The sequence below is a fragment of the Salvelinus alpinus genome, chromosome 26, assembly GCF_045679555.1.
Source record: "Salvelinus alpinus chromosome 26, SLU_Salpinus.1, whole genome shotgun sequence".
In the NCBI taxonomy this organism is placed as follows: domain Eukaryota; kingdom Metazoa; phylum Chordata; class Actinopteri; order Salmoniformes; family Salmonidae; genus Salvelinus; species Salvelinus alpinus.
In genome coordinates this window covers 32,464,437-32,608,615 of record NC_092111.1, presented here as the reverse complement: position 1 = coordinate 32,608,615, position 144,179 = coordinate 32,464,437, and the positions used below count along the sequence as shown (strand labels likewise).

Here is a 144,179-nt window from a genome sequence, read left to right as displayed (position 1 = left end):
AGGAGACTGCTAACCCATCACAGAGAGAGAGAGGAGACTGCTAACCCATCACAGAGAGAGAGAGGAACCTGCACTCTGCAGTCCTACACACACACACTCTCTCCCTCTCTTTCTCGTGTGTGTGTAGGACTGCATTTCTGTTGCCCCAGATGTTGTCTGAGTCCATACAATTGGGAGGGCAGAACGAACAGAGATTGATTCAGGCACACAGAGCTCCCCAGTGGCCTTGTGGGTACATCTATTTCTCTGTTCTCATCTGAACCAGAATGCACTGCTTTCACAGAACAGAACAGCCAGAAAAAATGTTGAAATTCATTGTTCTTTTACCGTTGAAAAATATATTTCTTTAACAAAAACGACTAGGCGATCTATCACGGGCAGCTCTTTGGCACGTGTGTGTAACCTATCCCGTGGGCCAAGAGTGCAGTTTCCTCTCCCTCTGCAACTTTGTGATGTGTCAGCAGTCTCCTCTCTTTCCCTCTCTGTGATGGGTTAGCAGTCTCCTCTCTCTCCCTCTCTGTGGTGGGTTAGCAGTCTCCTCTCTCTCTCTTTCTGTGATGGGTTAGCAGTCTCCTCTCTCTTTCTGTGATGGGTTAGCAGTCTCCTCTCTCTCCCTCTCTGTGGTGGGTTAGCAGTCTCCTCTCTCTCCCTCTCTGTGGTGGGTTAGCAGTCTCCTCTCCCTTTCTGTGATGGGTTAGCAGTCTCCTCTCCCTTTCTGTGATGGGTTAGCAGTCTCCTATCTCTCTCTTTCTGTGATGGGTTAGCAGTCTCCTCTCTCTCCCTCTCTGTGATGGGTTAGCAGTCTCCTCTCTCTCTCTTTCTGTGATGGGTTAGCAGTCTCCTCTCTCTCCCTCTCTGTGGTGGGTTAGCAGTCTCCTCTCCCTTTCTGTGATGGGTTAGCAGTCTCCTCTCCCTTTCTGTGATGGGTTAGCAGTCTCCTCTCTCTCTCTTTCTGTGATGGGTTAGCAGTCTCCTCTCTCTCCCTCTCTGTGATGGGTTAGCAGTCTCATCTCTCTCCCTCTCTGTGGTGGGTTAGCAGTCTCCTCTCCCTTTCTGTGATGGGTTAGCAGTCTCCTCTCCCTTTCTGTGATGGGTTAGCAGTCTCCTCTCTCTCCCTCTCTGTGATGGGTTAGCAGTCTCCTCTCTCTCCCTCTCTGTGATGGGTTAGCAGTCTCCTCTTTCTCCCTCTCTGTGATGGGTTAGCAGTCTCCTCTCTCTCTCTCTCTGTGGTGGGTTAGCAGTCTCCTCTCTCTCTCTTTCTGTGATGGGTTAGCAGTCTCCTCTCTCTTTCTGTGATGGGTATAGCAAACTCCTCTCTCTTTCTGTGGTGGGTTAGCAGTCTCCTCTCTCTCCCTCTCTGTGGTGTGTTAGCAGTCTCCTCTATCTCTATCTCTGTGGTGGGACAGCAGTCTCCTCTCTCTCTGTGATGGGTATAGCAAACTCCTCTCTCTTTCTGTGGTGGGTTAGCGTCTCTCTCTCTCTCTCTCTCTCTCTGTCTCTCTGTGGTGGGTTAGCAGTCTCCTCTCCCTTTCTGTGGTGGGTTAGCAGTCTACTCTCTGTCCCTCTCTGTGGTGGGTTAGCAGTCTCCTCTCTGTCCCTCTCTGTGGTGGGTTAGCAGTCTCCTCTCTGTCCCTCTCTGTGGTGGGTTAGCAGTCTCCTCTCTCTGTCTCTCTGTGGTGGGTTAGCAGTCTCTCTCTCTCTCTGTGGTGGGTTAGCAGTCTACTCTCTGTCCCTCTCTGTGGTGGGTTAGCAGTCTCATCTCTCTTTCTGTGGTGGGTTAGTGATCTCCTCTCTCTCTCTGTGGTGGGTTAGCAGGCTCCTCTCTCTGTGTGTGGTGGGTTAGCAGTCTCATCTCTCCCTCTGTGGTGGGACAGCAGTCGCCTCTCTCTCTCTATGTGATGGGTTAGCAGTCTCTTCTCTCTCTCTGTGTGGTGGGTTAGCAGTCTCCTCTCTCTCTCTGTGTGATGGGTTAGCAGTCTCCTCCCTCTCTGTGTGATGGGTTAGCAGTCTCCTCTCTCTCTCTGTGTGGTGGGTTAGCAGTCTCCTCTCTCTCTGTGTGATGGGTTAGCAGTCTCCTCTCTCTCTCTGTGTGGTGGGTTAGCAGTCTCCTCTCTCTCTCTGTGTGATGGGTTAGCAGTCTCCTCTCTCTCTCTGTGTGATGGGTTAGCAGTCTCCTCTCTGTCTCTGTGTGATGGGTTAGCAGTCTCCTCTCCCTCTCTGTGTGATGGGTTAGCAGTCTCCTCTCTCTCTCTGTGTGATGGGTTAGCAGTCTCCTCTCTCTCTCTGTGTGGTGGGTTAGCAGTCTCCTCTCTCTCTGTGTGATGGGTTAGCAGTCTCCTCTCTCTCTCTCTGTGGTGGGTTAGCAGTCTCCTCTCCCTCTCTGTGTGATGGGTTAGCAGTCTCCTCTCTCTCTCTGTGTGATGGGTTAGCAGTCTCCTCTCTCTCTCTGTGTGATGGGTTAGCAGTCTCCTCTCTCTCTCTGTGTGGTGGGTTAGCAGTCTCCTCTCCCTCTCTGTGTGATGGGTTAGCAGTCTCCTCTCTCTCTCTGTGTGATGGGTTAGCAGTCTCCTCTCTCTCTCTGTGTGGTGGGTTAGCAGTCTCCTCTCTCTCTCTGTGTGATGGGTTAGCAGTCTCCTCTCTCTCTGTGTGATGGGTTAGCAGTCTCCTCTCTCTCCCTCTCTGTGATGGGTTAGCAGTCTCCTCTCTCTCCCTCTCTGTGATGGGTTAGCAGTCTCCTCCCTCTCTGTGTGATGGGTTAGCAGTCTCCTCTCTCTCTCTGTGTGGTGGGTTAGCAGTCCCCTCTCTCTCTCTTTCTGTGATGGGTTAGCAGTCTCCTCTCTCTTTCTGTGATGGGTATAGCAAACTCCTCTCTCTTTCTGTGGTGGGTTAGCAGTCTCCTCTCTCTCCCTCTCTGTGGTGTGTTAGCAGTCTCCTCTATCTCTATCTCTGTGGTGGGACAGCAGTCTCCTCTCTCTCTGTGATGGGTATAGCAAACTCCTCTCTCTTTCTGTGGTGGGTTAGCGTCTCTCTCTCTCTCTCTCTCTCTCTGTCTCTCTGTGGTGGGTTAGCAGTCTCCTCTCCCTTTCTGTGGTGGGTTAGCAGTCTACTCTCTGTCCCTCTCTGTGGTGGGTTAGCAGTCTCCTCTCTGTCCCTCTCTGTGGTGGGTTAGCAGTCTCCTCTCTGTCCCTCTCTGTGGTGGGTTAGCAGTCTCCTCTCTCTGTCTCTCTGTGGTGGGTTAGCAGTCTCTCTCTCTCTCTGTGGTGGGTTAGCAGTCTACTCTCTGTCCCTCTCTGTGGTGGGTTAGCAGTCTCATCTCTCTTTCTGTGGTGGGTTAGTGATCTCCTCTCTCTCTCTGTGGTGGGTTAGCAGGCTCCTCTCTCTGTGTGTGGTGGGTTAGCAGTCTCATCTCTCCCTCTGTGGTGGGACAGCAGTCGCCTCTCTCTCTCTATGTGATGGGTTAGCAGTCTCCTCTCTCTCTCTGTGTGATGGGTTAGCAGTCTCCTCTCTCTCTCTGTGTGGTGGGTTAGCAGTCTCCTCTCTCTCTGTGTGATGGGTTAGCAGTCTCCTCTCTCTCTCTCTGTGGTGGGTTAGCAGTCTCCTCTCCCTCTCTGTGTGATGGGTTAGCAGTCTCCTCTCTCTCTCTGTGTGATGGGTTAGCAGTCTCCTCTCTCTCTCTGTGTGATGGGTTAGCAGTCTCCTCTCTCTCTCTGTGTGGTGGGTTAGCAGTCTCCTCTCCCTCTCTGTGTGATGGGTTAGCAGTCTCCTCTCTCTCTCTGTGTGATGGGTTAGCAGTCTCCTCTCTCTCTCTGTGTGGTGGGTTAGCAGTCTCCTCTCTCTCTCTGTGTGATGGGTTAGCAGTCTCCTCTCTCTCTGTGTGATGGGTTAGCAGTCTCCTCTCTCTCTCTGTGTGATGGGTTAGCAGTCTCCTCTCTCTCTCTGTGTGATGGGTTAGCAGTCTCCTCCCTCTCTGTGTGATGGGTTAGCAGTCTCCTCTCTCTCTCTGTGTGATGGGTTAGCAGTCTCCTCTCTCTCTCTGTGTGATGGGTTAGCAGTCTCCTCTCTCTCTCTCTGTGTGATGGGTTAGCAGTCTCCTCTCTCTCTCTGTGTGATGGGTTAGCAGTCTCCTCTCTCTCTCTGTGTGATGGGTTAGCAGTCTCCTCTCTCTCTCTGTGTGATGGGTTAGCAGTCTCCTCTCTCTCTCTCTGTGTGATGGGTTAGCAGTCTCCTCTCTCTCTCTGTGTGATGGGTTAGCAGTCTCCTCTCCCTCTCTGTGTGATGGGTTAGCAGTCTCCTCTCTCTCTCTGTGTGATGGGTTAGCAGTCTCCTCTCTCTCTCTGTGTGATGGGTTAGCAGTCTCCTCTCTCTCTCTGTGTGATGGGTTAGCAGTCTCCTCTCTCTCTCTGTGTGATGGGTTAGCAGTCTCCTCTCCCTCTCTGTGTGATGGGTTAGCAGTCTCCTCTCTCTCTCTGTGTGATGGGTTAGCAGTCTCCTCTCTCTCTCTGTGTGATGGGTTAGCAGTCTCCTCTCTCTCTCTGTGTGATGGGTTAGCAGTCTCCTCTCTCTCTCTGTGTGGTGGGTTAGCAGTCTCCTCTCTCTCTCTGTGTGATGGGTTAGCAGTCTCCTCTCTCTCTCTGTGTGATGGGTTAGCAGTCTCCTCTCTCTCTGTGTGATGGGTTAGCAGTCTCCTCTCTCTCTGTGTGATGGGTTAGCAGTCTCCTCTCTCTCTCTTTGTGATGGGTTAGCAGTCTCCTCTCTCTCTCTGTGTGATGGGTTAGCAGTCTCCTCTCTCTCTCTGTGTGATGGGTTAGCAGTCACCTCTCTGTGTGATGGGTTAGCAGTCTCCTCTCTCTCTCTGTGTGATGGGTTAGCAGTCTCCTCTCTCTCTCTGTGTGATGGGTTAGCAGTCTCCTCTCTCTCTCTCTGTGTGATGGGTTAGCAGTCTCCTCTCTCTCTCTGTGTGATGGGTTAGCAGTCTCCTCTCTCTCTGTGTGATGGGTTAGCAGTCTCCTCTCTCTCTCTGTGTGATGGGTTAGCAGTCTCCTCTCTCTCTGTGTGATGGGTTAGCAGTCTCCTCTCTCTCTGTGTGATGGGTTAGCAGTCTCCTCTCTCTCTGTGTGATGGGTTAGCAGTCTCCTCCCTCTCTGTGTGATGGGTTAGCAGTCTCCTCTCTCTCTCTGTGTGATGGGTTAGCAGTCTCCTCCCTCTCTGTGTGATGGGTTAGCAGTCTCCTCTCTCTCTCTGTGTGATGGGTTAGCAGTCTCCCCTCTCTCTCTGTGTGATGGGTTAGCAGTCTCCTCCCTCTCTGTGTGATGGGTTAGCAGTCTCCTCTCTCTCTGTGTGATGGGTTAGCAGTCTCCTCTCTCTCTGTGTGATGGGTTAGCAGTCTCCTCTCTCTCTCTGTGTGATGGGTTAGCAGTCTCCCTCTCTCTCTCTCTCTGTGTGATGGGTTAGCAGTCTCCTCTCTCTCTCTGTGTGATGGGTTAGCAGTCTCCTCTCTCTCTCTCTGTGGTGGGTTAGCAGTCTCCTCTCCCTCTCTGTGTGATGGGTTAGCAGTCTCCTCTCTCTCTCTGTGTGATGGGTTAGCAGTCTCCTCTCTCTCTCTGTGTGGTGGGTTAGCAGTCTCCTCTCTCTCTCTGTGTGATGGGTTAGCAGTCTCCTCTCTCTCTCTGTGTGATGGGTTAGCAGTCTCCTCTCTCTCTCTGTGTGATGGGTTAGCAGTCTCCTCTCTCTCTGTGTGATGGGTTAGCAGTCTCCTCTCTCTCTCTGTGTGATGGGTTAGCAGTCTCCTCTCCCTCTCTGTGTGATGGGTTAGCAGTCTCCTCTCCCTCTGTGTGATGGGTTAGCAGTCTCCTCTCTCTCTGTGTGATGGGTTAGCAGTCACCTCTCTCCCTGTGGTGGGTTAGCAGTCTCCTCTCTCTCTGTGTGTGGTGGGTTAGCAGTCTCTCTCTCTGTGTGATGGGTTAGCAGTCTCCTCTCTCTCTCTGTGTGATGGGTTAGCAGTCTCCTCTCTCTCTCTCTCTGTGTGATGGGTTAGCAGTCTCCTCTCTCTCTCTGTGTGATGGGTTAGCAGTCTCCTCTCTCTCTCTCTGTGGTGGGTTAGCAGTCTCCTCTCCCTCTCTGTGTGATGGGTTAGCAGTCTCCTCTCTCTCTCTGTGTGATGGGTTAGCAGTCTCCTCTCTCTCTCTGTGTGGTGGGTTAGCAGTCTCCTCTCTCTCTCTGTGTGATGGGTTAGCAGTCTCCTCTCTCTCTCTGTGTGATGGGTTAGCAGTCTCCTCTCTCTCTCTGTGTGATGGGTTAGCAGTCTCCTCTCTCTCTGTGTGATGGGTTAGCAGTCTCCTCTCTCTCTCTGTGTGATGGGTTAGCAGTCTCCTCTCCCTCTCTGTGTGATGGGTTAGCAGTCTCCTCTCCCTCTGTGTGATGGGTTAGCAGTCTCCTCTCTCTCTGTGTGATGGGTTAGCAGTCACCTCTCTCCCTGTGGTGGGTTAGCAGTCTCCTCTCTCTCTGTGTGTGGTGGGTTAGCAGTCTCTCTCTCCCTGTGGTGGGTTAGCAGGCTCCACTCTGTCTCTGCAGCTCTATGATGCGTTAGCAGCTCATCTCTCTCTCTCTGTGGTGGGTTAGCAGTCTACTCTCTGTCCCTCTCTGTGGTGGGTTAGCAGTCTCCTCTATCGCTCTTCGTAAGGGTTAGCTGTCTCCTCTCTCTTTCTGTGGTGGGTTAGCAGTCTCCTTTCTGTGGTGGGTTAGCAGTCTTTCTCTCTCTCTCTCTGTGGTGGAACATCAGTCTCCTCTCTCTCTCTTTCCCTCTCTCTTTCTCTGTGATGGGTTAGCAGACTCCTCTCTCTCTCTCTCTCTCTCTGGTGGGTTAGCAGTCTCTCTCCCTGTGGTGGGTTAGCAGTCTCCTCTCTCTCTCTCTCTGTGGTGGGTTAGCAGACTCCTCTCTCGCTCTGTGTGTAGGGTTAGCAGTCTCTCCGTCTCTCTCTCTGTGATGGGTTAGCAGACTCCTCTCTCTCTCTCTCTCTGGTGGGTTAGCAGTCTCTCTCTCTGTGGTGGGTTAGCAGTCTCCTCTCTCTCTCTCTCTGTGGGGGGTAGCAGTCTCTCTCTCTGTGGTGGGTTAGCAGTCTCCTCTCTCTCTCTCTGTGGTGGGTTAGCAGTCTCTCTCTCTGTGGTGGGTTAGCAGTCTCTCTCTCTCTTTGCAGAGCTGTGTGGTGGGTTAGCAGTCTCCTCTCTCTCTTTGCAGAGCTGTGTGGTGGGTTAGCAGTCTCCTCTCTCTCTTTGCAGAGCTGTGTGGTGGGTTAGCAGTCTCCTCTCTCTCTTTGCAGAGCTGTGTGGTGGGTTAGCAGTCTCCTCTCTCTCTTTGCAGAGCTGTGTGGTGGGTTAGCAGTCTCCTCTCTCTCTTTGCAGAGCTGTGTGGTGGGTTAGCAGTCTCCTCTCTCTCTTTGCAGAGCTGTGTGGTGGGTTAGCAGTCTCCTCTCTCTCTTTGCAGAGCTGTGTGGTGGGTTAGCAGTCTCCTCTCTCTCTTTGCAGAGCTGTGTGGTGGGTTAGCAGTCTCCTCTCTCTCTTTGCAGAGCTGTGTGGTGGGTTAGCCCACGTGTGGCTGGCACTGCTGAGCTGCAGTGACAACACTGGAAGCAAGGAGCTGCTCGTCTATATTTAACAGTCCAGTCAGAACATACTATGCCAATGTGTAGGAGGATGAGGAGAGATCTTCCAGCAGCAATACTGTACAGTCAGCTCATAGCTACATCTCAGAGAAAAGGCCAAAGTCTCTGGGAGAATCTCAATTGCATACTCCTCCCATCCGCTCTCCTCGCCTCCTTCTCAAAACCCATTGGATGAGAAAGCCAGAGGTCCCGGCCCTCTGACCTTCTCCTCCAATGCGTATTGAGAAGAAGGCGAGGAGAGAACATGAGGAAAGTGTAATTGAGATTCTCCCTCAGAGGAAAAGCTAAGCTAGAGAGCATAGAAAGTACTGGAACAGCTAATCAGAAGAGCTGAGAATGCTTCAGTCACGCAGCAGCAGCAACATTACCCTGAGACCACGTTGGCAGCAGTAACATTACCCTGAGACCATGTTGGCAGCAGTAACATAACCCTGAGACCATGTTGGCAGCAGCAACATAATCCTGAACCACGTTGGCAGCAGTAACATAACCCTGAGACCACGTTGGCAGCAGCAACATAACCCTGAGACCACGTTGGCAGCAGTAACATAACCCTGAGACCACGTTGGCAGCAGCAACATAACCCTGAGACCATGTTGGCAGCAGCAACATAACCCTGAGACCACGTTGGCAGCTGCAGCAACATAACCCTGAACCACGTTGGCAGCAGCAACATAACCCTGAACCACGTTGGCAGCAGCAACATAACCCTGAACCACGTTGGCAGCAGTAACATAACCCTGAGACCACGTTGGCAGCAGCAGCAACATAACCCTGAGACCATGTTGGCAGCAGCAGCAACATAACCCTGAGACCACGTTGGCAGCAGCAGCAACATAACCCTGTGACCACGTTGGCAGCTGCAGCAGCAACATAACCCTGTGACCACGTTGGCAGCTGCAGCAGCAACATAACCCTGTGACCACGTTGGCAGCAGCAGCAGCAACAACATAACCCTGTGACCACATTGGCAGCTGCAGCAGCAACATAACCCTGAGACCACGTTGGCAGCAGCAGCAACATAACCCTGAGACCACGTTGGCAGCAGCAGCAGCAACATAACCCTGTGACCACTTTGGCAGCTGCAGCAGCAACATAACCCTGAGACCACGTTGGCAGCAGCAGCAACATAACCCTGTGACCACGTTGGCAGCTGCAGCAACATAACCCTGAGACCACGTTGGCAGCAGCAGCAACATAACCCTGTGACCACGTTGGCAGCTGCAGCAGCAACATAACCCTGTGACCACGTTGGCAGCAGCAGCAGCAACAACATATCCCTGAGACCATGTTGGCAGCAACATAACCCTGAGACCACGTTGGCAGCAGCAGCAACATAACCCTGAGACCCATGACCCAGTGATGCAACCCGTCAGGATGCTCTCGATGGTGCAGCTGTAAAACATTTTGAGGATCTGAGGACCAATGCCAAATCTTTTCAGTCTCCTGAGGGAGAATAGGTTTTGTCGTGCCCGCTTCACGACAGACTTGGTGTGCTTGGACCATGTTAGTTTGTTGGTGATGTGGACACCAAGGAACTTGGAGCTCTCTACTTGCTCCACTACAGCCCCGTCGATGAGAATGGGGGCGTGCTCGGTCCTCCTTTTCCTGTAGTCCACAATCATCTCCTTTGTCTTGATCACGTTGAGGGAGAGCTTGTTGTCCTTGCACCACTGGGTCAGGTCTCTGACCTCCTCCCTATAGGCTGTCTCGTTGTTGTCGGTCATCAGGCCTACTGCTGTTGTCTTTAGCAAACTTAATGATAGTGTTGGAGTCGTGCCTGGCCATGCAGTCATGAGTGAACAGGGAGTACAGGAGGGGGCTGAGCACGCACCCCTGAGGAGCCCCCTCGTTGAGGACCAGCGTGGCAGATGTGTTGTTACCTACCCTTACCACCTGGGGGCGGCCCGTCAGGAAGTCCAGGATCCAGTTGCAGAGGGAGGTGTTTAGTCCCAGGGTCCTTAGCTTAGTGACGAGCTTTGAGGGCACTATGGTTTTGAACGCTGAGCTGTAGTCAATTAATAGCATTCTCACATAGGTGTTACTTTTGTCCAGGTGTAAAAGGGCAGTGTGGAGTGCAATAGAGATTGCATCGTTTCTGGATCTGTTGGTGTGGTATGCAAGTTGAGTGGGTCTTGGGTTTCTGGGATAGTGGTGTCGATGTGAGCCATGACCAGCCTTTCAAAGCATTTCATGGCTACAGACGTGAGTGCTATGGGTCGGTAGTCATTTAGGCAGGTTACCTTAGTGATCTTGGGCACAGGGACTATGGTGGTCTTCTTGAAACATGTTGGTATTACAGACTTAGACAGGGAGAGGTTGAAAATGTCAGTGAAGACACTTGCCAGTTGGTCAGCGCATGCTCAGAGTACACGTCATGGCAATCCGTCTGGCCCTGCGGCCTTGTGAATGTTGACCTGTTTGAAGGTCTTGCTCGCTGCAGAGAGCGTGATCACACAGTCATCCGGAACAGCTGATGCTCTCATGCATGTTTCAGTGTTACTTGCCTCGAAGCGAGCATAGAAGTTATTTAGCTCGTCTGGTAGCCTCGTGTCACTGGGCAGCTCTCGGCTGTGCTTCCCTTGTAGTCTGTAATAGTTTGCAAGCCCTCCCACATCCGACGAGCGTCTGAGCTGGTGTAGTACGATTTGATCTTAGTCTTGTATTGATGCTTTGCCTGTTTGATGGTTCGTCAGAGGGCATAGCGGGATTTCTTATAAGCTTCCGGGTTGGAGTCCTGCTCCTTGAAATTGGCAGCTCTACCCTTTAGCTCAGTGCGGATGTTGCCTGTAATCCATGGCTTCTGGTTGGGGTATGTACGTACGTACAGTCACTGTGGGGATGACATCCTCAATGCACTTATTGATTTAGCCATGTGTTGTACTCCTCATTGCCATCGGAATAATCCCAGAACATATTCCAGTCTGTGCTAGCAAAGCAGTCCTGTACTTTAGCATCTGCTTCATCTGACCACTTTTTTATAGACTTACACCGAACCCAAACCGGCTGCGCTCGTGCGCCATCGTGCATAAATTCATTTTGTCCCCCCACACCAAACACGATCACGACACGCAGGTTAAAATATCAAAACAAACTCTGAACCAATTACATTAATTTGGGGACAGGTTGAAAAGCATTAAACAGTTATGCCAATTTAGCTAATTTGTCCTATTTAGCTAGCTTGCTGTTGCTAGCTAATTTGTCCTGGGATATAAACATTGAGTTGTTATTTTATCTGAAATGCACAAGGTCCTCTACTCTGACAATTAATCCACACATAAAACGGTCAAACTAATCGTTTCTAGTCATCTCTCCTCCTTCTAGGCTTTTTCTTCTCTTCTTTATATTGCGATTGGCAACTTTCATATATTAGGTGCATTACCACCACTGACCTTGTTCTTCTTTCAGTCACCCACGTGGGTATAACCAATGAGGAGACGGCATGTGGGGATCTGCTTCTATAAACCAATGAGTAGATGGAAGAGGCAGAACTTGCAGCGCGATCTGAGTCACAAATAGAACTGACTTCTATTTTAGCCCTTGGCGCACGCCAATGAGTGTCTACTCATTGGCGTGCGCGAGCAGTGTGGGTGCAATAATTTAATAATATAGATTTCTAAATGTATTTTGGTATAGTCAGCCTGTGAGTCACTGGTCCTTCCTGCTTTAATTTTTGCTTGTAAGCAGGAATCAGGAGGATAGAATTATGGTCAGATTTGCCAAATGGAGGGCGAGGGGGAGCTTTGTACGCATCTTCGTGTGTGGAGTAAAGGTGGTCTAGAATTATTTTCACTCTGGTTGCACATTTATCATGCTGATAGAAATGAGGTAAAACTGATTTAAGTTTCCCTGCATTAAAGTCGCCACTAGGAGCGCGGCTTCTGGATGAGCGTTTTCCTGTTTGTTTATGGCCGTATACAGCTCATTGAGTGCGGTTTTAGTGCCAGCATCGGTCTGTGGTGGTATGTAGACAGCTATGAAAAATATAGATGAAAACTCTCTAGGTAGATAGTGTGGTCTACAGCTTATCATGACATACTCTACAATCAGGCGAGCAAAACCTTGAGACTTCCTTAGATTTCGTGCACCAGCTGTTGTTCATATATATGCATAGGCCCCGTCCCGTGTCTTACCAGAGGCTGCTGTTCTATCCTGCCAATGGAGTGTATAACCCGCCAGCTGTATGTTCTTAATGCCGTCATTCAGCCATGAATTGGTGAAACAAAAGATATTACAGTTTTTAATGTCCTGTTGGTAGGATATATGTGCTTTCAGCTCGTTCTATTTATTTCCCAGCGATTGAAGGTTAGCTAGCAGGACCCTGATCTTTTTTCCATTAAATCTCAGTTTCCTTCTCCAGCAAATCACTGGGATCTGGGCCTGGCCGGGTGTCTGTAGTAGTATATCCCTCCCATCCGACTCATTGAAGAAGAACTCTTTGTCCAGTTTGAAGTGAGCAATCGCAGTTCTGATGTCCAGAAGCTCTTTTCATTCATAAGAGACGGTAGCAGCAACATTATGTACAAAACAAGTTACGAACAACGCGAAAAAACAAACAAAATAGCATGGTTCGTTAAGAGCCGATTAGACGGCAGCGCTACCCTCCAGCGCCACGTTAGTTTCATCTAACCAATCATGTTCATTCTGCCCTGATTGGAAAAGGCTTAACAGGTGAAACCAATAAAAAGTACCCACTGACCTATCATTCAACCAATCACGTCATCCCCAACTACCTCTGGGGGTGGTCAGGGAGATCAGATCTTTTAATTGTCTATACAGGTCTAAAAAATGTGAGCACAATCAGAATGTAGTTGTAACAGAAAATAAACAGCTGATAAATGAAATGCAAAAAATAGGAAGTAATAGCATACAATGATATAATTAATTTGTTTAATTTAGTGTGATACATTGTACAGATAAGATTTACAGGATCAATTAGGGCTCTTTTCAATCTGGATCGCTGAAGTGTTACAGATTACACGATAGAAATGTAAAGGTAATTTCTGATTGAGACGACATATGCATCGTGTACCGTGAATGCAGCCTCCACTAACTTGGGAACATTGCCTTTAAATTGAAATCACACTGTAACGCTGAACTTCCGTAATATGGATTGAATGGAGCCCTTAGTCCGTAGGAAACATTATTACAATCATCTGACTGTACAAAAAGTGTACGTCAACTTGTACACATCATACAATAGTGTGCAATCTTATTTACATTTGAATTACAAATTGCATGAGATTCAGATTATATAGAAGATAAATTGCAAATAATTTAATCAATGATGGCTATATTACAGAGAATTAAACATTAAATGAACAGGTCAAATTTAACAGATGGAGACACGTGTCATTAAGTGAGGGTTACTCTTTGGCCGGGTTTGAACGTCACTGTGACCTGAGGCTTACCTTGTCCTGAAGCTCCAAAGAACTTATACCTGAAAATACAGAAAACAAAAATGTTGGAAAGAGAAATGCTTTGGAGGAACATAGTGGAAGAAAGTAAAACATTTGTCATAGATAAAAAAAAGTTAGAAATGTGTTGATGCTTTTTGTTATTCATCTTAGCTTTGTATTTTAATAGCTCTTTGTCAACAGCAAATGAAAAAGAATAATACAAAAAAACAGCAAAGTAAGAATTACAATTACAGAATAACGTAGCTAGCATGGTGTCAAAACTATCTTGAAAAGACAGTATTCAATAGCTGTCATATTCTTGCCGGTTTCACCTCTCGACATCAAAGTATCCATCAGGACAATGAGAGATGACAGAGACGATGACAGAGACACCCAGCAGATGAAGGATTCATCCTGTGAGAAAATGGAAGAAAATGTTCTTTGTGACATTTGTTTTTTCCAGAAATGGAGGAATAGGCCTGGTTGCCAGTTTCAATCCGTTTCTGTTTTAGCCAACTCCTCTGTCACTTGTTGTCATGCCAAATATGGAGTTGTCTGAGGCAATAATAACAGATCTGGCAACCAGGGTAAAGGATGAAGGATTTTGACATATATTTGGTGTTTGTTTGAATCTACTTTGATTCTTGAGGTATGATTGATCAAAATATATCACATCTACTACATTCTTATCAGAGCAAAGATGTACTGTAGTACTACTCACAGGTCTAAAGGAGGAATAATTTGAACATACATTTGAGGTTTATTTTCATCTACTTTGACTCATGAGAAATACATGAGTCATACATGCTGAGAAATATTGATATCTATTACATTTTTCTGGAGAGCAAATGTGTTTCCCAACTCCAGTCCTCGAGTACCACCAAAAGCACACATTTTTGTTGTAGCCCCAGACAAGCACACCTGATGAACCCATAAGAGTCTAAGCCCTCTCTAAGCTGGGGGAGGGGGTGGGGTTCTACTAAGCTATATGGAAATGTTTTAAGAAAGTCATACCAAGGATCATTTAGCTATTTGATTTTTAAGATCACTTGAAGTACCAATAAAAATATATATATATTTGAGGGAAAATTGTAATTGGCCTTAGCGCTTTGAGCCAATACAACCGCATTGAATAACAGATTCACTACATGGAACAACAGATAGTCCCCCCAAAAATATAAAATAAGTTTGTTCTGAAGTGTCTGTCCTACGTTCGGTGGGACGTCACTGGGGTCCAGCAGCACCATGGAGTGATTCAGCCTGCTCCCGCCCTCTCCCGCAGAGTCATCAGACCCACTGCTGTGGTTCAGGAAGCTCATGACGCTGTCCAAACCCGACCACAGGTTCTGGTGAAATAAAGAAAGGAGTTAATGTGCTTGCTGAAAGCCAGAACCAGAAATACTTCATTTTCTATAAGAAATTTTGTTTTCTAATTATTCCTACAGTTCTTTGCCCAGACAAGGGCCCATTCGAGACATGGGTGACATGGAGTGGATTAAATTGGCTAGACTCATCCAGTCCTACTACTACCTTGATAAAATTGAATGTACTGTATGTGTCATTTAGCATTTCATATTGGAAAACTGGGTTTGTGGGTCATCACATTGATGTGGGAAATGTCACACCTCCCCTGCCATTAGCCCCAGAGCACCCCCTGGCTGTAGGATGACACGTGCAGCAGGCTGAACACCAGGCTGCTGTGGATGGCCTCTAGCTGGGTGTTGTACAGCAAGGCTTTCAGGTCAGCTTCAGTGAAGGTGTCTGTGGCCCCTGCCGATGTGCCCTTGAGTAAGGCACTTATCTATAGCAACTTAGGGTTAAGAGCATCTGCTAAATGACAAAAAATGTTATGTCAACAACCCAGGCTGGGAGCAGCAGAGTGGATACAAATTATCACTAATTTTCATACAAAGACAAAATGCTTTCTTCCATTAAAATCCTTCAAAAGCCTACAGCTGCATGTTTCTGACATATCACACTTGTTTTGACAAGAGCCTTATTGGCCCTGGTCAGGAGGGGGACAGTAGAGACTATATAGGACTGAATGTGGTCCAGACCTGGTCAGGAGGGGGACAGTAGAGACTATATAGGACTGAATGTGGTCCAGACCTGGTCAGGAGGGGGACAGTAGAGACTATAGAGGACTGAATGTGGTCCAGACCTGGTCAGGAGGGGGACAGTAGAGACTATATAGGACTGAATGTGGTCCAGACCTGGTCAGGAGGGGGACAGTAGAGACTATATAGGACTGAATGTGGTCCAGACCTGGTCAGGAGGGGGACAGTAGAGACTATATAGGACTGAATGTGGTCCAGACCTGGTCAGGAGGGGACAGTAGAGACTATATAGGACTGAATGTGGTCCAGACTTGGTCAGGAGGGGGACAGTAGAGACTATAGAGGACTGAATGTGGTCCAGACCTGGTCAGGAGGGGGACAGTAGAGACTATATAGGACTGAATGTGGTCCAGACTTGGTCAGGAGGGGGACAGTAGAGACTATATAGGACTGAATGTGGTCCAGACCTGGTCAGGATGGGGACAGTAGAGACTATAGAGGACTGAATGTGGTCCAGACCTGGTCAGGAGGGGGACAGTAGAGACTATATAGGACTGAATGTGGTCCAGACCTGGTCAGGAGGGGGACAGTAGAGACTATATAGGACTGAATGTGGTCCAGACCTGGTCAGGAGGGGGACAGTAGAGACTATATAGGACTGAATGTGGTCCAGACCTGGTCAGGAGGGGGACAGTAGAGACTATATAGGACTGAATGTGGTCCAGACTTGGTCAGGAGGGGGACAGTAGAGACTATAGAGGACTGAATGTGGTCCAGACCTGGTCAGGAGGGGGACAGTAGAGACTATAGAGGACTGAATGTGGTCCAGACCTGGTCAGGAGGGGGACAGTAGAGACTATATAGGACTGAATGTGGTCCAGACCTGGTCAGGAGGGGGACAGTAGAGACTATAGAGGACTGAATGTGGTCCAGACCTGGTCAGGAGGGGGACAGTAGAGACTATATAGGACTGAATGTGGTCCAGACCTGGTCAGGAGGGGGACAGTAGAGACTATATAGGACTGAATGTGGTCCAGACCTGGTCAGGAGGGGGACAGTAGAGACTATATAGGACTGAATGTGGTCCAGACCTGGTCAGGAGGGGGACAGTAGAGACTATAGAGGACTGAATGTGGTCCAGACCTGGTCAGGAGGGGGACAGTAGAGACTATAGAGGACTGAATGTGGTCCAGACCTGGTCAGGAGGGGGACAGTAGAGACTATATAGGACTGAATGTGGTCCAGACCTGGTCAGCAGGGGGACAGTAGAGACTATATAGGACTGAATGTGGTCCAGACCTAGTCAGGAGGGGGACAGTAGAGACTATAGAGGACTGAATGTGGTCCAGACCTGGTCAGGAGGGGGACAGTAGAGGGCCATGTCCAGGCTGCCAGGCCTCAGCAGGGCTGGGTCTATCAGGTCTGGACCACTTCTGTCAGCCAGGACATACACACCTGGATACACACACACAAATGCAGAAAGAAAAGGAAACAAGCGAACTGCTAAGCAAAAGTTATCTTACTCACTAAATGATTGTGCTGGTAAACTGCTAAGCAAAATGAATCTTACTCACTAAATGATTGTGCTGGTAAACTGATAAGCAAAATGAATCTTACTCACTAAATTATTGTGCTGGTAAACTGCTAAGCAAAAGTTATCTTACTCACTAAATGATAGTGCTGGTAAAATAACTGTTGATCATTTGATTGAACATAAAAAAGCAGACTAAGCAAAGCCTAATGAAATGTATGTAAAACATATGACAGCAGTGTCCGCTCTAGGTGCCCCCTTCCTGTCTCCGTACCCTGTAGTCCCTCCACCCCGTCCAGCTGGGTGACCACCTGGTCAGTGACCCCTGTGTTGTCATGACCCCTCCTGGGGGTCAATGAGTCAAACTCATCAAAGAACAGGAAGCAGGGCTTAGCAGCCTGCGCTCTACAGTTGAACAGAAACACAGTGAGGCATGGGTTAACACAACACCACAGTTTAGTTACAGTGTAGTTTACAGTAGAGGGAAACGAACATAGGGAAGTATGGGTTAACACAACACCACAGTTTAGTTACAGTGTAGTTTACAGTAGAGGGAAACGAACATAGGGAAGTATGGGTTAACACAACACCACAGTTTAGTTACAGTGTAGTTTACAGTAGAGGGAAACGAACATAGGGAAGTATGGGTTAACACAACACCACAGTTTAGTTACAGTGTAGTTTACAGTAGAGGGAAACGAACATAGGGAAGTATGGGTTAACACAACACCACAGTTTAGTTACAGTGTAGTTTACAGTAGAGGGAAACGAACATAGGGAAGTATGGGTTAACACAACACCACAGTTTAGTTACAGTGTAGTTTACAGTAGAGGGAAACGAACATAGGGAAGTATGGGTTAACACAACACCACAGTTTAGTTACAGTGTAGTTTACAGTAGAGGGAAACGAACATAGGGAAGTATGGGTTAACACAACACCACAGTTTAGTTACAGTGTAGTTTACAGTAGAGGGAAACGAACATAGGGAGGCATGGGTTAACAACGCCACCACAGTTTAGTTACAGTGTAGTTTACAGTAGAGGGAAACGAACACAGGGAGGCATGGGTTAACAACGCCACCACAGTTTAGTTACAGTGTAGTTTACAGTAGAGGGAAACGAACATAGGGAGGCATGGGTTAACAACGCCACCACAGTTTAGTTACAGTGTAGTTTACAGTAGAGGGAAACGAACATAGGGAGGCATGGGTTAACAACGCCACCACAGTTTAGTTACAGTGTAGTTTACAGTAGAGGGAAACGAACACAGGGAGGCATGGGTTAACAACGCCACCACAGTTTAGTTACAGTGTAGTTTACAGTAGAGGGAAACGAACACAGGGAGGGATGGGTTAATAACACCACTACAGTTTGTAGCAATGGTGTGTTGTGTAGCAGAGTGCACGTACCTGTGGAAGACATCTCTGACTGACTGCTCACTGACTCCAATGTACCTGCTGAGGAGTTCAGGACCCTGCAAACAGTAAAACACATTCATACACTAAGACCATGCAACAATAGCAACGCATCAGTTTTAACAAACACTTCTTATACAGACACTTTTATAAAGCATTATAGTAAGTGATGCTGGGGCTGCCAACCCAAATGGCACCCTATTCCCTACATTGTACATTACTTTTGACCAGAGTAGAACACAATATAGGTAATAGGGTGCCATTTGGGACGGGCCCTGGTACCGTATGTTTTTTATCAGAAGTATATAGTTTGCTGTAAATATCATGAAAAGTTACATTTATATTTTTTGGGTCATATGTGACCTTGTCCTCTGCTGTTCGGATAGACATGATTGTACGCTCTGACTGCTCTTTTTTTAATTGGAATACGGTATCACCCAAAGACATCGTAAATCTTCCAGAGGCCCATCCTCAGCAGAACACACACAGATGAGCGTTCTAACAACCCCTTATTCTGTTGCATAAAACAACCGTTTGATGCAATAACAGCATTATAACATCATCTTGTAATTTCTCCACCATAAAACCCATTTTGAGAGTCCTCTCAATTTAAAAGAAAATTACAAGATTTAAGAACATTAACTCACATGTAGAAAATGCATAAAATCAATAACTCATTGCATGGGTTCCTCCCATCTCCCACTCATGTCGATTTTATGCACAGAAGACCCCTGTCCTGCTGCCTTCACTGGATGCTGAGAAGGCGTTTGACAGGATGGAGTGGAGCTTTCTGTTCTCAGTCTTAGAAAAGTTCAATATGGGCCCAAACTTTATTAAATGGATTAAGTCCCTATACTCTCATCCAAATGCCATGGTGACTGCGAACGGACTGAACTTTGACAGATTCCCTTTGGGATGGGGCACAAGACAAGGGTGCTCGCTGTCCCCCCTGCTCTACTTGTTGGGGGCGGAGCTTCTGGCAGAGTTGATAAGAGCAATACAAGTATTATGGGTGTTTCTGCAGGCGGCCTGCAGCAAAAGATTTCGCTTTACGAGGATGATGTCTTGCTCTACATATCCAACCCTGAGAAATCCCTCCCATTTTAGACACAATTGCTCAGTATGGCAAGTTTTCAGGATGTAAGATACATTTGAACAAATCCACTGTTTGCCCTCTCAATCTTACACTCACCAACTCTATGAAGACACTGTCCGTTCCAATGGAAGTCACAGGGGTTTCAATACCTTGGGATCTTCGTAACGCCAGATCTGAATTTCCTTTTCATGGAAAATTATCTCCCACTCCTTGATCGAATCAAGAATGATTTCCAAACCTGGATTTCCCTCCCAATTAGCTTAGTAGGAAGAATTAATGTCATCCGTATGAACATCCTCCCTAGACTGAACTATTATTTCAGATGCTCCCATGCTATCTCCCAGCTTCCTTTTTCAAAACAACTAACCAAAGCATCACCAAATTTATATGGGGCAATAAAAAACCTAGGATCAAATTCTCCACTCTATCGAAACCTGAATCTAAGGGTGGTCTTGCCCTTCCCTCCCTTCAATTGTACTACTGGTCTGCCCAAATCCTCAACATGCTAACATGGATCACAAACAGACAAGAGTCAACGTGGATTCAGATAGAAGCCCAATCCTGTGGTTCATTGCCCCTAAGCTCAATTATATTCATTATTAACTTTAGTGAAGTGGGCAACATAGCCAAAACCTTTGTGATTTACAGCACCCTACTAGCGTGGAGGGACTGTAAGAAATACCTGGGCATTTCCTCCCAAATATGTTCTCACTCGCCTATAGTATGCAACCCAGACATGCCAAAAGCCCTGAGTGATGCCAACTTTAATCTTTGGCATACTCTTGGAATCAGGACCTTTTCAGACCTATTTCATCAGAAAACCACTACACTGAAATCCTTTCAAGAGCTCTGCAGTGAATTCAATGAGCCAAGATCCATAAAAAAAAAAAAGAAATCTTCAAATTAGACATGTCGTTTCCTCATTTACTTCCAAGAGGAGGTTTAGAGCTCAGCTGAATGAAGTTGAAACCCTTCTTGCTACAGCACAATCCATTAAAGGCAAAATCTCCTATATCTATAGACTCCTTTCTGAGAAAGGGGGCTCCTCCTTTACTCCTTTGAAAATAATCTGGGAAAAGGACCTTGGTCTGACTATCAGTGATGAGTTATGGGCAGAGATTTGCGACAGGGTATACTGCTCCTCTGCTACCGTAAAAATGAAAGAATCTAATTACACATTTTTGTATAAATTTTATTACACCCCAATAAGACTCCATAGAATGAAAACAGACATTTCTCCTAACTGTAAAAGATGTACCTCTGAAAGTGGAACCTATATGCATGTATTTTGGAGCTGTAGAGAGATTGCCAGGTTTTGGCAATCTATACATACTGCTGCACAGAAAATACTAGATGTACAGTTTGATATGACCCCGTGTCTCTATCTTCTTAATGCCCAGAAGGACTTTGTTATTGATCCTGACAGAGAACATGTGTTTATGACCATCACATACTTTGCTAAGAAATGTATTCTTCTATTGTGGGCCTCTAGTACCTCTCCTACATTTAAAATGTGGATTGACCAGATTGTTGACTTTCTCCCTCTTGAAAAGCTCACTTATGACCTCCACAAGAGACAGCCCAAGTTTGATAGACTCTGGTCTCCACTACTCAACTATATTTCAAATTGGACAGAGTGAATGGGGTGATTAGGGAAAGGAGCAGATACATGTTGTGTAAGGAAACAAATTATTTGCTCGTCGTCTCAGCTAAGGCTGGAAATAGCTAACAAGAACCTTGATAGTGCTGCTGAAAGTTTATTTTTAATTTTACATTTAAAAAATATATACAGTGGGGAGAACAAGTATTTGATACACTGCCGATTTTGCAGGTTTTCCTACTTACAAAGCATGTAGAGGTCTGTAATTATTATCATAGGTACACTTCAACTATGAGAGACGGAATCTAAAACAAAAATCCAGAAAATCACATTGTATGATTTTTAAGTAATTAATTTGCATTTTATTGCATGACATAAGTATTTGATACATCAGAAAAGCAGAACTTAATATTTGGTACAGAAACCTTTGTTTGCAATTACAGAGATCATACGTTTCCTGTAGTTCTTGACTAGGTTTGCACACACTGCAGCAGGGATTTTGGCCCACTCCTCCTTACAGATCTTCTCCAGATCCTTCAGGTTTCGGGGCTGTCGCTGGGCAATACGGACTTTCAGCTCCCTCCAAAGATTTTCTATTGGGTTCAGGTCTGGAGACTGGCTAGGCCACTCCAGGACCTTGAGATGCTTCTTACGGAGCCACTCCTTAGTTGCCATGGCTGTGTGCTTCGTGTCGTTGTCATGCTGGAAGACCCAGCCACGACCCATCTTCAATGCTCTTACTGAGGGAAGGAGGTTGTTGGCCAAGATCTCGCGATACATGGCCCCATCCATCCTCCCCTCAATACGGTGCAGTCATCCTGTCCCCTTTGCAGAAAAGCATCCCCAAAGAATGATGTTTCCACCTCCATGCTTCACGGTTGGGATGGTGTTCTTGGGGTTGTACTCATACTTCTTCTTCCTCCAAACACGGCGAGTGGAGTTAGACCAAAAAGCTCTATTTTTGTCTCATCAGACCACATGACCTTCTCCCATTCCTCCTCTGGATCATCCAGATGGTCATTGGCAAACTTCAGACAGGCCTGGACATGCACTGGCTTAAGCAGGGGGACCTTGCGTGCGCTGCAGGATTTTAATCCATGACGGCGTAGTGTGTTACTAATGGTTTTCTTTGAGACTGTGGTCCCAGCTCTCTTCAGGTCATTGACCAGGTCCTGCCGTGTAGTTCTGGGCTGATCCCTCACCTTCCTCATGATCATTGATGCCCCACGAGGTGAAATCTTGCATGGAGCCCCAGACCGAGGGTGATTGACCGTCATCTTGAACTTCTTCCATTTTCTAATAATTGCGCCAACAGTTGTTTTCTTCTCACCAAGCTGCTTGCCTATTGTCCTGTAGCCCATCCCAGCCTTGTGCAGGTCTACAATTTTATCCCTGATGTCCTTACACAGCTCTCTGGTCTTGGCCATTGTGGAGAGGTTGGAATCTGTTTGATTGTGTGTGGACAGGTGTCTTTTATACAGGTAACGAGTTCAAACAGGTGCAGTTAATACAGGTAATGAGTGGAGAACAGGAGGGCTTCTTAAAGAAAAACTAACAGGTCTGTGAGAGCCGGAATTCTTACTGGTTGGTAGGTGATCAAATACTTATGTCATGCAATAAAATGCAAATTAATTATTTAAAAATCATACAATGTGATTTTCTGGATTTTTGTTTTAGATTCCGTCTCTCACAGTTGAAGTGTACCTATGATAAAAATTACAGACCTCTACATGCTTTGTAAGTAGGAAAACCTGCAAAATCGGCAGTGTATCAAATACTTGTTCTCCCCACTGTATATATTATTGTTAGTTATTTTTTTATTTTTTTTAAAGTCTGTCACATCTGTGAATGTGGAATGTGTTTTGTTGGTTGATTGAAAAATAAAACTTTAAATTGCAAAAAAAATAAAATAATAAACAATCACCAAACAATACTTGTTCCCCTCACAAGGGGTCAACTCAACGAAGTCCATCATTAAGTGCTCAAAAGGTCCTTCAGGCCTTGGATGGGACGCGGGGGATACTGAAATGCAGCGTCCAACATTATTAGTCATGCAAATCAAAAATTTCTTGCAGAAGTGTTCTGCAAACACAGTAGAACCTACTGTACACCAATATTTATTTACAAGATCCACTATCCCTCCTTTTGACACATGGTCTTGACCATGAGACAATTTGGCAAGGAAATGGAACGCACAACGGGGCATGGCTGGTCTGCTCATCTGTAAATAGCCCATCCAATCTACCTACCTCATCCCCATATTGTTTTTATTTACTTTTTTGCTCATTTGCACACCAGTATTTGTACTTGCACATTATCATCTGCACATCTATCACTCCAGTGTTAATTTGCTAAATTGTAATTACTTCGCTACTATGGCCTATTTATTGCCTTACCTCCTCACGCCATTTGCACACACTGTAAATAGACTTTTTCTATTGTGTTATTGACTGTACGTTTGTTTATTCTATGTGTAACTCTGTGTTGTTGTTTGTGTCACACTGCTTTGCTTTGCTTTATCTTGGCCAGGTCGCAGTTGTAAATGAGAACTTGTTCTCAACTGGCCTACCTGGTTAAATAAAGGTGAAATAAAACAATCTAATAAAATGGCTGGTCTGCTCCACTCATCCAGCCACACACTCAAAGTATCTTTACGACAGCACCCAGCCCACTTGTGTCTCTCTGACTCATCAACCGTTGCCTGCAAAGCAACGACGTCATCAACAGAGAAAGGCTTGGTGGGAGCTGGAACTGCTGCCATCTGTAGGATGGGGGAAACAGAACAGGAAGCAGCCAATTTAGCTACACGGTCAGCTTTAGCGTTCCCCAGAGAAATGTTGTCATCAGAGAAAGAATGTGTTTGACACTTGATTATAGAAACAGAGGAGGGCAGCTGGACCGCCTGTAAGAGAGACGAAGCAAGGTTACTGTGTGCAATCTGTTTTCCAGACTAGGTCAAAACGCTCTATTCTTCCACAATGTTCCAAAATCATGCACAACACTGAACGCATATCTGCTATCAGTGTAAATGTTAAGAGAGATGTCCTTTCACAAAATACAAGCTCTAGTCAGGCCAAAAAGTTCTGCCGCCTGGGCTGATAAGTGTGAATTGAGTCTAGCACTCTCCACAGTTTCCAAAACAGTCACAGCATAACCAACTCATTTATCCCCTTTTTCCATTTCTCTGGGCAGACCTATCTACAAAAAACTCAAAGTCTGGATTGTCTAACGGGGTGTCACTCAAGGGCTACAGTCAATTTCAATAGCTACGTCCCAGTCATCATCTTCACCGGCATTTGCTGTAGGGAGAAGAGTTGAGGGGTTAAGAATTGTACATTGTTTCGGAGTAACATGAGACATTGTCAACAGAATGTTCTGATAGTCTAGCAGTCTCGCATGTGTCTAATGAGTCGTTCTTGCCTGTGTAATAATTGTGTGCACAGCATGGGGCACATGGACGGTTAGGGGTTAAATAGCTACAACATCGGAACATGCCAAAACAGCCTCAGTATCAGCCCCTACTGATCTCAAACAGGAAACCATTCCCCTGATCGCACTATCCAATCGTTTAGAATAATAACAAACAGGTCTATATCCCACACCATGATACTGTGTCAAAACTGCTGACATAAACCCACTTGTCTCCTAAACAAAGAGATGGAAGGGCTTATTTTGGTCTGACGAACCCAAGCAAGGGGTAGACATTGTTTGTTTCAATTTTACCAATGCCATCTCAGCTTTATCAGTCCATACCACAACTTCACTCGCATCCATCTTTCTACCATGAATACAATCCTGCAGCGGTTGAACTCTCTCTGCATAGTCTTTCAACCACGGTCGACAGTAACCAGCCACACCCAACAAAGACATCATGTGCTGCTTGGTAACAGGTTTAGGCAAAGCTTTAATTGCCTCTACTTCTGAGGGTCACACCCTCCAAAGATAGAGTAATGTCATGACCTACAGTGGCAAGAAAATGTATGTGAACCCTTTGGAAATACCTGGATTTCTGCATAAATTGGTCATAAAATTGGATCTGATCTTCATCTAGGTCACAACAATGCACAAACACAGTCTGTTAAAACGAATAACATACAAACAAATATGTTTTCATGTCTTTATTGAACACACTGTGTAAACATTCACAGTGCAGGGTGGGGAAAGTAAGTGAACCCTTGGATTTGATAACTGGTTGAAGACAGCAATTACCACAACCAAACGTTTTCTGTAGTTGCGGATCAGACCTACACAACGGTCAGGAGGAATTTTGGACCATTTGTTACGTACGCCTCTTATAGAAGAGGGAACGCAACACCCTGCTACAACTCAACTCCCCGTGGAGTAAAAGAGGTATGGGATTGTAGGTGCGAGTAAGGATGACAAAAGGCAGAGAATTTACCGTTTACTGGGAATTTATTCATTCACACGGTAAATTTGGGGAAAAGTGGCTGAACGAAACCAAAGCAAAGAAAGTAAATGTCAAAGCCCGATCTCTTACCATACCTGCCTACCCACTACTTACCTAACCTTTAGCACCACCTGGTGCGCTAACCAAAATACAGGGGGTGGTCTGCCCAGGTCTTACCTAGTGTGCATAGACTGTAAATACTAGGGGTTATGTATGCCCGCATGATGTATTCAATATAGACAAGAAAAATACAATAATTTGTGTGTTATTAGTTTAAGCACACTATGTTTGTCTATTGTTGTGACTTAGATGAAGATCAGATCAAATTTGATGACCAATTTATGCATAAATCCAGGTAATTCCAAAGGGTTCACAAACTTTTTCTTGCCACTGTAAATATTTAACAGAGCTCCGGCATAACTGCATTTAACTGGGGGAAAATCAACAATGCTTGAGTGTCCTCGTGACATCTCTCCTCTATTTGTGAGCAAACCAACAAATCGTCAACATACTGAACAAAAGTACTCCCTCCTCCCGGAGCAACAAAACCCTCTAGGTTTCCCTTTTTTTACCCAAGAAACGAGAACCAGTACTGTGACTCTTCAGGCACAGGGGTGCTAAAGAAAGCATGAGACTAAATCATTCACTGAAAAACAACAACTACCTGGAGGCACCTGGGATAAAATGGTAACAGTGTTAGGCACCAGGGGTGCTCTAGCATTGTTTACTATTCTAAGGTCTTGTACAAACGATAATCACCAGATGGTTTCCTAACAGGTAAGATTGGTGTGTTACAAGGTAAATTCGGACAGTGCCTCTTTCAACTAATGCACTATTAATGGGAATAATATCCTTTTCAGCTTCTTTGCTAAGAGGGTACTGAGCTTTGTAAGATCTGTGGGGGCTGTTTGGAACGACCACAACTGCTGCTGCTCCTTTCATACGTCTAATGTCGGTCTCTGATTTAGCCCACAGTTGTTCAGGTATATCCTTTAGCCAATCAATGTGTGAGTTATCTTGTAATACCACAGGCGTGGTTTAAACAGGAATTGGTTATTTTCTTGTTGTTGTCATCACAGTAGCCCAGTATGGGGAATAGAAAGTTGCTGTTGAAGCTGAACACTTTCCTTCCCCTTCCCAGGCCACCCAATCAGTTGCTTCCATCACTTTCTTCATCCAAATACCCACATCTTTCCATTGTGTTCCAGGAGCTTTTGATAAGCTACAATGAGGAACAGAAGTAGGGACTTCATACAAACTCATCTTAGTATCCATCAACAACACTCCAGCTGCTACGAAGTCTTCTCCTCTGTATATCCCATTCATTATTCTCAACTTTCTCTTTTTGTTTTGACCATCTCTGTTGGTATTCAGGGTCCTCTTCACATGCGGGAACAGCAGCAGTACAGTGTACGTAATCAGACACTTCCCATTTACCATGCAATAGGGAAGAGAGGGATTGCTCTCTCAGCTGTCCCTCAACATGTTGATCATTCAGGTGCCAAGCATAGTAACAGTTCATAAGGCACGGGAAGATTACATTTTCTCTCGATCCCAATGACAATCCTTCTTCAATACAGACATACCCTCATTTTACACATCAAATCTCTTCCTAATAAATGTACTAAATGTACTGGGCAGGCGGAGGAGTACAGGAATCGGTGTCTCCATTTGCCCTCTCCCCACTCCATGTGCAGGTGAAAGGTCAAACATTCTTCAGAGGGAATTCCAGACGCTCCAACTTTGTGCATTGTTTTCTTTGAGAGGTAGGCAGACAGTGCAGACATTTTTAACACTGAGACTGCGGCCCCAGTGTCCACCAAAAATTGAATTTTATGTTTATTAACTAAAATATCAATAAGGTGGTCAATTTTAGCATTTGACAGGTTTCTGGTTCTTCATCATTGTTTTCTTCATTAGTTTCTTCTTTTTTCCGCCTCATCCTATGGTTGGTAGCCCCCATGGCCTCCTCCTCTCCAAATGGGTTGTTCACCTGCACACCCACAAGTTGGGACTGCCACTCTCCTTGGCCTTCTCCTGCTCCAGGACAGTGTATTGAAAGATGCCCTACCTTCCCACAGTTGTAGCAGCTCCAGTCTCACCCTCCGTAAGCTCCAGCAGGGGCCCCTCAGACTCTACCTCTGCCTCTTTGACTTCCACGGTTGCCACCATTTTCTCTGTCTTTTTCCTCCTCCAGAGTAATACATCAGCTGTGCCTTATTCAGTGTCTTTCCGTCCTTAGTTTATTTTTCTTCAACTGTCTTTCCGCATTGGTGATATATGGCTTTACGTCAGACAGTGGTTTTGTTTCCCATGAAATACAAGTTGTAGTTACAGCTGTCTTCAGATCTTGTCTCAGGCCTGTCACCACAGCATGGCACAATAAGCTGCTGTATGAGTCTTGGTCAGGCATCAGACCTGAGTGTGAGGAAGACTGTCTCCATTCTTTCCATGTAGTCATTGCATTTTTCATCCATTGCCTGTTTGGTGTAATGGATTTTCCGCCAGTCTGTGCGTTTGTGGAAAGCAGCCTTTATAGCTGTAAAATCTGCATCCAGCTGGTCACTACGATCAGCAACTGGTACATTGTAGTCCCACGTGTTTATAGTCCTTCCATTTACATTTCAAGCAGCGGCAGAGTATTTCTTCAATTTCTCTGGTGGTAGGGTTGTACATGGATATGATTGCTTTTACCTCTTCCTCAAACCTCACAGCATCCTTTGCTGGTTCAATGACATCGTCCACTATTGCTTTAATTTCGTCAACATCCCATGGTTTCTCCATTTCCAACATCCCGCCTCTATTGGGGTTGGGGTAGCGTATTATTGGAAACCTTCCCTCAAGCTTATTTTTGGGTGTTTTCTTTCTATCCTTCTGCTGGTCTTTTCTGCGTTGTCCTTCATTGCTGTCCTCGCTGCAGCTCCTTTTATCTTCATCTTGGCTACTTTCTTCATTCCTCCTGCTTGCAATCATTACTTTGCTTCTTGTTTCTCTACTTTCTTCTTTTCTCTTACGTTTCTCCAGTTCTTTTCTGAGCTCTTCTAGCTCCTCTTCTTCACTCTCCCTGTCCTCTGTCCCTCTCTGCTCGTTCGCTCTGGTCCTTGTTTTTGCTGGTAGCTTTCTGTCTTCAGCTCCAGCACCTTCTGCAGCTCCTCCAACAGCTCCTCCACCTGGCACAGGCCCAACCCCAACTGGGTTATGAGGGGACGGGAGGCCACCATCTCCGTCTGCTGGTGGAGGATTTGGCAGTGGCGGATACAAGGGGGGCCCCATGAAAGAGTTCCCCTCGGAGAAAGGCCAGCCAGGCTTCTTCTTTTTCTCTCTTCTTCCTCTTTATTCTCCGGTTCCACTTGCTTTACCATCAGTCCTCTTAAAACTTTATCCTTCGTTTTTTCTGCTTCGCTTTCCCACTTCCTGAAAATCGTCCCACTTCACTTTAACTTTATTTTGTTTTCTTTCAAGTTGGCCTCTCACAGACTCCAGTCTTTCTGTGCTCAGTTTCCCATCAACAGGGAAATGTCCATATGGTCCAGTCTTCTGTTTGGTTCAGTACCCACATACCATTTTTTTTGCCATTACGCTACACGGCCCTTTTGGTTCCCAGCACGGATCCTCCATCCTACTCTTACTATTCCCCTTTCCCATACTTAAACCCTTCGTTGAACTCTTTAGAAAAAACTTCCAGCTTAACACGTCATCCCACACTCACCGGGGCTAAAACCCTGTTCAGTTAATTAGTTAAGTACACAATACTCTCATCCACCTTCACTTAGTGCTATTCCCAAACACACTCAGTAATATCCCTTATTACTTTACTGCACTCCATACTCTTTAGGTGAGATTGAATGTCCTGCTGCCAACCGTCAGTGACTTCATGTGTGTGTCCCAAATGGCACTCTATTCTCTTTATAGTGCACTACTTTTGAATAGAACCCTATAGGACAATAAAGGGAACAGCGTGCCATTTGGGAAGCAGCCTATGTGTGCCTTCAATTGCAGGTACTGTAGGAGGATTGTGTTGGAGCGGCCCGTCAGACAGGCTAGTGGTTCGTGGCTCTGGGTGTGCAGCCTACCCAGTAAGGCAGTCTGAATCTCCACCTCACTCTCTGCTGCAGGCTAGGAGGACATCAGGGCAGGGGTCAAACAGCAACATGGCATTCAATACAACCAGCTGCCAAAAACCTATTAATTTACACCACGTGTCAAATTCATTCCACGGAGGGCCAAGTGTCTTCACTCCTCCCTTGTACTTGATTGATTAATTAAGGTCAATAATTAGTAAAGAACTCCCCTTACCTGGTTGTCTAGGTCTTAATTGAAAAGACAAACAAATAAACTGCAGACACTTGGCCCTCCATGGAGTTTGATACCCCTGATTTACACCATTCTATTTACCTCATGAAATGGAAAGTACAAGGTTAGGATGATCAGAACACTACATTCAATAGAATTACATATGATGTCAAATGTAAATGTTACTCACCAGTGGTTGTAAAGGCTGCAGGTAGATACTGGTGGCTACTTTAGGAGTTGATTTGATTGGCTTGATTCTCACTGATGAGTGCGGGTCGATATGGAGCCTAGTTCCCAGGGATTGTGGGATCTGAGACATACAATTATGCTTGAATACATATAGCTTCAATATGAATCAATTTACAATATGAATCAATTTACACAAACCTGTAAACAACTATGGGTAGTATGATTTTTCTCAATGTTCTGTGCTGCTACCATGTTGTGCTACTGCCATGCGTTGCTACCATGCTATGTTGTCATGCGTTGCTACCATGCTATGTTGTCATGTGTTGCTGCCATGCTATGTTGTTGTCTTAGGTCACTATTTATGTCGTGTTGTGGTGTCTCTCTTTTTGTGATGTGTGTTTTGTCCTATATTATAATTGTTTTAATCCCTGCCTTCATTGTAAATAAGAATTTGTTCTTAACTGACTTGCCTAGTTAAATAAAATAAAAACAAATACAAAATTGAGAATAGTTCATTTGATTAGGCCTACATTGTGCCCAACTTTTAGACCATTGCTAATGTACATGTAATCACCCAGACCCTTCCACTGTGGAGCTCTTCCTCTCTAGAAGATCCTTTCAGTTCCTCTGTACGGTGACACACCACCTTGACTACAGTCATGGCCAAAAGTTGAGAATGACACAAATATTAATTTTCACAAAGTCTGCTGCCTCAGTGTCTTTAGATATTTTTGCCAGATGTTACTATGGAATACTGAAGTATAATTACAAGCATTTCATAAGTGTCAAAGGCTTTCATTGACAATTACATGAAGTTGATGCAAAGAGTCAATATTTGCAGTTTTGACCCTTCTTTTTCAAGACCTCTGCAATCCGCCCTGGCATGCTGTCAATTAACTTCTGGGCCACATCATGACTGATGGCAGCACATTCTTGCATAATCAATGCTTGGAGTTTGTCATAATTTGTGGGGTTTTGTTTGTCCACCCTCCTCTTGAGGATTGACCACAAGTTCTCAATGGGATTAAGGTCTGGGGAGTTTCCTGGCCATGGACCCAAAATATCAATGTTTTGTTCCCTGAGCCACTTAGTTATCACTTTTGCTTTATGGCAAGGTGCTCCATCATGCTGGAAAGGGCATTTTTCATCACCAAACTGTTCCTGGATGGTTGGGAGAAGTTGCTCTCAGAGGATGTGTTGGTACCATTCTTTATTCATGGCTGTGTTCTTAGGCAAAATTGTGAGTTAGCCCACTCCCTTGGCTGAGAAGCAACTCCACACATGAATGTTCTCAGGATCCTTTACTGTTGGCATGACACAGGACTGATGGTAGCGCTCACCTTGTCTTCTCCGGACAAGTTTTTTTTCCGAATGCCCCAAACAATCGGAAAGGGGATTCAGAGAAAATTACTTTACCCCAGTCCTCAGCAGTCTAATCCCTGTACCTTTTGCAGAATATCAGTCTGTCCCTGATGTTTTTCCTGGAGAGAAGTGGCTTCTTTGCTGCTCTTCTTGACACCAGGCCATCCTCCAATCATACACACTAGAGGTCGACCGATTATGATTTTTCAATGCCGATACCGATACCAATTATTGGAGGACAAAAAAGACGATACCGATTAATCGGCCGATTAATTTTTTAAAAATACATATATATCATACACACACACACACATTTTTGTAATAATGACAATTGCAACAATACTGAATGAACAATGAACACTTTTATTTTAAATTAATATAATACATAAATACACACACAGCTCTGAAGTGACAATGATACTGAAGAGTCTGCTTAGGAGACAAATACTCTCAACTGTTTGAATAAAAATAGAGTTTAAGTTACCTGTGATGAATGTTGAAAACAAAAACTTTAATTTCTATATGCAGGAAATCCTATTTTAATAATGGGCATGGTAAGAATTGACAACCAAAGTGCGAGTCATAATTCCCATGACACCTAGCAAAATCTGAAAAGCGGTTCCTTCATTTATTCCATAGGATCTTTTTAGATTCACTTAAAATAAGGTCTGTGTTTCGTGTAGGCTTACATCACCGTGCTAATTTTATAACTGTGTAGATATCCATAGGACAAGGTAACTCTGATCAATATTGGCTAAATATAAGTGAAGATAAAAACATTTGTAGAGTGGATTTATGAAAATATGTTGACAAACGTTACCTTATCCTAGTGAGATTTACACGGGTATCAAAAAGTCGAGGCGGTTTAAGCCTGCACGAAACACAGACCTTATTTGAAGTAGATCAAGAAATTCTCTATGGAAGACATGAACGGTAAAATAACGAAGGAACCCCTTTCAAATCCAGCCGCAAGTTATTACAGGAATTATAACGCGTCGACTATTTCTCTCTAAACCATATACCTTTGACTAATCTGGAAACTATCACCTCGAAAACAAAACGTTTATTCCGTTACGTATTTTATCTAACGGGTGGCATCCATGAGTCTAAATATTCCTGTTACATTGCACAACCTTCAATGTTGTCATAATTACATAAGTTCTGGCAAATTAGTTCGCAAAGAGCCAGGCGCCCCAAACTGTTGCATATACCCTGACTCTGCGTGCAATGAACGCAAGAGAAATGACACAATTTCACCTGGTTAATATTGCCTGCTAACCTGGATTTCTTTTAGCTAAATATGCAGGTTTAAAAATATATACTTGTGTATTGATTTTAAGAAAGGCATTGATGTTTATGGTTAAGTACACATTGGAGCAATGACAGTCATTGATTGATTGTTTTTTATAAGATAAGTGTAATGCTAGCTAGCAATTTAGCTTACTGCATTCGCTAACAGGCAGGCTCCTCGTGGAGTGCAATGTAATCCATGCAAGATTGGATCCCCCGAGCTGACAAGGTTAAAAATCTGTCGTTCTGCCTAGGCCGTCATTGAAAATAAGAATGTGTTCTTAACTGACTTGCCTAGTTAAATAAAGATTAAATAAAGGTGTAAAAAAAAATAATATATATATATATATATATATAATAATAATAAGAAAAATTTAAAATTTAAAAATAGTAAGAAAAAGATCGGCCATTCCGATTAATCGGTCGACCTCTAGTGCAGATGCACTCACACCTGCCATTCCTGAGCAAGCTCTGTACTGGTGGTGCCCCGATCCCGCAGCTGAATCAACTTTAGGAGACGGTCCTGGCGCTTGCTGGACTTTCTTGGGCACCCTGATGCCTTCTTCACAACAAATAAACCACTCTCCTTGAAGTTCTTGATTATCTGATAAATTGTTAATTTAGGTGCAATCTTACTGGCAGCAATATCCTTGCCTGTGATGCACTTTTTGTGCAAAGCAATGATGACGGTACATGTTTCCTTGCAGGTAACCATGGTTTACAGAGGAAGAACAATGATTCCAAGCACCACCCTCCTTTTGAAGCTTCCAGTCTGTTATTCAAACTCAATCAGCATGACAGAGTGATCTCCAGCCTTGTCCTCGTCAACACTCACACCTCTGTTAACAAGAGAATCACTGACATGATGTTAGCTGGTCATTTTGTGGCAGGGCTGAAATGCAGTGGAAATGTTTTTGGGGGATTCAGTTCATTTGCATGGCAAAGAGGAACTTTGCAATTAATTGCAATTCATCTGATCACTCTTCATAACATTCTGGAGTATATGCCAATTGCCATCATACAAACTGAGTCAGCAAACTGTGAAAATTAATATTTGTGTCATTCTCAAAACTTTTGGCCACGACTGTACAGTGGCTTCCTCTTCCTCCTCCCTGTACCCTGCATCATCACCGGGCTGGGGAGCACCACCAGCACCTCCACTCTTCTTCTTCTTCTCCATGGCCAGCTTGGCCCTCTCTCTCACCCTCTTGGGAGAGAGCACCTTGGACAGTAGGCCATACGTCACAGCTGGCTGGCCACCATTGATATTACACTCCCATCTGCTGGCCCCAGGTCAGAATGATGTCAACCCCAAGGCTGGCACTCAGAGGGCCAGAAGACACGGGCGGTGCTCGACATACTCTGAAGACTGAGTCACTGAGGAGGGAAGAGATGTTGGAGATGGGGGGGGGAGACTCTCTCACTGGGTCATAGTTCCATGTTAGCATGTACCTGACCATGTTCTTTAGGATTGCTATCCCGCACCACTGCTGGGGGCACTGGAGGCCAGCAGCGTTGGGACATTGTTCTACAGGAAGTCCAGTCTCCTGAATGCTCTCCAGAGAGGACCTGGAGGAGGGTGAGAGGTCAAAGTTCAGCTGCCTGTGGATGGGCTGGTTCTGATTGAGTAAGGATGTTCCAAAAGGAGCGCCGAAGCGGTCCTTAGTTCCAGCACTGATTTTAGGAGAGACATGCAGCTCTGTAAACTGCTCTAATTGACCGTACGGTACAGTTGGGGAGAGTGAAGCTGCAGAAGAAGAAGAGTATGGAGGGTAGTATTACATCAACTCTTTCTTGCATGAGCTGTTGAGTTGATAGCTGGTAGATGTTGAACAAAATGACAAAGTGAAAATCAGTGCTGACCCGATTCGGATGTAGATGAGTGTTCTCTGGTCCACTCACACAGGAAACACTGCATCAGGAAACACCACTCTATTCTGCTCCAGGAGCTGCTGCTCCAGTGCTGCACTGTGGAGCTCCTGAGGACACGACAGGGTTGATTTAGTCTCCTTCAACAATGGATCAACAATGTCAATGACACAAAGACCACTCTAAACACAAGTACTAACCAGGATCTCCATGTCGTCAGAGGTGAGTGGGTCCACAAACACCTGCTGTACAGACAGGACCTGCTGGCATGGCCGCAAGAAGCCCTGAAACCATACAACACGAGTTAGTAAGCGGAAGAGGTTGTAAAGAAATGAGTTTGGGGAATGGGCAACAAGAGAATTAGTGAAGAGTGGGACATCATTACCTGCGCTCCATCTTTGAGTCCAATATTCTCTCCCAGTTGCCTGCTCAACTCTACTTTATGGTCCTCCTCGTTGGCAGGGCTTCTGCTTCTGGTCCAGCTGAGGAACACATGGGCATCATGACCCCAGGACAGCTCCAGAGCCAGGTTCTGTATAACACAGAAGATAATTACATGAACAAACATGGGAAACATGGAATTCCACAAAAAAACTATCAGACTAACTAGAAGACATGGCATGAAATGGTCACAAGTGCAAGTTAGCTACCGGTAGTTTGCTGATAGTTTGGCATAATTATAACTTGACACAACCAAAAAGGAAACAACACTAGCAGGCTTGTAGTTTACCTGATGAAGAGAGAGCTGTGTTACCAAGTTTGAAAGAGGTTGAAGAAAGCAGCTTTTCGTGTAGTTAAAAACAAATGTGACAGATTAGATACCATTATTTCCCAACATAACGAAATATGTTGGCAATATGATCGAAACGCAAATGAAGTAGCTAGCTCATTAGCTAGATTACTTGTACGTGATCTTGCGGGTCGCATTCGGTTATGCATTCTGTGCAGGCAAAAGTAGCTGATCCGATTTTTTTTCTCACAGAGACGCTCACAACAATTACCTCAGATTCGATTATTTTTGTCTGGGAAACTACTTCAGGTTTGGATTTTGTTGTCATTAGCAAACATGGCGGCGCCCATCAACAGCTGAAGGTGGAGCACTCCAGAGGTTTATAAACACCATGAGCAACACAATATGTGCCCCTCGCGACCAAATTATAGAAAAGGAAGAAGACCTAAAGAAGTTAAGGTTAGAATATCGTTTCCTTCAGCGAAGGTAATTTCTTGTTTTGTATTTCTTTATCTTACCCTCATGCTATATTTCCTCTGCAGGTGTACACCATCAACTTGGAGTTTCGTTACCTGATGGTGTAAGGAGTCCCAGCCATCGGGGTGATGAAAGAACTAATCCAGCTCTCTGCGCTGTACAGGTTTGTGGAGGAGGGCTGGATGAGTGCCCTGCAGAGGAATTCAGAGGTCTACCTCATCAAGTTCCAGAAACTCACCAGTGCAAGGTCAGGACAGGTTCCATCCAATTGATCATGATGGGTGATACATAACTAGGGCTGGGAGTTTTCTCAGTGACCATGTAACCTGAATGTTGTGTTCAGTAACGTGGGGTTCTAGCTCAGTTGAGTATTGAATGCTGTTGCTTTAAGAATGTACATTTGTAACACTGACCAGGAAAAAACTCTAGGCCCTAGTTTATAGTGACTAACTATTAGGCCCTTGGTATTACTAGGCTCTAGTAGTTATACAGTACTGTCATATCTGCAAACAGAGTGTCTGAGTTATACCAGTTATACTTTGATGTCATTCTGTTTCAGGGCAGCCAAACGGCATATGGATGAGAAGAGATTCTTTGGAGGTTTACTACATGTGCTATGCCACTGAGTATGAGACAGTGGAGGACACCAGATAAAAGCTGCAAGACAGGAGATGATATCTGAATAGAACGGCTCAAAATAACGGTACAGATGCTGTGTTAGTGGAGTATTATCAGAACTATTTCTGTCATTCACAACATAGGCATTACTATTATGATGCAGTTAGTTGACACATACTGTATGATTCTCAATTTGTCTTGTTTGGTTGTGGAGCAAAAGAACAGGACCAGGGGGATGAAGAGAGCAAAAAGCCCATGTCTTCAGATACAGTTGCTACCACAGCCAGGACTTCCTTAGGTGATGATCAGAGATCCGGTGATACCGGCAATCAGGAAGAGACTTTGACTCTTGAGCCAATTGTAAGCTGGGGATGATTAGGTGACCATGATTGTACAAGAGCCAGATTGGGAATTTAGCCAGGACACCAGGGTTAACACCCCTACTCTTACGATAAGTGCCATGGGATCTTTTTTTAGTGACCACAGAGTCAGCACACCCGTTCAACATCCCCCGACACAGAGCAATGTCCCCAATCATTGCCCTGGGGCATTGGGATATTTTTTTAGACAAGCGGAAAGGGTGCCTCCTACTGGCCCTCCAACACCACTTCCACCAGCATCTGCTCTCCCATCCAGGGACTGACCAGGACCAACCCTGCTTAGCTTCAGATGTGCCCCGTTTTATGATCGGTCTTATAGTTATCAGGCAATTATCAGACTATTCCAACAGAGGACAAAATGGGGTCATTGCATAATTCCATAATAAACCGCAGCAGGCACCCAATGTAAGTGGCACTCCCTCCTCTTCTGGGGGAAACAGAGGGAAAAGACTGAGTAAGAATCCACCCCCTGCAGTACCCTCCAGATTCATACCAAGGACCACACATTTGGAGAACAGAAAATGGAAAATGGTAGAAATGAGTAAAGACTTTTTGGCATTGTGGACAAAAATGAAACCCTCATTGAACCAAACTACCAGAGTAGCCTAAGATGGATATGGCGGATGAGTCATTGAACACAACAGCCAACATCGTCAGAAATACATTGAAAAAGGTATATTCGTGGTCATTTGCTTCCCAAAATTGGTCACTCACAGTCACAACTTCATACAGTATTACAATTCAAGTGTGAGTGATACTGCAGTAAATTAATTTCTTTCCTTGTTTTCAGGTAGCATCAGTTCCTGAAGTCAAGCCAACAGAGAAGAAGACAAAGCCAGGAAAGCCTCGGAAGAGAATCTAACAGGGAAAAGGAAAGGGGGGAAACCTAGTCAGCTGTCCAACTGAATGTATTCAACTGAAATGTGTCTTCCGCATTTAACCCAACCACTCTGAATCAGAGAGGTGCGGAGGGCTGCCTTAATGGACATCCACGTCTTCGCCGCCTGGGGAACAGTGGGTTAACTGCCTTGCTCAGGGACAGAACAGACTCCGTGTTCCGAAACGGACAGCATCACACAGAAGATAATGCATACATTTCATCAAGTTCCTAGACTTTACACCAATTAGACGGTACTTCATCTTTTCTCAACATGTTTCATTTTTATATTTCTCATCAGAGTATAAGAAGTTTTTTATATATGTTTTTATTTGTTTATATATATTTGCAGTTTCATGAAAATGAATAAAGTAGTGTTGTCCTTAATGCTCAAGTGTATCCTGGAATGCATGCTGCTCAAATGCCAATATGCTCTGTAACACAACATTTAAAAAAAAACATGTCAGACAAAGGGTAAATATTGTACAATCAAGACAGACAAGTCATTACACTGTTTTTACAATCTTAACTTCAATGGTCACCTTGGCATCGGGAAGGCAGGTTCCAAAAGCTTCAAGCAATAGATTCTCATCTCTCACTGCCTTTTCAAAGTCTGCATAGGACAGTCTGCTGTCGTGGTCATGGTCCTGATGGAAACAACTCATTGGTCTTTTATGTTCATACAGTATATTTAATCTGATGCATGAATTAGTCAATTGTGACTGAGTTAAAAAGGGATTGTTAATACAGGGTGAAGATAGCCTGGCATGAAGATAGCCTGGCAAACCAAACCATGGGTAGTGCAGCATTCAGTCTGGTTTAACCAGCTACAATGAAGATACCATTTTTGTAATTACCATCTTCTTGAGTGTGATCTCCACCAGGTCTTTGATGCCCTCGTCTGGGTCCTCCTCTGTGGGCTGTCTGATCAGGCTGTTCTTCAGCATGTGGAACATCTCTTCCCGGGAAATGTACCCATCTCCATTCAAGTCATACACATCGAAGCAGTCTGAACGGGTCAAAAGTGGGACTGTGTTAGTATGGATAGTTAATAAAGTAGATAATGGTCAAATAGCCTACATGGGGTGTAAGCCTTAATAATACACTTTAAATATTTCTTACACTTAATTTTTTCATCCAATGTCCCACGGAGAAAGATTGATAGTCCCTCGATCCACTCTTTCACACTGACGTAGCTGTCGTTGTCTTTGTCGAATGCACGAAATACTAGAATATAAATGCAACACAAGAGTTGAGATTCTTAGCTATACCCCACCACAGCATGTCATCAGTATCATCATCTTTTTGGTTTATTCCGTTTCATGTGACATGCAGAAATGTAACAAAACAGACAAGCCTACCTCTATCCATAATCATATCATCAGTCATTCCAAAGGTGTTGTGTAGAATATTCCTGAATTTTCCTCTGTCCAGGCCATTCCCTACCCTCCTGTCACTCTGATCCCCCAGGAGACCATTGAACAGTCGGATCAGGCACTCTGCTTCTGTTTTGTTAACTGCAGACAAAAATAGTGTTTGTACTCCTTCCATATGCACAATGCCATTTGCATAGATAGACTGGTGTAGGGTTTGATTAACTTGCTAAACACACAGCAAAGAATAGAACACAGAACAAACTTTGACATGGCCAGTAACCGAAAGGTTGCTTGATCGAAACCCCAGCTGACAAGGTAAAAATCTTTCGTTCTGTCCCTGAACAAGGCAGTAAACCCACTGTTCCTAGGCCGTCATTGTAAATAAGAATTTGTTCTTAACTGACTTGCCTTGTTAAATAAAGGTGATCCCAACAAAACAAGGTTATAGCACCTCCCATTCTCCATTTTAAAAAAGCAGTGTTGCCACGTTAAATGTATGGGGCAGCACAGTTTTGGTTGGAGGAGCTATAACTTTATTTAGTTTTCATGCTTTGTTAATAGCTAACATTGGCTACTGTATGTAGATAACTGCAGAGTTAGGAACTAGTTAGTTAATAAGCATGTATTGTTAGAAGTTCAGCTAACGTTAGCTATCCATGCTAACGTTAGCTAGCTAACTAGTCAGGACATAAACTTTGACTATTTCTGCCACAACTATCCAAACAGATACTTACAGTGTTTGACTTGTTTGGAAAGAGTTTCAGCGAGATTCTGAATCAATTTTCTATTCATAGCAGACATTTCAGCCATTGTTGATAGGATGCAGGATTGCTGACGGGTTAGCTAGCAGTGGCTACATGAAAACACAACTACTTGATGTTGACACCCTGTTACCATAGTAACTCCATTCCACGTGCTCAGATGTTGAGGCAATATATGACCGGTAAGAGATTGATACAATTAATGATACATAGATTACTGAACAAAGAAAAACAGTTTTTTCTTACAATGTCATTTATTTGAAGTGTATTGATCTGTCTTTTATGCAATGAATGAGTGGGTGGCATGATTCAACATTCTTTCAACATGTAATGTTATACATTGTTGAACACTCGTTTCTGCTTGTCTTGAAGGGCCTTCTAGAGCGTGCATTATTTCCCTATAAAGCATGCTATATCTGCAGGGTAGAATTCAATGGCTATAGTTCATTTTTACACGTTTTATGTTTGAGTTGCTTTTGAAAGCAAAATTAGAATTGAAAACATTGTTGAATTCGATTTTCATAATAGCAAGCTAGGACTGATGGTTTGGTTAGCTAAACTAGCAAATCTGTTTGTTCAATCCAATACCAGTACAGTGACAACATTATAATTAATAAGACATCTTGTCAGTCCTGCTTAGCATCATCCCTCAGACCTGAAGGAATCTGAGAGTAACCTTTCCTGCACTTGAATGAGGTTGGGTCACAGGTGTATCCATATTCACAGCAATGCTGGCCATCTGCACAGCACTTGCCCTAAAAATAAGAAATAGGTCTCAGAACATGATAGTAATATAGAATCTGCATTATATTGCACATGATCTTAATGTCATTAAAACATGTCACACTGCTCTGTATATGCATGACAGATTATATTTTCATTATGTTAATAAACATGCAACATTGATACTACTACTTTATCAAATGATAGCTCAGTGGTATTTAAGAACAGTTTTATAAAATCCCCTCTAAACCCTGTCTCCATCAGTTTCAGTATATTTACCAGTGGGAATGGGCAGCAGCTCCATTTGCCAGTCGGTCCATTGCAGCAGCTGGTTCCAGAAGGGCAGTAGACTTTTGTGTCACAGCGAATGACTCCAGCCTGTGGGGTGCTGTCAGAGGCCTGAACAAGTGCTGTCCACGGAACCTGCTAAAATAAGAGAAAAATAACAGAAAACCTCACCATCAATGTCATACTCTTAGGTTAAAATGTAATAGCGTACCAGTGTGCAGGAAATATTTCTCTATTCATTATTTTTTATGGCCATAAGGTGGGCATCAAGAAGGCCTTTGACTTTTACAGAAAGAGAACAGTGCCCACTGTAAGTAAGTATGTGAGATCCGGCAAACTGATGTATCCTTTTGTTCCGATGCAGGCCCCTTCAATGATCGAAGCCATCAAGGTCTCCAAACCGGAAAACAAGGTCCACGATCAGGTACCACAATATGCATCACAGGCACCCAATGTGTGTGCCCTTTGATGCATATTGTGGTACCTCATATGTGCCGAATACCTGTTGTGGGATCTTTGCTCGCACAGCTCTCTAAACCCAAGGTCTTTTAACTGAAACATTGGTTGTGTCATCCAACGGTGAAGGAAACAACAGTACTATTATGCTGGTTTCTTTTTCCTGTCTTTACAACCGTTGTGATGCTGAGAATCCAATTTACTAGGGATGTCAAATTGTCTGGTTCCAGATCTGTTTGTGCTGCCAACTGCTACGGTTGTTGGCATGACAAACAAATCTGGGACCAGGCTACAAATTGCCCTCGTGTGAACCCTGGTTACTCACATGGGTAACTGGACAGCAGGCGTATCCTTCTTTAGTCAAACAGCAGGTTGATTGATCAGAGCAGACCTTCCCATCAGGGCAGGTGATGTAGCAAGAGGCAGACCCTGCCACCACTAACACCAATGCAGCTATGTTCCACATCTAAAGGATGGAGAATAAACAAAGAGTTTTGAGGCTTTTTGGAGTAGATTGAGTTCTAAATGTATTTTATGAAGAAAAAAAATAATAGTACATAATCTAAGATGTTTACTTGATCATCACACGCTAGCGGATTTTCCAACAATACATCTTACCGTATATGTTTGAAAGGAAGCTGAGACAGTCACAGCACTAATATGAGTGTCTTAGTTCACTTTCAGTTTCAAATGCATCTAAATTCAGATGATTTCAACTTTGACTAAAATTTGAAAAATGTAATGAATTTGTTGTTTACTAATTCTTCTTAGTTTGTGATGGAGTGATTTCTAATTTCATTGTTTAATATTAAATTATTTCTCCTTTTTTTAAATCTCACTTACCCTGTAGTTAGTCTCGGCTCAGGGATTTAAACACTTCCTGTCATGGGGTTACACACAGCACAATGGGGTGACAGACTCCTTAACTGAAACGCTGCTCTGTACACATTAGGTTTGACACTCCCACTTTTAATAATGAGGAAGTAACTTTCCTCATGAACAGAAACTTAGGTCAATGACGAATCCAGAATTAGTAACAACCGCACTGAGCTAAAGGCTAGAGCTGCCGCTTTCAAGGACCGGGACACTAATCCCGACGCTTATAAGAAATCCCGCTATGCCATCAGACGAACCATCAGACAGGCAAAGTGTCAATACAGGACTAAGATTGAATCCTACTACACCGGCTCTGACGCTCGTCAGATGTGGCAGGGTTTGAAAAATATTAAGTACTACAAAGGGAAACCCAGCCACAAGCTGCCCAGTGATGCGAGCCTACCAGACGAGCTAAATGCCATTTATGCTCGCTTCGAGGCAAGCAACACTGAAGCATGAATGAGAGCACCAGCTGTTCCGGACGACTGTGTGATCACACTCTCTGTAGCTGATGTGAGCAAGACCTTTAAACAGGTCAACATTCACAAAGCTGTGAGGCCAGACGGATTACATGGATGTGTACTCAAAGCATGCGCGGACCAACTGGCAAGTGTCTTCACTGACATTTTCAACCTCTCCCTGACCGAGTCTGTAACACCTACATGTTTCAAACAGACCACCATAGTCCCTGTGCCCAAGAAAGCAAAGGTAACCTACCTAAATGATTACCGCCCCGTAGCACTCACGTCGGTAGCCCTGAAGTGCTTTGAAAGGCTGGTCATGGATCACATCAACACCACCATGCCGGAAACCCTAGACCCACTCGAATTCGCATACCGCCCCAACAGATCCACAGATGACACAATCTCAACCGCACTCCACACTGGGTAGGCCGAACAGGCCCCCATTAACATCGACAGGGCTGAAATGGACTGGGTCAAGAATTTCAAGTTCCTTGGTGTCCACATCACCAACGAATTATCATGGTCCAAACACACCAAGAAAGTCGTGAAGAGGGCACAACAACGCCTCCCCCCCCCCAGGAGACTGAAAAGATTTGGCATGGGTCCCCAGATCCTCAAAAAGTTATATAGCTGCACCATCGAGAGCATCCTGACCGGTTGCATCCATCCAGGACCTACAGTTGAAGTCGGAAGTTTACATACACCAATGCCAAATACATTTAAACTCAGTTTTTCACAATTCCTGACATTTAATCAGAATAAAAATTCCCTGTCTTAGGTCAGTTAGGATCACCACTTTATTTTAAGAATGTGAAATGTCAGAATAATAGTAGAGAATGATTTATTTCAGCGTTTATTTCTTTCATCACATTCCCAGTGGGTCAGAAGTTTACATACACTCAATTGGTATTTGGTAGCATTGCCTTTAAATTGTTTAACTTGGGTCAAATGTTTTGGGTAGCCTTCCACAAGCTTCCCACAATAAGTTGTGTGAATTTTGGCCCATTCCTCCTGACAGAGCTGGTGTAACTGAGTCAGGTTTGTAGGCCTCCTTGCTCGCACACGCTTTTTCAGTTCTGCCCGCAAATTTTATTTCGGATTTAGGTCAGGGCTTTGTGATGGCCACTCCAATACCTTGACTTTGTTGTCCTTAAGCCATTTTGCCACAACTTTGGAAATATGCTTGGGGTCATTGTCCATTTGGAAGACCCATTTACGACCAAGCTTTAACTTCCTGACTGATGTCTTGAGATGTTGCTTCAATATATCCACACACTTTTCCTCCCTCATGATGCCATCTATTTTGTGAAGTGCACCAGTCCCTCCTGCAGCAAAGCACCCCCACAACATGATGCTGCCACCCCAGTGCTTCACGGTTGGGATGTTCTTCGGCTTGCAACCCTCCCCCCTTTTCCTCCAAACATAACGATGGTTATTATGGCCAAACAGTTCTATTTTTGTTCCATCAGACCAGAGGACATTTTGGAGCAGTGCCTTCTTCCTTGCTGAGCGGCCTTTCAGGTTATGTCGATATAGGACTCGTTTTACTGTGGATATAGATACTTTTGTACCTGTTTCCTTCGGGATCTTCACAAGGTCCTTTGCTGTTGTTCTGGGATTGATGTGCACTTTTCGCACTAAAGTACGTTTATCTCTAGGAGACAGAGCGCGTCTCCTTCCTGAGCGGTATGACGGCTTCGTGGTCCCATGGTGTTTACAGTGCTGTGAAAAAGTATTTGCCCCTTCCTGATTTCTTTTTTTGTGTGCACATTTGTCACACATTTGGTTCAGATCATCAACAAAAAGAAAATATTACACAAAGATAAGCCAAGTAAACACAAAATGCAGTTTTTAAGTGATCATTTTATTTATTAAGGGAAAAAAGCTATCCGAACCTTCATGGTCCTATGTGAAAAAGTAATTGCCACCTAAACCTAATAACTGGTTGTGGCACCCTCAGCAGTAACAACTGCAATCAAGCATTTGCGATAACTGGCAATGAGTCTTTCACATCGCTGTGGAGGAATTTTGGCCCACTCTTCTTTGCAGAATTGTTTTAATTCAGCCACATTGGAGGGTTTAAGCTTGTTTTACTTATGTAAAAAAACACTGCATGGCCTCAAAATGCTAATTTGTTATCATGGATTGTCAGTCCTTGCATCCAAATCTCTGTCTATGAATTTGAGAGTGGTTACATTTCTCCAGGCCCATCCCTCAGCCTTTCACAAAAATATAGGCAGGTGGACATTTATTGTTTCAAATGCAGATTAGTCCTTTAATGCCCATCCCCCTGAGTTTTAGTGACCTCCATTCCACAACTGTTACAGTGCCTTCAGAATTCAAAATGGCTTAAATCATGGTTATTTCTCACCCATGTGCACACACGATACCCCATAATGACAAAGTGAAAACATGTTTATAGATTTTTGGGAAAATGTATTGAAAATGAAATACAGAAATATCTCAAATACATAAGTATTCACACCCCTGAGTCAATACATGCTAGAATCACCTTTGGCAGCTGTGAGTCTTTCTGGGTAAATCTCTAAGACACGTGTCAAACTCATTCCACAGAGGGCCGAGTTTCTGCAGGTTTTCGCTCCACCCATGTACTTGATTGAATTAAGGTCACTAATTAGTAAGGAACTCCCCTTCACCTGGTTGTCTAGGTCTGAATTGAATGGAAAAACAAAAAACCTGCAGACACTAATCGGCTCTCTGTGGAATGTGTTTGACACCCCTACTCTAAGAGCTTTGCACACCTGGATTGTACAATATTTGCACATTCTTTCTAAGCTTCAAGCTCTGTCACTATGTTGTTGATCATTGCTAGACAGCCATTTTTAAGTCTTGCCATAGATTTTCAAGCCGATTTAAGTCTAAACTATAACTAGGCCACTCAGGAACATTCAATGTCATCTTGGTAAGCTTCTCCAATGTATATTTGGCCTTGTGTTTTAGGTTATTGTTCTGCTGAATGGTGAATTTGTCTCCCAGTGTCTGTTGGAAAGCAGAAAACCAGGTTTTCCCCTAGGATTTTGCCTGTGCTTAGCTCTATTCCATTAATTTTTATCAACAACAAAAAACCTCCCTAGTCCTTGCTGGTGACAAGCATACCCATAACATGATGCATCCACCATGCTTGAAAATATGTGGTATTCAGTGATGTGTTGGATTTGCCCCAAACATAACGCTTTGTATTCAGGACACAAAGTTCCTTTCTTTGCAGGTTTACTTTAGTGCCTAAACGCAAACAGGGATATTTGTATTCTGTACAGGCTTCCTTCTTTTCACTCTATCATTTAGGTTAGTATTGTGGAGTAACTACAATGTTGTTGATCCATCCTCATATCACAGCCATTAAACTCTGTAACTGTTTAAAGTCACCATTTTCTTCCTCTCCGGGAACAAAGTTAGGAAGGACGCCTGTATCGTTGTAGTGACAGGGTGTATTGATACACCATCCAAAGTGTAATTAATAACTTCATGCTCAAAATGGATATTCAATGTCTGCTTTTTTTTTTACCCATCTACCAATAGGTGCCCTTCTTTGCGAGGCTTTGGAAAACCTCCCTGGTCGTTGTGGTTGAATCTGTGTTTGAAATTCACTGCCCGACTAAGGCACCTTACAGATAATTGTATGTGTGGGGTACAGAGATGAGGTAGTCATTCAAAAATCATGTTAAACACTAGTATTGCACACAGAGTCCATGCAACTCTTGAACTTATTTAGGCTTCCAATAACAAAGGGGTTGAATACTTGACTAAAATCATTCCACTTTGACATTATGGGGTAATAATGTAAGCCAGTGACACAAATCTCAATTAAATCATTTTAAATTCAGGAATAACACCACAAAATATGGAAAAAGTCAAGGAGTGTGAATACTTTCTGAAGGAACTGTATATTTCATGACCCTAGCCAAATGATGTTGCATTGACATACAGTACCAGTGAAAAGTTTGGACACACCTACTCATTCAAGGGTTTTTCTTTATTTTTACTATTTTCTACATTGTAGAATAATAGTGAAGACATCAAAACTATGAAATAACACATATGGAATCATGTAGTAACCAAAAACGTGTTAAACAAATCAAAATAGATTTTATATTCTTCAAAGTAGCCACCCTTTGCCTTGATGACAGCTTTGCACACTCTTGGCATTCTTTGAGTTCCCACAAATGCTAAGCACTGGTTGGCTGCTTTTCCTTCACTCTGCGGTCCAAGGTTGGATGATTGTGGAGGCCAGGTCATTTGATGCAGAACTCCATCACTCTCCTTCTTGGTCAAATACACCTTACACAGCCTGGAGGTGTTGGGTCATTGTCCTGTTGAAAAACAAATGACAGTCCCACTAAGCGCCAACCAGATGGGATGGTGTATCGCCGCAGAATGCTGTGGTAGCCATGTTGATTAAGTGTCCCTTGAATTCTAAATAAATCAGTCACCAGCAAAGCACCCCCACACCATCACACCTGCGGAAATCATCCGTTCACCTACTGTCTCACAAATACACAGCGGTTGGAACCAAAAATCTCAAATTTGGACTCATCAGACCAAAGGACAGATGTCCATTGCTTGTGTTTCATGGCCCAAGCAAGTCTCTTATTATTGGTGTCCTTTAGTAGTGGTTTCTTTGCAGCAATTTGACCATGAAGGCCTGATTCACACAGTCTCCTCTGAACAGTTGATGTTGAGATGTGTCTGTTACTTGAACTCTGAAGCATTTATTTGGGCTGCAATTTCTGAGGCTATTGGCTGACCTTCATGTTTTAAAAGTAATGATGGACTGTCGTTCCTCGTTGCATTTTTGAGCTGTACTTGCCATAATATGGACTTGGTCTTTTACAGTGGTGTAAAGTACTTAAGTAAAAATACTTTAAAGTACTAAAGTAGGTTTTTGGGGTATCTGTACTTTACTACTTTTACTGTACTACATTCCTAAAGAAAATTGTTATTTTTACTCCATACGTTTTACCTGACACCCAAAAGTACTCGTTACATTTTGACAGGAAAATGGTCCAATTCACACACTTATCAGAACATACCTGGTCATCCCTACTGCCTCTGATCTGGCGGACTAACTAAACACAAATGCTTCATTTGTAAATTATGTCCGAGTGTGTTACCTCTACCTTGTCACAACACAACTGATTGGCTCAAACACATTAAGGAGGAAATAAATTCCACAAATTATTTAAGGCACACCTGTTAATTGAAATGCATTCCAGGTGACTACCTCATGAACCTGGTTGAGAGAATGCCAAGAATGTGCAAAGCTGTCAAGGCAAAGGGTGGCTACTTTGAAGAATCTCAAAAATATTTAGATTTGTTTAACACTTTTTTGGTTAAATGATTCCATATGTGGTAGTTCCTAGTTTTGATGTCTTCACTATTATTCTACAATGTGGAAAAAAAGTCAGAATAAAGAAAAACCCTGGAATGAGTAGGTGTGTCTAAACCTTTGACTGGTACCGTACAGTAAGTCATACATTTAGGGACTTTTCCTTATCAAAATTGTACAGTATTTCATGATGCGTCCTGGATGATAAGTTTAAATGTGAATCATTCATCATCCATCCACTAAAAAGAACAATATTATGGCTAAAACATTAACTTTAATAATGAAACCAGATTAATTTATTGATATCATTCATAGTTGTATAACTCTTTACATTTAACAGATTGTCCCTTGTGATTATGACCATTTGACTTGTATTTTTAGAATCCCAATTTATGAGGATGGCAAGAGAAGTGTCCATCATATCAGATTACACGCATCATGGCACAGGCATAAAAGTCCCAAAATTACCTCATTGTGTAACTAGCGATGCAGTTTTAGAAAGATGAGATTGTCAAGTAAAAATTATACATAGAAGGCCAGCACACCAAGGGTGTACAAAATGGAAGTACATTTTCATAGGCACATTTTTCAGTTCAGTTGGGCCACACTTGACGACTTGTGGTTTCCTTATTGACGTTTATTTAGATTGGATAAAAACTCTGCTAACAAAAATAAGTTTTCACAGAGGGTTTGATTCTAGTTCACCAGTCCTTATGTTGCTTTCAAGACAACTGGGAACTCGGAAAATAAACGAGGCCAAATCATAACGTCCGTGATCTTCAGGTCGGAAAGTCAGTTCTCGAAAGATGCCCGAGTTTCCGACTTGGATGACCGTTCAAAACGAGCTTGTTTCCCCCCCCCCCCAGGTTCCCAGTTGTTTTGAACGCGGTATTAGTTTAATACTCTCAAGCCAGCAGTTCCCATAGTGCACCAACTACCCCAGTCATGGGGGCAGCCCAGGTGGGAGTTGTTGGTAGTTGGAAGGCAGAAGCTCTCTACTAGTGGACAGAGCCACACCGCTAGTCTAACTCTGCGTCAGATGTTTTTTTCTTCTTCCTTTGTGTTTCTTGTGCTTCTTTTTCCTCTTCTTCTTTGATTTGTCCTGTTAACATTTACAACAGTTAGACAGGGAAGTGTTAGGCTTCCATTCTGTTCTTATATACAATCTGTGCAGAAAAATATATTTATCAGGCAGTTTTGTATTACATGTCAAAATGTAATACATTACAAATGTTGTACTTTTTTTTTTAAACCCCATTTTTCATGATTACGATCTTGCTTCATTGCTGCAACTCCCCAACCGGCTCAGGAGAGGCAAAGGTCAAGTCATGCATCCTCCAAAACATGACCCGCCAAACCGCTCGCTTAACCCAGAAGCACCAAAGTTTTGGAGGAAACACTATTCAACTGACTACCGAAGTCAGCCTGCAGGTGCCCCGGCCCGCCACAAGGAGTCACCAGAGGATGATGAGACAAGTAGTCCATGACTGGTGCAGTCCATGAAGAGGAGATGCACTGCAGTACTTCATGCAGCTGGTGGCCACACCAGACACTGTCTAACTTTTGATTTTGACCCCCGTTGTTCAGGGACACATTACTCAATTTCTGTTAGTCACATGTCTGTGGAACTTGTTCAGTTTATGTCTCAGTTGTTGAATCTTGTTATGTTCATACATGTTAAGTTTGCTGAAAATGGGCCTCCGGGTGGCGCAGTGGTCTAGGGTAGCTGTGCCACCAGAGATTCTGGGTTCGAGCCCAGGCTCTGTCGCAGCCGGCCGTGACCGGGAGGCCCATGGGGCGGCACACAATTGGCCTAGAGTCGTCCGGGTTAGGGAGGATTTGGCCGGCAGGGATATCCTTGTCTCATCGCGAACTAGCGACTCCTGTGGCGGGCCGGGCGCAGTGCACGCTGACCAGGTCGCCAGGTGTACGGTGTTTCCTCCGACACATTGGTGCAGCTGGCTTCCGGGCATTGTGTCAAGAAGCAGTGCGGCTTGGTTGGGTTGTGTTTCAGAGGACGCATGGCTCTCGACCTTCTCCTCTCCCGAGTCCGTATGGGAGTTGCAGCGATGAGACAAGACTAACTACTACCAATTGGATACCACAAAATTGTTGAGAACAAAGGGGTAAAAATAAAAAATAAGTTACTGAAAATCAAAGCAGTTGACAGTGAGAGGATGTTTCTTTTTTTGCTGAGATATCATATATTTTTTACATAATTTAGTCACCATTTCTGACATGCTGGACACCGCACCAGTAAACATTGTCTGGCAAAAATAAAAGGCAGTGGCCGTCATCGTCCGGTGGTTACTGTATGCTTGACTGACTTAAATCACCTACTGCTGTCATTTTGTCTTTCTCCTTCTCTTCACTACTTCTCTTCCTCTTCTTGGGTTCAACCTACAGGAGACATTGCAAAAATTTACAAAACCACAATGGCTGGGAAATTCCAGTGACAGCTTCCCAACATCCAATCGCAAAGTATAGTATTTCACAATGATATAGGATACAAAACAGTTCCCGCAACTACAGATGACCTACAGTATGCCCTGGAGCAAATGGATTTAAATCATATAAGCAGTCATTTAAATCAATACATAACACATTTTCATTAAACATGGCAAATGAACAGAGTAAAAACACTTACAACCTCCATGTTGGAGTCAGCGGACAACTCTGAGGAGGAGTCTTTACGACTTCGCTCAGCTTTCCTCTTCTTCCGGCGGCTCTTCTCACCCTGAAGTGCAAACATTTACAGGCCTCAGTTCCCTGCAGCCTGGCAAGTTCATTTACAGCTCAGCATGTTCAAACACCCATTCAGGCAGAAATACACAAAACAGAAGGACTAAAAGCCACATAAATGTTGTTTTTCTTTTCTTGCTCATATTTTGTGAAAAAGGTGGAATATTCTCCATATCAAACTAACCTTGCCGCCGGGCTCCAATTCTACAGTAGAGACATCCGATGCTTTCTTGGAGGACCGCTTCTTTTTCCTTTTGGCGCTCTTTTCATTCTGACCACACAGACATCAGATAAAAACATTACAGTAGGACAATAATGTTTCTCAATATTCATTAACCAACCAAATCAAAATAGTTCCAGGACATTTAATTCACACAGCTCTTTGTGCCCACCATATATAATTAATTAGACGTAATGATATTTCTTTCTATGGTGCCCATAGGGTGACATAGGGTAAACGGTAGGACAAGCTGACAGACTTGTCACTAACTACTATGGTACATACCTCGTCTTCAGAGTCTGAGGAAGAGCTGCTAGAAGAATCAGAACTTGATGAGGAGGATGAAGGAGAGGAATGCTTGACCAAACACAATGAAAGCAGAGCTCATTAGATTTGAAGACAGTAGCTGACATAAAAATATATTAGTGGAACGCTTCCATTTTTAAAGGGCAGATAACACTACCGCAGTATGTCTACCACCAGTCTTCAACAAAACATTGAAGACAGCTTTCCTCACCCTGTTGGATTTCTTTCCTTTTTCTTTCCTTCCTTTCTCTCTCTTCTTTTTCTAAACACAAAACAAAGATGTGGTGTGAGAAGTAGATACAGTAAAACAAAATGGTTGTATTCAAATGTTAAACATGGATGGAACTGGAAGCATACCTCTTTCTTCTCCTCTTTCTCCTTGTCTTTGTCAACGCCACCCAGTAACTTCTCTCTGTTCTTCGTCAGCTCCTTCTTCCAATTCTATAAAAAGCAAATAGCGATGTTTTATGTAAGCTAAATATAAAAACACTGAATTTGTACAGTATAATAACAGTCAAATAAAGAACACACATTTTAACAATACCTCGTTCATTTGGTCCTCAAAGTCCGCCAGGGCTCTGGAGCCTTTCTTCTTCCTGTCTATGATCTCCTTCACCTCTTCCCTGATGACAGAAGAAAAATCATCATCACTCAACAATGGATCACAACTGATGGCCTTCCGCTGAAGGCCCATTCTGCTAACCGCGGCCTGCTAGCTACCTAGAGCTACTTGGAACCCTACTAATCCACGACGTCACCGCACAAAGAGGCAAAAACAGACTTACCTCCATCGCGACGTCCCCCAAAGGCACTTCTGCTAACTTGCTAGCCCCGGTCTGCTAACTGCTAGCTTGCTTGCCCCGGTCTGCTAGCTTGCTTGCCCCGGTCTGCTAACTGCTAGCTTGCTTGCCCCGGTCTGCTAACTGCTAGCTTGCTTGCCCCGGTCTGCTAACTGCTAGCTTGCTTGCCCCGGTCTGCTAACTGCTAGCTTGCTTGCCCCGGTCTGCTAACAACTAGCACCGGCCTACTAACTACTAGCTTGTTAGCACCGGCCTGCTAACTGTCTGAATCTCCGTGTCCCCAACCAGCCCAACCACTCACTGGACCCATATGTTCACTTTGCTACGCATGCCTCTCTCTAATATCAATATGCCTCGTCCATTACTGTCCTGGTTAGTGATTACTGTCTTATTTTACTGTAGAGCCTCTAGCCCTGCTCAATATGCCTTAACCAACCATGTTGTTCCACCGCCTACATATGCGATGACATCACCTGGTTTAAACGGCTCTAGAGACTATATCTCTCTCATTACTCAATGCCTAGGTTTACCTCCAATGTACTCACATCCTACCTTACCTTTGTCTGTACACTATGCCTTGAATCTATGCTATCGTTCCCAGAAACATGCTCCTTTTACTCTCTGTTCCGAACGTGCTAGACGGCCAGTTCATATAGCCTTTAGCCGTACCCTTATCCTACTTCTCAACTGGTGATGTAGAGGTTAATCCAGGTCCTGCAGTGCCTAGCTCCACTCCCACTCCCCAGGTGCTCTCATTTATTGACTTCTGTAACCATCAAAGCCTTGGTTTCATGCATGTTAACATTAGAAGCCTACTCCCTAAGTTTGTTTTACTCACTGCTTTAGCACACTCTGCCAACCCGGATGTCTTAGCCGTGTCTGAATCCTGGCTTAGGAAAACCACCAAAAACCCTGAAATCTCCATCCCTAACTATTTCCCGCCAAGATAGAACTGCCAAAGGGGGCAGTGTTGCAATCTACTGCAGAGATAGCCTGCAGAGTTCTGTCTTACTATCCAGGTCTGTACCCCAAAATTCGAGCTTCTACTTCTAAAAATTCACCTTTCCAGAAACAAGTCTATCACTGTTGCTGCTTGCTATAGACCACCCTCTGCCCCCCAGCTGTGCCCTCGTCACCATATGTGAATTTATTGCCCCCCATCAATCTTCAGAGCTCGTGCTACTAGGTGACCTAAACTGGGACATGCTTAACACCCCGGCCATCCTACAATCTAAGCTTGATGCCCTCAATCTCACACAAAGTATCAATGAACCTACCAGGTACAACCCCAAATCTGTAAACACGGGCACCCTCATAGATATGATCCTAACAAACTCGCCCTCCAAATACACCTCTACTGTTTTCAATCAAGAACTCAGCGATCACTGCCTCATTGCCTGCATCCGTAATGGGTCTGCGACCAAACGACCACCCCTCATCACTGTGAAACGCTCCCTAAAACACTTCTGCAGGCAGGCCTTTCTAATCGACCTGGCCGGTGTATCCTGGAATGACATTGACCTCATTCCGTCAGTAGAGGATGCCTGGTTATTCTTTAAAAGTGCCTTCCTCAACATCTTGTGGCTCAGTTGGTAGAGCATGGCGCTTGCAACGCCAGGGTTGTGGGTTCATTCCCCACGGGGGGACCAGGATGAATATGTATGAACTTTCCAATTTGTAAGTCGCTCTGGATAAGAGCGTCTGCTAAATGACTTAAATGTAAAAATGTAAATCTTAAATAAGCATGCCGCATTCAAAAAATGTAGAACTCGGAATAGATAGTGTTTGGTTCACTCCAGACCTGTCTGCCCTTCACCAGCACAAAAACATCCTGTGGCGTTCTGCATTAGCATCGAATAGCCCCCGTGATATGCAACTTTTCAGGGAAGTTAGGAACAAATATACACAGGCAGTTAGGAAAGCTAAGGCTAGCTTTTTCAAACAGAAATTTGCATCCAGTAGTACAAACTCCAAAAAGTTCTGGGACACTAAAGTCCATGGAGAATAAGAGCACCTCCTCCCAGCTGCCCACTGCTCTGAGGCTAGGAAACATTGTTACCACTGATAAATCCACTATAATTGAGAATTTCAATAAGCATTTCTCTACGGCTGGCCATGCTTTCCACCTGGCTACCCCTACCCCGGTCAACTGCCCGGCACCCTCCACAGCAACCCGCCAAAGCCCCCACCATTTCTCCTTCACCCAAATCCAGATAGCTGATGTTCTGAAAGAGCTGTATGTTTTGTTTATTCCATGTGTAACTCTGTGTTGTTGTATGTATCGAATTGCTATGCTTTATCTTGGCCAGGTCGCAGTTGCAAATGAGAACTTGTTCTCAACTAGCCTACCTGGTTAAATAAAGGTGAAATAAGAATTTAAAAAAATTAAATGGTGACGTAGGCCTAGGCCCAAACATTCAAGGGCATGGCCACAATTTCTTGTGATTTGCAGGGAGCATTTCACACTGTGTAGCCTAGTATTATAAGAAAGCAATGCTTTATCACCCAGATTTACACACATAGAAGGTAATAGGGATCCACCATTTACCCGTGGACACTCTTCAGCAATATTAGTGACAGATGATCAACTTGCCAGTTGTATAACCTGGAGAGCTTCTCAGAGCTTTTCAGGCACAACGCCTATGTGTCATCTTAATGCTTACCATGTTGGCCGTGGTCTGCTCAGGTAATCCTGGATAGAGGGTCCTGCATTGGGTGCGGGTCCATTGGCACGTGATGCAGCTATTGGGTTCACATAAGACTGAAAACAAAAAAAGGGAGGCAGTCAGACCAGACACCTCAACATTGACATCTGGCTACCATCCCCAAAACACACCTTGCCAAACAAACAAACAAACAGCAGATCAACATTCTGTGTGTTCCTGGCTGACAATAACACTAGCTAGACAGGAATTGGAAAGGGTGCGTTCGTAAATTAACTGTGGAGTCCCAGAGTGCGTTCACCGTGCACACTGGACGCTCTGCCCGAGGAGTAGGGTTGATCTGAGCGTTCTGATCAACGGCAGTCAAGCACCCAAGCTAACTGGCCAAAGTTGGCTAGTTTGCTAACTACTTCCAGACAAATGAAATAACACCTTACTGAAAATGTTACTCGCCCTAGCAGAGCTGGTTAGAGTGCTTTAATGTTATCATGAGGGTTAGTGACAAATTTATGGCAACAATTTTGTTCAGTTTCTTTTGCCGAAGTTTACTTACACCGGTCATAAAGTTAATGGAGTTTGTAAATATCTCAATTATTCCGCGGCCTCTGGCACTCAAACTAAAAGTGCTGTGAAAATCGGAGTAGATTTACGAACGAACCATACTTTTTATTAGCTTGGTACGATCAGTAACTTTTATTAGGATCAAACAAGTCCAAGGCGGTCAATGACAACTCTATGGCCTTCCCGTAAAAATACATGTTTACAAATTCATACAGTAAATTAGTAGCAGATAGCTAACTGATGAACTCGAGCCTAGTTGGCAGGTTGAGCGAGCTACTGTAACATTCGTTTTTTCGTCCGCGTTCTTTGGATTATGTTAACAGACGGGATGCTTTGGATTATGTTAACAGACGGGATGCTTTGGATTATGTTAACAGACAGGATGCGTTAGCCATCTACCTATATTATTATAAACCTACACTGATATTTCGACCTAAATAGATACGTTTAATTCTTCTGGCACGGATATCGGTCCTTCTTGTTAGCTACCTGCTAACTTGTTATTCTGTATCTGCCAGGTTAGTTTGCCTAGCTAGTTAGCTATATTCGTTCGATAAACATTGCGTATGTTAAAATAACTACAATTTGTGCATCTTTGATATGGCTAGTTTAAATGAAATTCAATTTGCCTGCGCACTTAGTTACAATAACTAGCTTAGATGGCCTAGCTAACATTTTTTCAGTGCCCGCTTTTAGCTATAGCCAACACGTTTGTTTTCATGCATACCATTAATCGTAAAAAGCTAAATATCCACACAGCTGGGATTATTTAACACATTACTCACCACTCTATTGTCCCTCTTCCCCATTTCGGTAGATTTAGCCTACGATCGAGCTAATATCAATCAATCCACTAAAACAAGTGAGATGATTTAAAGATGTTACGTAGCTGGTTTCCACACTAGGTAACACAACCACAAAGTCAGATGCCACAGAGTCAAAATTGTCTACAACATTTTAGTTTTTTGGTCTTAATTTAAGGCTAGGGTAAGGTATACGGTTAGTATTGTGGTTGGGTTTTAAATCCGATTTTAATAACAAGATAAATTGTAGAAATGGGCGGGGTTTAATTATTGTGGCTGTTTTAACTAGTGACGACTGGTCTTTGACGACGGACACAGACATGCAGTACAATCACAGATAGAACAATGATACAGATATTTTAGCGGATGTATAAACGTGAAGCGTCTGCTTGGCGTTTCCACTCACTACCAAAACTGGTAAAAACTGGTAGTGAGAGGAAGCCCACTGGCAGGCAGTGGGAGAAGATGGAACGAGATTAATTTTGGCCGACGTTCTGCAATTTTCTCATCGATGAAACATTTGATCTCAATACAGTTTTCTGTTCCCTAAACTAGAATATGTAATGAAAAGAGTGGACTACGTTTGGTAGACTTTACTCTTTGCAAAAGTTTAAAAAAAATCGCGATGTTTAGGAGTGCAAATGCGAATTGAGTTATTGCACAAGCGCACTTCATAAAGTAAGCGTTCCCTAAACGGAAATATGCAGATGATGCTACAACGCGCCAATAGGATCTTGCTAGTTCGTGCTTGGCTCTGCCCACCTTGCTTGTTCTGCCCACTAGACTAATTTTGTTCCCATCGGGTCGGCTGTCGTCTATCTTGGTTTAGTAAAACATCCTTGGTACAATCAAAGACCACAGTACCTTATTTCGTACAGTTGCGCTAAGGAAATTACTGCCCCATAGCGGTAAAAAGATAAATAAATACAAACACCATCATAAAAAACCCTGGTGGACATTTACCTTTATAAAATAACAGGAATTGTGTTGTTAAGATTATACACAATAATGCCAGTGGAAACACATTTAACACACAAAATATTTATTTTACCAAAATAAAAATGTCAGGCGGTTGTGAATACAATAAAATAAACTTTAAGTTGCTACAGCTTAGAGAAAACTATGGTTTGCAACTGCACATGGGGACAAAGATCGTACTTTTTGGAGAAATGTCCTCGGGTCTGATGAAAGAAAATAGAACTGTTTGGCCATAATGACCATCGTTATGTTTGGAGGAAACGGGGGATGCTTGCAAGCCGAAGAACACCATCCCAACCGTGAAGCACGGGGGTGGCAGCATCATGTTGTGGGGGTGCTTTGCTGCAGGAGGGACTGGTGCACTTCACAAAATAGATGGCATCATGAGGGAGGAAAATACCGTGGATATATTGAAGCAACATCTCAAGACATCAGTCAGGAAGTTAAAGCTTGGTCGCAAAGGGGTCTTCCAAATGGACAATGACCCCAAGCATATTTCCAAAGTTGTGGCAAAACGGTTTAAGGACAACAAAATCAAGGTATTGGAGTGGCCATCACAAAGCCCTGACCTCAATCCTATAGAAAATTTGTGGGCAGAACTAAAATTGTGTGCGAGCTAGGAGGCCTACAAACCTGACTCAGTTACACCAGCTCTGTCAGGAGGAATGGCCCAAAATTCACCCAACTTATTGTGGTAAGCTTGTGGAAGGCTACCTGAAATGTTTGACCCAAGTTAAACAATTTAAAGGCAATGCTACCAAATTCAAATTGAGTGTATGTAAACTTCTGACCCACTGAGAATGTGATGAAAGAAATAAAAGCTGATATAAATCATTCTCTCTACTATTATTCTGACATTTCACATTCTTAAAATAAAGTGTGAACCTAACTGACCTAATACAGGGAATTTCATGGAACACTGGTCACTTTAATATGTTTACATCCTGTTTTACACACTTCATATGTATATATTGTATTTCAGTCAAGGCTCATCCTATATAACTACTGTACACACCTTTTCTATTCATATACTGTCCATACTGTCTATACACACAAAAACATTAGGAACACTTTCAGAATATTGAGTTGCACCCCCTTTTGCCCTCATAACTGCCTCAATTTGTCGGGGCATGGACTCTACAAGGTGTCGAAAGCATTCCAGAGATGCTGGTCCATGTTGACTCCAATGCTTCCCACAGTTGTGTCAAGTTGGCAGGATGTCCTTTTGGTGGTGGACCATTTTTGATACATGGCAGCGTAGCCTAGTGGTTAGAACGTTGGACCAGTAACCGAAAGGTTGCAAGATCGAATCCCCGAGCCAACAAGTTACAAATCTGTCGTTCTTCCCCTGAACAAGGCAGGGTGGGTTAACCAACTGTTCCTAGGTGTCATTGAAAATAAGAATTTGTTCTTAACTGACTTGCCTAGTCAGATAACGGTTAAAAAATACACGGGAAACTGTTGAGCATGAACAACCTAGCAGTGGTGCAGTTTTTGACACACTCAAACCGGTGTGCCTTACACCTACTACCATACCCCTTTCAAAGGCACTTACAGTACACCTTTTGTCTTGTAATGTAAAATAGAATTCTTTACACATTCTTTAAAGATTGTACATCAGAAACTATCACAGAAAAATGTGCTTTTTCATCATTTTTTACAGCTTCACATGTTAACATTTAAATACCACAACAAAATATCCATACATTCCACAGCCTAATACAACCCAATGTAATATTAATCACAATATTATTTTGTTATTTGCATGAATCCCAAATAAGAACGCTCACATATACAAAGCATATTTTTTTATTAAAATGGTGCAACATGAAGCAATCACCACTGGTGGCATTTATTCATGTAAACATAATGCCCATTGCCTCCATATCATCATTGTAAATGAAGTTACCATGTCACAAGTTGGCATTTCAAATACATTTGTGGCCTTTACTTTCATCCTCGGAGCTTAGAAAATGTGCTAAAATACTAAATGTTTCAGTACTGTTCATTGGCTAAAGGGTATTTGCAATACAGAGCTATCATAGGTGCATTTCTGCAATCATTGGAAATCTATGGCAGACCCCATGTAGGTGGCTGTAAAAAAGTATACTTTTATTATTTTATATTACATAGACAAAAGTATTCCTGTCCCATGTTTTAAGTTACAAATGATCAATAAACCTCTTAAACCAAACAAAAACATACATTGATCGCTTCAAGTTGATATAATGTAGACTACAATGATGACAGTCTACTTATTAGGGCAGTTGACGTAGAACTGACCGATACCAAGAAAGCTTGACAATCCCTATTTCTAGAGAGTTGTAATATGAAGTCTGCAATGTATCCATCAATGGCATGAATCATCTGACAGGACAGAGATGAGTACAAAACAACTCTACATGGAGAGGGGAGCTCAGTCCAAAATTCTTTCATGTGGTTTTTTATTTTATCATGTATTAGATTAAACCATATGCGCCCCGACACTGAAAAACAAGTAAGATATCAAACATACTGTATCGTAGCAAACGTGCAGTTTGATTCACACGGTCAGGAATTCTGTAAAATGAGTATAGAAGCACAATCATGTTGTAGCATTAACATCATCCAATGAAACAGTTGATCAAGTATCATCCAATGAAACAGTTGATCAATTAACATCATCCAATGAAACAGTTGATCAATTAACATCATCCAATGAAACAGTTGATCAATTAACATCATCCAATGAAACAGTTGATCAATTAACATCATCCAATGAAACAGTTGATCAATTAACATCATCCAATGAAACAGTTGATCAATTAACACCATCCAATGAAACAGTTGATGGAGTCTAATCATGAATGTGCAAAGTGTGTCAGAATGATTTCTGATTTGATTTCTAATAAGATCCTGAGTGTATTTGTGTGCTAGCAGCACTAGATATACCAGAGGGAAAGTTATGGTCTAGATGTATTACTGTGCAGTAAGAAGTTTTACAAACAAATAAACTATTTTCCAATCCCACAGAGGGAGCAACTCTGAAAGCACTCTAGCTAGTCATATTGAATCAAAGTGAGCATAATACGTAGGGTATTAAAACAACTTACCACAGAACAGCTGTGTGTTTCGACATGAACCCCTGTATGTTTCTATGTAACCCTTACAGACTCAGTCTAAATGAAGCAGGTACAATGTTCAACCTCCTCTGAATCCGACGTATCAGCCTGCCTTTTCTCTCTAAAAAATCTCCCAACGAAGAACATTTCACTGACCCACACCTACACTAACCTTACTACTATCCTGCTACACATGTCAGTGTGCTGGATATGCAAGTAAAACCAGCTATTCACCACTACTGACAGTATTAGTGCAGTATCTAGCTCTATACCATTCTACATGCCTCACATTGTCAAACCTTTCCTCCCTTGGATATTACCTTGTATTCTTTCTAGATCTTACCAGAGATTTACATTTAAATTCTCACATGTTGTTAAAGTCCAATAAAATTAAGACAAAATAGAAAATAAGACATCAACTGTCAATAACTTTAAAATTAAGTTAGGAAATACAGAATCATGCTTTTATGCCAAATGTAATTGTGCTGAATAGTGCGTACGTCGACCTTATTCTCATTCAACAGTCACTTTACTATGCCCTGTGCATCAGGTCATACATAGAGTCTCGAATGGAGGCAATCCGATTTCATCACAGTTTATGACACTGAAGTACGGATGCCATAAGAGGACCTCAAAGTGACACATTTTCAGTCTTTTCTGTTCGCACCAGTCAAAGTCTTATAAGATGAAGCCCATCAGAAATCCTGCTCTGGCCTGCAGTAACACAGGACAACCTGTAGGTGGCAGTGATATCAAAACACACGTGTTTGTTTGGACCAGAAGAAGCACTAGGCAGTGTGTGAGGTCCTCCTGCATTGGATTAAAATGTGTGTGTGTGTGTGTGTGTCACCTCTCTCGGTTGTTGTGAAGGTGAGCTCCAGGTGAGGTCCATGCCGACCTACCCTTGTTGCTTGGTGTTCCCCCACCGAGGAGCCTCTCCTCAAGCTAAGGAAGGAGAGACAAGAGGCAGCAGCTCCTGGACATCCAGAGGTTCTCCCCTGGTGGCAGTACATCTCAGCTTCAGGGGTCCTTGCATTGTTTAAACTTTTTTTTTAAGTATCCTAAAAAGCAGCATTCAAATCGGTAAATTGTGGAAGACAGCACTGTTGCCTTTTGGAATCAAATGTCTCTGTTTATTGCTCTCTTTCTCAGTCTTTGTGTCCATCCCTCTCTTTCTCTCCCTCTCTGTCAGGCCAGTCCAGTCCTTGGCCAGGGGGCTGTCAGGCAGCTCTCTCCTCCAGGGTGGGCTTGTTGCTGCCGATGGGCTGGGTGTACACACTCTTAGTGTCACTATCCACACTCTGGAAGTAGGGGTGGGTCAGAGCAGCAAACGCTGATATCCTTCTGGAGGGATTAAAAGCCAGGAATTGCTGCATGGAGAAAGATAAAAACAAATATTATTATTATAACATTTTCCTTAACAAAAAGAAAAGTGTGAGTTTCATTCCTTTCGGACAAATCCATTTGAAACAGTATGTACTGTATTTTGAGTGTGTGTGTGTGTGTGTGTGTGTGTGTGAGAGAGAGAGAGTGTGTGTGTGTGTCTGATACTCACGAGTAAAAGAGATTTCCCCAGCTCGTCCATGTCAGGGACAAGTTCTCCGATTGGCTGAGGGGGTCGTGGGGAGAAGGCACTCTGTGGTAGGGCTACTTCCTGGGGCCAGTCCTCCACCGAGGGAACCCCGACCACACTGAAGGATCATCATCATTATCATCATCATCATCATCACCAACACTATTTTCGTCGTCATCATTACCGCCATCATCATAATAACAATCCTCATTATTTGCCAATTGATTGTTAAAACTGTAAATATGACGTACAACATGGTACTTACTCTAAAATCTTGCCCAGCTGATCAACATCTGAGTTTCCTCGAAACAAAGGTCTGGGAGAGGAAGAGCACATGTCAATATAACTGAAGTTGAAGTAACAAACTGTGTTCAATGAATCTGATAGATTAGTTTAAAAAAATATCCCCAGTTCAACTTCATCAATCCTAATTTGTCCTTCATAAATCCATGGGAGCTGTGGCGGTGATGCAGGCAGCCTTCATGCTGTCTCCATCTCCTCAACACAAAATGACACATTCCTACTGAGCAGACATCATCGATAACGGACATAACCAGTCCAACCCTCACTCTGTTCTACTGTAAAGAATTGGCTTTCCTGGTTGTTGTGACCAAGTTCCAGTTTTATCGTCACATGCTCAAGTACAGTGAAATGCTTAACTTGAATGCTCTATCCGACAGTGCAGTAATCAATATCAAAATAATAACCAATAAAAAAGTATATATAATAAAGAAAACATGATAAATAATAAATAAGAGAGGGACATACAGTACCAGTCAAACGTTTGGACACACCTACTCATTCAAGGTTTTTATTTTAACTATTTTCTACTTTGTAGAATAATAGTGAAGACATCAAAACTATGAAATAACACATATAGAATCATGTAGTAACCCAAAAAGTCGGAAGTTTACATACACTGTCACCTTCTGACCATAGTTCTTGTGTGTTTTACTTGTTTTAGTGTTGGTCAGGACGTGAGCTGGGTGGGCATTCTATGTTGTGTGTCTAGTTTGTCCATTTCTATGTATGCCTGATATGGTTCTCAATCAGAGGCAGGTCTTTGTCGTTGTCTCTGATTGGGAACCATATTTAGGTGGCTTGTTTTGTGTTGGGGTTTGTGGGTGGTTGTTTCCTGTCTTTGTGTTCTGCACCAGATAGGACTGTTTTCGGTTTTCACATTTATTGTTTTGTTGCTTGTAGTGTTCACGTTATTATCTTTATTAAATCATGTTGAACACTAGCCGCGCTGCGTTTTGGTCCTCTCCTTCATCCCAGGAAGAAAGCCGTAACAGAACCACCCACCATACTCGGACCAAGCAGCGTGGCTATGGGAAGCAGCGGCAGCAGCAGCAGCAGCAGGAGCTAGCAAGGCAGAGCGGCTGGAAGCCCGAGAGGCTCCCCCAAAAATGTATTGCGGGGGGGCACACGGGGAGTGTAGCTGGGTCAAGTAGGAGACTTGAGCCAGTTCCCCGTGCTTACCATAAGGAGCAGTTGGCGAAATTGAGGTACGGAGAATGTGGAGAATGTGGAGGAGTTATTGGACAGATTGGAGGAAAGTGAAAGGATGGGAGATTATGAGACATTCGATGAGTTGTTGGTAGAACTGGAGGAGAGCGAAGAGAGAGAGCTGTTGGTTTGGGGTAGTATACACGGTACTCGCCCTGAGGTGTGTGATTACCGTGGAGAGCGGGAGTACGGGCAGACACCGTGTTATGCGGAAGAGCGCACGGGGTCTCCTGTACGTGTTCATAGCCCGGTGCGGTACATCCCAGCTCCACGTATCGGCCGGGCTAGAGTGGGCATCGAGCCAGGTGCCATGAAGCCGGCTCAACGCAGCTGGTCTCCAGTGCGTCTCCTCGGGCCGGTGTACATGGCACCAGCCTTACGCATGGTGTCCCCAGTTCGCCAGCACAGTCCAGTGCGGGTTATTCCACCTCCCCGCATTGGCCTGGCTACGGGGAGCATTCAACCAGGTAAGGTTGGGCAGGCTCGGTGCTCAAGAGCTCCAGTACGCCTTCACGGTCCGGTATATCCGGTGCCACCTCCTCGCTCCAGTCCAGTACCACCAGTGCCAACACTACGCACCAGGCTTCCTGTGCGTCTCCAGAACCCTGTTCCTCCTCCACGCACTCTCCCTGTGGTGCGTGTCTCCAGCCCGGTACCACCAGTTCCGGCACCACGCACCAAGCCTACTGTGCGTATCCAGAGCCCTGTACGCACTGGTTTTTCTCCCCGCACTAGCCTTGAGGTGCGTAGCTACAGCCCGGTACCACCAGTTCCGGCACCACGCACCAGGCCTATAGTGCGCCTTGAGAGTCCAGTGTGCCCTGTTCCTGCTCCCCGCACTCGCCTAGTGGTGCGTGTCTCCAGTCCGGTACCACCAGTTCCGGCACCACGCACCAGGCCTACTGTGCGCCTCAGCAGGTCAGAGTCGGCCGTCTGCCCAGCGCCGCCTGCGCTGCCCGTCTGCCCAGCGACGCCTGCGCTGCCCGTCTGCCCAGCGCCGTCTGAGCTGCCCGACTGCCCAGCGACATCTGAGCTGCCTGTCTGCCCAGCGCCATCTGAGCCGCCCGTCTGCCCAGCGCCATCTGAGCTGTCCGTCTGCCCAGCGCCATCTGAGCAGTCTGTCTGCCCAGCGCCATCTGAGCCGCCCGTCTGCCCAGCGCCATCTGAGCCGCCCGTCTGTCCAGCGCCATCTGAGCCGCCCGTCTGTCCTGAGCCGATAGAGCCGTACGTCAGTCAGGAGCCGCCAGAGCCGTCCGCCAGTCAGGAGCTGCCAGAGCCGCCCGCCAGTCAGGAGCCAGAGCCGCCCGCCAGTCATGAGCTGCCCTCCAGTCATGAGCTGCCTTCCAGTCATGAGCTGCCTTCCAGTCATGAGCTGCCTTCCAGTCATGAGCTGCCATTAGTCCGGAGCTACCTTTCAGTCTGGAGCTACTTCTCAGTCCTGAGTTACCTCTCAGTCCTGAGCTACATCTCAGTCATGAGCTACCTCCCAGTTATGAGCTACCTCTCAGTCATGAGCTGTCCCTCAGTCCAGAGGAGTTCCCTCAGTCCAGAGGCGCTCCTCAGTCTGGTGGGGCCCTTTGTGAAGGTTCCTAGGCCAAGGTCGGCGGCGAGGGTCGCCACTCAAAGGACGCTAAGGAGGGGGACAAAGACAATGGTGGAGTGGGGTCCTCGTCCAGCGCCAGAGCCGCCACCGCGGACAGATGCCCACCCAGACCCTCCCCTATAGGTTTAGGTTGTGCGTTCGGAGTCCGCACCTCAGGAGGGGGGTACTGTCACGTTCTGACCATAGTTCTTGTGTGTTTTACTTGTTTTAGTGTTGGTCAGGACGTGAGCTGGGTGGGCATTCTATGTTGTGTGTCTAGTTTGTCCATTTCTATGTATGCCTGATATGGTTCTCAATCAGAGGCAGGTCTTTGTCGTTGTCTCTGATTGGGAACCATATTTAGGTGGCTTGTTTTGTGTTGGGGTTTGTGGGTGGTTGTTTCCTGTCTTTGTGTTCTGCACCAGATAGGACTGTTTTCGGTTTTCACATTTATTGTTTTGTTGCTTGTAGTGTTCACGTTATTATCTTTATTAAATCATGTTGAACACTAGCCGCGCTGCGTTTTGGTCCTCTCCTTCATCCCAGGAAGAAAGCCGTAACATACACCTTAGCCAAATACATTTAAACTCAGTTTTTCACAATTCCTGACATTTAATCTGTGGACCAAAGCGACCAAATGTGGACCAAATGAGTGGACCAAAGCGCAGCGTGGAAAGTGTTCATGATTTTATTGATCAAAGAAACACTCGAACAAAGTAACAAAACGAAAGCGAACAGTTCTGTCAGGTAAACAGATACTAAACAGAAAATAACTACCCACAAAACCCAACGGAAAAAGGACAACTTATATATGATCTCCAATCAGAGACAACGATAGACAGGTGCCTCTGATTGGGAACCACACAAACATAGAAATAAAGAAACTAGAATGCCCACCCTAGTCACACCCTGGCCTAACCAAAATAGAGAATAAAATCCTCTCTATGGCCAGGGCGTGACAGTACCCCCCCAAAGGTGCGGACTCCGGCTGCAAAACCTGACTCTAAAGGGGAGGGTCCGGGTGGGCATGCCTTCATGGCGGCGGCTCCGGTGCGGGACGTAGACCCCCCTCCGCCCGCAGATCCCTCCGCTTTGGTGGCGGCCCTGGTGCATGGACCTTCACTGGAGGAACCGGGCCGCAGATCATCGCCGGAGGAACCAGACCACCGATCATCGCCGGAGGCTCCGGACTGGGGACCGTCGCTGCAGGCTCCGGACTGGGGACCGTCGCTGCAGGCTCCGGACTGGGGACCGTCGCTGGAGGCTCCGGACTGGGGACCGTCGCTGGAGGCTCTGGACCGCAGATCTACGCTGGAGCCTTCGTGCCATGGATCATCACTGCAGGCTTCGTGCCATGGATCCTCGCTGCAAGCTTCGTGGCATGGATCATCACTGGAGGCTTTGAGGAGACGTGGAGACGTACTGGAAGCCTGGTACGTGGAGCTGCCACAACACGTCCTGGCTGGATACTCACTTTAGCTCGGTGAGTGTGTAGAGCTGCCACAGGACGCACTGGGCTCTGACGGCCCACTGGAGGCATAGTGCGTAGAGCCAGCGCAGGACACACTGGACTGTGGAGGCGCACCGGAGGTCTGGAGCGCAGAGCTGGCACAACTCGTCCTGGCTGGATACCCTCTGTAGCCCGGCAAGTGCGGGGAGCTGGAACAGGCCGCACTGGGCTGTGCTGGCGAACCGGGGAAACTGTGCGTAGAGCTGGCGCAGGATAACCTGGGCCGAAGAGACGCACCGGAGGCCAGGAACGCTGAGCCGGCACAATCCATCCTGGCTGAATGCCCACTCTAGCACGGCCACTGCGGGGAGCTTGCACAGAGCGCACCGGGCTGTGGATGCGCACTTAAGGCATGGTGCGCAGAACCGGATAGCACTGTGCTTTACCGGTCACTCGCTCCCCACGGTAAGCACGAGGAGTTGGCTCAGGTCTGAACCCTGACTCTGCCAATCTCCCCGTGTGCCCCCCCCCCCCCAAAACATTTGGGGGCTGCCTCTCGTTCTCGCCTCGTTGCTCCAACTCCTCGTAACGTCGCCGTTCCGCCCACCCTAGTCACACCCTGGCCTAACCAAAATAGAGAATAAAAGCCTCTCTATGGCCAGGGCGTGACATAATCCTAGTAAAAATTCCCTGTATTAGGTCAGTTAGGATCACCACTTTATTTTAAGAATGTGAAATGTCAGAATAATAGTAGAGAGAATGGTTTATTTCAGCTGTTATTTCTTTCATCGCATTCCCAGTGGGTCAGAAGTTTACATACACTCAATTAGTATTTGGTAGCATTGCCTTTAAACTGTTTTACTTGGGTCAAATGTTTCAGGTAGCCTTCCACAAGCTTCCCACAATAAGTTGGGTGAATTTTGGCCCATTCCTCCTGACAGAGCTGGTGTAACTGAGTCAGGTTTGTAGGCCTCCTTGCTCACACATGCTTTTTCAGTTCTGCCCGCAAATTTTCTATAGGATTGAGGTCAGGGCTTTGTGATGGCTACTCCAATTCCTTGACTTTGTTGTCCTTAAACCATTTTGCCACAACTTTGGAAGTATGCTTGGGGTCATTGTCCATTTGGAAGACCCCTTTGCGACCAAGCTTTAACTTCCTGACTGATGTCTTGAGATGTTGCTTCAATATATCAACATACTTTTCCTCCCTCATGATGACATCTATTTTGTGAAGTGCACCAGTCCCTCCTGCAGCAAAACACCCCCACAACATGATGCTGCCACTCCCGTGCTTCACGGTTGGGATGGTGTTCTTCGGCTTACAAGCATCCCCCTGTTTCCTCCAACCATAACGATGGTCATTATGGCCAAACAGTTTTATTTTTGTTTCATCAGACCAGGGGACATTTCTCCAAAAAGTACGATCTTTGTCCCCATGTGCAGTTGCAAACCGTAGTCTGTCTTTTTTATGGCGGTTTTGGAGCAGTGGCTTCTTCCTTGCTGAGCGGCCTTTCAGGTTATGTCGATATAGGACTCGTTTTACTGTGGATATAGATACTTTTGTACCTGTTTCCTCCAGCATCTTCACAAGGTCCTTTGCTGTTGTTCTGGGATTGATTTGCACTTTTCGCACCAAAGTACGTTCATCTCTAGGAGACAGAATGCGTCTCCTTCCTGAGTGGTAGGACGGCTGCGTGGGCCCATGGTGTTTATACTTGAGTTTTATTGTTTGTACAGATGAACGTGGTACCTTCAGGCATTTGGAAATTGCTCCCAAGGATGAATCAGACTTGTGGAGGTCTACAATTTCTTTCTGAGGTCTTGGCTGATTTCTTTTGATTTTCCCATGATGTCAAGCAAAGGTAGGCCTTGAACCACATCCACAGGTACACCTCTAATTGACTCAAATTTTACATTTACATTTTAGTCATTTAGCAGACGCTCTTATCCAGAGCGACTTACAGTAGAGTGCATACATTTTATTACATTTTTACATACTGAGACAAGGATATCCCTACCGGCCAAACCCTCCCTACCGGCCAAACCCTCCCTAACCCGGACGACGCTATGCCAATTGTGCGTCGCCCCACGGATCTCCCGGTTGCGGCCGGCTGCGACAGAGCCTGGGCGCGAACCCAGAGACTCTGGTGGCGCAGCTAGCACTGCGATGCAGTGCCCTAGACCACTGCGCCACCCGGGAGATGATGTCAATTAGCCCATCAGAAGATTCTAAAGCCAAGACATAATTTTCTGGTATTTTCCAAGCTGTTTAAAGGTGTGTATGTACACTTCTGACCCACTGGAATTGTGATACAGTGAATTATAAGTGAAATAATCTGTCTGTAAACAATTGTTGGAAAAATTACTTGTGTCATGCACAAAGTAGATGTCCTAACCGACTTGTCAAAACTATAGTTTGTTAACAAGAAATTTGTAGATATGGACATGTAAGAGGGGGATTAGGAGAAAGTGACTGGTAGCAGGAGAAATAATAATAATAATAATAGTAATCAGTATGGCAGCAGCATAAGTGGTGGGTGGGGGTATGTGTGTGTGTGTGAGGGTGAGTGTGTCAGAGTGTCAGTGCAGACGTGATAGGCGGATGTACATGTAAAGAAGTCTGGAAATGACTGGTAGCAGGAATATATAAATACTGATGGTGATATACTAGTGGTAAATTATACATGTAAACAGGAGTAATAGTGGCCAGTAGCAGGATAAATAGATACTAATATATACATGTAAACAGGAGTAATAGTGGCCAGTAGCAGGATAAATAGATACTAATATATACATGTAAACAGGAGTAATAGTGGCCAGTAGCAGGATAAATAGATACTAATATATACATGTAAACAGGAGTAATAGTGGTCAGTAGCAGGATAAATAGATACTAATATATACATGTAAACAGGAGTAATAGTGGTCAGTAGCAGGATAAATAGATACTAATATATACATGTAAACAGGAGTAATAGTGACCAGTAGCAGAATAAATAGATACTTAGATACTAATATATACATGTAAACAGGAGTAATAGTGACCAGTAGCAGAATAAATAGATACTAATATATACATGTAAACAGGAGTAATAGTGACCAGTAGCAGAATAAATAGATACTAATATATACATGTAACAGGAGTAATAGTGGTCAGTAGCAGGATAAATAGATAAATAGATACTAATATATACATGTAAACGGGAGTAATAGTGGTCAGTAGCAGGATAAATAGATAAATAGATACTAATATATACATGTAAACAGGAGTAATAGTGACCAGTAGCAGAATAAATAGATACTAATATATACATGTAACAGGAGTAATAGTGGTCAGTAGCAGGATAAATAGATAAATAGATACTAATATATACATGTAAACGGGAGTAATAGTTGTCAGTAGCAGGATAAATAGATACTAATATATACATGTAAACAGGAGTAATAGTTACCAGTAGCAGGATAAATAGATACTAATATATACATGTAAACAGGAGTAATAGTGGTCAGTAGCAGGATAAATAGATACTAGCGGAGCAGACAAGAGAGTACAGAGGACTGTGTCAGCAGCACATGGGAGGAAGGCATGCTCAAGGCCCAGCAGCGTAAGTCTACACTGTAAAAAAGTATTATTGAGTAACTGGTTCCACAGGATTGTTTTTATACTCAACTCTACCTGAAAACAAAAAATGTGTTGTCCCAAACTTAGCTCCAATGTTTTCAACTTACATACAGTATTTGACATACAATTACATTGTGCATGTTCATTTATACAGTCATTATTATTCAACATGTCCTCACCTGGGATTTGAACTCACAACCTCTTGGTTCACAGCATTTCAATCTCCCTGCAATGCCACCATGTCTGTGACAATTATCAGTTCATCTGACTATTCTCTCATCAATTATTTGATTTACTTTTTCTGTATAGTTGTCTAATGTTGTTGGGACATATTACTCTGTTTTAATGGTACTCCTTAATCACTATGACAAATCAAATAGTTTTTCTTGAGTGTATTTTTAACAGAGCTGATATTTACTTTGAAGTGCCAAGTGTAGCAATACAGGGGAAATCAATTGGACGATTGGAATGCTACGAACCAGGAGGTTGAGAGTTCAAATCCTAGGTGAGGAAATGTTAATTACTGTATAAATGAACATGCACAATGTAATCATGTATAGTGTGTCAAATATGTAAGTTGAAAAAGCAGTATGTGTGTGTAACTCGTTCTGCAGCCATTTTCTTTTTTTTAGGTAAGATGCCCTGATAGTTTCTAGTTGAATAAACATATGAGACAATGTGAGCAAACGCATCATTTTAAGTTGACAGATTTTTTGCATATGTGTTCTCAAGTTGGAGCTAAGTTTGGGCCAACTTTTTTTTTTTACCGTGTGTGAGAAGAGGGAGGGAGGAGGTGGAGAGGCTGGGGATGAAGGGAAGGAGCAGGCCTCCTGGTGGTTCCTGTGGCTTTGGGCCGTCCTGGCCGGCCGTGGGCGGGCATGCTTCCCCTGGCACCCACACAAATTCCAACAGTCTTCATTCCCACATACAGGCCTGCTCTCAACTCAAACGACCGCTGCTCCCAACCAAGCAACGGGTAGAAAAAAAGCCTATTTATCTCTCAGCCTCATGTGTGTCTGCCTTAGCTCTCTGTGGGCCTTCTGGTGTGTGTGTGTGTGTGTGTGTGTGTGTGTGTGTGTGTGTGTGTGTGTGTGTGTGTGTGTGTGTGTGTGTGTGTGTGTGTGTGTGTGTGTGTGTGTGTGTGTGTTTGCCTGTGCGGTGGTAGGTAGGGTGTGGGCGAGCTGTGCCGTATCGTGTGAAAGAACGGTTGAATCGTTCTAACAGAGACTAGCTGGGAGAGCAATATAAACCTAAACCCTCGGCTCCAGCCTTCAAAGAGGCAAAGAATCTCTCTGTCGTGAGAGAATGTGCTCAAAGGCACTTCACTTCTCATGTGCTATCATGCAATGACTGACAACATAACACACAGTACCACTGCAAACGTAGTTCTTTAACAGTAATTACACATGAATAATGACTGCACTGCTCCTTGTGATTGAGAGAGAGAGGGAGAGAGAGGAGAGAGAGAGGAGAGAGAGAGAGAGAGCGAGAGAAGGAGAGAGAGAGACAGTACTCTGTATGTCAATGTAATGCAGCATGTTGTGAAATGAGGTAGTGACGGTGTAGTTATTGCTGTACTCTGTAGCTACAGTACTTCACTGAACAGAAAAACTGCTGTAATCTTTGCATAGTTGAACACCCACATTTCCCCTACATGCTAAGACATTGAAAATTAGACACAGGCAGAACGATTTGATGGTAGTTTGCACATTTTACAGTGACAGCAATTATGTTGTCACATACTTTGATGGGTTAAGGGTGCTCCATAGCACGCTATACAAACCTAGCAGCAAAAATGTTGGAACTGAACTATGCCCTATTTCACCAAGTAGATGCCATCCTGACCAATACACCCCCTCTAACCACACCCACCTCAATGGCTCACTACACTGGTATTCCTGTATGCTGTTACTGTAAGGCGTCAAATACATGGTGGGCATGTTGAGAGTCTGAGGGTTGAACCATAAAGATCAGACCAAACCAGTTCTCTGCCTTTAGATGGAAAACATCACCTAAAACAATGTCATCATGCCAAAACAAGTATGACAGATATTTCCAAGAGGTCCATTTTTAAACCAGGAGTGGTTTGTTGGTTTGAATGGATGACTGGCTTCTCACAGGGCTGACACTGCAAACAAACACACATGCGCACACAGGCACACGCACATACACACACATACACGCACATACACACACAAACTTATAAAATGAAGGACTGTATGAGGATGTTTTCTGAAGGACTGGCTGGTTTAGGATTTCTGCTGCCACCATGGAGTATCGGTCAGAATGCAATGAGGAAATGAAGACGAGGAAGTTACATGAACACACACAGAGGAACATAGACACACACAGAGGAACATAGACACACACAGAGGAACATGAACACACACAGAGGAACATGAACACACACAGAGGAACATGACCACACACAGAGGAACATAGACACACACAGAGGAACATAGACACACACAGAGGAACATGAACACACACAGAGGAACATGAACACACACAGAGGAACATGACCACACACAGAGGAACATGACCACACACAGAGGAACATAGACACACACAGAGGAACATAGACACACACAGAGGAACATAGACACACACAGAGGAACATGAACACACACAGAGGAACATGAACACACACAGAGGAACATGACCACACACAGAGGAACATAAACACACACAGAGGAACATAGACACACACAGAGGAACATGAACACACACAGAGGAACATGAACACACACAGAGGAACATGACCACACACAGAGGAACATAGACACACACAGAGGAACATAAACACACACAGAGGAACATGAACACACACAGAGGAACATGAACACACACAGAGGAACATGGACACACACAGAGGAACATGAACACACACAGAGGAACATAAACACACACAGAGGAACATTGACACACACAGAGGAACATGACCACACACAGAGGAACATAGACACACACAGAGGAACATAGACACACACAGAGGAACATAAACACACACAGAGGAACATAGACACACACAGAGGAACATAAACACACACAGAGGAACATAGACACACACAGAGGAACATAGACACACACAGAGGAACATGAACACACACAGAGGAACATAGACACACACAGAGGAACATAAACACACACAGAGGAACATAGACACACACAGAGGAACATAGACACACACAGAGGAACATGAACACACACAGAGGAACATGGACACACACAGAGGAACATGAACACACACAGAGGAACATGGACACACACAGAGGAACATGAACACACACAGAGGAACATGAACACACACAGAGGAACATGGACACACACAGAGGAACATAGACACACACAGAGGAACATGGACACACAGAGGAACATGGACACACACAGAGGAAGATGGGGAAAGGGTTTGGATGGAGGTGAATATGGAGGTACGGCCGTGGAGAAAGGATTGGATATAGTGGTCTGGAAGGGAGATTCCAAATGGAAACATTAGGAACACATTACATAAAGGTGCAGACATGACAAGGTAGTGCCAGGTGACTGTGGGGAGAAAATGGGCTTAACATAATTACACAGTCAGGAGACTGCCAGGACTAGACAAGGAGGTGATATAGGGATAGGACTGGGCCAACCATTCTGTCCCACATTCCACACAACCTCTGGAATGTGTATCTGCCTGTCTGTGTGTGTGGGAGAGTGAGATTCTATGTCTGTGGGTGAGTGAGATTATGTGTGCGTGGGAGAGTGAGATTATGTGTGTGTGAGTTTGGGAGGGAGTGCATGTGTGTTCACGTGCACGTGTGTCTGTGAGTGAAATCCGTGTGTGTGTGTGTGTGAGGTTATGTCTTTGAGTTTGGTTTGTCAATGTGCCAGCGCACTATGAGAACGTAAACAAGGATGTGAGTCCCCTTCTGCGTTGACTGCATTAACATAACACGTCCAACCTTTAGATTAGCGGAATATCAACACCTCTCTCTGTCATTCACTTTTCCATCTAAACCATGCAGATGGAGACTTGCATGATATTTGCTTCAAATTCCTGAAACAAATTGTACTTACAGGGCTGTCAGTGTGAGTCAGTCAGTGTGAAACTAGATTTTTGAATAAAATATGGAAGCATTTGGGGGAAAACCTTTGATGAGTCAACAGTGAGAGACTGGGGACTGGGGACTTCTCTGTCTACTACAGTAGAGTAATGGTAGTAGAGGACAACAGTCAACAGTGAGAGACTGGGGACTGGGGACTTCTCTGTCTACTACAGTAGAGTAATGGTAGTAGAGGACAACAGTCAACAGTGAGAGACTGGGGACTTCTCTGTCTACTACAGTAGAGTAATGGTAGTGGAGGACAACAGTCAACAGTGAGAGACTGGGGACTAGGGACTTCTCTGTCTACTACAGTAGAGTAATGGTAGTAGATGACAACAGTCAACAGTGAGAGTCTGAGGACTAGGGACTTCTCTGTCTACTACAGTAGAGTAATGGTAGTGGAGGACAACAGTCAACAGTGAGAGTCTGAGGACTAGGGACTTCTCTGTCTACTACAGTAGAGTAATGGTAGTAGAGGACAACAGTCAACAGTGAGAGACTGGGGACTGGGGACTTCTCTGTCTACTACAGTAGAGTAATGGTAGTGGAGGACAACAGTCAACAGTGAGAGTCTGAGGACTAGGGACTTCTCTGTCTACTACAGTAGAGTAATGGTAGTGGAGGACAACAGTCAACAGTGAGAGACTGGGGACTGGGGATTTTTCTGTCTATGGCATTGACATTAGACTGCCACATCATGGGGGGGGGCTACTACAGTAGCTGCCAGTCATGTGAATGTGAGTAAAACTACTAACTATACCAAAAATATCACTAATGTTTATTTTTGAATGACTGTATTTAAATATTTCTAATTTGATGATACCCGCCCTGTGATTTTCATGTACTGTAGTTATTAAGTATCCACTGGTTGCCCTTTTTTCATGGCAACAGGTCATATATCTTGCTGCTGTGACTGCACACTGCAGTATTTCGCCTAACAGATATGGGAGTTTATTAATGTTGGATTTTGTTTTCTAATTCTTTGTGGGTCTGTGTAATCTGTAGTAAATATGTGTCTCTAATGTGGTCATACATTTGGCAGGAGGTTAGGAAGTGTAGCTCAGTTTCCACCTCATTTTGTGGGCAGTGTGCACATACTGTCATCTCTCTCGACACATAGCCTGTCTGCCTATGGCGGGCTCTCTCAATAGCAAGACCATGCTCACTGAGTCTGTACATAGTCAAGGATTTTCTTAATTTTGGGTCAGTCACAGTGGTCAGGTATTCTGCCACTATGTACTCTCTGTTTAGGCCCAAATAGCATTCTAGTTTGCTCAGTTTTTTTGTTAATTCTTTCCAATGTGTCAAGTAATTATCTTTTTGTTTTATCATGATTTGGTTGGGTCTAATTGTGTTGCTGCACTGGGGCTCTGTGGGGTCTGTTTGTGTTAGTGAACAGAGCCCCGAGACCAGCTTGCTTAGGGGGCTCTTCTCTAGGTTCATCTCTCTGTAGGTGATGGCTTTGTTATGGAAGGTTTGGGAATCACTTCCTTTAAGGTGGTTGTAGAATTTAACGACTCTTTTCTGGATTTTGATTATTAGCGGGTATCGGACTAACTCTGCTCTGCATGCATTATTTGGTGTTTTACATTGTACACAGAGGATATTTTAGCAAATTTGGTGTTCGTCCTATTTTGTGAATTCTTGGTTGGTGAGTGGACCCCAGACCTCACAAGCATAAAGGGCAATGGGTTCTAAAACTGATTCAAGTATTTTTAGCCAGATCCTAATTGGTATGTTGAATTTTATGTTCCTTCTGATGCCATAGATGACCCTTCTTGCCTTGTCTCTCAGCTCGTTCACAGCTTTGTGGAAGTTACCTGTGGCGCTGACGTTTAGGCCGAGGTATGTATTGTTTTTTGTGTGCTCTAGGGCAATGGTGTCTAGATGGAATTTGTATTTGTGGTCCTGGCAACTGGACCTTTTTTGGAACACCATTATTTTTTGTCTTACTGAGAATTACTGTCGGGGCCCAGGTCTGACCCTCCTTGGTTGGGGACAGAAGCACCAGATCATCAGCAAACAGTAGACATTTGGCTTCAGATTCTGGTAGTGTGAGGCCGGGTGCTGCAGACTGTTCTAGTGCCCTTGCCAATTCGTTGATATATATGTTGAAGAGGTTGGGGCTTAAGCTGCATCCCTGTCTCACCCCACAGCCCTGTGGAAAGAAATGTGTTTTTTGCCAATTCTAACCGCACACTTGTTGATTTTGTAACTGGATTTTACAATGTTGCATGTTTTTCACCCAACAACACTTTCCATCAATTTGTATAGCAGACCCTCATGCCAAAATGAGTCAACAAAGCATGAGAAGAGTTAACCTATGTTTTGGTTTGTTTGTCGATTAGGGTGTGCATACGTGGTTATACGTGGTATGTCGTACGGTAATTTGGTAAAAAGACAATTTGGTATTTGCCCAGTACATTGTTTTCACTGAGGAAATGTACAAGTCTCCTGTAAATGATAATCCAGAGGATTTTCCCAAGGTTTCTGATGACGCATATCCCACAGTAGGTATTGGGGCCAAATTTATCTAAACTTTTGTGGACTGGGTGATTAGTCCTTGGTTTCAAATATTGGGGAAGATGACAGAGCTGAGGATGATGTTAAAGAGTTTAAGTATAGCCAATTGGAATTTGTGGTCTGTATATTTTATCATTTCATGTTGGAGACAATCAACACCACAGGCCTTTTTTGGGTTAGAGGGTTTGTCTTTTGTCCTGTAGCTCATCCAATGTAATTGGAGAATCCAGTTGGTTCTGGTAGTCTTTAATAGCAGATTCTAAGATTTGTAATTGATCATGTATATGTTTTTGCTGTTTGTTCTTTGTTATAGAGCCAAAAATATTGGAGAAGTGGTTTATCCACACATCTCCAATTTGGATAGATAACTCTTCGTGTTGTTGTTTGTTTAGTGTGTTCCAATTTTCCAATCCCAGAAGTGGTTTGATTCTATGGATTCTTCAATGACATTGAGCCGATTTCTGACGTGCTGTTCCTTCTTTATCCGTGGAGTATTTCTGTATTGTTTTAGTGATTCACCATAGTGAAGGCGTAGACTTTTTAGGTTTTCTGGGTCTCTATGTTTTTGGTTGGACAGGATTCTCAATTTCTTTCTAAGGTTTTTGAATTCTTCATCAAACCACTTGTCATTATTGTCTTAGGTTGTCTGCTTGAAATGTTTAGATTTGATAGAGAAGCTGAAAGGTCAAATATACTGTTAAGGCTTTCTACTGGCAAGTTTACACCTTCACTATTACAGTGAAATGTTTTGTCCAGGAAGTTGATAGGTTTCTACACTACTTTCCTTCCATCTATAGCATTTCTTAATATTGTGCAGTTCCTTTGGCTTTGATGCCTCATGATTGAGTATTGCTCTGTTCATGTAGACTGTGATTTTGCTGTGATCTAATAGTTAGTGGGCTGACTGTGAACGTTGTGAGAGACTCTGGGTTGAGGTCATTGATAAAGTAATCTACAGTACTACTGCCAAGGGATGAGCTGTAGATGTACCTACAATAGGAGTCTCCTCGAAGCCTACCATTGACTATGTACAGACCCAGCGTGCGACAGAGCTGCAGGAGCTGTGACCAATTTATGTTGGTTGTTTTGTCATAGTTGTGTCTAGGGGGGCATATTTGGGAGGGAATGCTGTCACCTCCAGGTAGGTGTTTGTCCCCCTGTGTGCTGAGAGTCAGGTTATTGTCCAATCCTGGCATTTAGGTCGCCACAGACAAGTACATGTCCCTGGGCCTGGAAATGGTTGATCTCCCCCTTTAGGATGGAGAAGTATGGGGATTCTATTGTGTGGATATAGGTAGCACACATAAGGGCATTTTTCTCTGTTGAAATAATTTCCTTATTCTTTTCTAGACAGATGTAAAATGTTCCTGTTTTGACTAATTTAATAGAATGGGTTATGTCTGCTCTATACCAAATTAGCATACCCCCTGAGTATCTTCCCTGTTTCACACCTGGTAGTTTGGTGGATGGGACTACCAACTCTCTGTAACCTAGAGGACAACCAGTGGGTCCGTCTCCTCTATACCATGTTTCTTTTAGGATGACAACGTCTGTATTTCCAATTTCTTTGATGAAGTCTGGGTTCCAGCTCTTAAGTCCAAAGGCAGAGGACCTCAGACCTTGTATATTCCAGGATGAGATAATAAAAGCTTTGTCTTCCATAGGGTCTAGTGTTGTTTTTGTGTGGTTTAGGCTCGGACCATTACAGTAGGTGCGAGCAGAGAATGATGAGCATCTGATACATACCTCTTAGGTCACAGGATGGGGCTTGGGGGTGGTGTATTAGTGGGGGTTGGGCCTGTTTCTCTGCTCACAGCCTGGGCATATGTGCGGCTGTCATGTTGAGGTCCTTGCTGCGGGGCGGAGGGCATGAGGCAGAAGGGGCATAGGTCTGATCTAGGGGGGCCTATATAGGGTGTAGCCAGGGTTTGTTTGGGGTGGTCTCAGCAGGCTGGGGTGTGGCTGTTAAAGCTGTGGTCTGGGTGTAGGTCCTCTTGGTGCAGGTCCTTCGGGAGGGGTTGTTGCAGGTCAGGAAGGGTGTCTCACTGATCTGGGCGGAGTGTACGTTGTTCTGTTGCTCCTGTGTGCAGTGCTGGGGCTGCGGTTCAGGGTGACGTCCTTCAGAGTCCTGGCAAAAGTTGGGATTGCTGCCTTGTAGAGGTGGACCTGGTCGTAAAAGGTGTTCATGTTCAGGGTGGAGGGCCAGGTAGACATTAGGTTTTGAGGCACAGTCCCGGGAAATGCTTGCGTTCACCCGCTGTATGGTGACAAGGTGAATATCTTTTTGTGGTAGCAGGGTGGAGATAACCACTTGTGCGTTGAGGAACTTTGTGTTTGGGTCTGTTCTGTCTGGATTGTGTGGACCACCATGTCTCTCTCCAGCTCTGAGAATTGATCCCTCTCAATGATAGAGGAGCAGTGCAGTTGTGGGACTTGGGTGTGTTCAGTGCTGGGGGGGTGACTATCCTCGTCTGCAGGACAGTTTGAAGAGGTGTGATCAGACTTACTCAGGATGGGGGAGTCGTCACCGAGAGAGAGCTTTTCCTGATGTGCTCTCTCTTTGATCCTGTAAAAGTCCTGCTGGAACAGCATGAGGATGCCCTGCACCATTACTGTCCCAGACTTGTACATGTTGACAGAGGTTGTTTCAATTTCCTCAATGTCTAGTATTCTGAGTTTCCACCCTGGGCCAATACCCTCTGTCTTGACATAGGGGTAGTGTGCTCTTATAGCACTGTGCCATGCCAGAGGATGGTCTGTGTGGACAATTAAGTTGCTTACGTTCCCCTCTATGTAGCAGCCAGCAAACAGTGTCTCTGGATTGTCCTTGAGGAGCATTTTTTTGTACTTATTCCGTGCAGTGTTATTTTTAATAGCCATGGGGTACTGTACTGGGATGACATCTGCACAGGGATACGCCATGGCGCAGGGGGCTTCAAAGGTCTCTGCATTTGGGTGTGAGAGGCTGTGAAACCCTGCTGCCATTGTTAGGCTCAAGAGTTTTCACACCTCTCACTTCACACTTCAGTGCTAATTGAAGTTGCAGCCAGTCTGTTCTTTCCTAGCAGCTTGGTAGCTCAGTATACTTACTTACTTAGCTTTATATAACAAAATTACCTAGAGATTATATTCTTTTACTTTTTGGCTTCAGAAAGTAGGTTCAGACTGAGCATTACTCACCCAGTTTTGTGTTGGATGGTATTTCGAGGTTGTTTCTTCTGCAGGTTTTGGTTTGTTAGAAGTTTTTTCTTGATAGTCCTTGGTAGTAACAGTCCATTCAGGTAATTTTGTCCAAGAATGAAGGTTTTAGGTAAGGAATTTTGATTTGTTTTGAAGGTTTTGATGTAGATGGTAGTTTCCTGTATAAGTCCATGGCATTTATCCAACTATAATTACATTTTTTGCAGAAGAACTCAGGAGCCCATGATCTCTCTCTCTCTCTCTCTCTCTCTGACTCAGTCAGAGGCAGTTCCCAGGTGCCCTTTAATCTGTAACAGGTGGCCTTTAAAAAAAGCCACCTTAATAACCTGCAGGATAGACAGAGTGAAAGAGAGAGAGAGTGAAAGAGAGAGAGAGAGAGCTAGAGAGAATGAGGGGTGCTGTTCATAGACATCAAAGGGCCTACCGTCTACCTCCAGGCAGAGTTGGCCAGGAGCCAGGTCCTGAACACACATGCTTTTACAGCTCATTGTGTCACAGGGAGAATCACAAATCACCTAGCCTCTACTGTCATCACACACACACACACATGCACACACGTACACGCATACACGCACACACACACATGCATTCACACACACACACACACACACACACACACGCATACAGACAAACGCACACACAGTAGGTGTGTTAGTGTGTCAGTGTGAGTGTGATTACAGGTGAATAGTGTGAAGAGAGCCATAGGTGTGTTAGCATAGTTAGAGTAGCATTGTGAGAACACTCATTGATGTGTTAGTAAGGTACTGTGAGGAAAGGGTTGCGTCCCAAATGGCACCCTATTCCCCCCAATAGGGCTCTGGTTAAAAGTAGTGTACTATATAGGGAATAGGGTGCCATTTGGGACACAAAAGCTTAAACCATGGGTGGGTGTAGTTAAATCTACCAAGCTACTGTCAAACCACGATAGACCTTTATGTTTTTGGTGCCAACATTTAAACGTCATAAAGTAATTACATACAAACAAAACAGACTGAAACCTCACCACAAATTTCCCAGGTGAAGGTTTAACCTACAACAACGCATTTGAATATTTTTTTTCTTCCCAGGTCATTAAATTGATTATGTTTTTATGTTCCCTTCATAACCCTACTGACCACAACTTGGGGCTCTGAACCACACACACACGCACAAAACCGCACACACACACATCCAAGATGGCGTGGCAGTAGGACGTGTCTTTGTCTTGTCTTGTCCCGTGTAAATAGTCTTCGTATTTTTCGTATACATTTCGTATATATTTTAATTTCACTTTCCATCTAGGAACTGAATATACATTCCTACATTCCGCCTCATCCAATGTGGTACGGACCTGCTATTTTTTTTTTATACTTTAGAACCGTAAACCCAATCAGAAGCTAGCCAGATAACTAGCTACTAGCTAGTAGTCAGTTAGCCACTGCTGCGGTCTTCACCCTCAACTCGGACACTGCCAGCTTCAATACCGGGCCAATACCTGCCAGTCTGCAAGCGCGATATCAACCCAGAGCATATAGGACTGCTTTTTCTCTACCACATCACCGGATTCCTGACGCAAGCTCTGGACAATTACACCGTATCATCACAGCTAGCTAGCTGCAACCGAGTGGCTACTACTGGCTAACACCTCTGTCCCGAAGCAAGCACCAGTTAGCCTTGAGCTAGCCTCGAGCTATGCCCATCTGCCGGCTAGCCGAAGAGGTCTACCAGCGAATTCTTGGGCTACAATACCTCTTTTGCCAATTGGACTGGACCTTTTTTTTTTGCCGACACAGAGCCCTGCCAATCCATCACAACTGGTCTAAATCAGCTACAAGCTAATTTAGCAATTTTTTTGCCGCTGCTAGTAGCCTTTACCTTCTGCACAGACACCAGCCCTGTTATTAGCCTGGATATTACTCACCAATTTACCAGCATCGGACTGTCTCTCGACAACAACGCCGGATTCCTGCCGTAATCCCTGAGCCACTACTTCTGATCCTCACAGCTAGCTTGCAGCTAGCGCCACTGCCACGAAGCTAGCACCAGTTAGCAAACACAATTCTACAATTCACAACCTCTCTTTCGCCATCCGGCTTGGATTCTCTGTCGACACGACCACGTCTGAGCAGACCACCCCCCGGGCTACTAACTTTAAACGCCGCGTGCTAGCTTAGTGGAGGCCTCCCTGCTCCATCTACGGCTGCCCCCTGGACACTATGATCACTTGGCTACATAGCTGATGCATGCTTGACTGTCCATTAATTCACGGTACTCCATTCTGTTTATTTGTGTTTTATCTGTCGGCTCTGTGCTTTAACTCAGGATCTGTGTGTAGTTAATCCGACCCTCTCTGCCGAGTCGTCGCCATTTTTACCTGTTGTTGCTGTGTTAGACTAGCACCCTGTTATTGCTGCTGTTATCTTACCTGTTGTTTTAGCTAGCTCTCCCAATCAAGACCTGCAATCACTTTATGCCTTATTGTATGTCTCTCTCATATATCAATATGCCTTGCATACTATTGTTCAGGCTAGTTATCATTATCATTGTTTTGGTTTGCAATGGACCCTGTAGTTCCACTCTCCGTACCTCTGTTACCTCCTTTGTCCCACCCCCCACACATGCGGTGACCTCACCCATTGAGACCAGCATGTCCAGAGACACAACCTCTCTTATCATCACCCAGTGCCTGGGCTTGCCTCCGCTGTACCCGCGCCCCTCCATACCCCTGTCTGCACATTATGCCCAGAATCTATTCTACCACGCCCATAAATCTGCTCCTTTTATTCTTTGTCCCCAACGCTCTAGGCGACCAGTTTTGATAGCCTTTAGCCGCACCCTCATCCTACTACTCCTCTGTTCCTCGGGTGATGTGGAGGTAAACCCAGGCCCTGCATGTCCCCAGTCACCCTCATTTGTTGACTTCTGTGATCGAAAAAGCCTTGGCCTCATGCATGTCAACATCAGAAGCCTCCTCCCTAAGTTTGCCTTACTCACCGCTTTAGCACACTCTGCCAACCCTGATGTCCTTGCCGTGTCCGAATCCTGGCTTAGGAAGGCCACCAAAAATTCTGAGATTTCCATACCCAACTATAACACTTTCCGTCAAGATAGAACTGCCAAAGGGGGAGGAGTTGCAATCTACTGCAGAGATAGCCTGCAAAGTTCTGTCATACTTTCTAGGTCTATGCCCAAACAGTTCGAACTTCTAATTTTAAAAATTAATCTCTCCAGAAATAAGTCTCTCACTGTTGCCGCCTGCTACCGACCCCCCTCAGCTCCCAGCTGTGCCCTGGACACCATCTGTGAATTGATCGCTCCCCATCTAGCTTCAGAGTTTGTTCTGTTAGGTGACCTAAACTGGGATATGCTTAACACCCCGGCAGTCCTACAATCCAAGCTTGATGCCCTCAATCTCACACAAATCATCAAGGAACCCACCAGGTACAACCCTAAATCCGTAAACATGGGCACCCTAATAGACATTATCCTGACCAACCTGCCCTCCAAATACACCTCTGCTGTCTTCAATCAAGATCTCAGCGATCACTGCCTCATTGCCTGTATCCGCCACGGGTCCGCGGTCAAACGACCACCCCTCATCACTGTCAAACGCTCCCTAAAACACTTCTGCGAGCAGGCCTTTCTAATCGACCTGGCCCGGGTACCCTGGAAGGATATTGACCTCATCCCGTCAGTTGAGGATGCCTGGTCATTCTTTAAATGTTACTTCCTCACCATATTAGACAAGCATGCTCCGTTCAAAAAATGCAGAACCAAGAACAGATATAGCCCTTGGTTCACTCCAGACCTGACTGCCCTCGACCAGCACAAAAACATCCTGTGGCGAACTGCAATAGCATCGAAGAGCCCCCGCGATATGCAACTGTTCAGGGAAGTCAGGAACCAATACACGCAGTCAGTCAGGAAAGCAAAGGCCAGCTTTTTCAAGCAGAAATTTGCATCCTGTAGCTCTAACTCCAAAAAGTTCTGGGATACTGTAAAGTCCATGGAGAACAAGAGCACCTCCTCCCAGCTGCCCACTGCACTGAGGCTAGGTAACACGGTCACCACCGATAAATCCGTGATAATCGAAGACTTCAACAAGCATTTCTCAATGGCTGGCCATGCCTTCCTCCTGGCGACTCCAACCTTGGCCAACAGCCCCGCCCCCCCCGCTGCTACTCGCCCAAGCCTCCCCAGCTTCTCCTTTACCCAAATCCAGATAGCAGATGTTCTGAAAGAGCTGAAAAACCTGGACCCATACAAATCAGCTGGGCTTGACAATCTGGACCCCCTATTTCTGAAACTGTCCGCCGCCATTGTCGCACCCCCTATCACCAGCCTGTTCAACCTCTCCTTCGTATCATCTGAGATCCCCAAGGATTGGAAAGCTGCCGCGGTCATCCCCCTCTTCAAAGGGGGAGACACCCTGGACCCAAACTGTTACAGACCTATATCCATCCTGCCCTGCCTATCTAAGGTCTTCGAAAGCCAAGTCAACAAACAGATCACTGACCATCTCGAATCCCACCGTACCTTCTCCGCTGTGCAATCCGGTTTCCGAGCCGGTCATGGGTGCACCTCAGCCACGCTCAAGGTACTAAACGATATCATAACCGCCATCGATAAAAGACATTACTGTGCAGCCGTCTTCATCGACCTGGCCAAGGCTTTCGACTCTGTCAATCACCATATTCTTATCGGCAGACTCAGTAGCCTCGGTTTTTCTAATGACTGCCTTGCCTGGTTCACCAACTACTTTGCAGACAGAAATCAGTGTGTCAAATCGGAGGGCATGTTGTCCGGTCCTCTGGCAGTCTCTATGGGGGTACCACAGGGTTCAATTATCGGGCCGACTCTTTTCTCTGTATACATCAATGATGTTGCTCTTGCTGCGGGCGATTCCCTGATCCACCTCTACGCAGACGACACCATTCTATATACTTCCGGCCCTTCCTTGGACACTGTGCTATCTAACCTCCAAACGAGCTTCAATGCCATACAACACTCCTTCCGTGGCCTCCAACTGCTCTTAAACGCTAGTAAAACCAAATGCATGCTTTTCAACCGTTCGCTGCCTGCACCCGCACGCCCGACTAGCATCACCACCCTGGACGGTTCCGACCTAGATTATGTGGACATCTATAAGTACCTAGGTGTCTGGCTAGACTGCAAACTCTCCTTCCAGACTCATATCAAACATCTCCAATCCAAAATCAAATCAAGAATCGGCTTTCTATTCCGCAACAAAGCCTCCTTCACTCACGCCGCCAAACTTACCCTAGTAAAACTGACTATCCTACCGATCCTCGACTTCGGCGATGTCATCTACAAAATAGCTTCCAATACTCTACTCAGCAAACTGGATGCAGTTTATCACAGTGCCATTCGTTTTGTTACTAAAGCACCTTATACGACCCACCACTGCGACCTGTATGCCCTAGTCGGCTGGCCCTCGCTACATGTTCGTCGTCAGACCCACTGGCTCCAGGTCATCTACAAGGCTATGCTAGGTAAAGTGCCGCCTTATCTCAGTTCACTGGTCACGATGGCTACACCCACCCGCAACACGCGCTCCAGCAGGTGTATCTCACTGATCATCCCTAAAGCCAAAACCTCATTTGGACGCCTTTCCTTCCAGTTCTCTGCTGCCTGCGACTGGAACGAATTGCAAAAATCTCTGAAGTTGGAGACTTTTATCTCCCTCAACAACTTTAAAAATCTGCTATCCGAGCAGCTAACCGATCGCTGCAGCTGTACATAGTCCATCTGTAAACTACCCACCCAATTTACCTACCTCACCCCCCATACTGCTTTTATTTATTTACTTTTCTGCTCTTTTGCACACCAGTATCTCTTCTTGCACATGATCATCTGATGATTTATCACTCCAGTGTTAATCTGCTAAATTATAATTATTCGATTTATTGCCTACCTCATGCCTTTTGCACACATTGTATATAGATTCTCTTTTTTTTCTACCATGTTATTGACTTGTTTATTGTTTACTCCATGTGTAACTCTGTGTTGTCTGTTCACACTGCTATGCTTTATCTTGGCCAGGTCGCAGTTGCAAATGAGAACTTGTTCTCAACTAGCCTACCTGGTTAAATAAAGGTGAAATAAAAAAAAAATAAACAAGCATGTACGCACACCACTGACACCCCCCCCACCCCCCAGGTAGCATATGAACAGGTCATAAGCCATGGCAGAAATGTTTTGAAATACAGAAAATTTGCTGTAAAACTGCTTCTTTCAGCCTCATGGCAAAATGTGTGGACTACTTTAAGATTAGCTATATGTGTAGAATTTCAGAAAATACTAAATTCTCTCAGCCTCATGGCAAAACGTGTAGAATTGTAGAAAATAAACTTTTAAAATACAACATTTTCTCAGCCTCATTGAAAAATGTGTAGAATAGCAGGAAATAAACTTTTAAAATACAAAATTCTCTCAGCTTTATGGCAAAATATGTAGAATTGTAGGAAGTCGCAGGGGCCCCCTGAAACTGCGGTACGCCATTGGCGTACTCATGCACGTACGCAGCCACGCACACACGCACACAGCTGCTAAAGCAACGCACCTAATGTTGAATGATGCCATAGAGGATATCTCTTTCCATTGAAACATGTAGAAATTTGACTTAAACAAAAGAGAGATAAAGAGAGAGAGACAGACGGAGAGAGAGAGATGAAAGAGAGACAGAGAGAAAGATAAAGAGAGCGAGACAGAGAGAGAGAGAGAAAGACAGACTACGGTGGCTATACATGGTCATCATCACATCCAATCTATGGTCCAATCTATGCTCTAATCTATGGTCCATCTATACCCTAATCTATGGTCCATCTATACCCTAATCTATGGTCCATCTATGATCCATCTATGGGTCAATCTATGGTCAATCTATGAACGAATCCATTGTCAGATACACTGTAAATACTTGCTAAAGTGCTGTCTGACTGGAGTGAAGTCAGAGAGAGTAAAATAGAATCTGGTTACAACTACAGATTTGGTGTGGACAACCAATACATTTTCCTGAGTTTCCTTCAATGACCATGATAATTCCTCTTCAATGACCATGATAATTCCTCTTCAATGACCATGATAATTCCTCTTCAATGACCATGATAATTCCTCTTCAATGACCATGATAATTCCTCTTCAATGACCATGATAATTCCCCTTCAATGACCATGATAATTCCCCCTTCAATGACCATGATAATTCCCATTCAATGACCATGATAATTCCTCCTTCAATGACCATGATAATTCCTCCTTCAATGACCACAATGACCATGATAATTCCCCTTCAATGACCATGATAATTCCCCTTCAATGACCATGATAATTCCCCTTCAATGACCATGATAATTCCCCTTCAATGACCATGATAATCCCCCCTTCAATGACCATGATAATTCCCCTTTCAATGACCATGATAATTCCCCCTTCAATGACCATGATAATTCCTCCTTCAATGACCATGATAATTCCTCCTTCAATGACCACAATGACCATGATAATTCACCTTCAATGACCATGATAATTCCCCTTCAATGACCATGATAATTCCTCTTCAATGACCATGATAATTCCTCTTCAATGACCATAATTCCTCTTCAATGACCATGATAATTCCTCTTCAATGACCATGATAATTCCTCTTCAATGACCATGATAATTCCTCTTCAATGACCATGATAATTCCTCTTCAATGACCATGATAATTCCCCTTCAATGACCATGATAATTCCCCCTTCAATGACCATGATAATTCCCATTCAATGACCATGATAATTCCTCCTTCAATGACCATGATAATTCCTCCTTCAATGACCATGATAATTCCTCCTTCAATGACCACAATGACCATGATAATTCCCCTTCAATGACCATGATAATTCCCCTTCAATGACCATGATAATTCCCCTTCAATGACCATGATAATCCCCCCTTCAATGACCATGATAATTCCCCTTTCAATGACCATGATAATTCCCCCTTCAATGACCATGATAATTCCTCCTTCAATGACCATGATAATTCCTCCTTCAATGACCACAATGACCATGATAATTCACCTTCAATGACCATGATAATTCCCCTTCAATGACCATGATAATTCCCCCTTCAATGGCCATGCTAATTCCCCCTTCAATGGCCATGATAATTCCCATTCAATGACCATGATAATTCCCCCTTCAATGACCATGATAATTCCCCTTCAATGACCATGATAATTCCCCCTTCAATGACCATGATAATTCCCCTTCAATGACCATGATAATTCCCCTTCAATGACCATGATAATTCCCCCTTCAATGACCATGATAATTCCCCTTCAATGACCATGATAATTCCCCCTTCAATGACCATGATAATTCCCCCTTCAATGACCATGATAATTCCCCCTTCAATGACCATGATAATTCCCCTTCAATGACCATGATAATTCCCCTTTCAATGACCATGATAATTCCCCCTTCAATGACCATGATAATTCCCCCTTCACAGACCATGATAATTCCCCCTTCACAGACCATGATAATTCCCCTTCAATGACCATGATAATTCCCCCTTCAATGACCATGATAATTCCCAACTCCATGAAACATTGGACATGTCCTGAATGGCACCCTATTACTTATATAATAGTGTACTATTTCTGACCAGAGCCCTATTTTGGGACATAGCCACAGGGTTTGCAATATCACTCAGGATGCTGTCAGAGAGAGAGAGACAGGATATCGTCATCCCAAGACAGAGATCTGTCCTCTCCTCCATCCCATCTGTCCATTCGTCCGTCCTCAGTGTCCTGCCTGTGACATCAGAGTTATGGGAAAACACAGCCCACCACATCCTCTCCAGGACAATGGGGAATTATCAGCCATAATCAGTCATCGGGCTACAGCGGGAAAATCAAAACACACACACACACACATGTACAAAACACACACGTACTGTACACACACACACATACTGTACAAAACACACACACATGTACTGTACACACACACATACTGTACAGAACACACACACATGTACTGTACACACACACATACTGTACAAAACACACACACACGTACTGTACACACATATACTGTACAAAACACACACACACATGTACTGTACACACACACATACTGTACAAAGCACACACACGCCACACACATGCCAAACACATGCACGCATCCACACAATAATGAACGGACACACACACACATATCCGTCGTTAGTGAGAGGGGGAGACGTGTGTCTCGTTGTAAGGACGGACGGTTGGGAAAGGAAACATAAATTACAGACAGATCCCTCCCTGTTGGCACTGCTCCCTAACCACAACAACGACTGTGTCCCAAATGGCATTTAGTGCACTACTATTGACCGCTTATCTTTTACACCAGTGACTCTCTCTCATATTCATCACAAACACAAAACAGTAATATATAAGTAAACCCTACAGCAAAGAAATATACATTGTATTACAGAAAGAGGCTGCAACTTGACTCTTTATCATTGCATTTCTTTTTCTGATGTGAGGGAGGCTTGATTAACAGCTTGGGATTTCAGTAGAAGAAGTATGTTACACCACAAACTGACAAATACCTATATCAAGAAAGTGAATCCTCTGCTGCCTGCAACCACAGCCAACTGTGGCGGAATTTTATTACGGCTTGATAACCAAACTGACAAAAAATGTAACACCAGTAGAAATCATATTTCCAGTCAATATTAGTGAGGAAACCCCCAAGACGACTAATTCCATGAAAAACATACAGCATTTGGATTTTTCATATAACTCGTAAATGCACTATCCCTTACTTTTCAAACTTTATAAACTCAGGAAAAAAAGAAATGTCCCTTTTTCAGGACCCTGTTTAAACACTGTTTTCCATGCTTGTTCAATGAACCATAAACAATTAATGAACATGCACCTGTGGAACGGTCGTTAAGACACTAACAGCTTACAGACGGTAGGCAATTAAGGTCACAAATATGAAAACTTAGGACACTAAAGAGGCCTTTCTACTGACTCTGAAAAACATCAAAAGAAAGATGCCCAGGGTCCCTGCTCATCTGTGTGAACGTGCCTTAGGCATGCTGCAAGGAGGCATGAGGACTGCAGATGTGGCCAGGGCAATAAATTGCAATGTCCGTACTGTGAGATGCTTAAGACAGCGCTACAGGGAGACAGGACGCACAGCAGATCGTCCTCGCAGTGGCAGACCACGTGTAACAACACCTGCACAGGATCGGCACATCCGAAATTCACACCTGTGGGACCTCACCAGACATCACTGGCAACGACGTCGCCTATGGGTACAAATCCACCGTCGCTGGACCAGACAGGACTGGCATAAAGTGCTCTTCACTGACGAGTCGCGGTTTTGTCTCACCAGGGGTGATGGTCGGATTCTGCACTCTGGAGCGGGAGCGGTTTGGAGGTGGAGGGTCCGTCATGGTCTGGGGCGGTGTGTCACAGCATCATTGGACTGAGCTTGTTGTCATTGCAGTTAATCTCAATGCAGTGCGTTACAGGGAAGACATCCTCCTCCCTCATGTGGTACCCTTCCTGCAGGCTCATCCTGACATGACCCTCCAGCATGACAATCCCACCAGCCATACTGCTCGTTCTGTGCGTGATTTCCTGCAAGACAGGAATGTCAGTGTTCTGCCATGGCCAGCGAAGTGCCCGGATCTCAATCCCATTGAGCACGTCTGGGACCTGTTGGATCGGAGGGTGAGGGCTAGGGCCATTCCCCCCAGAAATATCCAGGAACTTGCAGTTGCCTTGGTGGAAGAGTGGGGTAACATCTCACAGCAAGAACTGGCAAATCTGGTCCAGTCCATGAGGAGGAGATGCACTGCAGTACTTAATGCAGCTGGTGGCCACACCAGACTGTTACTTTTGATTTTGGCCCCCCCTTTGTTCAGGGACATATTATTCCATTTCTGTTAGTCACATGTCTCACTGAACTTGCTCAGTTTATGTCTCAGTTGTTGAATCTTGTTATGTTCATACAAATATTTACACATGTTAAGTTAGCTGAAAATAAACGCAGGTGACAGTCATTTTTGCATACATTTTACTTTTCCAGTTTTATGAAATCACTGCACTAGGTCTGGAGATCAACATTACAAAAAGTGCCCATGGGTTTCTGCACCTGTGGTCAGAGATACACGAAATGGTCAAAAGTATGTGGACACCTGCTCATCGAACATCTCATTCCAAAATCATGGGCATTAATAATATGGAGTTGGTCCACCCTTTGCTGCTGTAACGGCCTCCACTCTTCTGGGAAGTCATTAATATGGAGTAGGTCCACCCTTTGCTGCTGTAACGGCCTCCACTCTTCTGGGAAGGCTTTCCACTAGATGTTGGAACATTGCTGCGGGGACTTGCTTCCATTCAGCCACAAGAGCATTAGTGAGGTCGGCACTGATGTTGGGCGATTAGGCCTGGCTCGCAGTGTGTGTTCCAATTAGTTCCCAAAGGTATTTGATGGGGTTGAGGTCAGGGCTCTGTGCAGGCCAGTCAAGTTCTTCCACACCGATCTTGACAAACCATTTCTGTATGGACCTCGCTTTGTGCAAGGGGGCATTTTCCTGCTGAAACAGGAAAGGGCCTTCCCCAAACTGTTGCACGAAAGTTGGAAGCACAGAATTGTCTAGAATGTCATTGCACAATGTAGCGTTAAGATTTCCCTTCACTGGAACTAAGGGGCCTAGCCTGAACCATGAAAAACAGCCCCAATACCATTATTCCTCCTCCACCAAACTTTACAGTTGGCACTATGCATTCAGACAGGTAGAGTTCTCCTGGCATGCGCCAAACCCAGATTTGTCAGACTGCCAGATGGGGAAGTGTGATTCAGCACTCCAGAAAACTAATTTCTACTGCTTCATACTGCTTCAGAGTCCAATGGCGGCGAGCTTTACACCACTCCAGCTAACGCTTGGCATTGCGCATGGTGATCTTAGACTTGTGAGCGGCTGCTCGGCCATGGAAACCCATATGAAGCTCCCGACGAACACTTCGCGGCTGAGCCGGTTTCACTCCTAGACATGTCCACTTCACAATAAAAGCACTTACAGTTTACCAGGACAGCTCTAGCAGGGCAGAAATTTGACAAACTGACTTCTTGGAAAGGTGACATCCTATGACGGTGCTACGTTGAAAGTCACTGAGCCCTTCAGTGACGCCATTCCACTGCCAATGTTTGTCTATGGAGATTGCATGGCTGTGTGCTCAATTTTATACACCTGTCAGCATTGGATGTGGCTGAAATAGCCGAGTCCACTAATTTGAAGGGATGTTCACATACTTTTGGCCATGTAGTGTATGTGGCTTCACAATGAGAGTATATGTGTGTTGCAAATGGCACCCTATTCCCTACATAGTGCACTACTTTTGACCAGAGCCCTATTGGCACTGGTTGAAAGTAGTGCACTATAAAGGTAATACGGTGTCATTTTCTCAGGTTTTTGCCTGCCATATGAGTTCTGTTATACTCACAGACATCATTCAAACCGTTTTAGAAACTTCAGAGTGTTTTCTATCCTAATCTACTAATTATTTGCATATTCTAGCTTTTAGAACTGAGTAGCAGGCAGTTTACTCTGGGCACCTTTTTATCCAAGCTACTCAATACTGCCCCCCAGTCCCAAAGAAGTTAAAAGTTGTAGTTATCGGTATTAATTGTAGTTATCGGTATTGGGGTTTTTTTTGGCAAGGAAAATATTGGATATCGGTATAGGCCAAACATGTCATATCGGTGCATCACTAGGTTCTAGATAGCATATTTCTTTCTAAGAGTGTAGTAGGGGTGTCAAACTCATTCCATGGAGGGCCGAGGGTCTGCTGGTTTCTGGTTTCTCCTTTTAATTTGTGTCCAATTAAGACATAGACAACCAGGTGAGGGGAGTTCCTTACTAATCACTGACCTTAATTAATCAATCAAGTACAAGGGAGGAGTGAAAAGCCACAGACTCTCTGCCCTCCGTGGAATGAGTTTGACACGTCTAGAGGGACTGAAAAGATGTCACAGATGACATAAGGTCAATGTGCAGTGTCTCCCAGTATATGTATGTGTGTGTGTGTGTGTGTGTGTGTGTGTGTGTGTGTGTGTGTGTGTGTGTGTGTGTGTGTGTGTGTGTGTGTGTGTGTGTGTGTGTACCAGGACCACTCACCTTCTCCTGAACATCTCAGCGAAGATACAGCCCACACTCCACAGGTCAACTGGGGTGGCATAGCTGGACTGGAGCAACACCTCTGGGGCTCTGTACCACAACGTCACCACCTACACACACACAATCAACACATTAATACACACATTAATACACACAATCAACACATTAATACACACATTAATACACACAATCAACACATTAATACACACATTAATACACACAATCAACACATTAATACACACATTAATACACACAATCAACACATTAATACACACATTAATACACACAATCAACACATTAATACACACATTAACACACACAATCAACACATTAATACACACATTAATACACACAATCAACACATTAATACACACATTAATACACACAATCAACACATTAATACACACAATCAACACATTAATACACACAATCAACACATTAATACACACATTAATACACACAATCAACACATTAATACACACATTAATACACACAATCAACACATTAATACACACAATCAACACATTAATACACACAATCAACACATTAATACACACATTAACACACACAATCAACACATTAATACACACATTAATACACACAATCAACACATTAATACACACAATCAACACATTAATACACACATTAATACACACAATCAACACAGTAATACACACATAATACACATACTGTAAAAACGCACACACACACACAACATACACACACACACCCTTCTCTTACATGTTCTTCCAATACACAGACATAAAACGTGACCCTCTGGTATGCATTAGGTTACATCCTCTACCACAGGCTTCACCCATGAAAGGAGAAGAGGAGAAGAGGAGGAGAAGACGAGAGGAGGAGGAGAGGAGGAGAAGGGGAGCAGGAGAGGAGGAGGAGAGGAGGAGAAGGGGAGCAGGAGAGGAGGAGGAGAGGAGGAGAGGAAGAGAAGAGGAGGAGAAGTGGAGGAGAGGAGAAGAGGAGAAGAGGAGGAGAAGGAGGAGAAGAGGAAGAAAGATGAATAGGTGGAGAAGAGGAGGAGAATAGGAAGAAAGGAGGAGAAGAGGAGAAGAGGAAGAAAGGAGAAGAGGAGGAGAGGCTGAGACCAGAGCACTCCTGATACCTGAGACACATTCCTCTTTCCTCCCTCACAGTCCTCTCTCTTTAAGTGTTTTACCTGAGAACGCCAAATGACACACACACACACACACGTGTTTCTGTGCCCCTGTCTCAGGGTTACATAAGGTATGAAATCATATCTGGCAGGGCAGGTCTCTGGGAGCGCTCCCGTTTTGGTATGCCCAGATCACACAGTGTTTCCATAGTGAGCCATCAGGGAACTCAGCACTGGTCCCTGTGTGTGTGTGTGTATGTGTATGTGTATGTGTGTGTGTGTGTGTATGTGTGTGTGTGTGTGTGTGTGTGTGTGTGTGTGTGTGTGTGTGTGTGTGTGTGTGTGTGTGTGTGTGTGTGTGTGTGTGTGTGTGTGTGTGTGTGTGTATGTGTGTGTGTGTGTGGGTGTGTGTCCATTACAACAAGATCCACTGCTTTCACAGGACTCAGTCATACTCAAACAAACCCCAGTACAACTTAGCTCTTAGAATACTGCTACTACATTCTATTCATATTGTGTTTCCCCTGCGGACATCAGGTTTGAAAGTGCTTTGCGATGCTCGAGGAGGGAGTGTGGAACACCTCTTGCTCTACTAACGTGTAGCAGCGCCCACTTGGGAAATTAGCAGGCAGGCAGCCATTTTGTGCCAGAGCCAGAGCTGCTTCCCACATGTCTCCCAGTTTCTAACCCTGTGCTTGTACTCTGCTGGGAGCTGTGTCGACTGACTGTTAGCCCACAGGAAAAGCAGCATTGTTAACAGCTACAGTAGGGAAAACCATCAGACAAAACTCAGTGACCCCTCGCGAGAACGTGGACTGCTTCCAGGTGCTTTCCCTCTCCAGTTTTTCCTACGGCGGTCGTTTGGCCCGAGGCCCCGGCAGCCGGTGCTGCTCTCTCTCTCCCTCTCTCTCTGCTTATCACCGTGTTAGCAAAGACCAATGTTTTCCAAATGCCTTGCATGTTTGTCCAACACAGTGAGAGAATTATGAACAAAACTAAGCCTGCCCTGCGGTTTGGTAACAGACCAGTTACTACAAGGTTGCATGTTCACCTTTGGCCTTACTAATGTGGACTGTACCTTTGGGACGATGACATCCCATGAGAGTGTGTAAGTATATGATAATTATGTAGTAGCTGTGTTGAGGGTTGACTTTGAGTCAAATAATATGATCACTCAATTAGGTTTAGTAGATTATGTTTGGTTTATAGACTTATCCGACTCCTAGTCTGAATGGAAACGTTTTATTTGATTTATTTTACCAGGTATGTTGACAGAGAACACATTCCCATTTACAGCAGCAACCTGGGGAATAGTTACAGGGGAGAGGAAGGGGGATGAATGAGCCAATTGTAAACTGGGGATGATTAGGTGACCATGATGGTATGAGGGCCAGATTGGGAATTTAACCAGGACACCAGGGTTAACACCCCTACAATAAGCGCCATGGGATCTTTAGTGACCACAGAGAGTCAGGACACCCATTTAACATCCCATTCGAAACACAGCACCCTACACAGGGAAATGTCCCCAATGACTGCCCTGGGGCATTGCGGCATTAGACCAGAGGAAAGAGTGCCTCCTACTGGCCCTCCAACACCATTTCCAGCAGCATCTGGTCTCCCAAACAGGGACTTCCAGGACCAACCCTGCTTAGCTTCAGAAGCAAGTCAGTAGTGGGATGCAGGGTGGTACAATGCTGGCAAATCATAAATAACTTTAAGTAATTCAGTTATCTAGAAGACTATCATCGGGTATCTGAAAGACAGAGTTCACTGGTGTTGGGTGTGTGACGAGGTTGATTAAAGTACATGACAAAACCTCATGTTCTTCTTGCGAACTGATAGAATGGTCAGATGCTATTTTTACAGCCACATGTGCTACGATGACACTTTCTCAGTTCATTCTTCCTTGCTAAGTGGAAACAGAGGAAGTTGAAGCTGTGAACAGTGTTGGTTGGCTCGTGTCACGTGACCCGAGATGAGATGCACATGACTCATTCTAAAAAAGAACTGAGGCAGGCCATTGAAGCTTTTAGAGCACTGAAACCTATTTTCATGTGTGGGGGGGTTGAGTTTATAAAAAGCATGAATGAAGTGGTCGTTGTACTGCCTAATTGACAGGATCATTAAATGTCATCGCTGTCATCTTGTGAAGTTTCATTACATTTCTTTGGCTTCTTATTTTGTTTTATTTTTGTATTTTATTTAACCTTTATTTAACCAGGTAGGCCAGTTGAGAACAAGTTCTCGTTTACAACTGCGACCTGGCCAAGATAAAGCAAAGCGACACAAACAACAACACAGAGTTACACATGGAATAAACAAACATACAGTCAATGATACAATAGAAAAGAAAGTCTATATACAGTGTGTGCAAATGAAGTAAGATTAAGGAGGTAAGGCAATAAATAGTCCGTCGTGGCGAAATAATTACAATTTAGCAATTTACACTGGAGTGATAGATGTGCAGAAGATGAATGTGCAAGTAGAGATACTGGGGTGCAAAGGAGCAAAAACAATTATAAATAAATAACAATATGGGGATGAGGTATCTCATATATCTAACTCTCATATATATACTCTCATATATCTTATCTCATATATCTAACTCTCATATATCTCATATACACTGCTCAAAAAAATAAAGGGAACACTTAAACAACACAATGTAACTCCAAGTCAATCACACTTCTGTGAAATCAAACTGTCCACTTAGGAAACAACACTGATTGACAATAAATTTCACATGCTGTTGTGCAAATGGAATAGACAAAAGGTGGAAATTATAGGCAATTAGCAAGACACCCCCAAAAAAGGAGTGATTCTGCAAGTGGTGACCACAGACCACTTCTCAGTGGACCACTGCTGATGTTTTGGTCACTTTTGAATGCTGGCGGTGCTCTCACTCTAGTGGTAGCATGAGACGGAGTCTACAACCCACACAAGTGGCTCAGGTAGTGCAGTTCATCCAGGATGGCACATCAATGCGAGCTGTGGTAAAAAGGTTTGCTGTGTCTGTCAGCGTAGTGTCCAGAGCATGGAGGCGCTACCAGGAGACAGGCCAGTACATCAGGAGACGTGGAGGAGGCCGTAGGAGGGCAACAACCCAGCAGCAGGACCGCTACCTCCGCCTTTGTGCAAGGAGGTGCACTGCCAGCGCCCTGCAAAATGACCTCCAGCAGGCCACAAATGTGCATGTGTCTGCTCAAACGGTCAGAAACAGACTCCACGAGGGTGGTATGAGGGCCCGACGTCCACAGGTGGGGGTTGTGCTTACAGCCCAACACCGTGCAGGACGTTTGGCATTTGCCAGAGAACACCAAGATTGGCAAATTCGCCACTGGCGCCCTGTGCTCTTCACAGATGATAGCAGGTTCACACTGAGCACATGAGCACATGTGACAGACGTGACAGAGTCTGGAGACGCCGTGGAGAACGTTCTGCTGTCTGCAACATCCTCCAGCATGACCGGTTTGGCGATGGGTCAGTCATGGTGTGGGGTGGCATTTCTTTGTGGGGCCGCACAGCCCTCCATGTGCTCGCCAGAGGTAGCCTGACTGCCATTAGGTACCGAGATGAGATCCTCAGACCCCTTGTGAGACCATATGCTGACACATGCACATTTGTGGCCTGCTGGAGGTCATTTTGCAGGGCTCTGGCAGTGCACCTCCTTGCACAAAGGCGGAGGTAGCGGTCCTGCTGCTGGGTTGTTGCCCTCCTACGGCCTCCTCCACGTCTCCTGATGTACTGGCCTGTCTCCTGGTAGCGCCTCCATGCTCTGGACACTACGCTGACAGACACAGCAAACCTTTTTGCCACAGCTCGCATTGATGTGCTATCCTGGATGAACTGCACTACCTGAGCCACTTGTGTGGGTTGTAGACTCCGTCTCATGCTACCACTAGAGTGAGAGCACCGCCAGCATTCAAAAGTGACCAAAACATCAGCCAGGAAGCATAGGAACTGAGAAGTGGTCTGTGGTCACCACCTGCAGAATCACTCCTTTTTTGGGGGTGTCTTGCTAATTGCCTATAATTTCCACCTTTTGTCTATTCCATTTGCACAACAGCATGTGAAATGTATTGTCAATCAGTGTTGCTTCCTAAGTGGACAGTTTGATTTCACAGAAGTGTGATTGACTTGGAGTTACATTGTGTTGTTTAAGTGTTCCCTTTATTTTTTTGAGCAGTGTATATATACTCTCATATATCTTATCTCATATATCTAACTCTCATATACTCTCATATATCTTATCTCATATATCTAACTCTCATATATCTCATATATATACTCTCATATATCTTATCTCATATATCTAACTCTCATATATATACTCTCATATATCTTATCTCATATATCTAACTCTCATATATCTCATATATATACTCTCATATATCTAACTCTCATATATCTCATATATATACTCTCATATATCTTATCTCATATATCTAACTCTCATATATCTCATATATATACTCTCATATATCTTATCTCATATATCTAACTCTCATATATCTCATATATATACTCTCATATATCTTATCTCATATATCTAACTCTCATATATCTCATATATATACTCTCATATATCTTATCTCATATATCTAACTCTCATATATCTCATATATATACTCTCATATATCTTATCTCATATATCTAACTCTCATATATCTCATATATATACTCTCATATATCTTATCTCATATATCTAACTCTCATATATCTCATATATATACTCTCATATATCTTATCTCATATATCTAACTCTCATATATCTTATCTCATATATATAACTCTCATATATCTCATATATATACTCTCATATATCTTATCTCATATATCTAACTCTCATATATCTCATATATATACTCTCATATATCTTATCTCATATATCTAACTCTCATATATCTCATATATATACTCTCATATATCTTATCTCATATATCTAACTCTCATATATCTCATATATATACTCTCATATATCTTATCTCATATATCTAACTCTCATATATCTCATATATATACTCTCATATATCTTATCTCATATATCTAACTCTCATATATCTCATATATATACTCTCATATATCTTATCTCATATATCTAACTCTCATATATCTCATATATATACTCTCATATATCTTATCTCATATATCTAACTCTCATATATCTCATATATATACTCTCATATATCTTATCTCATATATCTAACTCTCATATATCTCATATATATACTCTCATATATCTTATCTCATATATCTAACTCTCTCTCTTGTCACGGCCCTACATCATAACTATGTTCTATACAAACCCTTGAACTGAATTGAGTGTTGATGTGAGCATCCATATGTCAGACCAAAAGGGTACCTCGAAATGAAATTACCAAGCACTCAGGGGAAAATACCACCACAGACCGAGAGACAGATATCACTATATAACACGTGGATAGATGCATGTGTGCAATATCAAACCCAATCAAACCCTTTCCTGTGGTTACGTCTCTTCGAGAGAGACATACGCCTGCTGTTATTCGCATGTGTCTTTTTTCCATTGCATCTTTCTCAAACACCACAACACAACTAGACTGCACTCCAGCAGACTTCTAGGAAGAACCACGTAGTCAACACTAACTGATGTGAGGGCTTAAGTATATGCGTCGTTATTTGAAGGCCAGGCCACAGATAGACACAGCAGGAAGTGCAGGAAGTGTTGTTACCATGCAGAATTAGCGCGGAGAAGACTTCCTGAAACATACAGTAATGATTTCGGTTAGAGAGCCATAGATCCAGATATTGATGTGTTTGGTATGGCATGTAGTGTAGTGCATTCCATGGCAATTATAGTCAGAGGAGTTGGTTAAATACGTTATAATGGTTAAAGGACCATCATTTGGTATTCATGAACAAATGACATATGCTGCATGTACCAATCGAAGGTGATTTATAAAGTCTTTCCCTTTCCAAGCATCCTTGGCCTATGGCCCTATGCAGACCCAGAAAATGTGTTTCTTCTGGCCACTATCAGTGCTGCTAAGCTAAGCACATACCTCTTCCTCTCTCTCTCCTCCCTCTTTCTATAAAATATCTGAACATCTCTCTATATAACCCTTATATGTGTCTGTCCCTCTCTATTCCCTCTCTATTCCAGTATAGACCTCTGTCCGAGTCCCCCATAACACACATTCCTATGTCTCGCTCACTATAGCACACAGCTGGAGGACCTGAGCCCTAGGACCATGCCTCAGGCCTACCTGGCCTGACAACGCCTGGCTGTCCCTGTCCCCAGTCCAACCGGTCGGGATGCCGGTCCAGTTCTGCCTGCAGCTATGGAAGTCTGCCCTGTTTCACCGTACCTGCTACTTCGTCCCGGACCTGCTGTTTCTCCTCTCTCTCTTTCTCCCTCACTCCCTCTCCTTCCTGTGGACCTGCTGTTTCTCCTCTCTCTCTTCCTCCCTCACTCCCTCTCCTTCCTGTGGACCTGCTGTTTCTCTTCTCTCTCTTTCTCCCTCTCCTTCCTGTGGACCTGCTGTTTCTCCTCTCTCTCTTTCTCTCTCTCCTTCCTGTGGACCTGCTGTTTCTCCTCTCTCTTTCTCCCTCACTCCCTCTCCTTCCTGTGGACCTGCTGTTTCTCCCTCTCTCTCTTTCTCCCTCACTCCCTCTCCTTCCTGTGGACCTTCTGTTTCTCCTCTCTCTCTTTCTCCCTCACTCCCTCTCCTTCCTGTGGACCTGCTGTTTCTCCTCTCTCTCTTTCTCCCTCACTCCCTCTCCTTCCTGTGGACCTGCTGTTTCTCCTCTCTCTCTTTCTCCCTCACTCCCTCTCGCTCTCCTTCCTGTGGACCTGCTGTTTCTCCCTCTCGCTCTTTCTCCCTCACTCCCTCTCCTTCCTGTGGACCTTCTGTTTCTCCTCTCTCTCTTTCTCCCTCACTCCCTCTCCTTCCTGTGGACCTGCTGTTTCTCCTCTCTCTTTCTCCCTCACTCCCTCTCCTTCCTGTGGACCTGCTGTTTCTCCTCTCTCTCTTTCTCCCTCACTCCCTCTCCTTCCTGTGGACCTGCTGTTTCTCCCTCTGTAGCCACTATTTTCCTCTGTACTGTCCCTCCTTTCCTCCCTCTGTAGCCACTATTTTTCTCCCCTCTGTCCCTCCTCTCCTCCCTCTCTCTTCTCTCGCTCACTCCCTCCCTCCCACCCTCCCTAGCCTGACTGACAGACAGGTAGGCAGGCCTCTCCTTTAGCTCTGCTTGTGTGGAGCTGCTGCTTGGCTGCTAACAGAACAGAGGCGGTCAGATAAAGCAGCCATGGCCTGGCTGGCTGACTCCAGATTAAAGGACAACATTCTGGGCATTCCTTTCTGCTGAAAGTATTCATCCCGTCCAGCCCAACTCTCTCTCGCTGCTGCACACTGGATAATAAATGGCAGGCAGGCAGCACAGAGAGCAGGCAGGAAGGCAGAACAGGAAGCACAGAGAGCAGGCAGGAAGGCAGAACAGGCTGAACAGAGAGCAGGCAGAACAGAGAGCAGGCAGGAAGGCAGAACAGGAAGCACAGAGAGCAGGCAGGAAGGCAGAACAGGAAGCACAGAGAGCAGGCAGGAAGGCAGAACAGGCAGAACAGAGAGCAGGCAGGAAGGCAGAACAGGAAGCACAGAGAGCAGGCAGGAAGGCAGAACAGGCAGAACAGAGAGCAGGCAGGAAGGCAGAACAGGAAGCACAGAGAGCAGGCAGGAAGGCAGAACAGGCTGAACAGAGAGCAGGCAGGAAGGCAGAACAGGCTGAACAGAGAGCAGGCAGGAAGGCAGAACAGAGAGCAGGCAGGACAGAGAGCAGGCAGGAAGGCAGAACAGAGAGCAGGCAGGAAGGCAGAACAGGAAGCACAGAGAGCAGGCAGGAAGGCAGAACAGGAAGCACAGAGAGCAGGCAGGAAGGCAGAACAGGAAGCACAGAGAGCAGGCAGGAAGGCAGAACAGGCAGAACAGAGAGCAGGCAGGAAGGCAGAACAGGAAGCACAGAGAGCAGGCAGGAAGGCAGAACAGGCTGAACAGAGAGCAGGCAGGAAGGCAGAACAGACAGAACAGAGAGCAGGCAGGAAGGCAGAACAGGAAGCACAGAGAGCAGGCAGGAAGGCAGAACAGGAAGCACAGAGAGCAGGCAGGAAGGCAGAACAGGAAGCACAGAGAGCAGGCAGGAAGGCAGAACAGGAAGCACAGAGAGCAGGCAGGAAGGCAGAACAGGCTGAACAGAGAGCAGGCAGAACAGGAAGCACAGAGAGCAGGCAGGAAGGCAGAACAGGAAGCACAGAGAGCAGGCAGGAAGGCAGAACAGGAAGCACAGAGAGCAGGCAGGAAGGCAGAACAGGCAGAACAGAGAGCAGGCAGGAAGGCAGAACAGGAAGCACAGAGAGCAGGCAGGAAGGCAGAACAGGCTGAACAGAGAGCAGGCAGAACAGGAAGCACAGAGAGCAGGCAGGAAGGCAGAACAGGCAGAACAGAGAGCAGGCAGGAAGGCAGAACAGGCAGAACAGAGAGCAGGCAGGAAGGCAGAACAGTGGATCCTCCAAGGCAAGCCTCAATGACAAAGCACATCCGCCTACCTCCCTCTCTCTCTCTCTCTCTCCCTCTTGTTGCCCCCCTCTTTCCCCCCCTCTCCAGTGGTGTAAAGTACTTAAGTAAAAAATACTTTAAAGTACTACTTAAGTAGTTTTGGGGGTATCTGTACTTTACTTTACTATTTCTATTTTTGACAACTTCTACTTTTACTCCACTACATTCCTAAAGAAAATAATGTACTTTTTACATTTCCCTGACACCCAAAAGTACTCGTTACATTTTGAATGCTTAGCAGGACAGAAAATGGTCCAATTCACACACTTATCAAGAAAACATCCCTGGTCATCCCTACTGCCTCTGATCTGGCGGACTCACTAAACACAAATTCTTCATTTGTAAATTATGTCTGAGTGTAAGTATATTTGAGCAATTACATTTACTTTTGATACTTAAGTATATTTAAAACCAAATACTTTTAGACTTTTACTCAAGTGGTATTTTACTGGGTGACTTTCACTTTTACTTGAGTCAGGTATCAATTGGGTACTTTTAAAAGCAGTGTGTTACATAGGTAATAGGGCCATTTGGAACACAGGCACAGAAACCCTGGTCCTGATGGACACATTGTTTTCTACCATGCAAGGCCCCCGGACAGACACACAGACTCCTTTAACACATTGTTTTCTACCATGCAGGGCCCCCGGACAGACAGACCGACTCCTTTAACACATTGTTTTCTACCATGCAGGGCCCCCGGACAGACACACAGACTCCTTTAACACATTGTTTTCTACCATGCAGGGCCCCCGGACAGACACACAGACTCCTTTAACACATTGTTTTCTACCATGCAGGGCCCCCGGACAGACAGACCGACTCCTTTAACACATTGTTTTCTACCATGCAGGGCCCCCGGACAGACACACAGACTCCTTTAAAGGGACCTGATCCACCAGATGTTTGGCTAAGGACAAAATGGAGACAGAAAGAGAGACAGCAGGTTTCTTCCAATGCTTTAGGGCCAAGAGATTTACCTGCCTGGTCAGGTCGTGTGTTCAGGAAAACCTCCTGACCCTAACTGTCATATGTAATAATGTGTAACTAGGCCCTGACCAGGAAAACCTCATGACCCTATATGTTTGTCCTTTCTATGTGACAGATCAGGCAGAATTCTTGGCCTGCCTATGCAATCATTGGACTGCAATAGTGGAAGCCTTGTAGAGAGACAGTAGTTACTGTACTGTACTTTATTGAACACTTCACCATGCAAAACATGGGCTGTGCTGTACTTTATTGAACACTTCACCATGCAAAACATGGGCTGTACTGTACTTTATTGAACACTTCACCATGCAAAACATGGGCTGTACTGTACTTTATTGAACACTTCACCATGCAAAACATGGGCTGTACTGTACTTTATTGAACACTTCACCATGCAAAACATGGGCTGTGCTGTACTTTATTGAACACTTCACCATGAAAAACATGGGCTGTGCTGTACTTTATTGAACACTTCACCATGCAAAACATGGGCTGTGCTGATAGAAAGTACTGACAGCACACCCATGCTGTTGGGCTTAACTATTGTTTACATTATGCAAGGCAAAAAGTCTGCATTGCTTCACAAATCAAAGCCTAGCTGCAGACTAGACCCTTGGGACCTGGTCATAAAAAGTACACTAAATAGGCGATAGGGTGCCATTTGGGATGTAGTCCAGGAGTTTTTCTAGTCAACTCTCTTCCTTCTTCAATGGTTGTGTCTCCAGACAGGCCATTCTTAGCTGAGCAGTCAGTTGGCCTGTAAACACCCTTATTTACAGCAGGCCCCAGATTCACTCGCCTTTTCCATTTTTCTCTTTCAAAAGACAATTTACACGAAAGACAACAATACCCTGACAGCAGGCCTAGAAAGACAACAACAATACCCTGACAGCAGGCCAAGAAAGACAACAACAATACCCTGACAGCAGGCCAAGAAAGACAACAACAATACCCTGACAGCAGGCCAAGAAAGACAACAACAATACCCTGACAGCAGGCCAAGAAAGACAACAACAATACCCTGACAGCAGGCCAAGAAAGACAACAACAATACCCTGACAGCAGGCCAAGAAAGACAACAATACCCTGACAGCAGGCCAAGAAAGACAACAACAATACCCTGACAGCAGGCCAAGAAAGACAACAACAATACCCTGACAGCAGGCCAAGAAAGACATCAACAATACCCTGACAGCAGGCCAAGAAAGACAACAATACCCTGACAGCAGGCCAAGAAAGACAACAACAATACCCTGACAGCAGGCCAAGAAAGACAACAACAATACCCTGACAGCAGGCCCAGAAAGACATCAACAATACCCTGACAGCAGGCCAAGGAAGGGAAGAAGAAGAAGATTTAAAGTCAGAGTTTTAACTGTATACAGCTTGTGACTACAAGCTTACAGTAGAGAGCAGCAGCATAAACTGTATACAGTTAAAAAAACAGAGTGCAACAGTTGCCAAAGTATGCACAGCGTACAGGAATGCTGCATGGGGCCCTCTCTCAGCGAACAAAGACAGCACAGTCAGCCTCTTTCCCCCAGCCTAGCTACCACATCCGCACATCATTAGTCGGAAAATTCCTCATATATGCTGTCATTTTCTTTTATTCAATGCTGGTAAAGGCACGACTTTAATATCCCCCCTACCACTCCTGACTCCCTCACCCCAATCAGTCCCCCTTTTCCCTTCCTGGAACATGGCCAGGAGCCCGTCAACAATTAATAGAGACAGGGCCTGAAGTGCAGGACGTGCGCTACCTGGTAGGGGTTACACAGGAAATACCAAATGAGATGTTCACTGTGCATTGTGCTCTCAGCCGCTGTGTGTGTGTGCATGTGTTCATATCCGTCTGTGTGTGTGTGTGCATGTGTTCATATCCGTCTGTGTGTGTGTGTGCATGTGTTCATATCCGTCTGTGTGTGTGTGTGCATGTGTTCATATCCGTCTGTGTGTGTGTGTGTTCATATCCGTCTGTGTGTTTGTGCATGTGTTCATATCCGTCTGTGTGTGTGTGTGCATGTGTTCATATCCGTCTGTGTGTTTGTGCATGTGTTCATATCCGTCTGTGTGTGTGTGTGCATGTGTTCATATCCGTCTGTGTGTTTGTGCATGTGTTCATATCCGTCTGTGTGTGTGTGTGCATGTGTTCATATCCGTCTGTGTGTGTGTGTGCATGTGTTCATATCCGTCTGTGTGTGTGTGTGCATGTGTTCATATCCGTCTGTGTGTGTGTGTGCATGTGTTCATATCCGTCTTTCTGTGTGTGTGTGTGTGTGTGCATGTGTTCATATCCGTCTTTCTGTGTGTGTGTGTGTGTGTGTGCATGTGTTCATATCCGTCTTTCTGTGTGTGTGCATGTGTTCATATCCGTCTGTGTGTGTGTGTGCATGTGTTCATATCCGTCTGTGTGTGTGTGTGTGTGTGTGTGTGTGCGTACATGTATTCATATCCTTGTGTGTGTGTTTGGGGACAACCCCCTTCTCCCACTGCAGTTGGGAGCATGGAGAGAGAGAGGGAAGTCGCCCCCCCCCCTTCGAACCGTTGAGGAGATATCTAAACATTCCCAGAGAGGGATGCACGTGCTCTCCTGCGTGCTGTGTGGGGTTTTCCCTTTCCAAACTGAGCAGAGTTGCTGTCTGAGTGTCTGTCCAGAGTGGAAGCACATTGTCTGGCAGTGAGAACACGAATGACTAGATTCAGACAAAACCCTCCATGAGATTCATCCTCAGCAATGACTGAGAAATTCTTAAAGCTTTTCTTTATTCCTCGATCCTCACAAACCAAAAATGAGCTGTTGAGGTATTGGGTCTCAAGAGAAACACATGCATTGATTTCTTATCATTACTTGCACGGCCATGCAATTCAAGATGGAGAAATAAACCACTCATTTCATAAGCAAAAGGGGCATCCGACTGGCTTCTAATCAAAGTCTGGATCGTAACAAGACAAAGTACCAGGGGTTGGAACCAAAATTATTTTCCAATGGTTTCGTTCTGAACAGAATCATACATTTTTTCGTTCCGTTCCACTTTTCCGACCAGCAAAATAAAGTTCTGAACCGGTTAAAAGTAATTTAATGTCGAGCTAAATGTACAAAACATCTGATTACAGAGGTTTCAAAAGGAACAATATAAACCTCTGAAATTGTATATTTGTTTTACATTTAGCTCAACATAAACTACTTCACCAATCATGCAGTACGGATAGAGCAGCTTGCTATGGAGTGAGTTGTTTACATGCATGGTGGAAAGACACGTGTAGGGCGTGAGACGCAACTGACATTTTGCAGGTGAGGAGAGATCGAGAGAGGGTGCAGGAGGAGGCTTGGATTGATGCTCTGGGCATCTTGTGATGACATGCATTATCGGAATTAGGCCCAAAGAATTATACTTTGGAGGAGCGGCTTCTATGGAGGAACTTTTAATAACTTTGAACTTCAGAGTTAGCTTAACGTTGGACCAGAGAAGCTAGCTAGCTAACAAGCTTGTGTGTGCAGAGTGAGACCAGAATTAAAAACCTGTCTTACGTTTCTGTAGTTAATATATCCAATGTGAAATGTGATAGGCCACACTACTTGCCTAGAGAGGTCTCAGCTATACTTTTCGTGGCTGTTTATTTACCACCACAGACAGATGCTGGCACTAAGACCGCACTCAGTCAGCTGTATAAGGAAATAAGCATACAGGAAACCACTCACCCAGAGGCGGCGCTCCTAGTGGCCGGAGACTTTAATGCAGGGAAACGTAAATCAGTTCTACCAAATCTCTATCAACATGTTAAATGTGCAACCAGAGGGAAAAAATTCTAGATCACCTGTACTCCACACACAGAGACGCGTACAAAGCTCTCCCTCACCCTCCATTTGGTAAATCCGACCACAACTCTATCCTCCTGATTCCTGCTTAAAAGCAAAAATTAAAGCAGGAAGCACCAGTGACTCGGTCTATAAAAAATGGTCAGATGAAGCAGATGCTAAACTACAGGACTGCTTTGCTATCACAGACTGGAACATGTTCCGGGATTCTTCCAATGACATTGAGGAATACACCACATCAGTCACTGGCTTTATCAATAAGTGCATTGAGGACGTCGTCCCCACAGTGACTGTACGTACATACCCCAACCAGAAGCCATGGATTACAGGCAACATTCGCACTGAGCTAAAGGGTAGAGCTGTCGCTTTCAAGGTGCGGGACTCTAACCCGGAAGCTTACAAGAAATCCCGCTATGCCCTGCGACGAACCATCAAACAGGCAAAGCGTCAATAGAAGGCTAAGATTGAATCATACTACACCGGCTCCGACTCTCGTCGGATGTGGCAGGGCTTGCAAACTATTACAGACTACAAAGGGAAGCACAGCCGCGAGCTGCCCAGTGACACAAGCCTACCAGACGAGGTAAATCACTTCAATGCTCGCTTCGAGGCAAGCAACACTGAGGCATGCATGAGAGCATCAGCTGTTCCGGACGACTGTGTGATCACGCTCTCCGTAGCCGACGTGAGTAAGACCTTTAAACAGGACAGCATACACAAGGCTGTGGGGCCAAACGGATTACCAGGACGTGTGCTCCGGGCATGTGCTGACCAACTGGCAGGTGTCTTCACTGACATTTTCAACATGTCCCTGATTGAGTCTGTAATACCAACATGCTTCAAGCAGACCCCCATAGTCCCTGTGCCCAAGAACACAAAGGCAACCTGCCTAAATGACTACAGATCCGTAGCACTCACGTCCGTAGCCATGAAGTGATTTGAAAGGCTGGTAATGGCTCACATCAACACCATTATCCCAGAAACCCTAGACCCACTCCAATTTGCATACCGCCCAAACAGATCCACAGATGATGCAATCTCTATTGCACTCCACACTGCCCTTTCCCACCTGGACAAAAGGAACACCTATGTGAGAATGCTGTTCATTGACTACAGCTCAGCGTTCAACACCATAGTGCCCTCAAAGCTCATCAACAAGCTAAGGATCCTGGGACTAAACACCCCCCTCTGCAACTGGATCCTGGACTTCCTGACAGGCCGCCCCCAGGTGGTGAGGGTAGGTAGCAACACATCTGCCACGCTGATCCTCAACACTGGAGCTCCCCAGGGGTGCGTGCTCAATCCCCTTCTGTACTCCCTGTTCACCCACGACTGCATGGCTAGGCACGACTCCAACACCATCATTAAGTTTGCTGATGACACAACGGTGGTAGGCCTGATCACCGACAACGATGAGACAGCCTATAGGGAGGAGGTCAGAGACCTGGCTGGGTGGTGCCAGAATAACAACCTATCCCTCAACGTAACCAAGACTAAGGAGATGATTGTGGACTACAGGAAAAGGAGCACCGAGCACGTCTCCATTCTCATCGACGGGGCTGTAGTGGAGCAGGTTGAGAGCTTCAAATTCCTTGGTGTCCACATCAACAACAAACTAGATTGGTCCAAACACACCAAGACAGTCGTGAAGAGGGCACGACAAAGCCTATTCCCCCTCAGGAAACTAAAAAGATTTGGCATGGGTCCTGAGATCCTCAAAAGTTTCTACAGCTGCAACATCGAGAGCATCCTGACCGGTTGCATCACGGCCTGGTACGGCAATTGCTCGGCCTCCGACCGCAATGCCCTTCAGAGGGTAGTGCGTACGGCCCAGTACATCACCGGGGCAAAGCTGCCTGCCATCCAGGACCTCTACATCAGGCGGTGTCAGAGGAAGGCCCTAAAAATTGTCAAAGACCCCAGCCACCCCGGTCATAGACTGTTCTCTCTACTACCGCATGGCAAGCGGTACCGGAGTGCCAAGTCTAGGACAAAAAGGCTTCTCAACAGTTTTTACCCCCAAGCCATAAGACTCCTGAACAGGTAACCAAATGGTTACCCGAACTATTTGCATTGTGTGCCCCCCCCAACCCCTCTTTTACGCTGCTGCTACTCTCTGTTTATCTTATATGCATAGTCACTTTAACTATACATTCATGTACATACTACCTAAATTGGCCCGACCAACCAGTGCTCCCGCACATTGGCTAACCGGGCTATCTGCATTGTGTCCCACCACCCGCCAACCCCTCTTTTTACGCTTCTGCTACTCTCTGTTCATCATATATGCATAGTCGCTTTAACGATACCTACATGTACATACTACCTCAATAAGCCTGACTAACCGGTGTCTGTATATAGCCTTGCTACTCTTTTTTCAAATGTCTTTTTACTGTTGTTTTATTTCTTTACTTACCTACACACACACACTCACACACACACACATACCTTTTTTTTCCCGCACCATTGGTTAGAGCCTGTAAGTAAGCTTTTCACTGTAAGGTCTACACCTGTTGTATTCGGCGCACGTGACAAACTTTGATTTGATATCTATAGTATTCCTAACTACATAATATTGAAAAAGTTGATCCATTCTTCTCTAATAAAAATCTCCCTATCTTCTGAATCACACTTGTAACATCAGTAGGCTACAGCTAGGAGGGGCAGGTAGCCTACACGCACTGGTGAAATTTTTCAGCTGGCAGGCAGACACTGGAAGAAGTTTCTGATTGACAGAGAGAGGGCTTTGCATAGGCGCTTTGTTGCGTTTTTTGTGGGACTGTCACGGTCCTGGAAATGAGCGGACCAAGGCGCAGCGTGAGTATAGTTCCACATAATTATTTAAGTGAAACTAACAAAACCAAAATAACAAAACTTACAAAGACCGTGAGGACGTAGTGCCCAAACACACTAACAAACAATCAATATCCCACAAACACAGGTGGGAGAAATATCTACTAAAATATGATCCCCAATTAGAGACAACGATTACCAGCTGTCTCTAATTGGGAATCATACAAAACACCAACATAGAAAATATAAACTAGAACACAACATAGAAATTATAAACTAGAATACCCCTAGTCACGCCCTGACCTACTACACCATAGAGAAACAAGGGCTCTCTATGGTCAGGGCGTGACAGGGACTGAAAAACAAAATGCCCGGAACGTAAAAGAACAGTGTTAACCGGTTGTCACACCCTGATCTGTTTCACCTGTCTTGTGCTTGCCTCCACCCCCCTCCAGGTGTCGCCCATTTTCCTCATTATCACATGTGCATTTATACCTGTGTTCTCTGTTTGTCTGTTGCCAGTTTGTCTTGTCTCATCAAGCCTACCAGCATTTTCCCATACTCCTGTTTTCACTATAGTCCCTGTTTTCTAGAGTCCCTGTTTTCTAGTTTCCCCGGTTTTGACCATTCTGCCTGCCCTGACCCTGCCTGCCATTCTGTACCTTGTGATACTGCCCTGGATTACTGACCTCTGCCTGACCCTGCCTGCCGTTCTGTACCTTTTGGACTCTGCTTTGGATTACTGACCTCTGCCTGCCCCCTGTTGTTGTAATAAACTCTTGTTACTTTGAACTGTCTGCATCTGGGTCTTTTCCTGAGGTCTGATACCGGTTCCCATGCTTTTAAAATGAAGGTTCTGTTCCGGAACAGTATAGGTCACTTTCGTTCCCGGTTTTGATTCTATTCCTTGAAAAAAATGTAATGGTGTTCCCCACCAACAACATTCAACTCATACTTGAACTGAAAGATGTGCAATCATGCTCATTTAGGGATATTCAAATCACACTCAAACTGACCCAAATATAATTCTCTTCAAGTGTTGTATGAGTGCTGACAATCGTACGGTACTAGAACAAAATATAATTCTCTATCACAGCTTGTATGAGGATTCCATACCCATGCATTCATAAGTACATCGTTTTCTTTGTTGTATTAGTAGTAGTAGTAGTAATATCAGTAGTTATCTGTTGTATTAGTAGTAGCAGCAGTAGTTTTATTAGTTGTATTAGTAGTAGTAGCAGTAGTTTTTATTTGTTGTATTAGTAGTATCAGCAGTAGTTTTATTAGTTGTATTAGTAGTAGTAGCAGTAGTTTTTATTAGTTGTATTAGTAGTAGTAGCAGTAGTTTTTATTAGTTGTATTAGTAGTAGTAGTAGTTTTTATTAGTTGTATTAGTAGTAGTAGTAGTTTTTATTAGTTGTATTAGTAGTTTTTATTAGTTGTATTAGTAGTAGCAGCAGCAGTTTTATTAGTTGTAGTAGTAGCAGTAGTTTTTATTTGTTGTATTAGTAGTAGCAGCAGTAGTTTTATTAGTTGTATTAGTGGTAGTAGCAGTAGTTTTTAGTAGTTGTATTAGTAGTAGTAGCAGTAGTTTTTATTAGTTGTATTAGTAGTAGTAGCAGTAGTTTTTATTAGTTGTATTAGTAGTAGTAGCAGTAGTTTTTATTTGTTGTATTAGTAGTAGTAGCAGTAGTTTTTATTAGTTGTATTAGTAGTAGTAGCAGTAGTTTTTATTAGTTGTATTAGTAGTAGTAGCAGTAGTTTTTATTTGTTGTATTAGTAGTAGTAGCAGTAGTTTTTATTAGTTGTATTAGTAGTAGTAGCAGTAGTTTTTATTAGTTGTATTAGTAGTAGTAGCAGTAGTTTTTATTAGTTGTATTAGTAGTAGTAGCAGTAGTTTTTATTAGTTGTAGGCCTATTAGTAGTTGTACAACAACTTTTTTATGCTAGTTTTTTTTATTTGTATTATTATTATTATTTAATTGTTGTTATTACTAGACAGTAGTTGCCATATTATTCTTGTTGCTAAGAATTGTTTTTATTTTTTTGACACTTGAAAACAAGATTGTGCATCTCAAGAGATTTCATCCTGCAAAATGTCAAATAAATAAATCATTGCTTGTATGACTCATCACCGAATAACAGTAATCACACCTTCCTGCTACAGATATAATTTATCTGTAGACTGGTCCCAGATCCTATTGTGCTGTATAACCAGAACAGATCTTGGACCAGGCTACTTCATCCTTAGGGAACATTCAAAGAACATTCAGAATGAGGCAGGCTAGCGAGCAAGCCAGAGCTGCAAGCAGCCAGCTGACTCGAGCGGTGGTCGGCTGGTCGGTCACTAGGTGTTACCAACATGAGGAATTCATTCATTACCAACATGAGGAATTCATTGGCCAGATGACTCCCACGGCAACGGCACTACTTGTTGTGGAGCCGTGCTACTCACAACAATCATGGCAGACAGGAAAAGTGTAGCCTGGTCCCAGATCTGTTTTCGCTGTCTTACCAACTCTGTGACAATAGCAAAAGGAGTTGGCAAGACAGTCTAAAAAGATCTGGGACCAGGCTAGGAAAAATTAAAAGAGGAATTGGTAAAGATTTACTTTGACTACATGTCCATGTCCATTCACTACACATCTAGAAGCATTTGATGAACATGTTAGGACAGGTCCCAACCACATTATTAAAGGTTAATGAAATACAGTATATCCATAGCATATCTGTAGCGTATTCATGTCATGCTATGCAAGAGCTCATATTTAGGTATCTTAATAGATGCATCATTAGAATGACAGTGTAGTGTCATCATTGTTTATGCACCATTGGAAAACATTATTCCTATTCAGACTGGTTTAAGGGGAAAATATGGGATGAAAGTTAAAGTCATAAAATGTGACCTGTAACTCAATAAAAGTGCACATTGACAGGATCCAATATTAGCATCTATGTTGAGAAACATAACCCACACTATCACCTGTATCTATGTGGAGAAACATACCCCACACTATCACCTGTATCTATGTTGAGAAACATACCCCACACTATCACCTGTATCTATGTTGAGAAACATAACCCACACTATCACCTGTATCTATGTTGAGAAACATACCCCACACTTTCACCTGTATCTATGTTGAGAAACATACCCCACACTATCACCTGTATCTATGTTGAGAAACATACCCCACACTATCACCTGTATCTATGTTGAGAAACATACCCCACACTATCACCCGTATCTATGTGGAGAAACATACCCCACACTATCACCTGTATCTATGTGGAGAAACATACCCCACACTATCACCTGTATCTATGTTGAGAAACATACCCCACACTATCACCTGTATCTATGTTGAGAAACATAACCCACACTATCACCTGTATCTATGTTGAGAAACGTACCCCACACTATCACCTGTATCTATGTTGAGAAACATACCCCACACTATCACCTGTATCTATGTTGAGAAACATACCCCACACTATCACCTGTATCTATGTTGAGAAACATAACCCACACTATCACCTGTATCTATGTTGAGAAACATGCCCCACACTATCACCTGTATCTATGTTGAGAAACATAACCCACACTATCACCTGTATCTATGTTGAGAAACATACCCCACACTATCACCTGTATCTATGTTGAGAAACATACCCCACACTATCACCTGTATCTATGTGGAGAAACATACCCCACACTATCACCTGTATCTATGTTGAGAAACATACCCCACACTATCACCTGTATCTATGTTGAGAAACATACCCCACACTATCACCTGTATCTATGTTGAGAAACATACCCCACACTATCACCTGTATCTATGTTGAGAAACATACCCCACACTATCACCTGTATCTATGTTGAGAAACATAACCCACACTATCACCCGTATCTATGTTGAGAAACATACCCCACACTATCACCCGTATCTATGTCTCTTCACCCTGGGTATTACAACGACCACAGTTAATCCTGGTAGCTGCAAATATGTAACAACAATTCAGTCTGAATAAATGATCCCTGAAGCAACGCAGTGCACACAATTCATCTCTGAGAGCATTTGTTTGTTTGTGTGTGTGTGTGTGTGTGTGTGTGTGTGTGTGTGTGTGTGTGTGTGTGTGTGTGTGTGTGTGTGTGTGTGTGTGTGTGTGTGTGTGAACGTGTGTACGCCTGAGAAGGAGACCTAGCATAATGGCTTTCATGGGACAATCCAATCAGTCTGATTCACATTACAATGACTGGCCGTGGTATGAATGGACAGACAGTCAGGGAAACCCCCACAGGCCAAATAAATTCTAATGATGAGGCGCTATATTGTTATAAATATGCTTTGAGGAAATAGACCATTAGAGGTTAGGTCTGGTGTGGGGGGACAAGATGTCAAAGCTTTTGATTTCGGAGCCAAAATATTTTGGGTGGTTTTTAACATTTCCCCCGCTATGTGCTCCTTATGCAGGTATCTTATGACAAAAACAAAAGGTTGATAATCCTCAGTTTGATGGGAGGAAAAAGCACTTGGTTATCTCTTTTCCTCTTTCCTAAGCCGTCAGCTTAACTCTACAGCTTTACACATCAGCTTGTCACTCAGAGACAGACAATCAGGTGTCAGGAGGCTGAGGTCAATATAAAACAATCAACCAAACATTGAATCCCCGGCTACTCCCAGGGGCAGCCTGATCCGCACCTCTGCGCCACCCGATGGGTGGTCCCTGAGTCCCCCTTTCACTCAGCGGGGGATGGTGGAGGGGTAGAGGTGGGACTCAATGGCAGGAAATATCAGGGGGCCTCTTGAGGGAAGCAGCAACACCACCACCACACACACGCACGCACGCACACACACACACATACAACACATAAAAGAGAAGTTAAATTCTCATAAACCGTCAACTGCCTTTAGACCAGTTTCAGTTGATGAAAGAAAAATCCAACAGGCCTTTTTTGCACCTTATGCAAGTTCAGCTCTCATATACTCTGTTAGAAAGCAGACTATGAATCATATCCTGACTGTGATGGAGACAGAATAGTCATATCTTCTTCTATTCAGAGACAGCATTTCTCAGTGCCCTGATAGTTTGGAATGAGTTAAGGGGAGCCAGGTGTGGTAATGAGTTGTATGTACCTGGGCTGCTTGGCTGCCCCTTCTGCCTGTAACTGTGCATCTTCATGTCTAAACGAGTCACTCTTAGTTTATTGGTCACTGGTGGGTACCATCCTTTACCATCAGAAAAAAAGGGAGAAATCCTGCTAGGAGTGTGTGTGTGTGTGTGTGTGTGTGTGTGTGTGTGTGTGTGTGTGTGTGTGTGTGTGTGTGTGTGTGTGTGTGTGTGTGTGTGTGTGTGTGTGTGTGTGTGTGTGTGTGTGTGTGTGAGTGGCCCTGTGTGTGTGTGTGTGTGTCTGTGTGTACATGTATGTGTGTGTGACATACAGTATGTGTGTGTTTGAGTGCCTGTGTGTGTATGTATGTGTGTGTGCATGTGTTAGCATGCCTGAGTGTGTGTGTGTGTACGTGTGTTTGAGTGTGTGTGTGTGTGTCTGTTTGTGCGCATACGTGTGTTTGAGTGTGTGTGTGTCTGTTTGTGCGTGTATGTGTGTACGTCTAGCACTGTGAATGGGTTGTGTTTTTGCATACTAAGTGAGAGTACAGTAACGGCAGTGCATTCTTTATCTGTGTCAGAGGAGACACAGCACTGGGGAGGGAGATAGGGGGATTCCAGACAGACACACACACACACACAGCAACAATAATCTGGAACAAAGGTCCCGTGCTCACGTTGCACTCCACCGCACACACGCACACAGAGGGTCAGTATTTCTGTCCCCGATGCCTAAGGTGGATTCCCAGGTGAATTTCCTGAACAGAAGCTCTAACTGCCAAACTAACATGAAGTGGCCATGTCTCATCTGTCATAAAAAAAGTCAAACGCCAGTTTCTGACAAGCAAATAGAACCACAGAGGGAGACCACATGACTGACAGCATGCCTGAGTCTGGCCAGGCCAGGTAACACATTGGATCTTAACTTGACTGTCTGTTTACTTCTCTAGGTAATGCTTAGGAAAGTTGATGCTAAAACATTTAGAAATAAAACAATGCCTACCCTAGACATTATTTTGTATTAGTGACATAATACTATATATATATAAAATATATATTCACATCACAATTCCCACAGATAATGTCAAATGAATGTCCTCAGTTAGTCCTGAATGTCCTCAGTTAGTCCCGAATGTCCTCAGTATGTCCTGAATGTCCTCAGTTAGTCCTGAATGTTCTCAGTTAGTCCTGAATGTCCTCAGTTAGTCCTGAATGTCCTCAGTTAGTCCTGAATGTCCTCAGTTAGTCCTGAATGTCCTCAGTTAGTCCTGATATACCCTTAAGATCTGCTAATCTAAAACGTCTCATCTCTCCCTGCTCCCATCGCTCCCTTTCAGACCTTTCAGACTTCCGGCGCCGACAGAGATGGCCGCCTCGCTTCGCGTTCCTAGGAAACTATGCAGTATTTTATTTTTTTATGTGTTATTTCTTACATTGGTACCCCAGGTAATCTTAGGTTTCATTACATACAGTCGGGAGGAACTACTGAATATAAGAGCAACGTCAACTCACCATCATTACAACCAGGAATATGACTCTCCCGAAGCGGATCCTGTGTTTTTCCTTCCACCCAGTACAATGGATCTGATCCCAGCCGGCGATCCTAAACAACGACGCCGTAAAAGGGGCAAACGAAGCGGTCTTCTGGTCAGGCTTCGGAGACGGGCACATCGCGCTCCACTCCCTAGCATACTACTCGCCAATGTCCAGCCTCTTGACAACAAGGTTGATGAAATCCGAGCAAGGGTAACATTCCAGAGAGACATCAGAGACTGTAACGTTCTTTGCTTCACGGAAACATGGCTCACTCGAGAGACGCTAACGGAGTCGGTGCAGCCAGCTGGTTTCTTCACGCATCGCGCCGACAGAAACAAACATCTTTCTGGTAAGAAGAGGGGCGGGGATGTATGCCTTATGATTAACGAGACGTGGTGTGATCATAACAACATACAGGAACTCAAGTCATTCTGTTCACCTGATTTAGAATTCCTCACAATCAACCGCATTATCTACCAAGGGAATTCTCTTCGATTATAATCACAGCCGTATATATTCCCCCCCAAGCAGACACATCGATGGCCCTGAAGAACTTTATCTGACTCTATGTAAACTGGAAACCACACACCCTGAGGCTGCATTCATCGTAGCTGGGGATTTTAACAAGGCTAATCTGAAAACAAAACTCCCTAAATTCTATCAGCATATCGATTGTGCTACCAGGGCTGGTAAAACCTTGGATCATTGTTATACTAACTTCCGCGGCGCATATAAGGCCCTCCCCCGCCCTCCTTTCGGAAAAGCTGACCACAACTCAATTTTGTTGCTTCCAGCCTACAAACAGAAACTAAAACAGCAAGCTCCCACGCTCAGGTCTGTTCAACGCTGGTCCGACCAATCTGATCCCACGCTTCAAGACTGCTTCGATCACGTGGATTGGGATATGTTCCGCATTGCGTCCAACAACAACATTGACGAATACGCTGATTCGGTGAGCGAGTTCATTAGAAAGTGCATTGACGATGTCGTACCCACAGCAACGATTAAAACATTCCCAAACCAGAAACCGTGGATTGATGGCAGCATTCGCGTGAAACTGAAAGCGCAAACCACTGCTTTTAACCAGGGCAAGGTGACCGGAAACATGACCGAATAAAAACAGTGTAGCTATTCCCTCCGCAAGGCAATCAAACAAGCTAAGTGCCAGTATAGAGACAAAGTAGAATCGCAATTCAACAGCTCAGACACAAGAGGTATGTGGCAGGGTCTACAGTCAATCACGGATTACAAAAAGAAAACCAGCCCCGTCGCGGACCAGGATGTCTTGCTCCCAGACAGACTAAATAACTTTTTTGCTCGCTTTGAGGACAATACAGTGCCACTGACACGGCCCTCTACCAAAACCTGCGGGCTCTCCTTCACTGCAGCCGAGGTGAGTAAAACATTTAAACGTGTTAACCCTCGCAAGGCTGCAGGCCCAGATGGCATTCCCAGCCGCGTCCTCAGAGCATGCGCAGACCAGCTGGCTGGTGTGTTTAAGGACATATTCAATCAATCCTTATCCCAGTCTGCTGTTCCCACATGCTTCAAGAGGGCCACCATTGTTCCTGTTCCCAAGAAAGCTAAGGTAACTGAGCTAAACGACTAACGCCCCGTAGCACTCACTTCCGTCATCATGAAGTGCTTTGAGAGACTAGTCAAGGACCATATCACCTCCACCCTACCTGACACCCTAGACCCACTCCAATTTGCTTACCAACCCAATAGGTCCACAGACAACGCAATCGCAACCACGCTGCACACTGCCCTAACCCATCTGGACAAGAGGAATACCTATGTGAGAATGCTGTTCATCGACTACAGCTCAGCATTTAACACCATAGTACCCTCCAAACTCGGCATCAAGCTCGAGACCCTGGGTCTCGACCCCGCCCTGTGCAACTGGGTCCTGGACTTCCTGACGGACCGCCCCCAGGTGGTGAGGGTAGGTAACAACATCTCCACCCCGCTGATCCTCAACACTGGGGCCCCACAAGGGTGCGTTCTGAGCCCTCTCCTGTACTCCCTGTTCACCCACGACTGTGTGGCCATGCACGCCTCCAACTCAATCATCAAGTTTGCGGACGACACTACAGTGGTAGGCTTGATTACCAACAACGACGAGACGGCCTACAGGGAGGAGGTGAGGGCCCTCAGAGTGTGGTGTCAGGAAAATAACCTCACACTCAACGTCAACAAAACAAAGGAGATGATTGTGGACTTCACAGTTCACAGTTAAGTTAAGGGTTAAGGTTTGGGATAGGGTTAAAACAACAAGTGTCTACCACTGGGATTGAACACGTGACCTTCAGATCTGAAGTCACGGGACTACACCCATCCGCCATCCCTGTCCAGGTAATATCGCTCACTGTTGCCCCTAGTGGCTAATTTTTAAGGCCTTTCCCGACGTCCTCAAAACAATTTCAAAGTCAACTTGGAGCGATCTGGCTGTACAAGACAGTCCCACTTCAAAGCCTTGATGGAAGAAAGGTGGGAGGAGGAGGGGATCTCTGACTCAATCTCTCTCTGTCCCCCTTAGCTCCCTCCCTCTTTATCCATTTCATCCTTGTCACGTCCACTTCACTTCAGGGATTCTCTTCGGCCCTTCCTTCGTTCTCACTTTACACCATATCGTTTACTGTTCTTCTCTCTTGCCTGCCGACTGGTGCCCTTTCAGTGCCCGCTACATCACATTAGCCGCTTTTCATCTGTGTCTCAGGAGACCGTCCTGCCTTCTCTCTCTCTCTCTCTGTCCTTCTGTGGCCTCATGTACAAATGTTTTATAGTCTCCCTTTCACCTCCCACTCAGGATACTTCTCTTCTCATTGGTCGACCAGCTCAGTAAAACATAGTCTGTATTCCAAAAAGCACCCTATTCACTATAGGTCTATAGTGCAATATGGGCCTTATCGGCCCTGGTCAACGGTAGTGCACTATAAGGGGAATAGGGAGCCATTTGGGACGCAACCACACATACAGTAAGTGGAAGTTCACCCAATTGGTTAAAAAAGAGTGCACTAACCGACCAAAAACAGAGGAGAAGAAAATTAGATAAAGATGGACAGAGAGAGGGAAGGAGAGGAGGGAGGAGGTGAAAGAGAGAGAGAGATTAGGTTTTCAGAGTAAGGGCCTGAAGCCAGTCGTTTGTACCAGGTGAAAGTATTTTGTTTTGGAGTGGGCTGAGGTAGATAAGGAGTCTATAAAATGATGCTTTACATTGGGAAGTAACATACACAGTCTCAATTCATAACCTCTGTTATTTAATCTCTTATCTATCTAAATACCTGATATCAAAGGAAGAATAGTCTCACTGGGAATGTACCGCACACAGTCCAACTCCCAATACATAACTTGACTATCTGTCATCTACAGTAAATACCTGATAATAAAGAGGCTTAATCAGACGTATCCTGATTGAGACTATGGAGTCTGGCTAGTGAAACTGTAAGAAGAGGAATCAGTCTGGCTATACAGTATGTAGCAGTATGTGAAATACCTTCAGGTTTTGGTTTGTCCTGTAAAACTGAAGCAATGGAATAGTCCCAAAAGTGCCAACTGAGGAAAATATATATTTTTAAGTATGTGAACTATGTATTTGACATGATATAGTCTATTCTATACCATAACGTTAAAGCAGGAACTTTTGGGGGGGTTGTCATAAAAACGGAGCCCAGTGTGTGTACTGGTATAAAAGGGATAATCCACCCTAAAAATGAAATGTGACGTGATACGTCATCAAGACATGGTTCTCGTCACTGGATATAGGGGATAACAAACTATCACATTTCATAAAGCTTTTAAAACAATTACCTGCAGTCCAGATCGCCAAATAAGCCAATAGATGGTATGGGCAAACTTCTCCAGAACAAATCCATCTGTCTATATCATCACAACACAGTATATATTTTGTTCAAATGTCCCCAAAGTGCAGAGTGCGCCATCACATTAATATCCTTTCTTCCTTCAACTACCATGGTGCAAAATTGTGTTCTCCTCTCCCTGCTTGCAGGCTCGCAGGGCCCTTGAGCGTTGCCATTGCAACCTGATTCACACAGCTTTGTGCTAGAAACGCAATCTATACCACCAGGTTGAACATGGTGATATTGTAACTCCTAAACTGATAGTGAAGTTTGTTTTAGGGATTTACAACTAGCTAAAGCTACTTCACATGCTGATATTGACTTTGGTATTATTGTGTGTAGTTATGTTTTCTTGATAGCTACCTAGCGAGCTATACAGCTTTTCTAGAGAGAACATTGCATTGTGGGTTTTGTAGTCGAATTTTCACTTATTGCTTACTTAACTTATTATAACGACAAAATGCAATATTTTTTTCACAACATATATTGTTCTCACATATTGCGTTATTTATGTAAATCATGGGAATTTGTGGTTTTAAGTGGATTATTCCTTTAAGATGCTCGCCACAAGAGGTTTGTTTTTTAAACAACTAACTGACCGACGTCGGTTCAATTATTTGAAATACATTTTTTTTATGAGCTCAATACGCACTTTCTCTAGAAAGAAATCAGATCACACCAAAACTGTGATATGTAGTAGGGAGTCATAGTTTCCAATAGGCCAATATTCGACATAGTTTAGCGAAGAAAATGTGGTAATTAACTACAATGACCATAATCGGTGACACCATCATGCAGTGGGGATGTTTTTCAGTGGTAGGGACTGGGAGACTAGTCAGGATTGAGGCAAAGATGAACGGAGCAAAGTACAGAGAGATCCTTGATGAAAACCTGCTCCAGAGCGCTCAGAACCTCAGACTGGGACGAAGGTTCACCTTCCAATAGGACAAAGACCCTAAGCATACAGCCAAGACAACACAGAGTGGCTTCGGGACAAGTCTCTGAACGTCCTTGAGTGGCCCAGACAGAACCCGGACTTGAACCCGATCTAACATTTCTGGAGAGACCTGAAAATAGCTGTTCAGTGACGCTCCCCATCCAACCTGACAGAGCTTGAGAGGATCTGCAAAGAAGAATGGGAGAAACTCTCCAAATACAGGTGTGCCAAGCTTGTAGCGTCATTTCCAAGAAGACTCAAGGACGTAATCGCTGCCAAAAGGTGCTTCAACAAAGTACTGAGTAAAGGGTCTGAATACTTATTTAAATGTTATATTTTTAATACATTTGCAAACATTTCTAAAATCCTGTTTTTGCTCTGTCATTATGGGGTAGTGTGTTGATTGATGCTCATATCTCCGCCCTAACAATGGGAGCCATTGTCCCAAAGGCGGAAAGGCAGAAGCTATGTCCAAAATAAGCCCATAGAAACACATTGGGTTTATATTGGACAGATTTTGTTGAGAGTGAAACCTCTCGCTTTGCCGCCTCCTCTCTGGTGTGGGGCAGACACGGAGACGGAGAGAAGAGAGGAACGCGCTATCGAGACAGATAAAGAGTATTTGCTTCGCGAGGTACAGTATCTCTACCTGAGAATACATGATCTAATCTAAGTGATTGATAGTTGGTATTCAGCAGTCATAAAAGTATGTCTTATTTACTTTGAAGAACTACTAAAATAGTGATTTTGTCAGACAACACAGGCAGCAGCTCTATAGAGATGAGATGATGACTTGGAATGAAATAATAAAGTCATCATATTAAAAAAACATACATATAATATACAAAACAACTGAAATATTTTATTAAAAGTAATGTGAATAAATGATGGTTAATAAGTGATAAGCAGTAGTGTGCTGTCACTATTACATGTTTTATTCATAACGCATAGCGCATTTCATGCTAAAAAATATATTGAACCGAAACTGAAAACTGTGATTATTTTTTAAATAATTTAACTGAAACCGAACCAACCTCAAAAAGCTCTAATCGCTCAGCACTAATATCCTGGTCAGGCATAGTCTCTACTCAGTACATAATCAGTATTGGGTGATATAGTACATAATCAGTATTGGGTGATATAGTACATAATCAGTATTGGCTGATATAGTACATAATCAGTATTGGGTGATATAGTACATAATCAGTATTGGGTGATATAGTACATAATCAGTATTGGGTGATATAGTACATAATCGGTATTGGCTGATATAGTACATAATCAGTATTGGGTGATATAGTACATAATCAGTATTGGGTGATATAGTACATAATCAGTATTGGCTGATATAGTACATAATCAGTATTGGGTGATATAGTACATAATCAGTATTGGCTGATATAGTACATAATCAGTATTGGCTGATATAGTACATAATCAGTATTGGCTGATATAGTACATAATCAGTATTGGCTGATATAGTACATAATCAGTATTGGCTGATATAGTACATAATCAGTATTGGCTGATATAGTACATAATCAGTATTGGCTGATATAGTACATAATCAGTATTGGCTGATATAGTACATAATCAGTATTGGCTGATATAAGAGTTTATGTTCTAGTTTATAACAGCAAGGTTCTCACCACAGAAGTCAGTTCCATCTGAAATGTGTATATCATCTGTGTTATAACAGTTTATAACAGGTTTATAATAGTAAGGTGCTCACCACAGCGGTCAGTTCCATCTTCAATCTGTATATAATCTGTGCTATAACAGTTTATAACAGGTTTATAACAGTAAGGTTCTCACTACAAAGGTCAGTTCCATCTTAAATCTGTATATAATCTGTGCTATAACAGTTTATAACAGTAAGGTTCTCACCACAGAGGTTAGTTCCATCGGAAATCTGTATATCATCTGTGTTATAACAGTTTATAACAGGTTTATAACAGTAAGGTTCTCACCACAGAGGTCAGGGCCATCTGAAAGCTGTATATCCTGGCGAGGCCAAAATCGGCCAGTTTGATCTGTCCTCCACTGGTGACCAAAATGTTCTGGGGTTTCAGGTCCCGGTGAACCACACGGTGTGAGTGCAGGAAGTCCAGTCCCTGCAGCAGCTGGTACATCATATCCTGTTAGGACAACACACATGGGCACTCAGACACAGTCTTAACAGGTATAACATGACACATAGACATTCCAACACAGTCTTAACAGGTACAACATGACACATAGACATTCCAACACAGTATTAACAGGTATAACACGACACATGGACATTCCAACACAGTATTAACAGGTATAACACGACACATGGACATTCCAACACAGTATTAACAGGTATAACACGACACATGGACATTCCAACACAGTATTAACAGGTATAACATGACACATGGACATTCCAACACAGTATTAACAGGTATAACATGACACATGGACATTCCAACACAGTATTAACAGGTACAACATGACACATGGACATTCCAACACAGTCTTAACAGGTATAACATGACACATGGACATTCCAACACAGTATTAACAGGTATAACATGACACATGGACATTCCAACACAGTATTAACAGGTATAACATGACACATGGACATTCCAACACAGTATTAACAGGTATAACATGACACATGGACATTCCAACACAGTATTAACAGGTATAACATGACACATGGACATTCCAACACAGTATTAACAGGTATAACATGACACATGGACATTCCAACACAGTATTAACAGGTATAACATGACACATGGACATTCCAACACAGTATTAACAGGTATAACATGACACATGGACACTCAGACACAAGCTGTGTTCGAGTACTCACACTAACAGCACTAACCGTACTATTTGTGGCATACATTTAGTATGTAGTATGCTTATTGGTCAGAGTATGAATATATGTAGTAGGCGAAAAGTTTACGCATGTCGTACTACATTCGTCAAAATACTCTAGTACTCTAGCAGTGGACACTATTTCTGTGCATTTAGTGCCCATAATGCAATTCTTCAGAAAATGGGCGTGGTTCACAACGTTTTCAGATTTGAAGAAAATGGCGGAAAATATGCAGCCAAAGTCCAACGAGAGAGCATACAAATTCATTGCTTTAACTAATTATGACAAATGTTAAGAAAATGTTGAGCAATGTAATTTGACAATTTGTTAGCTTCGCTAGCCTTACGAACTGCATAGCATTTCATTACAGTAGTTGCTTGTATGCACCAGATGTTAGCTAGCTACCTAACGTTAGTTGGCTACTAATACTTCAAACTTGCCAGTATATTAACTATATGCTATCTAACTAAACAATCCAACGTTTATTGACTTGATTTTTCACGTAATTCTTAGCTTAGCTAAGTGGTATAGTCGTTGTGCGTTCTCAATGGACATTGTTAAAGAAGTCATAAAGACGTCTTGCTCGTAATTTCTTAGCTATGCTAACAAGCTAGCAAGAAGCTGCATAGCAACAGTATCAAATTCCGGTAGACACATCGAAGCACTAGTACACTCAACTACAAGGATACCGTTCGTTTACAGTATACTAAAATTAACTCATAGTATATAGTATGTAGTATATACTCATTAAGTATGTAGTATACAGTATGTTAGTATGGGTATTCGAAAACAGCTACAGTCTTAACAGGTACAACATGACACATGGACACAGACACAGTCTTAAAAGGTACAACATGACACATGGACACAGACACAGTCTTAACAGGTTCAACAACACACATGGACACTGACAGTTTGTCATGATTTTACGGATACAAGACACATGGACACTGAAAAAAGACACCTGATATCCTTGAGGGTTCAATAGTACTAAAACAAAAGGTCATTTTTAAAATCTGTGTTTTGGTTGCTGCACATTGGTGTTGGATGGTTCCCCCAATACTAATGCAGTTCATTATCTTCATCATCATGTGTGTACAGCATGCACATCACTGTAATCTGTAAGGTAACGATAGTAAGAAACATCATTTATTTCTCTTCTAAATCAGCCAACGGGTCTCAGAACACTGAAAACCTAAATGAAGTCCCCACAGAGTGAAGTGAAATCACTGAGGCCCTGCATGCGGTGCAGCAGCTTGTCGACTAGGAAGAAAAGAGAACGTATCCCTTTAAAGCCCAAGTGTGGCAGATGTTGATAACTGACACAATTTTGGAGGGAGAGCAGAGGGTGTAGTTCTGATCTTTGGGCCCTGGTCCAAAAGTAGTGCACTACATAGGGAATAGGGTGCCATTTGGGTACTGCCTTGATCTGTTGGTGGTGGGCCTCTCTCTGCCTCCCTCCCTCTCTTCCTGCATCTGGCTGGACTGGAGCTGAGGTGGATTGTTCATTGGAGATCCACTCTTCCCAGCTGCAGCCAGGAACGGCCCCACGGTGGCCCTAATGCCCACAAGCACTCAGTTCAGGGAGAGAGAAATAAAGGTAAAAAGAGAGAGAAAGAAAGAGTCTGAGAGGAGGGCTAAACTGAAAGGGCTCAACGGCCATTTCTACTCTCTGGTGGAACTTGCACAACAACATAAGGACTGAACTGATGGTGATAGCGGAGGTGGGGGCTGTTTGAGTGATAGAGACAGAGAGATGGGGGAAGATTAAAAAAGAAACACAGGGAAAGAGAAAGAGAGAAAGAGGGGGAGAGAAAGAGGGACTCTCTCTCACAGTCTCGACATGAATCGGCCTACTGCTGGGGTTGCAGCAGGCAGCGGTGCCCCCCCCCCGAAACCCGTCGCCAAGACCTCACAAGTGACATGGACCTGGGCCTGCGGAGGGGCTCCATTCTCTGACCCTAGCAGCTGGTGAGTGATTAAAAGAGGTGAAACAATGGTCTGCACACTCAAGCAGAAAACATTTTCAAACGGGCGGGGCTGACCAGGGCTAAGAGGAGGGGACAGGAGCCTCTGCACGGAATAGAGAAGAGACAGGGCAGAGGGAATGTGTGTGTGTGTGTGTCTGTGTGTGTGCGCGTGCGGTGTGTTTGTGTGCGTGCGGTGTGTGTGTGTGTGTGTGCATGCGTAAGCAGTGTGTGTGAGGGTCCCTTGCGCAGGTCAGCCAGAGAGCGTAAACAGGCCTTCTTTTTTTGCATCTCCGTCCACCCGTAACCTAGGAGGCCAACAGACAGCGGCAGAGGCAGTTATTTAGGGAGTTGATACAATGGCATCACCCCCATGAGTTCCTCTCTGTTTGCTTTAAATGGCCATTTGCGACATGTTTCCTTTCAACAGCATTTCCTACAAAACCCCAATTATCTCAGAAGTGTGACTTGAGGACAATCATACAAACAACAACAAGGCCCCCATGGCGCTCCATCTCCCCTCCCTGCTTCAGTTCATTCATATAACAGTCATTCAGTAGTAGATGATGCAGGTGAAGATGAATGATGAATGACAAGCTGTTGCTTGTCAAGAGTAAATAGATTTTAGTTGTTAAAACCTTTTGTCAATAGGGGGAGCTGTTAGCATTATTTTTTTTTTTACATTTCCAAATTAAACTGCCTCGTACTCAATTCTTGATCGTACAATATGCATATTATTGTTATTATTGGATAGAAAACAGTCTATAGTTTCTATAGGAGTTGAAATTTTGTCTCTGAGTGGTACAGAACAATTTCTACAGCACTTTTCATGACAGGGTTCAGATTTCAGAAATTTTTACCTCTGATCTGGGGTCTGTTTATAAGGCCACAGTGAATGCTATGAAGAAACCGACACTACCTACGTCTTCCTCTGGGTGTCTGTACGTCATCACGTTTTCAATGAAGTCTATGGGACGTTCACAGCCATTATAAATGACAAAAATGTACAGAGACCCCTCTTTCTCAACGTGCGCCTCAAGCGTGAAGGCCATCGGACCTGCCTCGTTCCAAATCGTTTTCTAACCAGCAGTATTTCTCCGGTCATGTTTTCAGTCGTTATAGTTGTTAAAAACATCATAATGTAGTGAATTTTAACCGTTTTATATCAATTTATATCCGTTTAGTGCGATTTTGAGGAATTTCTTTGTCGTGCACTCTGAAAGTTTGGACACGCTTTAGGGTGTCGGTCGTTGGTGATGGACATTTCGAAGGACAGAGGACATCTATCGACCAAAAGACGTTTATAACATAGAAAGGATACATTGCCCAAGAATATGATGGAAGATCAGCTCAAAGTAAGCAATATTTAATATGATAAACCGTGTTTCTGTCGAAATATTTTAAACGCATACATCGCCATTTTGTTTGGTATAGCTTCACTTGGCCAACCCTGTATTGAAAAGTAAGGATAATTTTAAAAATGTAAATCAGCGGTTGCATTAAGAACTAATTTGTCTTTCGATTCCTGTCAACCCTGTATTTTTTAGTCAAGTATATGATTAGCTTTTAATTAAACTAGATCACTCTGATAGATGACGTCAGACATATTGAGGCTTGATTTCCTAGTATTTTCATTGTGTAACCACGGTTTTGTATGGCTAAATATGCACCTTTTCGAACAAACTGTATATGTATGTTGTAAAATGATGTTACAGGAGTGTCATCGGAAGAATTCTGAGAAGGTTAGTGAAAAAATTAATATCTTTTGGCGGTGGTTACGTTATAGCGCTCTTTGGCTGGAATCGATGCTCTGGTAACGTTGGAACATGTAGTATGCTAACTTATCGATTTATTGTGTTTTCGCTGAAAAACGCTTAGAAAATCTGAAATATGGTCTGAAATCACAAGAACTGGGTCTTTCCATTGCTATGCTTTGTCTATTTTTATGAAATGTTTTATGATGAGTAAATTGGTCATACACGTTGCTCTATCTAGTAATTCTAGTGGATTTGTGATGGTCGGTGCAATTGTAAACTGTGATTTCTACCTGAAATATGCACTTTTTTCTAACAAAAACTATCCTATACCATGAATATGTTATCAGACTGTCATCTGATGGTTTTTTTTATAGGTTATTGGCTATCAATATCTTAGTTGAGCCGAATTGGTGATAGCACCTGAAGGAGTAAGAAACTGATGGAGTTAGAATAGTGGTGTATTTTGCTAACGTGTTTAGCTAATAGATTTACATATTTTGTCTTCCCTGTAAAACATTTTAAAAATCTGAAATGGTGGCTTTATTCACAAGATCTGTATCTTTCATCTGGTGTCTTGGACTTGTGATTTAATGATATTTAGATGCTACTATCTACTTCTGAAGCTATGCTATCTATGCTAATCAGTGTGTGGGGGGTGGGGGGTGCTCCCGGATCCGGGTTTCTGAGGCAGTAAAAGTTAATAAAAATGAATAGTTTGTAGGGCTGGGGATAATGTCAAACTATCAGACTGACATTAATATCTAGTCTCCAGTCTGCAGATGGTATGAGAAAACACCTGACCTGTTGCAAACCAATGTGACAGGAGGTGACAGAGCAACGAGTTGCCCAACACCCTAACTGTCTATGACAGCACCTCGACCAGAGATAGCTAGCTAGGAAACACAAGGCAAGCGATACCCAAGAATAAAAATAAAAAAGTAGCCTAGAGAAAAAGCAGTCAAAACATGGCATCCCCTAGTGCAGTCCCTGTTGTCATGCTAATAAGCAAGACGCAGTCATATTGTTTTTTGTAACCGTGTAACAATACAGGACATCTGCCAGTTAGTGTAATGCTTCATTAACCAGACTTTTATAGGGCCAGGCCTGGAGACGGGGAAGGATGGAGGATCTGGGGGTGGAGGAGGGGGTAGAGGGGCACGAAGCCCAGTGTTAGCCCAGCCGCACTCCCCAAGGCTGGGGGAGGCTGCGGGACAGAGACCGGCTGCTTGATGTCCTTCCAGCTCATTTGATTCCCGGAGCCTCTTTGATCAATTACCATACGGTGGGTCTGACTGTAGGTCTGAAAGGGGGCAGTGGGGGGTGGGGGTCTGCAATCTGGTGTCCTCTGGTCTGGAGGAGTGTTACTGTGCAGTGTCCACTGTCATGGAAATAAAAGGGACGGTGCCACTGTCATCTTGTACTTGATCGTTTTCCATTGTCCCTCATCGCTCCAGCTGCTGTTTGGATGTTGAAAATGAATGGGATCTCTCTCCCGCTCAACAAGTGGTCTTCCATGCTTGCTTTCAAATCAAATCAAATTTGATTAGTCAAATGCACCGAATACAACAGGTGTAGACCTTACAGTGAAATGCTTACTTATGAGCCCCTAACCGACAATGCAGTTTCAAAAAATACGGATAAGAATAAGAGATAAAAGTAACAAATAATTAAAGAGCAGCAGTAAAAAATAACAATATATACAGGGGGGTGCCGGTACAGAGTCAATGTGCGGGGGCACTGGTTAGTTGAGGTAGTATGTACAGTTGAAATCGGAAGTTTACATACACTTAGGTTGGAGTCATTAAAACTCGTTTTTCAACCACTCCACAAATTTCTTGTTAACAAACTACAGTTTTGGCAAGTCGGTTAGGACATCTACTTTGTGCATTACACAAGTAATTTTTCCAACAATTGTTTTCAGACAGATTATGGGTCTTCCAAATGGACAATGACCCCAAGCATACTTCCAAAGTTGTGGCAAAATGGCTTAAGGACAACAAAGTCCAGGTATTGGAGTGGCCATCACAAAGCCCTGACCTCAATCCTATAGAACATTTGTGGGCAGAACTGAAAAAGCGCGTGCGAGCAAGGAGGCCTACAAACCTGACTCATTTACACCAGCTCTGTCAGGAGGAATGGGCCAAAATTCACCCAACTTATTGTGGGAAGCTTGTGGAAGGCTACCCGAAACGTTTGACCCAAGTTAAACAATTTAAAGGCAATGCTACCAAATACTAATTGAGTGTATGTAAACTTCTGACCCACTGGGAATGTGATGAAAGAAATAAAAGCTGAAATAAACCATTCTCTCTACTATTATTCTGACATTTCACATTCTTAAAATAAAGTGGTGATCCTAACTGACCTAATACAGGGAATTTTTACTAGGATTAAATGTCAGGAATTGTGAAAAACTGAGTTTAAATGTATTTGGCTAAGTGAGGTTAATAAATAGAGAGAGACTAACTGTCGAGAGGGAAAGAGGTTAATAAATAGAAAGAGAGACTAACTGTCGAGAGGGAAAGAGGTTAATAAATAGAGAGAGAATAACTGTCGAGAGGGAAAGAGGTTAATAAATAGAAAGAGAGACTAACTGTCGAGAGGGAAAGAGGTTGCCAACACTTCCGCTTCCTACCTTTTGCGGATACTGGGTCTGTGTTTCAAATGGCACCCTATTCCCTACATAGTGCATAGGCCCTGGTCAAAAGTAGTGCACTATATATGGAATAGGTTGACATTTCAGATGCACCCTAGCAAATAACTGGATTACTTCCGGATTAGTCTGATAGTCAGAATGACGTATGGTTTGTTAGTGTGTTTGGCCCTGAAGGCAATTCTTTAGCCTACAGGAAAAGGAGGTTTGACACACGATGAGACACTACACATAAAGAAATGCCTTCTGTCAGTGTCACCTAGTTCTGTCAATCCATATGATTACACACACTCACAGACGCACACACACACACACACAAATAAAACACACAAACACACACAGCGTCTCCTCCTTTAGATACAGAGTGAAGTGGCGGACCAGAATGAAAATAGAAAAGCCGAGGCCCTCTAATTAGGACCCAATATGCCACATGTGCTGCCCTTCAAAAAGCCTGAATGCTGTCTGATGTTTGGGAGTTCCATCCTCGGTTCCTGTCTGGGCCAGGAAGAAATATTCCCAGGATACTTTGCAAAAACAAGGTCCACATATTCATAGACCTTACGAACACAGTAGGGCATTTTCAATTTAGTGTGAACTTACTAAGAAGTTGCCCCTAGACAGACTCACTTTGATAGTTTCAGGTGGCACCCCAGGATCAGGGGCTTTCTCCAGGTACGTGGTCAGGTCCTGGTCAATGTGCTCAAAGACCAGGGTCAGCTTGGTCTCGCGGTCGGTCCGAGACACAGTACACACATCGAACAGTCTGCAGAGAGAGAGGCAGAGTGAATACTGCTGCTTAGCATTGTTAATGTCAGTCAGATATCATGGTGACACGTATATAAAATGATCTATAAAGGGTTTGTAAAAGGATCGCAAATAGTCCATAAAGTAGTTCACAAGTAAATAGAAGTTATAAAGTCATCCGTCTTTAATTTAAGAGGAATAACAAAGTATTTTCATTGATAACCACCATCTATGACAAAACATATTTTCCAGTCTAAACTGGCTTCTGAAACATAGATAGACACTTCATAGGATCCCTAGCATAATTCAATACCTGAGAGAGATCTAAACTATTTAATCAATCTAGCTTCAGTTAGGGGGGGAAATTCATTTATAGTGTCAGTTAACTGTCCAGGGTCCGGTTTCCCAAAAGCATCCAAAGCATAGGTTCTATGGTTCTAAGATGAACTTAGCCTTACGATGCTTTTGGGAAACCAGGCCCAGACTAGTTTTCCTGACAGTTTTGAAAGAATGCAAGCAATGCTTTCACATACTGGGCCTTGTTAGCTAAACGGAAGGAACCGATCTGAAATTCCTTACTCGTGACTGATGGACATTTTGGCAACATGATCTCCTAGCCCTTATTCCAGTATGTGTGCAATAGCGGACTTCACAGTACAGTAACCACAATAGGAACAGTTGAGAGTTGAACACCTTGACAGAGTGATTGATTTGCCATTCTCGTTATTAAAAACATGCAACTGTAACCGACCAGGCGGATATTGATTACTGCATTGTTGGGTTTTGAGTTTGCAAGAAAGGCATTTTACTGTACTTGTGCACGTGACATTAAAACTTTAAACTTGAATCCAGGGCTCCTGCATGCCACAAGACCCCTTAGTCCACTGAGCTAAAGCCTAAGCAATATATCTGGGAGCAAACGCAACTCTTCAGGTCTCAGACAAGGTTACACATCAAGAGAGCATGAACTATATGTACAAACGTATGTGGACACCCCTTCAAATTAGTGGATTCTGCTATTTCAGCCAAACCTGTTGCAAACAGGTGTATAAAAATAGAGTACACCGCCATGCAATCTCCATAGACAAACATTGACAGTAGAATGGCCTTACTGAAGAGCTCAGTGACATTCAACGGGGCACCATCATAGGATGCCACCTTTCCAACAAGTCAGTTTGTCAAACGTCTGCCCTGCTAGAGCTTCCCCGGTCAACTGTAAGTGCTGTTATTGTGAAGTGGAAACGTCTAGGAGCAACAACGGCTCAGCCGCAAAGTAGAAGTTCTGTCCTCGGTTGCAAAACTCACTACTGCGTTCCAGACTTCCTCTGGAAACAACGTCAGCACAATAACTGTTCGCTGGGAGCTTCATGAAATGGGTTTCCATGGCCGAGCAGCCGCACACAAGCCTACGATCACCATGTGCGCAATGCCAAGCGTCGGCTGGTGTGGTGTAAAACTCGCCGCCATTGGACTCTGGAGCAGTGGAAACGCATTCTCTGGAGTGATGAATCACGCTTCCCCATCTGACAGTCCGATGGACTAATCTGGGTTTGGCGGATGCCAGGAGAACGCTACCTGCCCCAATATATAGTGCCAACAGTAAAGTTTGGTGGAGGAGGAATAATGGTGTAGGGCTGTTTTTCATGGTTCAGGCCACTTAGTTCCAGTGAAGGGAAATCTTAACTCTACAGCATACAATGACATTCCAGACGATTCTGTGCTTCCAACTTTGTGGCAACAGTTTGGGGAAGGCACTTTCCTGCTTCAGCATGACAATGCCCCCGTGCACAAAGCGAGATCCATATAAAAATGGTTTGTCGATATCGGTGTGGAAGAGCTTGACTGGCCCACACAAGAGCCCTGACCTCAAACCCATCGAACATCTTTGGGATGAATTGGAACACCGACTGCGAGCCAGGCCTAATCGCCCAACATCAGTGCCCGACCTCACTAATGCTCTTGAGGCTGAATGGAAGCAAGTCCCCGCAGCAATGTTCCAACATCTGGTGGAATGCCTTCCCAGAAGAGTGGATGCTGTTACAGCAGCAAAGAGGAGACCAATTCCATATTAATGCCCATGATTTTGAAACGAGATGTTCGACGAGCAGGTGTCCACATACTCTTGGTCATGTTGTGTAGTTCCGACCCATCTCCTTTAGGCATGTTTAGCCTCCTGCCCACTAACCCTATCCTTTAGCCTCCTGCCCACTAACCCTATCCTTTAGCCTCCTGCCCACTAACCCTATCCTTTAGCCTCCTGCCCACTAACCCTATCCTTTAGCCTCCTGCCCACTAACCCTATCCTTTAGCCTCCTGCCCACTAACCCTATCCTTTAGCCTCCTGCCCACTAACCCTACCCTTTAGCCTCCTGCCCACTAACCCTATCCTTTAGCCTCCTGCCCACTAACCCTATCCTTTAGCCTCCTGCCCACTAACCCTATCCTTTAGCCTCCTGCTCACTAACCCTATCCTTTAGCCTCCTGTTAACTAACCCTATCCTTTAGCCTCCTGCCCACTAACCCTATCCTTTAGCCTCCTGCTCACTAACCCTATCCTTTAGCCTCCTGCCCACTAACCCTATCCTTTAGCCTCCTGCTCACTAACCCTATCCTTTAGCCACCTGCCCACTAACCCTATCCTTTAGCCTCCTGCTCACTAACGCTATCCTTTAGCCTCCTGCCCACTAACCCTATCCTTTAGCCTCCTGCCCACTAACCCTATCCTTTAGCCTCCTGCCCACTAACCCTATCCTTTAGCCTCCTGCTCACTAACCCTATCCTTTAGCCTCCTGCCCACTAACCCTATCCTTTAGCCTCCTGCTCACTAACCCTATCCTTTAGCCTCCTGCCCACTAACCCTATCCGTTAGCCTCCTGCTCACTAACCCTATCCGTTAGCCTCCTGCCCACTAACCCTATCCTTTAGCCTCCATCCTGACAACGCCAATAATAATGTTGTAGCTACATTATATCTATTTTAAGAGGGAAACCCTTGGCGACTCCTGAGCATCCAACACAATATATCAACATTGTGGGTGTATTTTTACTAGGCGACAAACCGAGCCCAAACATACAGATTATTTGGGCAGTTGTGCCATGGGGAAGCGTTGGTGAAAGCCTAGAGAAGACGTCCAGTGTCAACCTCAAAGATCCGAGGACGACGACAAAGATTCCTTCAGGAGCACCAGGGCAACGCGTGATGCGTCATGGCAACTGAAGCAGTCTGGACTGCCCATGACCGACCACTAGATGTGGTTGAGCAGCGTCTCTCACCATGGCAACCAATCAGTGTGGGTGACAAGAACGTGGATGGAATTTATCCCACTTACTGACATCGCTCTATCATTGTTTCAATGACACTATGGGGCCAATAAGGTCCGTATCCCACATATCTTTATGCAGTAATTCTTAGATTTAATTTAAAATATGTCATATTTACAGTAAAATCTGTATTTCAATAGCTTCAAATATTTCGAAAGAATCAATCGGTCTGTAGTAATAACAGTAACATTGCAGTTGATGTCTGTGTAATCTCAGTGAATTGTCTTGAAGTAAAGCATGGGAAAGCTGCTCCACCTGGTAGTCCTTTTCTTTTTCACTTGTAGCCTAAAGGGAATATGCACTGTGCCACACCCCCTGTTAACAAAGGCTTGTAAATCCTGCATTGAGGATTCAAGGTATTATTGCCATACGCCCATGATGTCACAGAACGAGCGAGCCACCCTGTTGGAAACTTGGGGTTAAACGCCCCTCAGAACCGTGATTGTTCCACTACAATGCAGCCTCTCGCCAGACACTGAACATATGGTATGACTAATGGGCGTCATTCTTAAACATCCAGGGGTTGGCAGGCCTGTAGTTACACAGTAGGTCCAGAATGCACCCTGCTCAGTGCTCGCTCTCTCCCGCACTGTTTAGCTTTACAGAGAGACCAGACCAGACACCCTTTGGTGTGGATTTGAGCTTGGGCTAACATATAGGAACCAGAATTTGACAGAATTTGAGAAATTAGCATACCACAAAGTATAGGGAGTAAGGACACATTTTGTGTCATCATTTAAATCTGTCGAACCTTCGATACGTGGAATCTCTATGAAGAATATATTAATTTATTCAGATGAAGAGAATAATAGAGGCTGTAGTGTGACCAGCAGGGCTTAGAATAACATTTGTACAGTATTATTAAAAAGTGTAATACAAAAGCACTCAATCTCTCATTATAAACTAAATGGCAAGGTTAGACCTTGAGCTGGGCCGGTAAATGACGTGGGTTCTGTGCCGAACTGAACTGACCTCCAAATTGGACCATGGGAGTATACAGCTGCAGAGCATAACAACCCCTGTATGTTGTCTTGTGGCAGAGGACTAAAAACAACACATCTTATATGTAGACTACTGGAATGGGGGTAAAATCAGCCCAATACAGTATCTCTTAGTGTGACTCGATGCACAAAATGGTTCTTTCTTATCATTCCCAACAGCAGTTCATTGACTTCCCAACAGCAGTTCATTGACTTTTCTGTGAAATTCCACTCTAACCAGCGATGGGGATGACTTTACCCATGACTTATTTAGGTTGATTAATCTGGTGAACAGATATCATCCAATAATGTCTATCACAGGTGCTGCACACAAAGAAACCTTCCAGACACACCAATCTGTATTAAACATAATGTACAGTCTACTGTATTGCACTATAGTATCACCAGGATCAAAATGGGGTTTATAGTTGTACATCACAAAACAACAACTTTTCCAAAGGTCAATAAGGAAACTCCATAAAACGCGGCAGGGCATTATGCAGTAATTTGTTGGTTGCAACGTGGTCTCAGAGCATTTTTTATTATTCTCGATGTAAAGCTGAAAGACTCCATTTAGTATGATATATTATGTTTCGTATGGTATGTATTCATTTGTGGATGTCCATCACCTATTTCGTCTGATACTGTATGTTAGGAATTACAATTTGTATTATATGTTACGAATTTGCAAAATGTACAATATGTTACTAATTTGCTAAATGTACAATATGTTACGAATTTGCAAAATGTATGATATGTTACAAACTCTAGCTAGGTGGCTAGGGAAAGGGGGATACCTAGTCAGTTGTACAACTGAACACATTTAACTGAAATGTGTCTTCCGCATTTAACCCAACCCCTCTGAATCAGAGAGGTGCGGGGGGCTGCCATAATCGACATCCACGGCACCCGGGGAACAGTGGTTTAACTGCCTTGTTCAGGTGCAGAATGACAGATTTTTACCTTGTCAGCTCAGGGATTTGAGCCAGCAACCTTTCGATAACTGACCCAACACTCTAACCACGAGGCTACCTGCTGCCCTATGGCTAGGTGGCTTACATTAGCTAGCTCGCTAACGTTAGCTAGTCTAGGGTTAGGGTTAAGGTTAAGTTTAGGAGTTAGGTTAACCCCAAGAGTTGATGTCCGCACCCCGCATAAATCAAATTAGCATAATACAAAAATCCCCATACAAATCTGTCAGGTTAAGCCAGAAATATCTGTTTTGCATTGGGATGCGTATGTAACGGATGTGAAATGGCGAGCTAGCAGCCTTTCAGTCGGTTACGTCACTTGCTCTGAAACCTAGAAGTAGTGGTTCCCCTTTCTCTGCTAGGGCCGCAGCTTTTGTGGAGCGATGGGTAACGACGCTTCGTGGGTGACTGTTGTTGATGTGTGCAGAGGGTCCCTGGTTTGCACCCGAGGTCGGGGCGAGGGGACGTACTAAAGTTATACTGTCACATTGGTGCCGTGACCCGGATCACTGGTTGCTGCGGAAAGGGGGGTGAGTGTAACGGATGTGAAATGGCTAGCTAGTTAGCGGTGGTGCGAGCTAGCAGCCTTTCAGTCGGTTACGTCACTTGCTCTGAAACCTAGAAGTAGTGGTTCCCCTTGCTCTGCAAGGGCCGCGGCTTTTGTGGAGCGATGGGTAACGACGCTTCGTGGGTGACTGTTGTTGATGTGTGCAGAAGGTCCCTGGTTCGTGCCCGAGGTCGGGCGAGGGGACGTACTAAAGTTATACTGTTACACGTATCAATCTACCGCATCCGCCGATGTCGCACTTCCTCATCTGCAGTGGAAGGTGACAGAGCTAGACCATGAGGCATCCCGAAAATCGGTCTTCCGACAAAATTGTCTGTAGCGTCTGAACGGTTTGGCCTACAAACTATTATGATCCCTCTATGGAAAGATCACGAACACGATGGTGTTCTCTGTTTGCTCTACGACCCCCACAAGTGTCTTGGGACTCATCTGAAGTCGGTACAGCCAATCTGCCAACTTCTGTCTGTAGCGTCCGAACAGTTTGGGATACACATTAATATGACCCCTCTGCAGAAATATGAGACTCTCACGAACACGTACATGCCAGTTTTGCTCTAGGACAACAACGGGCTTCACAAGACTTGTCCCCCGGTAACAGAAGTAAAGTATATATGGAGACTGTTTAGTACCAAAAATAAGGGGCTAAATACATGTTTAAAAAAAAATAGCAAACGTTATTTATACACCTGTCAGCAATGGGTGTGGCTGAAATAGTCCACTAATAATCCACTAATTTGAAGGGGTATCCACATACGTGTTATAATATATATATAGTGTATTTACAGTATATAGACTGTTTAGTGCCAAAAATATGGGGTTACAAAAATGTACAAATAAAAAAGACTAACTTTCCTGATCTTTCTTATATTGCTCAGCTATAGGACAGACACTTCAGAAGAAACTTCCTACAGATTTTTTTGAGTGACTAGCTATCGTTCCATATAGTGAATTTGTTATTCAATGCGTTTGTATGGGCTATAGTAGTAAGGCCAAAAATATTTTTTTCATCGTTTTTTTTTTAATACTTCAAGGGGTCTTAAAATTCTTTATCAAATAGTTAATGATCCTTGGTATGACCTTCTTAAAACTATTCCATGTAGTTTAGTAGAACCCACCTGCATCCCACCCCACCCCCTCCCCTGGCTTAAAACTATTCCATATAGTTTAGTAGACGTTGGCATTATCTGGCCACCCATCCATCCATGTAACCATATCAAACGTAATACTAAATGGAGTGTCTCGGAATTACGTACAGATCCTACTGAATGCTCTGAGAGCAGGTTGTTTAAAGAGATACATATCAGGGGTTATAATAGCATATGGTTGAAAAGATAATGCAACATCTGGGAGCTTGTTAGATGCACCCCCCTCTCCATCTCTTCTTACCTGACTACGTTGGGGTGTTCGAATGCCTCCAGTTGCCTCAGTACCGCCACCTCACGGATGGTCGAGAGGGGCATCCCTTCCTCCTCCGTCTGTACCCGAACTCGTTTTAGGGCTACAAAGCGTCCCTCGTTCTTCAAATCTCGTGCCTTGTACACCTTTCCATACGCACCTTCCCCAATCTCGGCGACGGGCTCGTACTGTTGTGATACACTTTCTTTGTCCATTTTTGCGTCTTTTTTCTTTTTCTTGTTGAGAATATTGCGGGGAATCCCAACGAACGTAACGAGCCAGGGTTATTACAAAGCCATCCTCACAGAAAATAGTTGTTGGCGCGTGCAATGCCTAAATTAAAGGAAGACAGAGGTAGCAGAGGTAACATCGTATATGTCTGTCTGTTTTTGGTCAAACGGAGGTCCACAACATTGTGTCATCAAGTTTAGTTTTATTCCGACTATCAACACTAGAACCCCGATGCGTTCTACTTGATCCACTCCCACTTCATTACGCGTATGAATCTCTTGTCCTCCTAGTTACCTAACATCACACAACATCTGGCATCTCTAAAATAATATGTTTTTAAAACAATTGTACATAAGTTCTCTAAGTGCAGAATGCAGTACATATTACAACAATAAGGTCATCTTTATGTTCACGCGTAATCACAGATATGTAGACGAATGAGTCAGAAAAACAACCAAACCAACTTGAAATAATACAATATAAACTCTGCAAACTCAGTTATAATTATTATATATTATTATACAAATATTTTTTCCAGCCTCCGATATCTTTTCCCAAATGTGTCCAGTCTTATGGTTTATTATAGGCGACAAACTTTTGCGAGCACGTGGTTGTCTACTGATTGTATTGTCTGAACTTCCTATAGTCCATTTAACCACATCTCTCATTTTCCATGTCATTAATAGTGTTGTGGTTTAATAATGCAACTTGTTCGCTATGCGTTTTGTGCACGGCAACTTAAAAAAAATATATATATAAACATTTAAAATAGCGTACAACAATTAAAACATTGCAGCATCGTAATTGGCAACTCATGCTTTTAAAATATCACAATAAGGACATGCATGCAAAATACATTTTTCTACACAAAAAGTAAAATATGAATTTTTCAGCCTACCTTATTTTAGGTTATCAGTGAAAGTCGCAATTGGTCGTGTCCATGAATTTATGAAACATGCCTCCTTTGGATAAATGTTCACACTAAGACACAACACATCACAGATCCCTCACTGTCACGCCGGGCCACACAGGTAGTCGGATGGTGCACGCTTCTGTAACCCCCATCCCTCAGCAGTAGGCTACCCACCTCTGCAACTGCAGCTCAAGCAAAGAAACTATAATACCGGGGGGAGGGGGGTATTCCTTACAGAAAAACACAGTGCCTACTGCAACTTTTGGGGGGGTCATAGGACAAAAGCGTGATATGTTCTCCAAGCCACGCTTTTCTCAGTTTTCCTCGTTGTAACTCTCTTTTCCCCATTTATCCCGGGATATGCAACGCTTGCCTGTGAGCTCCGTCTCTTCTTCGCTTTCCCACGCTGGCTGAATGTGCCTTGACCCCCTTCAGATAAGTTTGACACAGAGCAGGAACATTTCCGCATTCCTCCCGACTACAAAGACTAACCGCCTCCTTTTTCGTTATGTTGCCCTCCTTGGTTCTTTATCATTCATAGTTCTCTCTCGGGTTTGCCTCAGTGTCAAAACCAGCAGCACCACAGGGGGGAAATCTGGGCGGCAAGAAACGTTTATTTGATGGAACATTCGATCTATCCGGGCCATTGAAACTATTCCATTGACAATACACCAGCGGGGAAGCAGGGTGACAAGCACGCCTTTGGCCCATAAGGTCAGGTTCGGTTCAAGGACTAGTGACTTGGGTTGTGTCAGGGGGTGATTCTCCCAATGACTGTATGGATTCTCGCAAGGCACCCCTTCGGGGGTGGTCATTTTCAATGTTTTCAATGCTTCATCTTCATGTGAGATGCCCCCCATGATGAGTTTTGTGGCCCCCACCCCCGTCAAAGTTGCCCATCCCTGGCCCAGGTGATAGTAATTTTGGAAAAAATTATAAATACCAGTCTGTAAATGATCTAATTAAAATATGTATATTATTATCATTTATGGCACATAAAATAATATCGATGAACATAAATGTGTTATGTGTCTTTCAAAAGTGGGATGAAAAGTGATTTATCCAAAACTGTTATGAGATTTCTGTTCAGCCTCTTTCAGTTGTGATAATATGATATATAATTGAATAATAAAAAACTAAATCAACAAGAACTTTTTTGTTTGTTATGCATGTCAATGGATATTCTGTTTATTACATGTTCTTTAGAATAAATCCATGGGCTTTTGTGACAATCAGTGACAATAGATTTAGTATCTGGTAGCTTATATAACCACAATAACTTTGATAAACTTTTTTTCTTCTTCTAAATCTATTAAAGTGTCACAAAGTAGCCTATAGCTGTGGGTCATGGTGTAACAGATTTCATCTGGGGAGGAGTAGCAAGGATCGGACCGATGTGCAGCGTGGTAAGTGTCCATAATGAGAATATTAAATAAATCCACAGAACACTGAACAAAATAACAAAAGTACAAACAAACAACCGAAACAGTCCCGTATGGTGCAAACACTAACACAGGAAACAACCACCCACAAAACACAATAGAAAACAGGCTACCTAAATATGGCTCCCAATCAGAGACAACGACTGACACCTGCCTCTGATTGAGAACCATACTAGGCCAAACACATAGAAATATAACAACAGAACAAAACATAGAAAAACAACATAGAATGCCCACCCCAACTCACGCCCTGACCAACTAAAATAAAGACATAAAAAAGGAACTAAGGTCAGAACGTGACAGTACCCCCTCCCAAAGGTGCGGACTCCGGCCGCAAAACCTGAACCTATAGGGGAGGGTCTAGGTGGGCATTTCACCGCGGTGGCAGCTCTGGTGCGGGACGTGGACCCCACACCACCATAGTCTTGGCCCACTTATGTGGCGCCTTTGGAGCAGCGACCCTCGCCGCCGACCTCGGACTGGGGACCCTTTCAGCGGGCCCCGGATAGACAGGAGACTCCGGCAGCGCCGGACAGGCGGGCGACTCCGGCAGCGCCGGAGTGAAAGGCGGCTCCGGCAGCTCCTGACTGACGGGCGGCTCCAGACTGACGGGCGGCTCCTGACTGACGGGCGGCTCCTGACTGACGGACGGCTCAGGCAGCTCCTGACTGACGGACGGCTCAGGCAGCTCCTGACTGACGGACGGCTCAGGCAGCTCCTGACTGACGGACGGCTCAGGCAGCTCCTGACTGACGGACGGCTCAGGCAGCTCCTGACTGACGGACGGCTCAGGCAGCTCCTGACTGACGGACGGCTCAGGCAGCTCCTGACTGACGGACGGCTCTGGCAGCTCCTGACTAGAGGGAGACTCTGGCTGCTCCGGACTAGAGGGAGACTCTGGCTGCTCCGGACTAGAGGGAGACTCTGGCTGCTCCGGACTAGAGGGAGACTCTGGCTGCTCCGGACTAGAGGGAGACTCTGGCTGCTCCGGACTAGAGGGAGACTCTGGCTGCTCCGGACTAGAGGGAGACTCTGGCTGCTCCGGACTAGAGGGAGACTCTGGCTGCTCCGGACTAGAGGGAGACTCTGGCTGCTCCGGACTAGAGGGAGACTCTGGCTGCTCCGGACTAGAGGGAGACTCTGGCTGCTCCGGACTAGAGGGAGACTCTGGCTGCTCCGGACTAGAGGGAGACTCTGGCTGCTCCGGACTAGAGGGAGACTCTGGCTGCTCCGGACTAGAGGGAGACTCTGGCTGCTCCGGACTAGAGGGAGACTCTGGCTGCTCCGGACTAGAGGGAGACTCTGGCTGCTCCGGACTAGAGGGAGACTCTGGCTGCTCCGGACTAGAGGGAGACTCTGGAGGCTCCGGACTAGAGGGCGACGCTGGAGGCTCCGGACTAGAGGAAGACTCTGGAGGCTCCAGGGCGTCGCTGGAGGCTCCGGACTAGAAGGCGTCGCTGGAGGCTCCGGACTGACGTCCTTCGTTGGAGGCCTCATGCCATGGATCCTCACCAGAGGCTTCATGCCATGGATCCTCACTGGAGGCTTCGTGCCATGTATCCTCACAGGAGGCTTCGTGCCATGGATCATCACTGGAGGCTTCGTGCCATGGATCATCACTGGAGGCTTCGTGCCATGGATCATCACTGGAGGCTTCGTGCCATGGATCATCACTGGAGGCTTCTTGCCATGGATCATCACTGGAGGCTTCGTGCCATGGATCATCACTGGAGGCTTCGTGCCATGGATTATCACTGGAGGCTTCTTGCCATGGATTATCACTGGAGGCTTCGTGCCATGGATCATCACTGGAGGCTTCTTGCCATGGATTATCACTGGAGGCTTCGTGCCATGGATCATCACTGGAGGCCTGGCTCTGGGAGAAGGCACAGGACTCACCAGGCTGGGGAGACATGCAGGAGGGTTAGTAATTAGCACAGGCACAGAACTCACCAGGCTGGGGAGACATGCAGGAGGCCTTGTCCTTGGCCGAGGCACCGGATGCACTGGACCGTGGAGGCGTACTGGTGGTCTCGAGCTCAGAGCTAGCACCACTCGTCCTGGCTGGATCCCCCCTGTAGCCCGGCAAGTGCGGGGAGTTGGAACAGGCCGCACTGGGCTGTGCTGGCGAACTGGAGACACCGTGCGTAGGGCTGGTGCAGTATACCCCGGGCCGAGAAGACGCACTGGAGACCAGATGCGCTGAGCCGGCATCATTCCTCCTGGCTCGATGCCCACTCTAGCCCGGCCGATTCGAGGAGCTGCGATGTAGCGCACCGGGCTATGCGTGCGCACTGGGGACACCGTGCGCTTCACCGCATAACACGGTGCCTGCCCAGTCACTCTCTCGCCACGGTAAGCACGGGGAGTTGACTCAGGTCTCCTACCTGAGTCCGCCAATCCACCCGTGTGCCCCCCCCCAAAAACAAAATTCTGGGGCTGCCTCTCGTGCCCGTTACCTCGCGCCAATTCCTCGGAGTGGCGCCGCTCCGCTCTAGCTGCCTCCAGCTCCTCTTTCGGACGGCGATACTCCCCCGGCTGTGCCCAGGGTCCTTTGCCGTCCAAAATATCCTCCCATGTCCAGGAGTCCGTGTTCCCACGCTGCTTGGTCCTTTGTTGGTGGGTAGTTCTGTAACGGCTTTCGTTGGTGGAAGGAGAGGAGGACCAAAATGCAGCGTGGTACGTATCCATAATATAATTTAATCGAGAATGAATACAAAATTCAAAAAGAACAAGAGAATAAATGAAAACCGACACAGTCCAGTATGGTGCAAACACTGAAACGGAAAATAACTACCCACAACCCATAGTGGGAAAACAGGCTACCTAAGTATGATTCTCAATCAGAGACAACGATCGACACCTGCCTCTGATTGAGAACCATACTAGGCCAAACACATAGAAATATAACATACTGTCACACCCTGGCCTTAGTATTCTTTGTTTCCTTTATTATTTTAGTTAGGTCAGGGTGTGACATGGGGAATGTATGTGTTTTTTGTATTGTCTAGGGTGGTTGTATGGTTTAGGGGGTTAAGTAGAGTAGATGGGTTTGTGTTTAGTGTAGGTGTCTAGCTGTGTCTATGGTTGCCTGAATGGTTCTCAATCAGAGACAGATGTCATTAATTGTCTCTGATTGGGAGCCATATTTAAGACAGCCATAGGCACTAGGTTAATGTGGGTAATTGTCTAT

General features: G+C 44.4%; 4 protein-coding genes and 2 pseudogenes across 10 annotated transcripts; 1 reads left to right on the top strand and 5 right to left on the bottom strand.

Moving 5' to 3' along the window:
- Positions 1-25,151: 25,151 nt before the first annotated feature.
- LOC139555201 (uncharacterized) lies at positions 25,152-35,263 on the bottom strand (annotated as a pseudogene).
- LOC139555203 (RNA-binding protein 48-like) lies at positions 35,235-37,636 on the top strand (annotated as a pseudogene).
- Positions 37,037-39,500, bottom strand: clxn (calaxin). The gene is made up of 6 exons (XM_071368801.1): positions 39,361-39,500; positions 38,612-38,767; positions 38,373-38,477; positions 38,108-38,259; positions 37,793-37,897; positions 37,037-37,684 (listed from the first exon to the last, which is right to left on the bottom strand). The coding sequence occupies exons 1-6, from the start codon at positions 39,434-39,436 to the stop codon at positions 37,634-37,636; spliced, it is 645 nt and encodes a 214-aa protein (XP_071224902.1). The 5' UTR covers positions 39,437-39,500; the 3' UTR covers positions 37,037-37,633.
- Positions 39,501-39,622: 122 nt separating this feature from the next.
- On the bottom strand, positions 39,623-41,852 carry LOC139555204 (progranulin-like). The gene is made up of 4 exons (XM_071368803.1): positions 41,698-41,852; positions 41,180-41,320; positions 40,390-40,536; positions 39,623-40,142 (listed from the first exon to the last, which is right to left on the bottom strand). Exons 2-4 carry the CDS (start codon positions 41,318-41,320, stop codon positions 40,014-40,016), a joined length of 417 nt encoding a protein of 138 aa, XP_071224904.1. The 5' UTR covers positions 41,698-41,852; the 3' UTR covers positions 39,623-40,013.
- Positions 41,853-47,814: 5,962 nt separating this feature from the next.
- LOC139555200 (protein FAM133-like) lies at positions 47,815-56,286 on the bottom strand. Of its 6 annotated transcripts, none has more exons than XM_071368795.1 (10): positions 55,619-56,286; positions 54,273-54,370; positions 51,354-51,432; positions 51,167-51,250; positions 51,021-51,071; positions 50,789-50,860; positions 50,468-50,554; positions 50,189-50,278; positions 49,878-49,941; positions 47,815-48,643 (listed from the first exon to the last, which is right to left on the bottom strand). In XM_071368795.1, exons 1-10 carry the CDS (start codon positions 55,640-55,642, stop codon positions 48,561-48,563), a joined length of 732 nt encoding a protein of 243 aa, XP_071224896.1. In that variant the 5' UTR covers positions 55,643-56,286; the 3' UTR covers positions 47,815-48,560. The 6 variants fall into 6 exon arrangements, 5 of the variants coding, with proteins under 5 accessions (XP_071224896.1, XP_071224898.1, XP_071224897.1 ...); XM_071368797.1 differs by having other exon boundaries at positions 49,882-49,941; XM_071368796.1 differs by having other exon boundaries at positions 50,192-50,278.
- Positions 56,287-58,407: 2,121 nt separating this feature from the next.
- LOC139555199 (cyclin-dependent kinase 6-like) lies at positions 58,408-140,127 on the bottom strand. 2 transcript variants are annotated; one of them, XM_071368792.1, is made up of 8 exons: positions 139,530-140,127; positions 138,392-138,733; positions 131,050-131,185; positions 123,159-123,326; positions 92,436-92,545; positions 61,554-61,604; positions 61,271-61,406; positions 58,408-61,085 (listed from the first exon to the last, which is right to left on the bottom strand). In XM_071368792.1, exons 2-8 carry the CDS (start codon positions 138,613-138,615, stop codon positions 60,936-60,938), a joined length of 975 nt encoding a protein of 324 aa, XP_071224893.1. In that variant the 5' UTR covers positions 138,616-138,733; positions 139,530-140,127; the 3' UTR covers positions 58,408-60,935. The 2 variants fall into 2 exon arrangements, with proteins under 2 accessions (XP_071224893.1, XP_071224894.1); XM_071368793.1 differs by lacking the exon at positions 139,530-140,127 and having other exon boundaries at positions 138,392-138,844.
- Between the last annotated feature and the right edge of the window lie 4,052 nt (positions 140,128-144,179).

Excerpts from the sequence above, each read along its gene's own strand:
- LOC139555200 (XM_071368795.1), bottom strand. The coding sequence starts at position 55,642 with ATGGGGAAGAGGGACAATAGAGTG. Across the intron at positions 51,433-54,272 it reads AGCAGACCACGGCCAACATG|GGAAGAGGTGAAGGAGATCA; the intron begins GTAAGCATTAAG and ends TTCTGTCATCAG. Across the intron at positions 49,942-50,188 it reads CTGACTCCAACATGGAGGTT|GTTGAACCCAAGAAGAGGAA; the intron begins GTAAGTGTTTTT and ends TGTCTCCTGTAG.
- clxn (XM_071368801.1), bottom strand. The coding sequence starts at position 39,436 with ATGGCTGAAATGTCTGCTATGAATAGAAAATTGATTCAGAATCTCGCT. Across the intron at positions 38,478-38,611 it reads TGATATGATTATGGATAGAG|TATTTCGTGCATTCGACAAA; the intron begins GTAGGCTTGTCT and ends TTTATATTCTAG. Across the intron at positions 38,260-38,372 it reads ATTGGATGAAAAAATTAAGT|ACTGCTTCGATGTGTATGAC; the intron begins GTAAGAAATATT and ends TGACCCGTTCAG.
- LOC139555204 (XM_071368803.1), bottom strand. The coding sequence starts at position 41,320 with ATGTGGAACATAGCTGCATTGGTGTTAGTGGTGGCAGGGTCTGCCTCT. Across the intron at positions 40,537-41,179 it reads CCTGCTGTCCAGTTACCCAT|CAGGTTCCGTGGACAGCACT; the intron begins GTGAGTAACCAG and ends CTCTTATTTTAG. Across the intron at positions 40,143-40,389 it reads GCTGCTGCCCATTCCCACTG|GGCAAGTGCTGTGCAGATGG; the intron begins GTAAATATACTG and ends TCTTATTTTTAG.
- LOC139555199 (XM_071368792.1), bottom strand. The coding sequence starts at position 138,615 with ATGGACAAAGAAAGTGTATCACAACAGTACGAGCCCGTCGCCGAGATT. Across the intron at positions 61,605-92,435 it reads GCTGAGATGTTCAGGAGAAG|ACCTTTGTTTCGAGGAAACT; the intron begins GTGAGTGGTCCT and ends TTCCTCTCCCAG. Across the intron at positions 61,086-61,270 it reads TGGGGAAATCTCTTTTACTC|CAATTCCTGGCTTTTAATCC; the intron begins GTGAGTATCAGA and ends TTCTCCATGCAG.